The 144,179-nt window shown below is 38.6% G+C and overlaps 3 protein-coding genes and 1 pseudogene across 7 annotated transcripts in view; all 4 read left to right on the top strand.

Annotated features, from left to right (window-relative positions):
• LOC103695679 (eukaryotic translation initiation factor 4E-1-like) overlaps positions 1-13,498 on the top strand; it is a 23,483-nt gene extending 9,985 nt beyond the window's left edge. Inside the window, exons 2-5 of the mRNA XM_008777059.5 lie at positions 4,916-5,081; positions 5,172-5,297; positions 12,974-13,039; positions 13,145-13,498. Coding sequence (XP_008775281.2) covers positions 4,916-5,081; positions 5,172-5,297; positions 12,974-13,039; positions 13,145-13,195 — 409 coding nt within the window. The 3' untranslated portion in view covers positions 13,196-13,498. The remainder of the gene's footprint in view (positions 1-4,915; positions 5,082-5,171; positions 5,298-12,973; positions 13,040-13,144) is intronic.
• Positions 13,499-28,174: 14,676 nt separating this feature from the next.
• LOC103695678 (cysteine proteinase 1-like) lies at positions 28,175-32,429 on the top strand. Its single transcript, XM_008777058.6, has 4 exons — positions 28,175-28,732; positions 28,820-28,939; positions 31,045-31,291; positions 31,861-32,429. Exons 1-4 carry the CDS (start codon positions 28,262-28,264, stop codon positions 32,127-32,129), a joined length of 1,107 nt encoding a protein of 368 aa, XP_008775280.3. The 5' UTR covers positions 28,175-28,261; the 3' UTR covers positions 32,130-32,429.
• Positions 32,430-74,328: 41,899 nt separating this feature from the next.
• On the top strand, positions 74,329-75,211 carry LOC120112200 (malvidin galactosylase UGT88C3 pseudogene; annotated as a pseudogene).
• An 8,690-nt stretch (positions 75,212-83,901) lies between these two features.
• On the top strand, positions 83,902-141,903 carry LOC103697600 (AT-hook motif nuclear-localized protein 10-like). Of its 5 annotated transcripts, XR_005513718.2 has the most exons (7): positions 83,902-84,324; positions 96,201-96,253; positions 122,720-122,851; positions 130,155-130,316; positions 130,408-130,678; positions 141,247-141,309; positions 141,476-141,611. XR_005513718.2 is itself a non-coding variant. In XM_039131019.2 (6 exons), exons 1-6 carry the CDS (start codon positions 83,961-83,963, stop codon positions 141,541-141,543), a joined length of 1,038 nt encoding a protein of 345 aa, XP_038986947.1. In that variant the 5' UTR covers positions 83,902-83,960; the 3' UTR covers positions 141,544-141,903. The 5 variants fall into 5 exon arrangements, 4 of the variants coding, with proteins under 4 accessions (XP_038986947.1, XP_038986946.1, XP_088565929.1 ...); XM_039131019.2 differs by lacking the exon at positions 141,247-141,309 and having other exon boundaries at positions 122,732-122,851; positions 141,476-141,903; XM_039131018.2 differs by lacking the exon at positions 141,247-141,309 and having other exon boundaries at positions 141,476-141,903.
• The last annotated feature ends 2,276 nt before the right edge of the window (positions 141,904-144,179 follow it).

The raw sequence follows: 144,179 nt of genomic DNA, 5'->3' as shown, positions 1-144,179 counted from the left end.
CGATGATTGCCGGATTTTCGAGAAGAATCGGATGCCCTGTTTTCTTTTATTTTTCTAAAAATCGATGCCTATTCCTTTCTCCAACCATCGGCGCCGCTGCTCCCTTAATGCCGGACTCTTGATCGACTCCCCCGCTTCCCACCGACCTTTCACGGTCAAATAATGGCCGCAGATGAGCGGCCAACAACAAAAAACGATGAAGACTCCGATTTTCTTGTTTTTGTTGGTTTTGGCGTTGCCGGCCGCTGGTTGCCTGTTGGCCGGCCCTGTGTCCCTGACCTCGTGCACCACTTACAACCACCCCTTTCCTTTCTCTTCCTCGGTTAGAGAGAGAAGCTTCTTCTTTTCTCTTCTTTTCTCTCTCTTTCCCATGTTGTCTCTCTTGGTTCTCTCTGTACTGGACTTTCTCTCCACTGGATTTTCTCTACTCTCTCTCTAAGGTAGTTGGATCTAGTAGAAACTCTTCACAGTGATTTTGAATTAACTCTGGTGAAGGATCTTGATCTCAGGTCGTCGGATGACGTGTCAGCCCCACCGTGGTCCTTGCTAACACTGTTAGATTTGATCACCTCAAATCTCTATTGAACCGTCTGTACCTTAGTCAGAGCATGATTCGATGAATTTTACTTTGATCAAACCGATCCGGATGTCAAGCACTATTGCAAGGTCATCCTTATGAGGATTTTGGAATTCAGAATTTTTATTTTAATTATGATGAAATTCTGATGAAAAATATAATTTTGGAATATTAGGCCCTGAGAAGAATTTTCGGAATTGATTGGATGTATTAGTTGGATCGTATTTGCAAGATAAGTAATGATCTGCCTTTTCTAGATTTTTTATTTATATAATATTATTTTTATATTGAATAAATTGTTAATGGATTTATATGTGATTTATGAATTTTACGAGATGATGATTTAAATGAAAAATAGATATGCGAATTGGAGTAATATTTTTCGGACTATTTTACGAGATGATTTAAATGAAAAATAGATATGTAAATTGGAGTAATATTTTTCGGATTATTGTTATATTTATTGTTCTTACGTCATCTATGCATATTTTAATTAGATTATGATATATCTATTATATTACAAAAAGAACTTTGATGTGTATCAGATTTGGAACTCGCCGCCTGACTATATTCTGAACCCTGCCAATTGAGGGTTATGCATTGGCAATTCTGGCCCACTCGGCATGATATAAGTGCAGTATTCTGGCCCACTCCATAAGGTATAAGTGCGGTATTCTGGCCCACTCCGCAGGATATAAATGCGATTCTATTTCTGTTCTAGTTACAGGGTATAAATGTGGCCAAAGTTATAGGTTGTTGAGTTGAATGTGATTTATTTCGAATCGAACTTATGATTATGTAAACGGATATTTGAAAGATACGGATTTCAATGGATTTGTGTTTTGAAAAGAAATTTATTGTCTTTATACTGATTTATCGTAATTTGTATTTATATTTTATGTAATTATATGAATTGTCTAGTTAAGGTATTCATTACTTACTGAGTTGTCTAGCTCATTATACAATTTTCTACTATTTTTATAGATCTGAAGAATTAGCTCGACCCGAAATTTTTCAATTTGGGACAACGACTAGAAGAACTGTGGCACAAGTTATTTTATATTAGAGTTTATTTAAATTGATTTATTATGTTAGACTAATGTTAGAATTGTGAAACATTTTAAGTTGAGTTAGTTAATGAAATGAAGATTGCATATTATTAGCTTAAATTGTTCCGTTGCATATTGATGATGTCACGTTAAGATGCCTTGCATGCTCGTGGGGAGAGCTCCCTATGAGTGTACGGCGGTTGCCGCGACCCCCGGCTCGCAATCTCGGGTCGGGGCATGACATTTCTTGTTGTATTTCTAAAGGAAAGAGAAAAACCTGTTAGGTAAGTGAGATCCTCTTCATCCCCTTTCGTCAAATGACTTGATCATCTGTATAACTAGATCTAGACCTCAAACCAAAGATAAGAATGTGCAATGCATCATCTGACATATAATTAGGAATGAAATTTTGGAACATGAACTGCATTTTGGTTGGACTATTGAAAAAAAAAATCTTGAAGCAGGGGAGTGGGCAATGTGTTGTTGGTTGGGTGTTTTTCGAACAAGGAAATGAGGGAGTTCTCCAAAGAATTGAGGGAAGATAGCAGAGAAGAAAGAGGTTGGCACATGCTGGGGCATGGAAGGAAGAAGATAGGAGAGAGGATGGAGAAGAGAGGGGGTCAACGGACTAGGGTTGTGGTTAGATGTTTGGGGAAACCAAAATACAGCAATATGTTTGATACAACTCATAGAATATTACAAATGAAAAACATCAAAATCATCTATTCTAAAGTTAAATTCAGGGACAGCAGCAATTATAGACGGAAACAACTTGTTACCTGGAAACATTAAAGCCAGATCCAGACTATTAATATATTATATAATTATTGCACACATCAGGTGAGGTATTGAATCTGGGTCCACGTGGGTTCACCAAGTTTAGATCCATACAGCATCATATCATATGATCGCCTTAAGTTGGCTACACACGCACGCTAAGACCAAGGCCATAAGACATTTATTGGTCTATTGCCAAAGTCGTACTCGAATAATAAGTATGCACGTTCATATCAGTTCTGTAGGTATGGGTTTCAGTGACAGCTCAAGTTTCTAATATTCTATATTTTTGAACAAATTGTATCAATTCTGTGGCTTTAACCTTAGTTTTGATCTTCAGTGCTAGAATATGCTGAATAAGAGCATTGGAGGAATAGATGATTCCCATATTCAGCAGCAGGACTAAAATCACGTGTTATCAATCAAAGAACAAAATGTCTATACAAAATTCATTTAGTATTCTGTTGGTGATGTCCTGAGGGAACCAAATAAATCTTAACTACTGAACCAGACTACCTTAGAAAAATACTGCCTCTTACTCACATAGAGTGCTTAAAACCTGCTGACTTAGTTCATGTCTGCTCATTTAGCAAGATTAAGACTTCCAAAAAATTTCTTCATTAAGTTACCTTCATATAGGAGTTTGAATTGAGTTCAAAAATATACTTTGTATCCAAAAGTCAATCTTAATTCTCAGGTACTTGTTAAAAAATTTCTATGGGGTGTCCTAGCTGTGATCCAATACCAGAAGTAAGCCTAAGACAAGCCAAGTTGGTTTTGGAAAAATGAAAGCCACAATACCTGCAACAATTGGGAGACATAATAGGAGAGTATATCGAGTAAGTTGGGTGTTTAAGATTTATCCCTTGAGGCTTAGGTCGGTCGTATTGGTTATAGGCTGCTAAGTTATCATTGGTATTGCTTATCACTGGATAAGGAGAAATGTCATTGTAATACACTGGACATATAGTGGTTTCCAAGTTAAGTATGCAGAGTCCATATCTTTTAAAATAATGCACTTCTATTCTGCTGATATAGTTATAACTATCTTCGTAGCTGTATCAATTCAAACAAAAATGTTTGTTCAAACCAAAATCTTGTCTTATTTCACCTTATTTTGGGTGTACATCCATCTTATCCCTTGGGACTCGGTTGTATTCCTATAATTCCAACCTTATGGAAGTACCTCCTAGCGAACATGCATGATGTTGTGGTTCAAATTTGGCTCGAGGGTGACCATGCCGGAGCAGTCGGAGGAGCTACCGGTCGGGATGGAAGGACGTCGCTTCCTGCGCATCGGCGGAACTGCACAAAGTTTCACCTGTGGGATTCTAGTGAGAGCTCTTCGATGATTAAGTTAGAGTGGATCTTAGCTGGTCCAGCTCAAAAAAAAAAGGTCCTTAGGCGTTACCTAATGGGGCTATTTATAGTCTCCACGGAGGTGCCCGGCGGAGGTATGGCTTATCTTCATCATGGGAGGAAATGGCATAGGCCAAGTGGCGTGTGGCCACGGCTTGCTTGGAGCACATGCTTCGAGCTGTTCCTGCGCATGGCGTTGCGGGCATTAACAGGGTACAGCCTTTGGCAGTAAGGTATGGCCTCTGGTCGTCATATCGTAGAGTGACCAGCAAGCAAAGCATGGCGTGGTGAGGTTATAATGTACGGCTACGTATGCGGGCGTAGGGGCGTGCGTAAGTGTGCACGTGGATGCGGCCATGGGCAAGGTTGGGCTCGCTTGGAGGCTGCAGCATTTACTTGGTGAAGTAAGCTTGGTGAGTATTGAGGTCGGGCTGACTTAGGGGCCGCGACATATGTTTGGTGAGGTCGGCTCGACGGACGCTGGGGTCGGCCTAGCCTCCTCAGCTCGGAGGTCAGCTCAGTAGGGCACCCCAAGCTCGGGCCGGGGCATCATTATGGATACCTGCGGTCGACGGGGTCTCTTCGGCTCTTGGTCGATCCCGCAAGGCGCCTCGAGCTCGGGCCCGGGACGTTATATTACGGGCGGTCGATGGGGCCTCTTTAGCTCTTGGTCGATCATGGGAGCTCATGGCAGCAGAGAGATCGGGCCGAGGTTGACTCGGCCTTTGATGAGGTCCGGGGTCGGACTGGCGCTTAGCGTAATCGAGGTCTAGCCTGCTCGGTGCTAAGGTCTATTTGGCTGAAATTGGGTGGTCCCACGCTGAGGTAGGACGATCCATTTTGCCTTCCATCACATGACTCCTTAGAGGTCATATTACTGTAAATTGCATGTTTATTTTCTTGTTGCATAATTTAGAAGTTGGAAGATGTTTATTTTGTTGTTGCATAATTTAGATGTTGAAAGATGTTTATCGTCTTGTTGCATAATTTAGAAGTTGGAAGATGTTTTGGTTGTCTGAATAATCCTTATTTGATTTTTACTGTTGTTCTTGCTCATTTAGTCTTTATATTGGTGATGCTTGTGCTACATCTGTCTTAATCAAAAAAAATAATATTGTATTAATTAGGTGTAATCTGTTATAAATTTTTTCAGCCTCTACAATAATATTCGTCAACCAAGCAAGTTGGTTGTGGGAGCAGATTTTCATTGCTTTAAATACAAAATTGAGCCTAAATGGGAAGATCCAGTGTGCGCTAATGGAGGGAAATGGACCATTAGCTGTTCTAGAGGGAAATCAGATACATTTTGGTTGCATACTGTATGCATCTTGCCCTCCAAAATATTGTTTATTACTTGATAAATATGTACTAATTATTCGTCGTATGATATCTGCTACTGTTCCTACTAGTTATTGGCAATGATAGGTGAGCAATTTGACTATGGAGATGAAATTTGTGGAGCAGTTGTTAGTGTCCGTGGGAAGCAGGAAAAAATAGCTTTGTGGACAAAAAATGCTGCCGATGAAACTGCTCAGGTATTTAGCAGTTTTTTATTTAAATTGAGAATATTGAAGCAGATATTGAGTTGGACAAGCTTATCCTTGTTTATGTTGTTGATTTTTATGCATTATCAAATGTATGTCGATTAGATCGTTAGAAAGATTGAAGTCCTTAATGACCATTTTGTAGTTTATTGATATTATTTCTTCAAAATGCTATGCTATGATGGATTTCTTTGTGATGATGCACGCATTAAGAAAATATCGATATATGATTTTATAATCCATTTTTAATTTGATCCATGGAAAACTACAAGGAAGATGTTTCTTCATCAATCTTTTATTCTTCTCACTTTATCACAAATATAAAGATTTCTGCTGGCTGTCCAATGCGCAGAGGCAGTCTTAATGGATGAGCATATATTGAAAAAAAATCTGAGTCAGAAATCTTGGACAAAAATGTTTTTCTTTTTTTAGGAAATCTTGGATGAAAAATTTTACACTGTGAATTTGTAACATGTTATTGCACAAACGGGGGCTTGTCTAGTATCTAGGTTATGCACATGTTGTCAAAAGTTTCAGCACTTCATCAATTAGTGCATCTAACCTTGCAAGAATTTGATGTAAAATCTCATCGTGCTGTTCATTGTAATATGTTATAAGGTTGTATTGTAATCTAAGCGTTGGTAACAACTTGACATATGACAACCTAAAAGGGTACTCTTTATGCTGCCTTAAATGATGTAATGTACAAGCATATAATAAAGATACCAAAAACCAATGTAAATTGTATTCAACACCTTTCATGCTAGAGTTGTAAGATGGGATGCAATCTAGTGCTTTTATGATCTAAAATAATGCTTTAGAAGAGTAAAGCTGAGATGGAATTTAGGCAAACGTGGTGTCGATGGTGGGGCTAGCGCTAGTATGGCAGAGGTTGCAACAATGGCCATGATGGTCTGGAGGAGATGGCGATGGTGGTGGTAGTGATGGTGATGGTGAAGACGATGGTGGTGGCGGTGAGGGCACCAATGATGTGGTAGAGGTGGCGGCGAGGGCACCAATGATGTGGTAGAGGTGACGACGATGACAATGGAGGTGGGTAAAGGTGGTGATAGCGATGATAGTGGTCGTGATGGTGATGATAGCAGCGACAGTGGTGGTGGTGGTGGAGGCACTGACAATGTGGTGAAAGCAATAGCACTGATAGTGGTGGTGGAAAGGCAGCGACAACATTGGTGGGGGTGATGGCAGCAATGGCAATGGTAGCGGAGGAGACCAGTGGTGATGAAGGTGGCAACAGTGGTCATGGATGTGGTAGGGTGGTCGTGAAGGCAATTTTGGTGGTAGTGGTAAAAATCATAAGTTGTTTGTTTTTGTAAATATTTAATAAAAGAATTTTTGGCTTTGGTGCAATGCTAAGGCTACTCCATTGTGATCTAGGTCAGGTTCGAAAAAAAAAACAGCTTCTCCGCATAGCAGGGTAAGGCTGCATCAGTTGACCCTCCCTTGACCCTCCCTTGACCCTACTATGGCAGGATCCTCGTGTACTGGGATGCCATTTTGAATATAAGGTTTTGTTAACTCAATTTTTCTAGATATAATGAAAATAACTTTTGAAAATAGTAAATAAAACAATATTACTAGATATGTTTTTTTCTCAATTTCTATATTTTTATTTTTAAAAATAGGAAACAAGAAATAGAAGCGATACCAAACAACTCCAAAAATTTTCATTTTACTCGTCTTAAATCCTTCTAGGATGAGCCTTGGTGGCAAAGTAGAGGAAGGAGGTGGTTTGGAAGAGGTGATTGGTGGTGGCACATGATAGTTAGGGTGATGCTTGATATTGGAGTTTGTGTTTGCGGTTGATCTAAGTTCTTTTTTCCCCTTTTGCTTTTCTTTCTCTGGCTAAACCTTTCTCTCCCTTTGATTCTTAGCAATGGTGGTATCGTTGGTACAGACTTGTAGTTGTGGCGACTTGACTATGGTTGTTGACCCTATCAACTGTGACAGGCATGGGGCTGCATTAGGCAAGGCTGTTGTTGTTGGTGGTAGGATTGGATGCTAGAGTTTCTACTGGTGGGCCCCCCCAATAATGATGCATTGTTGGTGGAGCATGTCTTAAAATGGTATGTACTTGGGGCATAGAAAGGTGATATCTCAATTTGTAATTTCTTTGGTAGTTTGATATTTATAGTGTTTAGTCCAGGCGCTCATCCAGTGCTTAAGCATTCCATAATCTCCTTAATGATGTGATTTAGATCAAAATTAAGTTTAGGGCTTGTTTCGCATCACTTTTATTTTTTGTTTTTAATTTTAAAAAATAAAATTGCAAAATTGAGACAAAAAATTGTTTGGTACTACTATTTTTATTTTTTATTTTTAAAAATCGCTTTAATTATTTCTAAAAAATAAAAGTAAGGAATTCTTATGTTCTATATTTTCAAAAATAAGAAACTCATGCCTTTATTATCATTGTAAGAAAATATAAAATATATAAACAAATTTACCTCATCCTATTAGCTTAAACTTTTAAGACAAGTGGTGATTTCAACATGGTATCAGAGCAGAGATCCTAAGTTCGAATCCTGTCTCCACACTCTTTAACCCTATTATTAAAAATTTCACATGTTGGGCTCACCTATAAAAAAAAAGTCCGGTCCACATGTGAGGGGGAGTATAAGAAAATATAAAATATAAAAATAAATCTACTTCATTCTATTAGCTTAAGGGGGCATTTGGTATAGGGTGATTGTCCCAAGATCAAGGGTAATGGGGGTGGAGGTGATGAGATCACCGTGTTTGGTTGCAATACGGTGATCCTACGTAGCGGTGATCTTAAATCACTTTCACTTCTCAAATCACCGCCCAACTCGGTGTGGGATACCCGTCCTTAAGGTCGGGAATCCAAGATCACCCTAGGGCAGTGATTTTGGGTTGAAAATTATAGACCAAAATACTCCTCAACCTTTTTTTACGCTCGAGTCGTTATCTCTCCCATCTCTATGCTCTCCTTTCCAACGACCGCAAGAAAGGAGTCCGAAGGCGACAAGCGGCCGTCGGCGGCGACGGAAGTCGAACGGCCGGCCTCAGGATCCAGGCATGTCCGCTTCTTTCTCTATTGCGTTCTTTTTTACCTTCTTTTTTGACTGAAATGATCGAAGGTCTCCGCCCAAAGGAAGGCTTCCGGGAGGCAAAGAGAAGATAACCACAAAAGGAAGGGAGAAGGCAAAAAGGCACCGACTTGCGATGAAATAAAGAGAGGAGAGGAGAGAAAGAGAGAGAGAGAGAGAGAGAGAGAGAAGAGGGGTAGGGAGGTTCCTTGCCCTATTTTCTGTGTTTGACCATGAGATTTGAGGAAGCAAAGGCCCCATATAAAACGGGAACAGGAGTTGGCTACGAGTCTTCCCCCTTGATGGAAGGGAGGTGGAGGGTTGAGAGAGAGAGAGAGAGAGGGGGATAGGGAGGTTCCTTGCCCTATTTTCTGTGTTTGACCGTGAGATTTGAGGAAGCAAAGGTCCCATACAAAATGGGAACAGGAGCTAGCTACGAGTCTTCCCCCTTGATGGAATGAAGGTGGAGGGTTTCCGGCCTGCAGCTGCTGCTTGGGGTTGAATGGCCGTTGTGCTGTGATGTTGCAATTGCTGCTTGGGTACTCGAAGGGGAGATGGGGGGATGGGACTTTTATTAATTAGATGGAGTGAATTTCTCATAATGCCCCTACCTTCTCTTATAGATGGAGTGAATTTGTCCCTTTCTGGACAAATTCTTATCTATCTTTGTTAGATTCATGCACTTCATTGTTGAAATAGTATACTTGATGGCTATCTATTTTCATATCATTTTTGTAAGTATTTTATACTTATTAAACATTTTTTATATTGTTTAAATTGTTTTATATGTGCATATTTAGTCTATATTGATTATCTTATTGTAGTGTTGTTTATTGATTGATTATCTTCTTTAGTATATGAGCTGAAGAGTATTGTTGATAGAACGAAAATATAGTCTGATTTTCTTGTGATAAGGGCTACTAAAAGTAGAATATGTGACAAAATTATGGAGCTATTATAGAAATTAACATATTGACTTATATTTTTTATTCATGAGAATTAAAAATACATAAAAAATCTATCTAAGATATATCAGGGGTATTTGTGGTATCATGTGGTCGATGATCTTGGATCCCCGTACCATACCAAACAAGTTACTCATGGATATCCGAAGATTTTTAATCACTGGACTATAGCCTACCAAACACAGTGATCTTAGATCACTGGAAATCAAATCACCCCAGCATTCGGATCACCGAGGATCTTAGATCACTGAAAATCAAATCATCCCAGCATTCGGATCACCGAGGATCTTAGATCACCGTGGTGATCTTGTTGGGGTTACCAAACACCCCCTAAGCTTTTAGGACAACTGGTGATTTCAACAGTCACTATCAACACCACCTCCACCACAACCGCCACCATCGCTACCACTACCAGTGCCGCCACCCTCCATCACATTGCTGGTGCCTCCACCACCAGCATCATCGCCATTACAATAACTACCATCATCGCCTCCACATCACCACCATAACCATCACCTCTACTATGTTATTGGTACCATTATCACCACCACTATAATTGCCACCACCACCACCACCATCACCATCACCTCACCTTGACCACAATACTATTGCATCATCTCCACCTTCTCTGTATTGCCATCATTCTTGCCATCGACACCATCATCGGCTCTACTTCCTCCATTGCAACTACCATCGAGTCCATCACCATCGATATGCTTATATTAAAAATAATTGACTATATCAACCATGTCTACATTTTTGCAAAATTAAAAGAACAAAAAATTATTTTTTTATATTCTAAAAATAGAAAAAATGAAAGTGATGCTAAGAGGCACCTTAGTCTAGTTGTTTTAACTTTTGAGTTTTATTTTCAGTTAATTAGCTAGTTTTATTCAATCTTAGAGGCCTTTGATTTAAGCCTTCGGTGATAGGTTATCTATTCCATATTTTCTTATAATTTCATTTTTTTTTCTTCTCTCCTACATTTATCCTCTTCTCTATGTTTTTTTTTTTTTTGCGACATAAGAGAAAAAATATTCAGTTCTGAAATTTCAACTTTACTGACAGCTTGACACCAAGGGACTACATCACCTAGTTGTTTGTCTCCTGTCTACAGTTTTCAAAAAAGATCTCTTTAAGACAATGTAATCAATCAACTAATTTAAGAACAAGTAATTTAATGATCGGGTAACTCCAATTCATCTCAACTCAACTAAGCTTTAATCCCATATTAGATGAGGAAGGCTAGATGAATCCTTTTCCTTTATTTAGCTCGATCTATGGCCATATTTTTTGAATCATGTTTAGACATTAAGTTCTTTCTTGCTACTTCATTGATTTTCAGTCTACCTATACCCATCTTTCCTTCTAAATGCATCAAATTGCTCCTTCATACTGGTACGTCCTTTGGTCTATGTTGTACATGTCCAAACCATCTAAGGTGTCTTTCTCTCAATTTGTCTTCAGCTGATGCCACCTCCACCTTTATTATTATTATTATTATAATGAGTGATTTCATTTCTTGTTTTGATTTTTCTTGTATTACTACATATCCATTTCAACATCCTTACTTCGGCGACATCATATTATGCACATATTTTTTAATTGCCCACATGCCGTATCATGCAACATAGCTGGTTGTATTGCTATCTTATAAAAGTCTTCCTTCAACTTGGCAGGTATCATACGATCGCATAACATCCCAGTTGCATTTCTTCATTTCATCTAAACTACTTTAACTATGGATAACATCATTTACATTGTCCTTTCCTTATGAATAATTGATCCTAAATATCTAAAATAATCATGATTAGGAAATTTACAATTGCCAATTTTTACTCTACCTTCATTTCTATTTCTAATTTTACTAAAATTGCATTCCATATATTTTGTCTTCGTCCTACTTACGCTAAAACCCTCCATAATTCCAATTTATTATTGACCCTGACCTTAGTTTCATCTACTAAGACTAAATATCATCTTCAAATAACATGCACCAAGGATTATTAAAGGACTAAGTAACTTAGTAGTTCAAAATTTATAATTGACCCTGACCTTAGTTTCATCTACTAAGACTAATATCATCTTCAAATAACATGCACCAAGGATTATTAAAGGACTAAGTAACTTAGTAGTTCAAAATTTTGTGATGGCTAGGTAAGTTCAGTATTAACTTAAATGACCAAAGATCTAAACTCCAAGTTATGTGAGGAACAAGTACAATAATAACTGGAAGTCTAATAATACATGAAAAATTTGGACCATTAGAGTCTTGATGCTCCAATAGCTCTGTTCATACTCCTAACAACTGATTGTGGCTGGAAACATTTTAAATTAATTGCACTGTGCAATCTAGGCCTTGGATTTTGTCACTCCCTTTCTTGACAACCAAACACAACATAATAGAAGCATGACTGGTTCATAATTTGCGCATCTAAGTGGTCAATTGATTTGTTTCGATGTTTTCTGAGAATCTAAAGAGGATCAGATGAAAGTATATGTAGAATTTTTGTTGAAGGATAAAGAAAGAAGTGAAAAAGGTAGAGGCTGCATGGGTGGAAGTTGTGGGAAGGATTTTGGCAGGACAAGACTAAGTGGCTGACATGATACAGATGGAAGTAATAAAGCAATTGGGTAGAGCTGCACTAAGATGATGCTGTCATTGGTAGGAATGAGTGGCAGATAATTTAGCATCTCTAGTGAAAGTTCAGGCAGGGCTTGTTATATGTAGTTCTAGTTTGCACATATCGTATTGTACATCATTTAGACTCGATCAAACTGAAATCTAGGTTTTCAAACTGCTGGTCACTGAAAATGGCAAATACCTTGTTGCTGAAAATGCAGTGGCAAAAGGGTGGTCCTTGGTTTTCTCTCCTTCAGGCCATATTCTCGTGATGAGAGAAGGATCAGTGTATCTTTTTGTCACTAGGTGATGAGCTTAATTGAAGAGCTGATGAGCACTATAGCTGGAAAATAGGAAGAAAGCAATAGCTTATTTCAATTTTTTTCGCTTTGTCATGAAGGAGAGTCCCGTAAATTTAAATTTTTATGCTGTCATGAAGGAGAGTCCCGTAAATTTGATGAAAGAATTGGAAGTGATTAGTTTGGCCCTTTGGAGGTAATTTAAGACTGAATGTCAGGTCTAGAATCCCAATTGCAATGCTTAGTAGTGCTTCCACAGTAATATACCTCTTTCCAACATGCATTGCCCGTGCTAACATTTTTATATCTAAGGAAACTTTTAAACAGCTCTCAGCTTATTCTTTTAATGCTGTATCATCATAGTACAATGTCTTCTTACATTCGTTCATGTACAATATTATTTAATTTCCTACTGCATCACCATTCTTATGTAAGAGGCATGATGTCTTCTTTTCTGTTGCATTAAGTCCAATCTCCATTGTAGATTGGTTATGGCATCTTGTTTCGAAATGCTTGATTCTGTAGTTAATTGCTTCCTTCAGCTTGCCTATCCTGTTTATGTAAACCCTGTATATGATTTTTCTTTGAATTGCAGTTCTCATCTTACTATTTGGTGCTTTTGTTTTCCTGTTTTTAGTTCTCTTAGCTTGCTTGACATGTTGATAAAGTTTGCTAACTTTATTTATTTTTCTTAATTTTTAATTGATAGCTAAACATTGGGAGACAGTGGAAGGAGTTCTTGGATTGCAAAGACACAATTGGGTTCATGTTTCATGTAAGTGCTCACTTTGACAATTGTTAATCATACTAGATTCTCTTTCATGGATGACAATATTCGGTCCAGGTCAGTGGTATTCATGATCTCATCCACTTGTTGCAGGACGATGCAAAGAAGCTTGATAAAGCTGCTAAGAATCGGTACACAGTCTGAGCTCTATCTTGTGGAACCGGTATGGCACCGATCAAACACATCAAACATTTCCGAGTGCAGTGACTCCTAGCATCCTATAATGTTTGAGTTCATTTGCTTTCTACAAACTGTGTTACCTCTCATTGAAAAAATTCTCGTTCTTGGGGGATTTTGCCTGAAAGTATGTCTCCCAAAAAACATGTATGTATGCGGTACTTCATCTTTGATATGACTGTTCATTGTCTTGTATTATTTTGTACATAGGGAATGTGAAGTTGTGGTTTGTTATGGTCATTCGAAATAAGCAGTTGATACTTGCATAAACAGGTTTAAATGGATGATGCCCTGCCATGTATCCCATGTTGCCATTGACTATTGTACACCCTACTTATGGTCCCTCTTATACTAGAGCTTCTTGGATTCAGGGGTCTTATATCCAGAGGTGTGTAGTGCGATCATTAGTTGAAAATTAATCTTAAGCTCGAATGTTTGGATCTGCAGGCACAGAGTAATTGAAGAGAAGTTTCAAACAGGGTAATGGCATGCAGTGCTAGATGGATGACAACAGTTAATCACTGTTATTTCATGCGATTAAAGCACCATGAAATGGCCAGGATGTTTGGATGGTCATTCTGATCCCTTGAGGGTTCCATGTCACTTCAGGAGCCAGTATCATCAAGCAATTGAGTGAGCATTTCTAGGTTTTCTTCTTTCTGTATGTTTTTTGAGTACCGTGTTGGTTACGACATGTATGAAATTCTTCGGTGGTTCGGGGTTCAAAGATTGGTTTAACATTACCTTTCTTCCTTTATCCTGATATCTTTAGAGCCATTGGGACCCCATGGAACATAAACGGAGACTAGAATTCAGAACAGATTGATTATTTCTCAATCATGCCTCGGGATTAAATTCCTAGAATGAGAAGATATGAAACTATGAGGATAGGGATGAAGAGATGGAATAACACATGGAAGAATATCTTCAGCAAACAGATTATTGAGCTGTTGGTTGAAGCATCATTATGTGTAGTATTTCGTGAGTTTGACTGGGACGTCATGTGAAGATTTTTTCTTGAGGCTTCTAATTGAAAAAACTCTACCTGACTAATTAAACTCTTCCAAGTGTATTAAGTTACAGGATCATACACTACAGGAACCTTGGGCATTGCCGGCACTTCTTAAGATACCTACCGATTATTTAAAACGGTCGCTTGTTAGGTTATAGGATCCTACACTACAAAAACCTTTGGTATTGCCGTTGCTTTTTAAGTTAGCTACCAACTCTTAAAAGCGTTGCTTGATTATAAGCCCAAATGCTTTAAAACTCATCGCAAAAGTGCCGGCACTATAAGCATAGAAAAACAATTTTATAATGCTTTTGGTTCCCAAATGATGATGTTTTTAAAAACTATTGGCAAATAAAGTGTTTGGACAAAGCTTCTTAAGCTGCTATGAAGCATAGCTATTGACGATTTATAATATTTTTTGCATCGCAATTTAATGATGCTATTATGCATTGCTAATTAACGATGCTTGTATCATTAATTGACCTTTTGACGATGTTTTAAAGCATCGTTATCGTTAAAATATTGCAATGCTTTAAAGTGTCGCAAAATTTAATAATTTTTAAAAAATATTAAAAAATAGACAAACCTGTATATGTATGTATGTATGTATGTATGTATGTATATTATACATATAGAACCAAACACATATATAACAAAAGTCGCATAAAAACACATGTATCATATATCAAAATAGTAAATATTTACATTGTCAAATATGATTGAATGTCCATTACAACTCAATATGCTCGTAAAACATAAAAATATACACATAAAAGTTTCCAAAAAAAGGTTTAAGGGCTATTAGTGGTCCATGGTAGGATCATCATCTCTACGACTGCTGAAAGTATCGGGAATCTATAAGAAAATAAAACTTTAGAAGATAAAAATACAAAAATCACAACATATTATAAATCATTGAGCCCATACAAAATATACATGATAATTATTTAAAATATACAAATAGATATAGTTATTTACCTAAGGCAGCATAAACTTCTGCAATAAGGATATAATCTGGTCAAGCTGAGCCTTTCAGGACTGTAGCTCTGTTTGATGGCTCTGCCTCATCTCCTCTATCTTTGTCTCCAACCTATAAAAGTCTGCAGTGTTACTATTCTATCTAGCATCTTAGGTATATCTGCTTGCTCACTGTAGATAACTGAATAAGGATGAAACCCCATGAACCCTCACTCGACCATAATGCTCTAGTCCTATCAGTCTAATAAACACTGGAGCTTCGACGCGACTGGTCTATGAAGATGATGATGACTCGCTAACACATTCCGTAATAAAAGATGCATCCCTTTTTTATATTTAAGAAAAATCACATTTAATGTTTGAAAAAAAATAAAACTACAAATCGTTGCACAAATTGGTTGCCAATACATACAACTATATCAATCATTTCCTTCTGGATAAAACTATCATCTAGGTGTGTATGAGTCATCCTGTAAAACTCTACCTCACCAGGCTCTCTTCCATGCTCTTCTATTTACAAAAATAGTATAGAAGGAAACATGATACATAGTACACGATACATGATACATACTGCATGGTTCAATATGAAGATTAAAGTTTTAATTTGAAGGAAAGAAGTCTAAGATTTTCAATAAGACTCGTAAGTTATATGATACATGGTACGCGATATATAATACATAATTTTATTAAGAAGCATAAGTGTTTTAATATGAAACGAATAAGTCTAACAAGAAGTTTGTAATATGCTAAAGAGTTTTAAAGAAATATATGAATTTGTCTCCATGCCTTATATAACTCTTGGAGCCTAATTTGTGGGAACCGATTGAGATGCTCGTGCAGCTCTACCAATATCGCAATATGTCTCCCAAATAAAGTAAATAATATAATATATCATGTATATATGTGCAATCTATATTAATAAAGAATAAAATAAAGGTGTTGAAAGAATATATACAACCTATCATCTCTCGAAAAACTAATAGTAAACAAGCTTCCTCTACTAATGAGGGTATACAGTAAGAGGATAATTACGAGCAATCTTCTCCTCTGTCATACCTTCTCTCTCATAGTCAGTCTTCAATTTTTTCTTAAATTCTTTCCATTTGTCGTTGAGGAACTCTAGCACCCAGTCATAGCTCTTTGGAGGGAGCAAAAATTTGTTGTACAATGACTTAAAGAATGATATAAATGTTAAATCAAATTAGATACTTATGATAGCTAGCAAATTAACATACAATATCAAGTTGAATTCTTCACCTGTATAACTTATAGAAGTTCAACCTTATAAGAAGAAAGCATATCATTCCATTTAGTATAGTTGAGCGGATACAGATGATTGCATTGCACAACTGATCTTAAGAAAATTACTAAAATGTTTTTCAGCCCTCCTAGTGGGATACCTTATCTGGTTGTATCGGATGGCAATCCTCGCACCCTCACCAAGCTGCTACACATCCTTTGCTCGTGTGGGTCCCTATTTTGTCCTCACTCTCCATTTCTATCTACGAAAAACACATTCAAAACTATTAAATATGCATTAAATAAAATGAAATCAAATGTAATAAAATATTTAAATCATAATAACCTCCTTGCCTAAATAATCATCAGGAGGCTCGTGTTGGGATTGAGGCTGCTACATGGATGAGGAAGATCCTGCCCATGGCTCAGGTTGTTTAAAGACCAGCCTCAGGCTGCTGGTGCACATAGGGATGCTAGGGCTTGTGGGGCTACTTGGACTGCTAGGACTGTTGGGTCTGCTGGAACTGATCAGAAGATGATCTAGCCTGGTAATGTTGAAACTTTACATCTCTGAATCGTTTTTCTAGATGCATGCTATTACCAAGTATGCATAAATAAAAATCAATATCAGTTAATACAATATTAAATTAACATCATAAAAGAAGACAATATTTTATACAATATATACATCTTTAATATTTTTTACCAATAAGAATCAGGCATGATTCTCTCCTCCGACATCCTGTGTAACCCACCTTATTGTAGCATTTAGTTAATCAATGAGCAGAACATTGTAAACCATACACTGAGTATCTCTCATCATCCTTTGCGATGAATCCTTTTCCCATATCATACAAATCCCTAGATTTCATCTTGATGACAATAGTCCATTCCTTATCTTTTGAGTCATATAAAGACTTGTCGAGCTTGAGATGAACAAATGAATGGATCATCCTTCAATAACATACCAAAATGTATCAACCTTGAAAAATTTAGAAGTGTGAACTTATTTGTATCTTGCTTCAAACCTCTAAGTGAGTTTATATCTATCCAGTCACATCAAAATAATACTATCTTAAATTTTTCATAATAATCTAACTCATAAATATTTGTAAGTGTACCATAATAACTTTTTTGTCTCCTTCCACCATAACTCCACTGTTTTATATTTTCCTAAAATTTTAATGCACTTTAGTATGAAATTTAAAACCATTGATAATGAAACCATTATATCAACTCACAATATTGTTAGGACCTCAAGCAATGGCTATTAATTTATCTGAACAATTTCTCTCCATCATCATTGGTGCTTAAAAATATGATATAATTGATGATTATTTAATCAATATTAATCTTCACTAAAATTAATGCATTCCTTATGTATTATATGTTTAATGTGAGAACCTGGAACTGGGCCCGGTCCACTTGACCGGCCCAGCCACCAAATTCGACCTCACGTGATCGCACATTAGGTGCACTGTGAGGAGGGTGATCTATCCCGAAGTAGATGGGATCCTCTATTTTAGGGCGTCTTTCTCTTCCCCTTTGAGACCACCCGAAGAGGAGCCGCCAGACCCCAAGTCCCCTCCTTCCTTAGGCGATCTTCCCCGTGCAGCCATCCGAAAGAGAGAGAGAGGGAGAGAGCCGTTGAAGCTTGCTCCTCTTTGATTCGGAAGGTTCTTTTCCTCCGTTTGCCATCGGAAAGAAGCCGCTGGATCTTCGCTGGGGTTGAGGTAAGGTTCCTAGCTTCACCTCCTTGTTATACCATTTGAAAAAAAAGAGAGAAAGAAAGAAAGAAGAAGAGAGGGAAGAGGGGACCTACCCGTGTGCGGCCGTGAGCATCGCCGATGCTGCTGGTCCCTGCCGCGGGCTCTTCCTCTCTTGAGCTCTCTCTCCTTTAAGGGAAGAAGAGAGGGTCGATCGCCGTCCTCCCGAGCCCTCTCTCCTCTACGGGATGGAGAGATGGCCGGCCACTGCGAGTCGCGGGCACCGCCGACCGGCCGCAGGCGCCGCCAGCCTCAGGCCGCTGCCCCTTCCGAGCCTCGGCATGGGGTTGCGCCTCCCCCTCCATGGTCACGGGAGAAGAGGGGAAGAGAAGAAGAAGAAAAAGAAAAAAAAAGGAAGGAGAGGAAGCTTCGAGAGAAGAAGGAAAAAGAAAAAAAAAGAAAAGAAAAAAGAAAGAAAGAAAGAAAGAAAATAATAATAATAATAATAATAATAAAATAAAGGGAGGAGGGTGGTTTACGAGTATGAACCCGAACCTAGGATGCTAGACATTTCTGCATGGTCGGCCCTAGGAAGATGCTAAAATTTAAGTTTTCTATATATTGTGATAAATTTTAAAAGAAAATATGATTTTTGGATATTAAGTTCTGCAAGCGATTTGTGAGATTAATTAGATTTATTGTGGATCGCGTTCGAAGTAAGTAATGAACTGCCTTTTCTAGACTCTTCCTTTATATAATATTAGTTTTGTATCGAATAAATTGTTAATGAATTTATAGGTGATTTATGAATTTTACGAGATGATGATTTGAATAAAGAATAGATATGTGAATTGGAATAATATTTTTTGGACTATTGTTATATTTACTGTTCTTACATCGTATATGCATATTTAGATCGGACTATGATATGTCTATTATGTTATAAAAAGAATTTTGATGTGCATCAGATTTGGAACTCTCAGCCTGACTATGTTCTGGACCTTGCCAATTGGAGGTTATGCATTGGCAATTCTGGCCCCACCACGGGGTATAAGTGTGGTATTCTAGCCCACTATATAGGGTATAAATGTAGTATTCTGGCCCACTCCACAGGGTATAAGTGCGGTATTCTGGCCCACTCCACAAGGTATAAGTTGATAGTGAATCCTAAGTTCTTCGGTGTTAGGCATGCTGAAATTTTTATTTTTTTTGGAAAACCATGGCTGAACCTGGTCTGGTTGCCTACGTACCCCTTTATAAGAGGGATCAAGCCATACGTAGTTTTTTTTAAGTTTCAAAAATGCAGCAGAATAACCGAATCAAACAATTTAATTCATGCATGCTTACAAGATCAAATCTAGAAATCAACACCTTAAGAACACATAGGATTATGCCGGAATCGTTTAAACAATTATGCTAAAACTTTCATGCATGATTAACTATCAGATCTGAAACTTAAGAGCTCTATTCCAATTAATCTCCGAATATCCATCGAATGGATTCTGGAGATATCTCCGCGAGGAGCCCCAAAAGAGGGTAAAACCTCGGGGAATCAGATCTAGATCTTGACACCATAATAAATGATTAATGCTAGATTAATACCATTTATGATGGATAAAAGTTGTGGATCTGATCCTTGACTTCGTAGCCATGCACACGAATGGCCTCTACGAGAAGTACATACGAAGTTCTTGGAGAGATCCAATCCTGCGGAAGTGCTAGCTTGCGCAGAATTTCTTGAGGCTGAAATTTGATATTCCCAACGCTATCAACTTTTGATCCGCCTTCTTGGAAGAACTTGGAGGAAAGGTTTAGAGGGATTGAAGAGGACTTAGATCTGATCTAAAGATTCTTATCAGGGACCCCTAAACCTAATGGCATGATGGACTTAGAGAAGGAAGAAGTCGGCTAGATTGAATGCAGAATTTTTTCATGCATGAACTAGGGTTCCTCTCTTTTCTTTCTCCTTTTTTCCCTTCTTTTTCTCTCTTTTTTCCTTGAATTCGACCACGAGCTGATGGAGGTCCTTTTAATGTTGCTATCCCCTCTAACTTCATGCCAACCATCCCATATTTGGGGAGGATTTTGCGGGATTTTGAATTTTGAATTCAAAATTCAAGTTCATGCGCTATTACATGATGAAGCTTGATCTAATCTAAACCATTCATCATGTTGCCACTTTCCTCTATCAATTTCGAAATTTTCATGCCCCCAATCAAATTAGAGGGTCACGTGGTGATTTTATGGTGATTAAATTTGAAATTCAAGCTTAATTAGAAGTGAGATAAAGATAAGGATGACATATGCCATAAAGAGAGAGAATTTGATCTTATCCAATTCTTTTCATGAATTTATCTCTCCATGTCACCCCATTTGATGATGAAGGAGGTCCTTGATGTTGCCACGTGTTCCATGGCACCATTAAATAAATTAAATTAATTTTTAATCATATTAAAAAATTAATTTATGGCGCCATGCATGGATATGTGACATGTGGACTTCGAGATCCGAACAGTTTCAGATCAAACCCCATTTAATTTAATTAAATCCTAACAATTAGGATGGTCCAATTACCTTGAGTTGAACCTAATCCAATTAGGTCAATCCCTAATGAAGCACAAATTTAATCTAATTTAATTTGGTCAACCTAAGTCCTCTTTTTTCAGACCTAATCCAATCAGGTCAAAAATCCTGATTGAGCCCAGAATTGAATCTAATTCAATTTGGCTTATCCTTAGTCTAATTATTCAATCCAATTGAGTTCATTAGCAATCTAATTACTAATTAATCCTCCGATAATTACTTTAATTACTTTATAAGATAATTTGCTAATCGAATTGACCAAATTATCCCTGAATGATTCTTAATCATTCATCAGCCTTCTTGATCAATCAGGAATCTTCTATACGTGCGACCTCATAGGTTCGAATCTAAGCCGGTAGTATAGGAACGACTTCCTACACTAATCAATGTGACCATCTAGCAATGGTACCCGATATTCGTATAGGCCGAATATATGCAAAGCAAATATTCTGGAACCCTGAACTATGGTTACTGTATAATTCAATCCCTTTGACTCCTAATGCCAGGATGACTTAGAGCTCACTGTCAACTCTATAATTAGTACATCCATTATGTGATTAACTTTAGATATCCTGTGACTCCTCACTGGGATTATCCTGGCCAAGATTTTGCAAATTAATCACAAGACATTATCTCTAGTTTTCAGGAGGAGTCAATTCCATCTTGACTCACAACTAACTACGCAAGTACTTAACTGCACCTAGTGACCTTCCGTCACTGAATTAGAAATCCAGATAGTCTGGTACCAAAGTACAGTGAGTTGTTTGCTAGTCACAGGTTGCGGTCTCAGGTTAGAGAGCTAAACTTATACCCATATCCATTCGGAACATCTCTCGACAGTAGAGCATTCCAGAATTGGTCACGTTCAGTGAAATGTACTCCTACACTTCACCTGTGTGGCATACCAGTGTCTCCACACTCCTTGGTTAAGAGGACAACCAATGTATATATCACACAACGACCTAATCTCGATAATGCTATCGTCCCAGTAACAACATATCATTTGGTCGCGAACCAGTTTAAAGACTCCAAGATAAATCCTCCTTTATCATAACATAAGTCCTAAGGACTTCATCATATAAGAGTTCATTTGAAGATGAAATGATGAATAATGCCAAATAACACTTTATTAATTTGTCAATTCATTTACAAAATTCAATCATCAACATGCTGACGATTGACATTTAGGATACAATTTTCAACATAAGTGTAGTCCTGTTTCTGGCCCGTCCACAGGGTATAAGTGTGGTCGTAGTTAAAGATTGTTGAGTTGAATGTGATTTGTCTCGAATTGGATTTATGATTATGTATATGGATATTTGAAAGATACGGATTTCAATAAAATTGTGTTTGGAAAGAAATTGATTATGTCATTATGCTGATTTGTCGTAATTTATATTTTATTTTATGTTATTATATGGATTGTCTAGTTATGGTATTTATTACTTACTGGGTTGTCTAGCTCATTATACAATTTTTTGTTGTTTTACATATTCCGAGAACTAACCTATCGAGGTTCAAAATGGAAGAGCGACTAGAAGGATAGTAGCACCAGCTATTTTAAATTAGAATTTATTTAGGTTGAACTGTCACCTTGGACAATTATTATGATTGGTAGACATTGCAATTTTTTGTTATTTAAAAAACTAAGTTTTGTATGTTGCTAAATTTATTATTCCGCTGCGTATTTAGAACTGTGAGATTTTATGACTTGAGTTAGTCAATGGAATAAGATTGCATTTATTTAGTTGAATTATTTTATATATTGAGATATTTAGTTAAGATGCCTTGCATGCTCGTAGGAAGAGTATCCTACAGATGTGCGGCAGTTGGCGCGGACCTCTGGCTCGCGATCCCGGGCCGGGGGTGTGACATTTAACCTTTTTGAAAAACCATTCAAAGAATAACTTAACCAACCATCATTGCACAATCTTTGGTTTAGGACGCTATTATGGTTGACCCGTTTCTAAGCAACCAAAAGTTCTTTACATAAACATTAAATCTTTGGATAAGAATATTATATGTAATATGACATTAAAATTTAATCATCTTATAACCATATTATCCTATGATACTCAGGTATTATGTCACTATGAAGTAACATATAATGATGTATTTGTGACAAGTTCTCAGGAACAATACTTTCAACCTTTTCCAAAACTCTTCCACTAGATGAGAACGTGTAATCTTCTGCATTCTCTACAATATCATGATTTGTTTGAGGTTGATTGAATGCAATCTTTATACCTTCAAGATAATTTTTAAACAAAATGTCAAACACTCTTCGACAATATATCTATTGTGGTTCAAATTTGGCCCGAGGGTGACCATGCCGGAGGAGTCGGGGGAGCTATCGGTCGAGATGGAAGAAGGACGTTGCTTCATGCATGCCGGCGGACCTGCACAAAGTCTCACCGGTGGAATTCTGATGAGAGCCCTCCGATGATTAAGTTAGGGTGGGTCTTAGCTGGTCCAGTCAAAAAAAGGTCCTCAGACGTTACCTGATGGGACTATTTATAGTCTTCGTGGAGGTGCCCAAGTGGCGGAGGTATGGCCCGTCCTCATTATGGGAGAGAATGGCATAGGCCAGGTGGCGCATGACCACGGCTTGCTTGGGGCATAGGTTTTGGATCGTTCTTGTGCATGGTATGGCATTGCGGGCGTTAGCAGGGTATAGCCCTTGGCAACAAAGTATGGCCCCCGGTCATTATGTCGTAGAATGGTCAGCAAGCAAAGCATGGCGCGGTGAGGTTGTAATATACAGCCACGTATACGGACGTAGGGGCGTGCATAGGTGCGCTCGTGGATGCGGCCGTGGGTGAGGTCGGACTCGCTTGGAGGCTGCAGCATTTACTTGGTGAAGTCAGCTTGGTGAGTACTGAGGTCAAGCCAACTTATGGGCCACGACATATATTCTGTAAGGTCGGTTCGGCAGACGCTGGAGTCGGCCTAGCTCGGAGGTCAGCTTGGCAGGGCGCCTCGAGCTCGACCGGTGTGTCATTACGGATACTTGCGATTGGCGGGGCCTCTTCAGCTTTTAGTCGATCTTGTAGGGCGCCCCGAGCTCGGGCCCGGGATGTCGTTATATTACAGGCGGTCGACGGGGCCTCTTCAGCTCTTGATCGATCATGCGGGCTCATGGCGACGAAGAGATCTGGCCGAGGTCGGCTTGGCCTTTGGGGAGGTCCGAGGTCGGACTAGCGCTCAGCAGGACCGAGGTCTGACCTGCTTGGTGCTGAGGTCTATTTGGCTGAAACTGGGTGGTCCCACGCTGAGGGAGGATGATCCATTTTGCCTTCCATCAATATCCTTCTACAGTCAAGCCCTTAAGATTGGCTGTATTGCGTACATAATCTTTTAAGCACACAAGATACCTTCAAAAATTAAACAATTTTTGAAACATCAATATTAGTATGACATTGTAGAAGCTAAAAGTTTCTAAATTGTAACTATAGAGTTTAGCACCATTACTTTTCAATAGGATACATCCATCTACAGTGTATCGGTCTACCAAGTTTAGATTTCGGAGCTAAGTGAATGAGTAGATGAACCATAATAGTAAAAAATTTAGGAGAAAAGATCTTTTCTATATGACAAAATACAAGGACAACACAAGACTCTAATTGATCAAGCTCTTGAAGATTAAGGACTTTGCAACATAATACCTTAAAAATAATGATAATTGAGAAACAATTGCAATAACTTATTTTGGCATTGACGATCTTAAAGGCAGTGGAAAGATATCTTGTATCAAAATATGACCATTATAACTTTTAAGATTTAAAAATTTTCGCTCTTTGAAATTTACATGTTGTAAAATATTTGATGTATACATATTAGGAGCCTTGATATTTTTTAGAAATATTAGAACAAGATCTTTTCTCTCGAATACACATTGTGACACATGTAAAAGGTATATAAATCCATTCAAAACGATGCTACCGAACAAGAAGAAAATCCATTCTAAGTGGTGCTACGAAACAAACACCCATCACCAACAGCCATTAGAAATTAATAAATAGAGGCGGCCTTGGCGAGCTTCAACCGCGGAAAGCCCCCAATTCAAGCATGTGACCGTGGACTACGTGGTTACTTACACGTCAATCATACACCAAAGTGTGTTGTCTCAAGCTACCATTTCCAACTTTACTCCTTTTTCTGTTTCTCCTGAGTTTTTTTTTTTTTTTTTTTTTTTTTTTTGCTGAAAACGGGTATTTCATACAATACATATACGAATACATCCAAGAAAGTCAAAATACAACAACTCACGGAGAGCCTGTGGAAGCTCCCCCTCCCCTGCCCAAAGAGTGTACCCTGAGTGGCGGGCCGAATGGGCCGCCACCCAGTCGGCCGCCCCAATAGCTTTCCTAAACACATGCTTAGTCAGAAAAGCCCTCCCATCTCCCATCATCATCCCTATATCACGGATCAAGGAATGGTCTGTACCATCAGCCGTCACCCCCCTCTGGATCCACCCGATGACCGTGGCCGAGTTGCCCTCCAAGATGATCGAACTAGCCTGCAGGACCATCCTCGCATGGCGCATGCCCGCCCAGGCAGCTCGGAGCTCTGCCTCTGGAACCGATATGTCAAACAGTTGGCAGCCGCCTGCTGCCACTACCCTAGAGTGCGGGCCTCGTATGATAAAGCCTGCACCGCCCCGCGTGCCACCATCCAGCACCGACCCATCAAAATTAACCTTGAGGAAACTCGGGGGTGGGGGCTCCCAGGTGAAAAACACCATCTGGTGAACTGCCGAAGCAGAAGGGGGGCCCCAGGTGTCCTGAGCTATCAAAGGCCTATCTGAAGAGTGGGTGGGCATAATCTCTGAAGTCCGTACCCGAGCTAGCTCCGCAGCAAATCTCGGTGACACCCTGCGCCCACCGAGAGTACGAGCGTTCCTTGCCAGCCAAATCTGATGCGCTGTGCAAGTCGCTCTAATGGCCTCCTGACACGTCCTCGTACTGGCTAGCCACTGTCGTATCGTGTGAAGAAACTGTAGCCTCTCACTCCGGGCCTCCTGCGGGACCCCGGCCCACTGCCATGTTAGCCTCGCCCATATACACTGGAAGAGCACATGGTCCACTGACTCCGCGGCTCCACATGTCTCACACTCTGCGGGGATCCCCCATCCATGCCTGCTCAGTGCTGCTCTCGTCGGAAGGCGGTCCAAGAATACCTTCCATAAGAAGAGGGCTGCCCGCTTGTGGAGACCGTACCTCCAGATCCAAGCACAATCCGGCCCCCTCTCCTGCTCTGGCTGGATGACACGGGTAAGGTCTCCCAGCCTGACCCTGGCCCGGCTCGAAGTACCCCATACCCTAACATCCGGCCCTGCACATCCTGGTAACGGGAGGGACCGGATCCTCGTTGCTAGATGTACCCCAAATAGCTGTCGAAGTCTGGCATCATCCCACTCTGCTCCACCTGCTGCCAAAAGGTCGCAAACCCGTAGTCCCTCTGCTGCCTCTACACCAACCATGGTCGGCCAACTCCTCAATGGAAGGGTGTCCACCCACGGCTCACTGGTCACATCAATGCTCCTGCCATCACCTATCAGCCACCTGGTGTTCGCTGATGCAGTCGGCAGATACCTCCCAATCTCGCGCCACATGAAAGAGGCTCGGCGACCCCTCCATGCTCCCTCTAGGCCCCCCTTGGCCATATCTGGTTGCCATCACCTGACTCCAAAGGCTGTGTGGCTCAAGCAGAAACCGAACCGCATGCCGAGCGATGAGAGCCTCACGCCTCCCCATCAGGGACTGCACCCCCAGGCCACCCTCACTAGTAGGACGGCAAACCTGCTCCCAAGCCACCAAATGCATGCCATGGCCCCCACCGTGTGATCCCCATAAGAAGCTCCGAAGAAGACGCTCGATCCTCAACAGAGTCATCTTTGGCATCACAGTGTTAGCCATGAGGTACAATGGTATGGAACCCAATACTAATCTGATCAAAGTCAGTCTCCCCATCATGGATAGGGAAGACGCTCTCCATCCCTCAAGCCTGCTCTGGACCCGCTGTACCAGGCTCGAGCACTCTGCCACTCGTGGCCGCCGGCCACTGATGGGGACTCCCAGGTAGGTCAGCGTCCCCTCCTGCTCTAGTATCTGCAGTATCCCCCAGATATCCTGTCGGATTCGGATCTCCATGCTGGGACTGAAAGTGATAGCTGACTTCAGGAAGTTCACTCTCTGACCAGACGCCATGCAGTAGTCCGTCACCACCCTGCAAAGAACCCGTGCCTTCGTCACTCGTGCCCTGGTCAGAAGAAGGCAATCATCAGCGAAAAATAAATATGAGAGAGGTCGAGCCCACGGTGCTGGACTGTACGCCTCCAGCTCCCGGTCGGCGCAAACTCTCTGTAGAGAGGTCGAGCCCACGGTGCTGGACTGTACGCCTCCAGCTCCCGGTCGGCGCAAACTCTCTGTAGAGTTCGTGATAAGATATCAGCACAAATAATAAACAGATATGGGGATAAAGGACATCCCAGCCGCAATCCCAAAGTGGACTCGAAGAACAGTGTGGGTGTGCCATTGACCAAGATAGAAAACTTTGGTCCCCGAATGCACCCCATGACCCATCCAATCCACTGCCTGTGAAAACCGTACGCCTCCAGTGCTCGCTCGAGAAAGCTCCACCTGATCCTGTCGTAAACCCTCTCCATATCCAGCTTGATGGCCATTAAGCTGCGCCTCTTCGATGCTTTTTGAAGATCCCACATCATTTTCTAAGCTAATAAAATATTATGTGAGATGTTTTTACCAGCTACAAATGCCTTCTGCTTATGGCTGACGATACCAGGTAAAAGGGGCTTTATTCTGCCTTTTCGACCTTCGGCATGGCGGAGGAGTGCTGCTGTTCAGGCCTTCGCGGGAGACTGGGAGAGCGACGGGTTTGTTTGTTGATACAAAATATATTAACCAACAAAGATATAATACGCAAGCTGACGAGCGTTGCACGGAACCTTTCCCAAAACGTAGCATCAAAAGAAAACCACGGAAGAGCTGCCCCAGCCGTGCACCCTTCACATGCAACCCTGGTCCACCGCACTGAAGACAACGGGAGCACCGAGGATGACCTCATCAAAATCTTTCCGACCGTTGGATCTCTGTACCGTTGGCAATTTGGCATAGGCACAGGAATTTAAAAGTGACTTACTGTGGCTCATGTACCAAAGAGAGGCTATCTGGGACACCATCGTCTTTTTCCTCTCGTATTTTGCTGCTCGGATCTGGGCAATCAGAGCGAACTAGCGGGCCCCACAGTATTTTTATATTTGCACGACGCCATGAGCCACGTTTTGGTTTTGGCGTACAAGTTGCACAAGGAAACCTCAAGCAACAAGGCAGGCAATACAGATATTTCCAAAGAGATAAGGACACGTGGCAATCATCCTGTGGTCCAAAACCCTCCAACCAAAGCCCGCAGTTGAAGATATAATGGGAATGGGGGGGGGGAAGACCGCTCGGCTCCAGAGAGAGAGAGAGAGAGAGGGAGAGAGACGTACCGCAGATGGATCGCCGTTTCCTCTCCCTTCTCCTCCTCGTCGTTGTTGCACTCTCCTCCCCCGTGGCGTCCTCATCGTCGGCCGACGATGACCCGCTAATCCTCCAGGTGGTCCCGGACGCCGAGGACGACGAGCTGATGCTGAACACGGAAGCCCACTTCTCGAGCTTCCTCCGGCGATTCGGGAAGTCGTATGCGGACGAGAAGGAGCACGCGTACCGGTTCTCGGTGTTCAAGGCGAACCTGCGGCGGGCGAGGCGGCATCAGAGGCTGGACCCCACCGCCGTGCACGGCATCACCAAGTTCTCCGATCTCACCCCTGCCGAGTTCCGGCGTAACTACCTCGGTCTCCGCGGTGGACGGCGCCTCCGGCGGGCGCTGGCGGCGTCCCACGAGGCGCCCATCCTCCCCACCAACGACCTCCCCACCGACATCGACTGGAGGGACCACGGCGCCGTCACCGCCGTCAAGGATCAGGTTCGGCTCTTGCCCTTCGCCTGGCCCCTCAGTTCTGCTCTTTTTCTGGTTTGATTTTTTTTTGTGTGGTGATTTTGGGCTTTTTAGGGTTCTTGTGGATCGTGCTGGTCTTTCAGTGCTGCGGGGGCTCTGGAAGGTGCGAACTTTCTGGCCACTGGAAAGCTGGAAAGTCTTAGTGAGCAGCAGCTCGTCGATTGCGACCATGAGGTTTGACATCTCCTCCCTACAACCCATCTCGCGCTCCCTTTTTTTCTTTCGATTCTCTTAATTAGATATAATCTGGAGGGTTTTTTTTTAATTATATTTTGATGTTCAGTTAGATTGGGTTTTTTCCTTGTTTTTTCTTTTTTTTAATTATTCCTTCCTTTTTAACAAATGGTTTCGATTTATTCCTTCACTCTGGCTATAATATTGTGAAATTTTGTTTAAATAATTGTCTAATTGGCAGACTATGAGATGCCATCATCTGGTGGAGAAAGGATTTTTTTTTTTAAAAAAAAGAATCAACATCAATAAATGGACTTGGCAGTTCGTTTATGAAGCTAGGGTTTCTTTTTGTGGACCGGAGGTTCAAGGATGTAAGAAGAAAAGTGCATATTATTATGAGGTGGGGTAGTGTTTTAGCAGGCAAATGAGAGTGGGGAAATACAGGCTTTGTAGTTATGAAAATAACTTGCCATGGAGACTGGCTCACCAGTAAGTGCAGTTCGGTTAATTAGTTTACAAATGGTCTTCGATGTTGGACAAACTATTATTCGAGCCAGACTTGCTCTTTCTTTTAATTTAGTTTCCTCTTTAAGAAAAAACAGAAACCAATGCTGTTTAGATGGGCAGTCATTTTTGTTGGGCTGATATTGGCCGTGCTTGTTAGTTACTCAAGTTCACATATCTGGACCTTAAACAGATCCAAGTCAGGTCCTGTATCATGATTTCAAATAACTTTGGGTGAAGAAAAGAAAGCTAAACTGGTGATACTTGATGACTGCTGATCCATTCACTAAGTAATTAGTTGCTTCTAGTTTGCAAATCCTTGTTCTTTGAGTCAAATGCCCATTTCAGTTTTATTTGTTAGTCTTAGTTCTTGATGCAGATCTTTTTGATATCATAAAGCGATTACTGACATCTATTCTTCCAAATACTTGCTTCAGAAGTCAGTCGTACTAGGGTGCTAGTTCCAGATCCAAGAGTATGTGTTGACATATGTCACAATTTAGACATGCATATGATAAATAGATACTTCTCAAATTTTTTAGTTGCATATTCTAAAGGGTGCTGAATAATTGGATTCTTTCAGCAATTACTCTGATATTGTTCTCAGGAATTTTCTACCATAATGGCATTAGAATGAGCAACTTGATTGAGGATGGGTGTATCAAAATTCTTTGAATAACTCCATATATGTTGTATACATTAGTTCAGTTTGTAATTTGGATGATGAACATGGGTTTTTATAACAATACTATTGGTAAGCTGTATGGTGCTAAGCTTTTATCCCAAGACCTGCAGTACCAGTACTGCCACCTATGCCATTTGGCCAGCAGTATGGTATGGCATGCTCCTGTGCCGCGCCGTTCCAGCACGAATCAATAGGAAAACTGGCAATTGTGGGAGAGAGGGAGAAGGAGAGGAAAAAAGAGGGATGGAGCAGAAGAGGGAGAGGGAGGGACAGAGCTACAGGGGGCGGCAAAGAGAGAGAGAGAGAGGGAGGGAGGTGGAGGGAGGGGGAGGGAGGGGGAGAGAGACAGGGAGGGAGATGGAGACGAAAGAAGGGAGTGGGAGAGAGGGAGAGGGTAGCGGTGCCGGAACAAGGCTAAGGGAGGGGGAAGCCCAAAGCCCTCTCTTCTCCGTGCGTTAGAATTGGGGAGTGCCCTTTTTTCGAAAGGAAACGGGGGCGTTGGCCCCTTTTATATTTTTTTGAATTTTTTTAAGTAATGTCGGAGCTACTGCCGACTTCGCTTTTTTTTTAATTATTATTTTTAAGTAAAGTTGTCACCTATGGTTACTTCGAGCTTCAATCAAAATCTGCCGGCCTAAGAATATATTTTGGATGATTTTGAAATTTTCTGATCATTTTTCTTTGATTCTTTGTTGTATTTCATGTAATTTCTAACAAAAAAGACTGAAAAGAACAAACTGAATTTGCTGAGAACATTTTGGATAAGATACTTTCGTGCTTGATAAATGTACTTTGGCTCAGCTGGAGGCCATCGTGAGGAGATATTTTGACACATAACAGTGCTATAAATGAACTCTGTGGTCAAGTTCTATGATGAATTGCACTCTCATACATGACATTGCTAATTATTTTGTAGTGTGATTCGTCCGAACCTGATTCATGTGACTCGGGATGCAATGGTGGGTTGATGACAACTGCCTTCGAGTATTTACTAAAAACTGGCGGGCTTGAGAGTGAGGAAGATTATCCTTATACTGGGACAGACCGTGGTGGCTGCAAATTCGACAAGTCCAAGATTGCTGCTTCAGTTAGAAACTTCAGTGTTGTCTCCACGGATGAAGATCAAATTGGTGCTAATCTTGTGAAACATGGCCCTCTTGCAGGTGGGTAGTAGTTTCTCGAAGTCTCTTCTTAAAAGCTTTGTTCATTAGATAGCATCCTTGCATTATTTTTTATTTAACAACTAGGAAAGATGAAAGATTAAGTTGCATGTAAACCTGATAAACAGACACACACACCCACACGCACGCGCACACACACACCCACACGCACGCGCGCATGCGTGCGCGCGCACACACACACACAGAGAGAGAGAGAGAGAGAGAGAGAGAGAGAGAGAGAGAGAGAGAGAGAGAGAAACTGTCTTCTGCTTGTGCTTACTATTTTTAATTCTATGACTTTACTTTCTATCAAAGGTATAGGGATTCGTAGTAGATAAATTAAATTCAGACAGCTGAATTCATATCGGGCGCTGATACATAGAGAAAGCTAAAAAAAAAAAAAATCAGAGTGGCATAAATTTGGTGGGTTAAAGTTGGCTATGTGATATGTCTAAGGGATGGCATATGGGATGTGAACTGCTCTGAATGTGCTAGGCTGTAGAAAATATTATCCTCTGGTGTTTCATCTGGTAACAGAATGGCTGCTGATCTCGTAATCACTTTGCATGCAGTGGGCATCAATGCGGTCTTTATGCAGACATATATTGGTGGTGTCTCATGCCCTTACATATGTGGAAGGCATTTGGATCATGGGGTGCTGCTGGTGGGTTATGGATCCGCTGGTTATGCTCCTATTCGTTTCAAGGATAAGCCATACTGGATCATAAAGAACTCTTGGGGTGAAAATTGGGGAGAGGATGGATACTATAAGATCTGCAGGGGTCATAACATCTGTGGGGTTGAGTCCATGGTCTCTACTGTTACAGCTATTCGCGCCTGATAAGAGGCTCTTCCATAACATTCCTTAGCCCCTGTGCTTAGTGTGATACTTGTATTGCTTGCCCAGCAGCAGATACATGTATTCTGTTATGTTGTGAGATTGAACATTCTCGCTTGTCATATGATATTTGGGAACTGGATATCATCATTGTAAGGTGTCTGACTTTGCCTAGGTCTATATGCTGATAACTGTATACTGCATATGGTTATTGAAACGTTCTCATCTGCCTTTGATATGTACAGTGCCTGTAAGCTACTTGTACGAGTGATAATTTAATTTTTATAGCTTTCATTTTGCTCAGCCTTGCTTCTATAATACTTCGGATTTTGAAAGAAACTTGATGATTTTAAACTGCATGTCAGTGTCATCCTTTTGCTCATCCTATACTTGCATTATATCACTAGATGAAGCAAAGTTGGTAAATTATTCGTAAGGTAAAATGCTATATTTGCAAGCATATCTAAGGAAAAACTCTATGCATGCTTTATGAAGCACGGCCTGTCTGGTTTGTACCCTCGTGGCAAGATGTGAGGCCTGTGCTATAATTGGTTTTCAGATGGCTCACAATATGTTAAGGGGACCTTTGTGGACATCCAGCTTCTCTCTATTGTTATTATGTCCTTCTGATTCTTTTTCTCTTCTTGTTCTTGCTCATCTTTATGTTACTGTATCAGTTCTCTTTTCTCTCTTTTCCCTGACAAGAAGCTCGGCCTGCTGTATTGTTATTAAAGTGGGTATTTGTCTGCCCAATTTAGATTTGCCTGATCATAACTAATATTACAATATTTCATTATCTAAATTATCATCAAGTCAACCATGTTTCAGATGTTCGAATGGCACTTCAAGTGGGTTCTATATTTCAACCTATCAAATGCAAGGTTCCTTTTCTAGTGGGGTTGGCGTGCAGCAACCTGCTGCAGTAGGAAATGGTGCGGAGAATATTTGAAGATTGCCCTTTTTATTTTCCGTGACTCGTAAATGGGCGAAGGAAAAACCATTGAATTATCATTCCAAGGAAAAGGGGGACTAATAACTTGAGGCGCTGTCAAACAGGTTAAGGTCCCTGTTGAAGTTGAAGTGGTGTTGGGTACCTGGTAACTGCCTTATTGTGGATAAGAGATCAATAAAAAATGAACGGAAGAAAAGAACAAGGGGGATAAGATTTGGTCAGGTGCATTTAATTCTAACATTTTACGAGTGTGATGGCTAAAAGACTAAAGAAGTCTTTGAAGGCCATAAAACTTTATCCTAACCATGGAATTTATATCTTATTAACTCTTTATTCGTAAATAATCTTTTATTAAAAATATGTGCATGACCCCGTGCATTCTAACTCATACGGAGGAAGGCTAAATGGACAAAAAAAACTCCCAAAAAGAAGGTAGCCCTCTTAGAAATACCCTAACCTTTCAAATATTGGTGACGATGAGATTTGAACCCGTCTCCCTCTAAGTCTATAGTAAGGTCCCATCGCGAAAATTTACCAAATGAGCACCAGTTTCTATCGTACGCATCTCTATGATATAGATTATGTAAAGGATTCCAACTCCTGTTGAGCTAGTGGGGTATTATGAAAGCGAAAAAGAATTTTTATGGCGCTGGGGAATATATAAACACTCTCTTTAAGGTGATGTTTGCCCCAACTTGAATGAGCTTGCTACTGAGATTGTAGCAAATCACCTCGAAGATATGAGAAAGCCCCAAGAAATCGCTAGACAGCAATTCTGAGTTTCCACTTTGACAACTTCTCTAGGAAACTGCGCACTTGACTATGAAAGAAGAGAGAAGGAGATGAAGAATGAGTGAGTGCTCTGAAATTTGTGATCAAGAGCCTCTATTCATAGATGTTGACACACCTATTCATGAAACAACATGACTGTTTGGAAATATTTATTCATGAAATAATATGACTATTCATATTGAATTAATACTAGTTATTTAAGAATTATATACCAATAGTCACATTCATTCCTAATAGTCACATTGTTTCCCAAGAGTCATGGTGGTTGCCAATTTCACATTGGTTCCCAAGAGTCATATTGTTTTCCAGGAGTCAAATTGGTTCCCAATAGTCTCATTGATTAATTGAACCATTGTGTCCCTTTACTAAAATGAATAATTAAATATTGAATATTCAATCATCATCACACCCATTCACTTTCATAAATTAATATTGGAATCTATAAATTATTTCAACAATCCCCATTTAGATTGTAATATTAATTTTTCAAGTCAAATACTAAAAGGTTTCAAAAATACAAGAAGGTATTTTTCGATTTAAACCTTCAATTAGTGTAAGTATTTCAAAGTTCTAATGAAATCATTGGTGTCCTAAGCTTAAGCCATGATTTCTATATATTAGAACTAGAAATACCACACACATGATTTTATCTAGTTTCAATGAGAAGCTCACTAAAAATTTTAGCACTATTTTGGCCTTCTGCTGCATATTGTTTTCATGAACATTTATACAAGTAAATCCCAAAAGTTATGCTCGTGCGACACCACTTGTTATGTTCATATAGGTGAAGTTCCCTTTTTAGTGTCCTTGTAATTACAAGCAATTATATAATTTTGAACATCATTAAGAGTATACTAATCCTAAAAGAACATAATGGTTAGCACCGATTCTCCTAAAATGGTACAATTAAACTATAAATTTTAGTGCTAGGGCAATCACCTATCAATAATTTGTTGTTACCCATTCAAACTTTTAGCTAGTGGTCGTACTAGAAAAGGCTGGGCCCATTACTGGTGAGAGAGGTTTCAAACCTATTTAAATTGATTTAATTTTCACCATACCTCTCAGGAATCCCTTAGTAAATGGATCTGCCAAGTTATTACCTAACTTTACGTACACAATGATGACTATTTCTTTCAGTATCAACTGTCTGACATAATATATCTCAAACAGATATGTCTAGACTTACCATTATATATTTCACTAAATGCTCTAAATATAGTTGTTTCACTATCACAATGCAAAGACATGGCTGGTTTTGATTGTGGCTACAACTTTATATTGAATAATAAATTTCTGAGCCATTCCATCCCTTTGCATACTACTGCCAATGCTAGAAACTTAGCTTTCATTGTGGAAATCATAACATATGTTTGTTTCTTAGAAGCCCATAAAACTGCTCCTCTACCTAAGGTAAATACCCATCTAGACATAGACTTGTTATCCTTGGACTAGTTATCCTACCAGCATCATTGTAACCATCTAGTACTATAGAAAAATTGTTATAAAAAAGCCAAAATTTATAGTTCTTTTAAGATATGCAAGAACTCCCCAATGGCTTCCCCATGATTAATACTAGGATTGCTTGTGTACCTAGAAAGTTGGCAAACTGCAAAATGCAAATTGCAGCATCTGGCCTAGTTCAATGCATGGCATACATCAAGCTCCCAATTGCACTAGTGCATTCAATTTAAGCAATTGATCTACTATAATTTTTAGTTAATTTACATGAAACATCAAATTGGGTACTTACTTCTTTAATTCCTAAATGTTAAAATTTAAGAATCGCTTTCTCAATGTAATGAGACTGATATAAAGCATAACCCCAACTAAATTTCTTTACTTTGACACCTATATAAGACAATATCCACTTCATTTAGATCCTTCATTTTGAACTTTGAAATTAGATACTCCATTTAAAAAGGAAGTTTTGACATCCATTTGATGTACATATTAATTATAAATTGATGCTAATGCCAAAAGTACTCTAATGGATGTTAATCTAACCATTGGTGCATATGTATCAAAATAATTCATACCCTCCATTTGCTTAAATCCTTTATCTACAAACCTAGCTTAAAATTTGAATGGATTAATTTGCATTGTATTTTTCTAACCTCAGGGCAAATCTACTAAGGTCCAAGTATAATTTGATAATACTGAATCCATCGCATCGTTTATTGTATGTTTCCAAAATGCCAAATCTCTAGAAGCCATAGCTTCTTTACATGTCTTTGGATTATCTTCTACGTTCTATAAGATGGGTATCTTATTAAGTATAGTAGTAATATTACCTTCAACAAGATAAACAATAGCTTGGGAAGATGCAAATTCAAGATCCAAGTGCTTTTCTTTTCCAACTCTTTGACTTCTCCTTGGTTTAGTAAGAGGTCCTAGCATTTTCTTTTTAATGCTAGAAGAGAGGCTAGGATTTGAATTAGTTTCCTATGTTTCAATAGGATCTAAAATAGAAGTGGAATCATTGCAAAATTTATTTTCAATAAATCCATGTCTTTTGATTCGACAATGACATTAGAGTCCAAATCCAATAATCTATAGGCTTTGGAATTTTCAGCATATCCTATAAAAACACTTCTAAGAGCTAAGTTTTGCATTTAAAATCATAACATTTACCATATTAACAAAAGTTCCATTATCCATTTGGTTCAGGGGTATGTGGAGAACTAGTTTGGAGTATAAAACAATTTTCTTCAAAATAAGAAGAAAACTCAGTGGAAAGATACTCACCACAAAGATATTCACCACCACTATCACTATGCAAAATTTTCATCTTCTTTTCTTTTCGATTTTCAACAATAGATTTATAGCAATTGAACATATTAAAAGCTTCATCTTTACTTTTTATTAAACACACACACACACACACACACACATATATATATATATATATCTAGAATAATCATCAATAAAACTAATAAAATACCTTTTTCCACCTCTAGTTGAAATTCCATTTAGTCTACAAATATCAGAATGTACAAGTTCGAGCAACTCAGAATTTTTCTCTACATTAAGAAAAGGTTTCTTAGTCATTTTTATTAGAATGCAGATTTCATATTTTCTTTATCATCATGACTATATAAAATCAAACCATATTTAGCCATAAATCACAACGATCTAAAAATTTACATTTGCTAAATGACGATGCTATAGAGAAAAACAAGAAGTGATGCAGGATGAATGCGAGGGATTTAAACATAAGGATTATCAGTAAGTTATGTTGATTAACTAGCCTAATAGTAGCAGGAAATTCAGTCACATATGGGATAAGAAAACATTAACATGAGCATAGTAATTTCAAGACTAGTTACCCGCATGTACTAATTCATTTAGGACTTAGAAGAATGGACCGTTGTGGTTGAGAAACCACTTGATTAGGACACTTCCTTCAATAAATCAGACCTAGAGTTGAGGTTTACCAAACATTGAACTTCTGGAATTTTTTTTTGGAGGAGGATCCTTGATCTTACTCTCGAAGGTTGATGATTGGATGACCAAGCTTCATCTTCCGTTGCAACAGGGCCCTTTTGCTATTGGTTTGGAAGGAGAATTGACCCAATGACATAGAGTACTTTAAGGACCTGGAACAAGGGCCTCACGCCCAACCTTCTCTCAAGGTGACGAAGCAAGATTGCTAAGGAAGAAAGAAGCACTTTTTATTCATTCATCAATTGACATTACAAGATGTCATGAGGAGGTATTTATAGACTTTCCTCATGATTTGAAATTTAAACACATAATGAATGGCGCCCCACATTTGAAGGCTTGATTGCTAGAGAAAAGAAAGGAAAGTTGGCCAGCTTTAAGGGGAAGGTTTGAAGAGTTGTTGACTCCCATTTGAAATTTTCTTGCATTTGAATTGTGGCCGACCTCTTGGACTTTGAATTTGGGTGACGTGTCAACTTGTATGAGGTGGCGTCCCAATAGGTGGCACATAGCATGTTGCATAGGGATTGGTTCTTCTGATGAGGTGGTGTGACGTTGCATTGGTTCCTTTGATGAGATGGCATGATGTGGTCGGCTCCTTATGCTTGACTTCATCCTGGTTGGCGTGCTTCCATTGGTTGGAGTAGTGGTGAGGTGGCTAGCTGATGTTGATGTGGATGCCGAGGTGGTACTCCAAGGGTGTGCAAAGGTGGTGGTAGAAACCTGACTTGGCTTGCTTTCTGACTCAATGATTTTATTTACAGGACTCGATCAAATTTAAATTAGCCATAGTGACCTTGAGTTAATTGATTGGAGTCTTTTCCGAATTCTAGTGCCCGCACCAATTCTCCCGGGGTGGGAAGAATTCGACTCTGTCGAACAGGGGTTGGTTTGGCTGTGGTACTTTTCTAGTAGATTTGGGTTGAGTCTCTATAGGTCCTCTCGAGTAATCCATGAATCATCAGATTCGGGTCGACCCTCCCAGTGAACCAAATAGCGTTGGTACCCTTTGTTCCGGGTGGTGATAGCTTGATCATCCAAGACATGTTCAACCCTATCTCTCGGTTCTGGAAATGTGGCTGGAGGGCACTTAGGTGTGGGTTCACTCTCAATGGGAACATGATCAAAAGGTTCACTAGGTATCAATGTTGGTCCCTTATACTCTATAAGGTCTGAGATGTTGAAGGTCGAGCTAATACCAAAATCAAGGGGTAAGTCAACCACATAAGCGTTAGGTTCAATTTTCTTTAGTATCCTAAATGGACCTGCACTGCGGGCATGCAATTTTTTCATAGTTCCCGGGAGAAACCTTTCAGGTTTTAGTCTAATCATTACATAGTCTCCTTCAATGAATTCCTTAGCCCGTTTGTAACGATTAGCTGCTTGCGCATAAGCTTTGTTACTCATGTCAATTTTCTTACTGATTTCCTTATGTAAATCTCTGACATGTTGTGCATATGATTCTGCTGTCTCTGAGACTCGTGCATGTGATGGTAATGGAATAAGATCTACAGGTTTCCTAGGTTTATATCCATGGACAATCTCAAAAGGACTCTTTTCTGTGGATCTATTAACTGAGCTGTTATAAGCGAATTCAGCGCGTGATAATAGGAGATCCCAGTTTCCTAGGTTGTCACCGACAAGGCATCTCAATAAGTTCCCTAGACTCCGATTAACGACTTCGGTCTGACCATCAGTTTGAGGGTGGTAGGCAGTGGAGAATTTGAATTTGGTTCCTAGCATATGCCAAAGGGTCTTCCAGAAATAGCTAGTGAACTTAACGTCTCTATCTGATACGATGGTCTTGGGTAAACCATGTAGCCTAACCACTTCATTTAGAAAAAGTTTAGCTATTTTTGAGACATCATAAGTCTGGGAACAAGGTATGAAGTGTGCCATTTTGGAGAATCGGTCTACCACGACATATACTGAATTATGTTTTCTCAGAGTTTTGGGTAATCCTAACATAAAGTCCATGCTAATATCTTGCCAAGGGCATTCGGGGACTGGTAGGGGAGTGTATAGACCGGTGTTTTGTCGTTGTTGCTTTGCTGTGGTGCAGGTTCGACATCGGGCTACTATTTGGGCAACGTTTTTCTTTAGACCTGGCCAAAAGAACTGGTCTTCGACTTCTAAGATGGTTTTGTTCCTACCAAAATGACCAGCTAGGCCTCCTGCGTGGATTTCCCAAACTAGAAAGTCTCGGGTGGAGGTGCGGGGAATGCACAACTTATTTTCTTTGAAGAGGAATCCATCGTGAATGGTAAAATCGGGAAATTGGCTCGAGGGTCCTTGACGGATTGATTGGTAGGTTTCCTTAAAGTCGGGGCAATGTTTATACTCCTCCTTGAGCCTTTCAAAACCTATGGCTTCGGTACTAACAGAAGTGAGGAGCATATATCGTCTACTAAGGGCATCGGCAACACGATTTTCTTTTCCAGCCTTATGTTTCAGGACGAAGGTATAGGCCTGGATGTACTCTACCCATTTCGTATGTCTAGGGTTCAACTTTTTCTGAGAGTTGAGGAAACGTAGGGCTTCATGATCGGAGTATAGGACAAACTCTAGTGGCAGAAGGTAGTGTCTCCAGTACCTTAGGGCTTGGACCACTGCATACAACTCTCTATCGTAGGTAGAATACCTTAGCTTGCCGTCGTTTAATTTCTCACTAAAGAATGCTACTGGGTGGTTTTCCTGACTTAGAACGCCTCCAATCCCGACTCCTGATGCGTCACAGGCAACCTCGAAAACTTTGGAAAAGTCGGATAATCTCAATATAGGTGCTTGTGTCATCTTGTCTTTAATCTCTCTAAAGGCTTTCTCAGCTGCCTTGGTCCACTCAAAATTTCCTCTCTTAAGGCAATCAGTAATGGGGGCGACAATTGTGCTGAATCCTCTAATGAATCTCCTGTAGAATGTGGCTAGACCATGAAAGCTACGAATGTCATGAATGTTTTTAGGTACTGGCCACTCACCTATGGATTTGACCTTTTCGGGATCGGCAGATACTCCTTCAGTGGTCACGACAAATCCTAAAAAGATAATCCTAGGTGTCATGAATTCACATTTCTTTCGATTAGCATAGAGGCTATCTTGTCTAAGTGATTGACAAACTTGTCTAAGGTGATTCAAGTGGTCATCTTTTATCTTGCTATATATGAGAATGTCATCAAAATAGACTACCACAAACTTTCCAATGAATGTCCTTAAAATTTGGGTCATGATCCTCATAAAGGTACTAGGTGCGTTGGATAAACCGAAAGGCATCACTACCCATTCAAATAAGCCGTCTTTAGTCTTAAAGGCAGTTTTCCATTCATCCTCCGGCCTAATTCTTACTTGATGATAGCCACTCTTAAGATCGATTTTGGAGAATACCGTGGCTCCGGCCATCATATCTAACATGTCGTCTAGACGGAGAATAGGAAAACGGTATTTGACGGTAATCTTATTGATGGCACGACTATCTACACACATTCTCCAAGTGCCATCTTTCTTAGGGGTCAGAAGGGCAGGTACTGCACAAGGACATAAACTCTCCCTAATGAATCCTTTCCTAAGTAACTCGCCAACTTGCTTTTGCAATTCTTGGTGCTCCGAAGGATTCATCCTATAATGGGGTAGATTGGGCAAGGTGGCTCCTAGAACTAGGTCTATGGCATGCTGAATGTCCCTTAAAGGTGGTAGGTTGTCAGGAAGGTCTTTAGAAAATACATCTTTGAACTCTTCTAAGATTTCAACCACTTCTTGAGGGTGTGCTACTGGGATTTGGTATTGGGTCTCCTTAACAGTCAACATCCAAATGGGTGAACCCTTATTGATCTCTTGCTCTAATTCCTTAGCATTGATTAGGTTCAATCCAGGTTTCGTTTCCTTCAGACTACTACTAGCTCCCCTCTTAACGTTGTCCTTAGATGGGGTAGGGTGAACTACAATTTTCTTTCCATTATGATTGAAGGAACATGAATTTGATCGTCCAAACAGGGTAGCATCATGATCGTATAGCCATGGTCTGCCTAGGATAATGCTACTTACTCCCATAGGAAGGACATCACACCATACCTTCTCCTGATAGGATTGAAATTGTATCTGGACTTGGCATCTAAGTTTAATGGGTAGTGAGGTCGAATTTATCCAAGATACTTTATAGGGATGGGGATGGGGTACGGTAGGCAACCCTAAACTCTTGACGGTGTTGGTTGATATGGCATTGACACAACTTCCACCATCTAAGATGATTTTGCAGGCTTTTTCTCCTATTTTGATAAAGGTTTGTAGGATGTTGGTCCTACGCCAATCTTCTTGTTCTTTAGCCTGGGTCAATATACATCTCACAAATCCTAGAAATTCAGACGTCTCAATGATTTCTTCCTCTTCTTCATATTCATCTACCAAATTGGTCTCTGCTTCGTAGACTTCTTCTCCATAATTCTCTAGGGTCTCAGGATCTTCTTCTTCTACTTCTCCTATGTGTAACGCTCTAGTGGGGCATTGGCTTGCATAATGTCCTATTTTATGACACCTAAAACAAGGGACATTGTTTTTCTTTCTACCTTCAGGGGCTTTTCCTTTGTCGTCCCTACGAGCCTGTGGAGTGATAGGATTGGGTCTGTGTAATGGGTTTGAACTTGGGTTTGGCCTGCTTCCAGAGTTGCAAATCCTATAGGGTTCAGGTCGTCGAAAAATGGGTCCCCTCTGGAATCGTTCACAGTCTCTGGCAATCTGGTAGGCTTGGTCTAAATCATGAATTTTCCTTAAGAACAATTCCCTTTGAATGTCCTCCTTAAGACCAGCTCTAAACCTAGATAGGGTTACGGCTTCTGACTCAACTATGTTGCACCTCATAGCGAACTCATCAAATTTGGCAATGTACTCAGATACAGTTTTCCCTCCTTGATTTAATCTTTGCCATTGATCTAGTAATCTCTGTTCATAGGATAATGGGACGTATTTCTCTCTTAGCTTAATTTTCATCTGTCTCCATGTATTGATAGGTAGTTCTTCTCTTTGCCTAGTGATCCTCTCAATATTTTCCCAGTATAACCTTGCATGTCGTGTCAACCTAAGTTTGGCAAATTTGAATTTTCTTTCTTCCGACATTTCATACCACTCAAAATATTGATCCATGTCATTTTCCCAATCAATGTATACCTTAGGGTCTAGACTTCCTTCGAAGGAGGGTGCATCAAGTCTGATACTCCTAAGGGCTCGTTCATCCTGGTCTACATGATCCTGATGTGGTCGTCGCTGATTATGTTCAGGAGTGAAAAGGTGGCGATGGGGTTGGGGTGTCAATTCAGGTTCCACGTGGGTCTGTTGATTTTTCTCTAGGGTTCCTAGCCTCTCCTCAACTTGATCAAACCTATTGTTCAATTGTTTGAACTGCTCAGTCATAGTCCTTAGGATGGTCTCAAGATTGGGGTCCATGGCTTCAATGGGTTGTGTATGTGATGGGTTGTAGGGTGATCCTGATCTAGTTGTCATACAAGGCTCAAGACAAAACAAAATGACTAGCCTATGCTAGGGTTTGCTAAATCTAAATCAAAGACTTATCTAATCAAAATTGGTTCACCACTTGCCCAGGCCAGTTGGACCAAGAGTTCGTGTAACCGCCATTGACCATACTTAGCTGATACCAACCGCTTAACGGGGCTGGGCAGATAAGATGGTAGCCACGACCCTGATCGAAATTTTTCTAGACAGCAAGGAATTAGCCAAATTCAATTAGCCTAAAGACTCGTTGTGGTTTCTAAGTTAAGTTGGCTCGTTGAGTTTTAAATTAGGCTTGGGTTCTAGATTTATGAGGGTGGTTGTTTTGGGCTAAGGAAAGGTGATGAAATCCTTCCCTTATGTTGCAATTAGAGTGCCCTTAATATGATTTATGATGGATGCAACTATTTTAAATGTCCACACAAGTTGAGATTTAAAATTTCAAATTTCAAATTTCGAATTTAAACTTTTGAATTTTGAATTTCAGATTTGAATTTTAGTTTTCAGCTTTTGAATTTCAAATTTCAAATTTCAAGTTTAAATTTCAAATTTAAATTTTGAATCTCAAATTTTTTTTTGGTTTCAATTTAAGTTCCCACTTTTAATTTGAATTTTGAATTTCAAATTTGGATTTCAGATCTAATGTTTCAAAATTTCAAGTTTTGAAATTCGAATGCAAAATTCATATTGAAAATTTCAGATTTGGAAATTTTAGATTTGGAAATTTCAGATTTGGAGCCCAAACCTAGAATTTCAAATTTAACTTTGAAATTGTTAACTTCAAATCCTAAATTTGTGGAGATCAGATCTCAACTTTAATAACTAAAATTTGGAATTAAAATTTGAAATATTCAAATTTAATTCATAAACTTAATAAGGCATGCAAACTAGGATTTTGGCATCAATGGACATCAGGAAAGTGCAGAAATTTCAGCATAATCAATGTGTGTGTCCTAATTAACCATGCTCTGATACCAAAAATGATGCGGGATGAATGCGAGGGATTTAAACATAAGGATTATCAGTAAGTTATGTTGATTAACTAGCCTAATAGCAGCAGAAAATTCAGTCACATATGGGATAAGAAAACATTAACATGAGCATAGTAATTTCAAGACTAGTTACCCGCATGTACTAATTCATTTAGGACTTAGAAGAATGGACCGTTATGGTTGAGAAACCACTTGATTAGGACACTTCCTTCAATAAATCAGACCTAGAGTTGAGGTTTACCAAACATTGAACTTCTGGAATTTTTTTTTGGAGGAGGATCCTTGATCTTACTCTCGAAGGTTGATGATTGGATGACCAAGCTTCATCTTCCGTTGCAACAGGGCCCTTTTGCTATTGGTTTGGAAGGATAATTGACCCAATGACATGGAATACTTTAAGGACCTGGAACAAGGGCCTCACGCCCAACCTTCTCTCAAGGTGACGAAGCAAGATTGCTAAGGAAGAAAGAAGCACTTTTTATTCATTCATCAATTGACATTACAAGATGTCATGAGGAGGTATTTATAGGCTTTCCTCATGATTTGAAATTTAAACACATAATGAATGGCGCCCCACATTTGAAGGCTTGATTGCTAGAGAAAAGGAAGGAAAGTTGGCCAGCTTTAAGGGGAAGGTTTGAAGAGTTGTTGACTCCCATTTGAAATTTTCTTGCATTTGAATTGTGGCCGACCTCTTGGACTTTGAATTTGGGTGACGTGTCAACTTGTATGAGGTGGCGTCCCAATAGGTGGCACATAGCATGTTGCATAGGTATTGGTTCTTCTGATGAGGTGGTGTGACGTTGCATTGGTTCCTTTGATGAGATGGCATGATGTGGTCGGCTCCTTATGCTTGACTTCATCCTGGTTGGCGTGCTTCCATTGATTGGAGTAGTGGTGAGGTGGCTAGCTGATGTGGATGTGGATGCCGAGGTGGTGCTCCAAGGGTGTGCAAAGGTGGTGGTAGAAACCTGATTTGGCTTGCTTTCTGACTCAATGATTTTATTTACAGGACTCGATCAAATTTAAATTAGCCACAGTGACCTTGAGTTAATTGATTGGAGTCTTTTCCGGATTCTGATGCCCGCACCAAGAAGACTCAACAATATAATCAGAATATTGGATTTTATTAATACTATACTTAAACATTCCCTCATAAGAGTACACATTCCAAACAAGCACTCTCTTCTTGTACAACATCCACTTATCAAACTCTAGTACAGCTTTTATGCCCTTCTTGCACAACAGATTTGCGAACACATGAATTTTTCTAATTTCTTGGATATGAAGAACATTGACAAGAGCAAGCTTCTTCCCAGAAGTAATTTGAAGTTCAACGCTCCCTTTTCAAATTAAGAACTTTTGCAGTATTATGATTCCCCATAAGCACTTCCTGTCCTTCTGTAGCATCTTTATATTTCTTAAATTGAGACTTGTTGTTGCAATTATGAACAGTTGCACTAGAATCATACCGCCAGTCAGAAGACTTGAGTACTCCTACCATGTACAGCACAATAACCGAGCCAATATGCATATCATAAATCATTGCAACAAGTTCGCAGATTTCTTTTTCTACTATGTTGGCATTATTAGCATCCTCTCTTTTTTGTTTCTTCCTGTATTTGCATTCATGCTTGAGGTGTCCTTCTTTCCATAATGATAGCAAGTTATGGCTTTTTTTTTTCATTTTGGAGTTGTAGGCATCAGAGTACTTCCACTTGTTTCCTCCTAGATTCTTTTGGGACTTACTCTAATCAACATAATTCACTTTCAAGCCAAAATGAATAATATGATTCTTTTCATGAATTTGAGTTTTCTCTTCAGTTTGCAAATGTTTCTAGATTTGCTCTAAAGTGAAATCCTCTGTGGTGTGTAGGAGATTTTTCCTGTAATGATTTCAACGAGGAGGAAGTTTAGCAATTATAGCCCCTACTTTCAATAATTCAGGAACCTTTACTTTTAAATCTTGAAGTTTAAACACTAGAATTTCCAATTCATGAACTTGATCCATAATGGAAACATTATCAATCATAGCAAATTCGAAATATTTCATACTTCAAAATTTGTCCGCACCTTGCTTTTCTATGTGGTATTTGAACTCTAAAGCCTTCCAGATTTCCCTCGGGGACTTGATTCATGCGAAGAGATTATAAGGACGATCTGATAATGAGTTGAGAATATGCCCTCTACAGAACAATTCATTCTTCACGTTTCTTGCATTCCGTCTTCACTTGATCAGTATCATCTAATTTCGATGTTAGAATCTCCAGCATATTAGGATCAAGGACATAGGAGATTTTTGGTGTAGTCAGTAAAAATAGCATCTTGTCCTTTCACCGAGAAAAATTCGTCCCATCAAATCTATAAAATTCGACAAAGTTTGGATTCATCACTTCGAAAGCAGCTTCTGATCTCAACTCCACTGCGAACATCACCTTTAACTTGTTCAGGCAATGGGATATTATGAAAATGAATCAAGGAACTTTGTAGCTTGGAGGAGTGCATAAATACTCTCTTTAGGTGATGTTTGCCCCCACTCGAATGAGCTTCAGAGCTTGCTTCCGGGTTTGCAGCAAATCAGCTTCAGGATACAATAAAGCCACCAAAAATCTACCGACAGCAATTTTGAAGTTCCCTCTTTAGTACTTCTCTAGGAAATTGTGTATTGACTATAAAAGAAGAGAGAGGGGGAGAATGAGTAAATGATCTGGAATTCGTGATTAACAGCCTTTATTTATAGATGTTGACATATCTATTCAGGAAACAACATGACTGTTTGGAAACATTTATTCAAGAAACAATGTGACTGTTCATATTGAATTAATAGTTATTTAATTATCATACACCAAGAGTCACATTGGTTCCTAAGAGTCATATGGCTTCTCAAGAGTCACATTGCTTCCCAATGGTCCCATTGTTTTCCAAGAGTCACATTGGTTCCCACTAGTAGTCATAAAAAAATTTCCAATCATGGTCACATCCATTTACTTTCATAAGTTAATATTGCAACCTATAAATTATTTCAACAACTCCACCAGTCAGACGTTCCCCGCGTGGGGTTGGTATGCATAATCGTTGATAAATAGGAAGGAGAATTCGCGACAAGATGGAGCCAAAATGACAATGAGATGCATCCACTAAAATAAAGACAATAGTGATGCGTATCCAATCCGGTTGAATATACCAAAGGAATCCACGCCTATCCAAAATTTAACTTGCACAAAGTACTAGAATTAACATGAACATTGATAAAGAGGAAGGAGAATTCGTGACAAGATGGAGCCAAAATGACAATGAGATGCATCCATTAAGATAAAGACAATAGTGATGCGTATCCAATCCAGTTGGATATACCAAAATATCCACGCCTATCCAAAATTTAACTTGCACAAAGTACCAGAATTAATACGAACGTTGATAAAGAGGAAGGAGAATTTGCGACAAGATGGAGCCAAAATGACAATGAAATGCATCCACTAAGATAAAGACAATAGTGATGCATATCCAATCCGGTTGGATATACCAAGGAATCCACGCCTATCCAAAATTTAACTTGCACAAAGTACCAGAATTAACACGAAAGTTGATAAAGAGGAAGGAGAATTTGCGACAAGATGAAGCCAAAATGACAATGAGATGCATCCACTAAGATAAAGACAATAGTGATGCATATCCAATCTGGTTGGATATACCAAGGAATCCACGCCTATCCAAAATTAAACTTGCATAAAGTACGAAGGCCCACGCTTAGATAATCTCCCCTCTTGTCAAAGCCAGTTTCACACTCTCCCATCAAAACAATACCAGACAACGCGAGTTCTTCAGCCATGTCCAGGTACCTAGCCTCTTTATCACCGCCGGCCGCATCCACTATAAGTAACACCCGACGCTAATCCTACCTTCCCCTCCTCTCCTCTCCTCCATTTCCTTACATTCGTCGTCGTCTTCTTCTTCTTCTTCTTCTTCTTCTTCCTCCTCCCTGAGGTCCTTAGTCTGAACCATGTCGAACATGAGCAAGGACGGTGTGCTGAAACTCGTCCACCCCGGCAAGTTTGTGGAGATCCACTGCAGGCCCGTGTCCGCATCCCAAGTCATGGCCAAGAATCCTAGGCACTTTGTGACATGCCCCGACGTGTTCAAGTTCCCATGGATTGTAGTCCGGCCCGAGTCCCTGCTGAAGCCTGGGAGCATCTTCTTCATTGTCCCCTACCACACTCTCTATCGCCTGCTGCGCTCCTCCAACTCACCCCACAGAGCTCTCGTACCACTGCCATGCCATAACTTTCCCACAGATCCCTGCCACTACGAGCGGTTGAGGGTGGCAGCAGTTGATCCAAGAGCAGCGGATCCGGTTACGTATTCAGATGTAGAGATGTTTGTTCCCAGAGAGGCTCCGGCGGAGATCGAGCTAGTTGGCCAAGCCGATAAAGAAAAGTGTTTGAAGTCATGCTTGAAGGAGGGAAGCTCCGCGAGATCACGAGACCGGCGAGTGGTATTTAAGCTGCCTGAAGATTAAAACAAGAATGGAAGACGGGGACTGTTGATGGTGGGTGGTGATCGGTGACTCGTATTCCTGGTTGTCAGTCATTAGAGCTAAGCGTGTATATTGTCAACTAACCGTGTATTTCAAAGAAGTTGTATTAGTCATCATAAGGAATGTGACCATGTCTTGCTTAACATACATCATAGTAGTAGTGTGATGGCCTAAGATGGGGGATGGGAGTTTCCTCCCCCGTCTTCCTTCCTTTTCTTCCTCGACGTGCCATTTGGCTGCCTTTCAAAATCCCGCCATTTTTCTCCTTCTTGTATTCCCCTATTTCCATGGTTGTCACATCCGTTTCTCTATTTCTCCCTTCCTCTGTCTCAAATATTCTATTAGTAGATTTCATCTTTCATTCCGCCTTCTCTTTGTTCCTTTTCGAGTCATCGGGTAGGTGCCAGAGATCCTCTCTATTGATCTTGGGGTTGTTGATCAACGACCAAGCAATTCCCCTAATTTTGAGATCCGAATCCCCTATTCGAAGAACAAGGACCGTCTTATTTTGAAGCAAGGCGAGCCCCCTTCTCTTTCCCCCTTCTCTCTCTCTCTCTCATCCTAGGTGCTGCTTGCAAAGCAGCCGACGAGCTCGTCGGGCATGGCCGCTTGCTGGGTTGCCAAGTCGAGTTCTTCTCCCCACATCCCACTTCATAGTCGAGACCTCTGATTTGCAGCCATGAATCCATCTTCTTTCTTTTCAGATATGGGCCTCGTACCTCTCGTATCGTCCCTCCCCTTTCTCGGGTGAGACCCTACTCCTGATCGAGATCTCTTTTTTTTTTCTCTAGCCTTGAGATCCCCTGTTTCATCTCCCCTTCTTTTCTAGCCTTGAGATCTCGCTCTCCCCTCTATTAACCCTCCACCACTCGATCTACACATGATTCTAGGCGATCGAGCGATCAATGACCCTGATCATTATCCTACAGTACTCCATCTTCACTTGAATTTAGTTGATCAAGCGATCAACGACCCTGATCATATTGCTCCGCCTCTTATTGGAATTGCCCTCAATCATGCTGGTTACTTCATAAATCTCCACAGGATTCTGCTTAAAAGATATGGCCTTGGTAAATCGAGCCATCAACAACCTTGCTTAAAAGATGTTGCTCAGATTCGATCCTTACCCATGAGCACATTGGATGTCCCCTAGATCTAATCGAATTTGGGATGCTGGGCGTCCCCATCTAGCTGATCTTATCCCTTCCCCCTCTTGTGATTTATTTATTTTCTAATTTAGTGATCTCAATTTTGTAGGGGTTCAGCCGAAGCTATTTAGTGTAGGTTCTATACTCATATTCTTAGTTTATGGTAAAATTATGATATCCTTTTTAGTTAATTTTTATTGATATTGGATTTTTTAGAAATTGTTATGGGCATAGTTGGATTGGTAGGTGTGTTTTAGCTTTTTTGTCAGTTGGAGTGATTTTTTTGTGCTTTATGAGTTGAGCTGCAAATATCTCTACTCTAGCATCTTTTTATATGCATAATATACTTTATATGTATTGAGATTTGATTACGAATATGATTCATCCATCTGTATATTATATGTTGTATTCTATACATAGCGTATGCTCTACATAAATATTCAATTCTAAAATTATATGATTCAGCATGAAGCAATTTATTGAGATGCAAATATGCATCATTGTTGCATCAGGATATGTTGATTTTCCGTCATTGTGATGATTTGCTCTCTAGCCTAACTATGATCACATGGGTTAGGATCTAGTGTCCTTTCATCCCTCCAATAGAGCGATCACTAGTGTATGTCAATTGACAGCATGTTGTAGTAAGGCGGTAGTTTCCTTCCAAGCTATGCCAGTGGGATGATCACTAGCACATGCCTTTGTAAGTATATTTTTCCATGCGACTTTGGAGCTAGTCTTCTTCCGAGCCTTTAGTGGGGCAATCATTAGTGCATCTCAATTGGCGACATGTTGTAGTCCGGAGCTAATCTTTTCGGAGATTGCCACAGGCTGATCATGGCCATAGTCGTAAAGGCTAGGTGAGAGTGTGAATGGTTAAATATATCAATTTGGAATTTCATTTTTGATCAGATATTTTAAATATATTTAAAAATATATATTTTATATTCTTCAGCATTGTTTTAATTATAACCGTGACTCTTATTTATGGGCACTAGTTTTCTATGCATATTATGCTTGATTGAACTAGAGATCGTGGTGGCTTACTGGGAGTTTAACTTACTTTTCTTCCATTTACTCTTTTCCAGATGCTAACAGTTAGTCTAGATGGGATCATCGGCGGCAAACGAGAGGAGTAGGACCTAGAAGTGATCCTTTTTGAAGTAAAAGTTATATAGCTAACATGAATCATGTTTGAAAATAATGTGGTTATTGTTTATCATTTTAAGAAGTTATATGTTTCCTAGTTTACATGCACTAATATTAAGTGAAAATTTTTTCGTAGGCCTTGCATATCCTATGGGTCAAACCCTATAGGATATATATGCAGCCGTCTATCACGTGCTCACTCATGCTAGTGGAATAGGACATGGCAAGTAGGAGCTAGTTTAATCCCTTGAGTCCATTGCTAGCCTGGTGGAGCCAGAATTTTGATCAAGGGTGGACAAGACAAGGAATAGTTAATAGTAAACTATTTGTGAAGGTAAATTTTGTGTCCTTGGGATTTGTTTGAAGTATCATGGGTGCCTATTTCTTGCCATTCTGGTGGAACTATGATTAACTACAATTTTTGATATGGAATATCTCCAATTATATTGTTAATGATCCTTTAACCCATCCTAAATTAGTTACAAACATGTATGACGTGTATATGTATATGTATGCTTGTATGCAATTGTATGAGTGGACAAAAAACATAAAAAATTAGAAATTTTTGTATGTATATCCTACTAAATATATAAAATTATATAAATACCTTTATAAAATTACTATTTGCATGTATATCTTTCTTTTTTTTCTTTTTTGCATATATACCCGTACCATTTAATGCCGTTAAAAAATAAACAGCTTAAAACTAAAATGATTGAAATACCCTTATAGATAGATATACAAAAAAAGTTATAAGGACATACACGTAAATGGCAACTTTATGAGGGCATTCATATAATTTTTTATATTTAGAAGGGTATACATTCAAAATATCTATTAAAAAAGATCAAAACTCAGCTGAAATTTTTTAAGTCTTTTATCATTCAGTTGGATCAATCAGTCAAAAAAATATTGAGCCATATTGTCTTTTTTTTTTAAGATCATAACTCGGCAAAGTTGAAATATTAGGCGATCATTTTGGTAATGCTATTCTCTATTTAATTTTGATATAATTACCATTATTTAATCTATGACATCTATATATTCTTCATTATTTTTAAAAGATTAAAGCATATTAAATTTAAATTAATTATAGATGCTTATATTAGTAAAATATTTTTTAGTGATTTGTAAATGTTGAGTTTATTTTTGAGGCAACAATTTTGCAAAAGCAATATAATTTATTCTATAGGAATTGATATTAATATGAGATCACGTGACATGATAATATTATTTTTTTTTGCCAGCCGTTATTATTAAGAGCAACTGAATTATCTTTACTAAATTTTAATCATTTTTATTAAAAAAAATTTGTGTATACCCTCGTAAATATGAGTAATTGCATGATTACCTTTGCAAAGTTGTTATTTGCATGTGTATCCTTATAATTTTTTTTTTTGCATCTACCTATAATGATATTTTAGTTATTTTAAATTTAAATTATTTATTTTTTAATGATGTTAGATGGTATGGGTACATATATAAAAAAATAAAAAAGGTATACATGCAAAATAAGTATTTTATGAGGGTGTACATATAAATAACAATTTTATAAGGGTATTCATATAATTGTATATATTTTGGAGGGTATGCATGAAAAAAGCCCAAAAAATTATATATCATGCATTCACAAATTATATACATAAAATACCATCTATGGTACATGCTCCCCTTAATAGCTAAAAGGTTTTCATCTTTGAGTAGGCCTATGATTTTAACTACTCGTGACCAGAGTGATAGAATTCAAGACTTGATGTGTCTCTATATTATGTGCAGAAATTGCTTCATTTTTATGTGAATAAAATAACACCCAAGTGAATCTTGAAAAATCATCGATCATGACAAAACTAAAATATTTGCCACCGAGACTTGAAGTTATTGTTAGACTATATAAATCCATATGCAAAAGCTCCAAAGGCCAAGAAGTTGAAACCATGTTTTAGATTTAATTGAAACTATAGTTTATTTTTCTAGTTGACAAGCATCACACATATTATCTTTTTCAAAACTCAATTTAGGCAAGCCTATGACTACATCTTTTCTAGCTAGTTTAGAAATAAGGTCCATATTAGCATGAGCTAATCTATGATATCATAACCAACTAGTCTCACTAATTTTGGCATTCATGGTAGCCAAGCATTACATATTATTCATGGATAAATGGTCAAGATTGACCAAGTATATTACCATGCCCATGCCCTATAAACTTAATGCCATTATTATTGGGACTTGAAATGATACATTTAGAAGATTTAAAAATAATTTTAAAACCTTTATTACATAATTGACTAATTCTTTATAGATTATGCTTAAGACCATCTACTAACAAAACACTTTCAGTAAATGTAAGGGAGAGATACTAATTTTATGAATTCAAATGATCTTTTCTTTGCCATTTTCGCCAAAGGTGACCTCCCCTCCTTTTCTTTTGAAAAAAATGAATTGAATTTCATCTATTGTCATGTCTGGAGCACCCACTGTCCAAGTACCCTTTTGTTTGATCCATGGGCTGCTAGACACACCAAATCCTCATGAACCACAAGGCATAAGTTTGTTATTTCTTGGTTCTCATCTTCTGAGCTTGATTCGTCGCTATCACTCCATGTGGCAATGATTGCTTTCTTCTCTTGCTTTTTTTGAGCTTTCTTCAGTAGTGGACAGATTGTTTTATAATGGCCTAGTTTTTTGTATTTATAGCACACTAGCGACTGCTCTTTCTCTTTTTCTTTACTTTGCTCCCCTTTAGCCAAAGGCCTTCTTTCTTGCCTTCTCATAAATCTTCTAAATTTTTTTTGTTATCAGAGCCATTTCTTCATCCCCTTTAAGTAGTCAGATTTTTTGCTTTCTTCTTCTTATTGAGTTGTGGGCTTGAGAGCAATCTCCTTTTCTTTGACCCTTTTTCTTTATGGTTCTCCTTCATTGATAGCTCATGAGTCATGAGAGAATCTAACAGTTCTTTTAGGAGTAGAGTGCTTAGGTCTTTAGCTTCTTCAATGGCTATGACTTTCGCCTCGCAAGCTCTTGGTAATGACTTGAGAATCTTTCTTATCAAATTACTGTTAGTATATGATTTACCCAGACTTTTAAGATCATTAATAATATTTGTAAAGCGAGTAAATATATCAAAAATAGATTCACTAAACTCTATTTTAAATTGCTTATATTTATGTACAAGCATATTGATTTTAGACTCTTTAACATGGTTATTGCCTTTGTGAGTTACTTCTAGCCTATTCTAGATTTATTTAGTGGAAAAGAAAGTAGATATTCGATTAAATTTATTGGCATCTAATGAATAATATAGAACAGTCAAGGCCTTAGCATTCAGTTGTGCCATTTTTTTATCAAATCCATCCAATTCTTCTTTAGGTTTGGAAAGAGACATACCATCAATAATCTTTGTGGGTATGTGAGATCCATTAACCATGACACTCCATAAGTCATAGTCTAGTGCCTAAATAAAAATGTGCATTCCTACTTTTCAATAAGTATAATTTGTGCCATAAAATAGTGAAAGTTTGTTAGTCGCTTGATCCTCGACAAGAGAGGTTCCAACTGGGCCTACCATAGATCTTAAACTCATTGATGGTTAGGTCAATGAGAGGCTCAAGTACTCGGCTCCAATACTATTTGTTGCCTAGCTACGCAGCCCAAGAGAGAGGTGAATATAGTTTTTCAAAAACTTTAAACTAAATGCAACAAAATTTAAAGCTTGATAGATGGATAAAAATTTCAATAGCCAACAAATAAGTAAATACACTAAAGATAAATGCAAGCAGAACAAGCAGCATAAAAATATAAAAATTATAGTAGTTTGGTGCCAACCCTGTACCTACGTCTACTTTTCAAGACTTTCTTCCTTAAAATTTTACTATAATCTTTTTGAGATTATAGCCCAATTGTTTTACACAGGATCATAATCAATCGAGTTAATTTTTTCAGGCTATAAGCCAAAACCTACACCAATTGTTTTACTTAGGCTAGCAATCAATCTAATTAATTTTTTTAGAAAATCAACCAAAACCATCACAATCTAATTTAAGATTTGGATGGACCTTTTTCTCAAGTTTTAATCTTTGAAACTTGTTATAGCAAGGTATCGAAGGAATAAGCTTTAAGCATACTAAAGTACAACTCCTAAACAATAAATACAAAGAAGTAAATGGAGCTTAACTCGGTCGGTTGGCTTGATTGAACTTGAATGTGCTTCACCAACTCTCAGTTAAAGAAGATGAGATCTTTTAGCTCATAATGAATGCTCTTAAAGATATTCTCTTTGAGGCTCTCTCTTTTTGTTTTCTCTTTCTTGCTCTCGTAGGTTTTTCTTTGTAGTGCTTGAGCTCTCTTCATCCTTTGACCCTTGTCACTCTATCTTTCTTCGGTGACACTTGCGAAATCAGCTCTCTCAGTTCAGGGGTCGACTCGTCTGATGACAAGGGTCGACTTCTTTGGGGGTCGACTCTTGAATGAACTATGTTTTGAAATAAATATGCTTATATTTTGAAAAATGTATCTATATCATAATACTCTTAATCTAAGTGACTTAAGTTGCACTAAAATTTGAAACAAGGAAAGCTAAATTAAGTTGAATTCCAATGTATATAAAACACATATCTCAAATCATTAAATCTAGTTTAATTGAAACTTTAAAAGGAATGATCAGTTAAGGGGGAGAAAGAGAACTTAAGAAGGAGGTACCATATGGAACTTCATTACATAAATTAAAGACTTCTGCAAAAGTGGGAGAAAAAATGCTAACATGTGAAGTAATGAAAAGTAATTAGTGATCTTAATGAAAAGTGATTGTCTCCAATAAGCCTCTTCTGATACACTTTGTAAATCTTGAAGCTTGCTATTTGGTTGATACATCGTGTGCTTCAATCATAAATCAAATTGTAACTTTCATATTTGATATTTTTTAGCACCAACAAAATTTATCATGAATAGCTCTAATTTAATGAAAAAGAGAAAAAAAAAGCTAACTATTGATCAGTCTAAATTTTTTGAAAATTAACTCTTGAACCCAAAGTGGTCTCATACATCAAATTTGAATGACTAAAAGTGTTGAATCTTATCTTTCTTGCTTGCATCCTTAAGCTCTTTAATTGCTCTAAAATTTGATTGGGATAAACTTGTAGGTGCCATAATTTTTGCTACATTCTCTAAAATTTAGAATTTAACTTTTTGATGCTGTTGGAAAAGGGGAGAGAACAAGTACTGAGCATATGCTTAATTGAATATATATTAGCTTGAGTTAATCTTAATATTTTATGAAGCATTCATGAAGCATGTTCTTAAGGCATATGTTTGTTTACTTCATGTTTACATGAATGAATTAATTATGCATAAATTCTACAAACACAACATGCTTTATTTTGTAAATATTCAAAGTTTTGTCACCATCAAAAAGAGAAAAAATGTTGTCCCAATGGATTGATTTTGATGAGGACAAAATGTACGAGTACGATACTAATGATTTTGTATTCTTAGAGTAGTTAATCTATCCTATAGGGAGCTTACTGAGTTTAAAGAAGCATGGAAAAGCCTAGAAGAAAAAATCTCAAAGTTGGAGAAGAATTTGAAGTATTTTGATGGCTCTGTAATGGAGGAGTCAACCCCAGGTGAAAAGAGTCCACCCCAGAACCTCAAGAGTCAACCCAAGATTTGCAGAGTCGTTTCCAGAAAGCCATAGGCCAAAGATAGAAAACTATTTTCAGGCACTTTAGGAGTTAACCCTAGGACTTTAAGTGTCGACACTAGGATTTCAGCATTTGACCCCTCTACATGTGACAGCTTTAATAACTAGTATTTCTATGAGCACAAAATGTACAAAATGGGTTCCAACGGCTATTTCTCCTCTCCAATTGCTGGAAATGGCTCTCCAACAACTTTTTAAGTGATAAATATTTTCAAATTGAATTAGAAAAAAGGGGATTAATGAGGAAAAGAAGAAGGAATACAAGTCAACCACCACTTTTAGAGCTTTAACTTGAAAATAAATTTGAGAAGTGACCATTCAAGACCTCCACCTACTTCAAAGAGAGCTTCCAAATATTTAAAGAGAGCTTTAGTTTCCAATAATTTAGTTCCACAACAACTTCAAGATCAAGCAAGAAAAAAAAAGGAAAAGAGTTGAATTCTACTCACCAAGATCCCAACTTTCAGAGCAATCAAACTTGAGCTACAATGATATATATCCAACCTTTGTAAAGGTTATTTTATATTCTATTTTCTATGTTAATTTTGTGATGAGATTAGGGAATGAGGTTTTTTGTGTCGCTGCCACTATGAAAAATTAGCTACTTTGTAAGGTTTGGATGTACCCAAGAAATAGCTAGGTTAAGGTCGATTGTCCTGAAAAATCGATTAAATTTTGCTGAACTTGGAAATCAGTAAGAAGTTCACAAGTGTTAGAACTTGGGGTGGTCTAGTTACACCAGCAAGAGTACCTGTTGCCAAAACTCGATTATATAATATGTATATTATAAAATTTTATAAAACATATCTATTGTGAGGAGACTTGAACCCAAAAACTCAAAGACATCAAATCTCTACCTTACCACTAAGATAAAAAGTCATTTGTATTTAGATTGTTTACCAATTTTTTTATACTTACTTTTAGTTGATATTATTCCCCCTTTTAATTTCTGGTCGAGTCCCAACCAAACCCAAATAACATGATCTGAGTAAAGATTAATCGGGTGGGTTTGAGTACCTGATGGATTTACCATTTTTTAATAGAATGGGTTTGGGATTTTTTGGCATATTTTTAATTGAGCTTGGGATGGCTTAAGGTAGTAGAATTGAGTTTTTGTTTGCAATTAACACATCATATTATATTTTAAATCATGCTTTGATACGACCTATTTTAACCAAAATTCTTATGGGCTTTGGAAAGAAAGAAAACTTTTGTGTTAAATGATGGAAACGATAGGCAAGAAAAATTTGATGAAGCCATCTTTCATGGATACTCTTGAACTAGCAAAGCTTATAGAGTTTTAACAAAAGAACTCTAGTGGTATAGGAATCCATCCATGTAGTTTCTGATGAAACTAACTATCTTCCTGTTGGGAACCCGCCCATGCCGCTGATATTTCAAAAATTAAATCAGATGGCAGCGGAAGAGGCATGTGCGGGATCGACGTTCATCACATGAACGTTGTTTCGAGACCTTTCGTAATTAGGTAAGAATTAAAACTTTTAAAACTATTAGGAAGATCAAATCTTCACCTTGCGCGGGTAAATGATCACCGCAAATCTGAATTCGTGGTTTTGGAAGAGGGTTTGCTTGAAGCCGTTCAAACGTCCGGCCTCTACGGGTATCCACACGAAGCAGGAACCGATCCAAGCTTTCTATCTCACCGGGGTGCTAGCTCCCTTGCAGAGATAGCTTTGATGGCTGATCTCCTCTCTTTCAATCAACCCTTGATTGTGCTTGAGTGGAGGAGGAAGAAGAAGGGATCTTGAAGAAGAACAAGAAGGCTAGATGCAACCTTTGCTTTCCCTTGCTTCGAATCCCAAACGAAGGAGGAAGAAGAGGACCGCCAAGAGATCTTTCTTGCTCCCTTGCTTTCGGTTGAAGACCAAGGAGGAAGAGGAGGAGGCCACGGCTGCAAGGAGAGGGATGGATTCTTCTAGGGTGCCGGCCCTAGCCTCCTTTTAAAGGGAGTGGAGCTCCTAACATTTAGGAGCTCCATGACAACTTACCTAAGAGGGGGCGCCGGCCCCCTCTCTTCATGTCGCCCTAGCCATGTGGAGAGGGGCTGATGCCCCTCTTACTTGGTTAACCTAATCCTCTTCCAAAGAGGATTAGGTGCCTCTCTCATGGTTTAATCCTAATCTAATTAGGATTCACCAAATTTGGTTCAATCTATGCTAGTCCTAATCCAATTAGGACTTGAATGAACCATGACTCAATTGAACTCTTCAATCCTAATCCAATTAGGAGTCATGTTGATTCATTAGATTAATAATTAATTTAGACTTAAGGAATCCTAATCCAATTAGGATGTATTTAATTTTAGTCCTAATCCAATTAGGACTCTATTTGAATCCGAAGTCCTAATCTAATTAGGATTTCTAGGAATCCTACTCCAAGTAGGAATCCTATTTTAATTCAAAATTCCTAATCTCATTAGGATTGTAGGAATCCTATTCCAAGTAGGAATCCCAGTCCTACTCCTACTAGGATTCCCAGTCCTAATCCAATTAGGACTCTAGGAATCCTACTCGAAGTAGGATTTGTGTTTAAGTCCAATTGATTAATTCCCTTTGTTCCTTCTTCAACCGAATATCAATCGAATTGATTTCTTGTGATTCCTAATCACGATTTCAACCATCGGATCGGTCAATACTTCTATTGTGTGTGACCCCATAGGTTCTATTCTGACTTGTAGTGAGATATATTGTGATCTCTATCTCAATATCATTGAAAACTCCTTTCAATGGGTTGGAACGATTCCAACTCAACTCATTAGGGTTTATCGATCATCAAGATAATCCCTATGAGTCCCACCATCCACCAGTGACACCTAGCAGCATGTAGTGGCTACCCAGCAGAATGGAATGATGAACCTCTAGGTGCAGTTAACATATGATACAGTCCTACTATCGTGGATCCCTACAGGACGGAGGTCATGGACAACTCGTCAAACCCCATCGTCTGTCATATGTCAAGATTTATTCGACTTGAGTTCGATAGTGGAAAACTCCTTTTCCACTTTATATTACCGCCCTGGCCAAGGTCTTAGAACTCAGTCTAACAAATCACATAGGATCACTCCTCTTCTATCAAGGTCGATAGATTCCTTATAGGTGCATATCCTACTCCTACAGTGAGCCTACTGCAGCCAATCTACACTGCATGGACCCATATGGCTAGAGACCATGTATGTGTGCAGTCAAACTACAATAACCTCACTGTGAGTAGCCGAAGCACCGCAGGTCAAAGGACCAGTCATACTACTGCATCATCAAGCAAGTCACTCACGAGTGGATAGACATCCAAGTGACTTCTTGTCTTGGTCACGCTCAGTACCCTTGTTCTCTAACAAGCACCTGCACTATCACTTCAGTGTCCCTACACTGTGGACTCAAGTCTCGTCCATCCAAAAGGAAAGTGATCTGTGCACTGATCGGATCGATCACCGTCCTCGTGATGATCCATTGATCAGGAGCATTTAGAAATTAATCACCAATGATACATGGCTCAAATTCTCAACTCTTGAGAATATGTATCATCATCTTATTAATTTCTTGGACGATTCATAGACACATAAACAATATGAATGAAAAGATGCCTTTTATTTATTCAATAATAAATAGTCAAGTACAAAATTATGTCCCTAGAATCAACAATGTGTCAGCCAAATTGGCTTCTAGGGCATACATCTAACAATCTCCCACTTGCACTAAAGCCAATTGGTCATATATCTTAGGCCCATCTTCTCAAGGTGGGCTTCAGTCTTTTGCTGACTCAGCTGCTTAGTGAACGGGTCTGCCACGTTATCCGCGGAGTCTACTCTCTGCACCTCTACATATTTCTTCTCCACATAGTCGCGTATGAGGTGAAAGCGCCGCTCTATATGCTTAGACTTCTGATGAGACCTTGGCTCCTTAGCAAGGGCTATGGCGCCATTATTATCGCAGTAGAGTGTTATGGCATCCGATGTCATCACATCCAACTCTGCAATGAATTTCTTGAACCAGAAGCCTTCCTTAGCAGCTTCAGAGGCGGCGATGTATTCAGCTTCCATAGTAGAATCAGCAATGATCGGTTGTTTAGAACTCTTCCAATTCACCGCACCACCATTGCACAAGAACACGTATCCAGATGTTGACTTCCTGTCATCGACATCAGTCATGAAGTCTGAATCTGTGTACCCTTCTACCTTTAACTCTGATGATCCTCCAAAAACCAAGAATAAATCTTTAGTTCTTCTCAAGTACTTAAGAATATTCTTCACAGCTGTCCAGTGTTCTTCACCTGGATTCGACTGATATCTGCTTGTGACACTCACAGCAAGAGCTATATCAGGTCGTGTACATAGCATGGCATACATGAGGCTTCCTATTGCCGATGCATAAGGAATCTTGCTCATGCGTTGAATCTCTTCAGATGTGTTGGGGCACATCTTCTTGGAGAGATGAATTCCATGCCTTAGGGGTAAGAGACCCCTCTTGGAGTTTTCCATGCTGAACCTCTTCAGCACCTCCTCTATGTACATCTTCTGTGAAAGGCCAAGCATCCTTTTAGATCTATCTCTATAGACCTTTATTCCCAAAATATAGGATGCTTCCCCAAGGTCTTTCATGGAGAATTCTTTTGACAACCAGACCTTGACCGAGATTAGCATGGGAATATCATTCCCAATCAGGAGAATGTCATCTACGTATAATACGAGAAAAACGACAGCACTCCCACTAACCTTTTTGTAAACACATGGTTCCTCTTCGTTTTTGATGAAATCAAATATTTTGATTGCGTCATCGAAACGAGTGTTCCAACTCCGAGAGGCTTGCTTTAGTCCATAGATGGACCTTTGCAGCTTGCAGACCTTGTGATCTCCATCACTGGAAGTGAAACCCAAAGGCTGTTCCATATAGATATCTTCATCAAGATGTCCATTCAGGAAAGCAGTTTCACATCCATCTGCCAGATTTCATAATCATGAAATGCTGCAATGGCAAGCAATGTTCGGATGGATTTTAGCATGGCTACAGGTGAAAAGGTCTCCTGATAGTCAATGCCTTCGCGCTGACTATACCCTTTCGCCACAAGCCTTGCCTTATAGGTCTCTACCTCTCCATCCGAACCTATCTTCCTTTTGTAGATCCATTTGCATCCAATAGGTACAATACCTTCTGGTGGGTCTACTAAGGTCCAGACTTGGTTGGAACGCATGGAGTCTAACTCTGACTTCATTGCTTCCAGCCATTTCTCGGAATCGATATCAGATATCGCCTCGTTGTAGGTTTTGGGATCCTGTATGTGATCCCTATCTCCCACTAGGAACATTTCCTCGGTATCCTCTTCTAGTATACCTAAGTATCTATCGGGAGGATGGGAGACCCTACTAGATCTACGAGGTGGTCGAGGGACATCGTGTACTGGCTCTGTATGAATGGGTTCAATAGGATCCATGACTCGTTGCTTTTCAGAGACTTTCTCTTCAAGCTCAATTTTCCTCCCACTGCCTCTATCAAGGATAAACTGATTTTCCAAGAAGATGGCATGACGGCTCACAAACACATTGTGATCCTCTGAGACGTAAAAATTGTATCCTAATGACTCTTTAGGATATCCTATAAAATGAGCACTTATGGTCCTAGCCTCTAACTTGTCCGCCTGTAGTCTCTTGACGTGGGCCGGACATCCCCAAATCTTGAGATGACCCAGACTTGGTTTCTTACCATGCCATATCTCATATGGTGTAGTAGGAACGGATTTAGAGGGAACTCTATTCAATAAATAAATCGCTGTGAGTAAGGCATCTCCCCAAAGGAACATAGGTAAATCAGTGAAGCTCATCATGGACCTGACCATATCCAATAGGGTCCGATTCCTCCTCTCTGACACCCCGTTGAGTTGAGGTGTACCCGGAGGTGTCCATTGTGAGACTATGCCGTTTTCTTTGAGATAGTCCCGGAATTCCCTACTAAGGTATTCTCCTCCTCGATCTGATCGAAGAGCCTTAAGAGGTTTTCCAGTTTGTTTTTCTACTTCATTCTTGAACTCTTTGAACTTTTCAAAAGACTCAGACTTGTGTCTCATAAGATACACATACCCATACCGTGAGTAATCATCGGTAAAGGTAATGAAGTAAGAATAACGTCCCCTGGCTAACACATCGAATGGGCCACATACATCTGTATGTACTAGGGCAAGTAATTCAGTGGTCCTCTCCCCATGTCCTACAAAGGGCAGTCTTGCCATTTTTCCTTGAAGACAGGACTCGCAAACTGGATATGACTCGGAAGTCAATGAGCCTAAAAGCCCATCTTTATCCATTTTGTTCATTCTGTCCTCTCCAATATGGCCAAGCCTGAGGTGCCACAAATATCTTTGGTTTATCTCATCTCTGGATCTTTTGGATCCTTTGGCACTCACATCTTGCTCGGTAACATTCACAGATACATCCATATGTAAATGATAGAGACTGTCAATCATGAAACCACGTGCGACTATTTTATTTCTCAAATAAATAGAACAGCAGTCTTTGTCAAATGTAAAAACATGACCTTCCTGTGCTAGACATGAAACAGAAATCAAATTTCTGCTAGCAACAGGTACATAATAGCAGTCTCTAAGTATTAAACTAAATTCAGACGGTAGTCGCAGATGGTAGGTGCCCACAGCCACAGCAGCAACTTTTGCCCCGTTGCCAATCCGAAGGGTTACCGCACCTTCCGCCAGCCTTCTACTTTCCTTTAGACCCTGCATGGTAGTGCACAAATGAGCACTAGAACCAGAATCTATAACCCAACTAGAAGTAGAAGAAACCGTTAGATTAGTTTCAATTATGAGCAAGTCTATACCTTCTGAAGGTGTGTCACCTTTCTTGTTCTTTAGGCTCTCGAGGTATGAAGGACAGTTTCTCTTCCAGTGGTCTTCGACATTGCAGTGGAAACATTTTCCTTTGTCGTTAGCCTTTTTCTTTTGAACTTCCTTCTTTTGCTTCTTGTCTTTCTTCTGCTTCTTTGCAGGCTTCTTTTTCTTCCAAGTAGACTTTCTCTTGGAACCAGAAGTCAACTCAGCAGCAAGGACATTGTCCCTTGAACCTTTCAAGGCTCCCTCAGCAGTTACCAACATGTTGATTAGTTCAGTCTTAGTGCATTCAATCTTATTCATGTGGTAGTTTACTATAAACTGACCAAATGAATCAGGAAGTGACTGTAGGATCAAATCCACTTGCAATTCCTTGTGCATGTCCATACCGAGCTTCTCAAGCTCCTCTAGGTCCTTGATCATGGTCAGACCGTGATCATGGACAGACTGCCCTTCGCGCATCTTCGCTTTGAAAAGCCTCTTGGACACTTCAAAACGAGCTGTGCGACTCTGCTCACCATACAACTCTTGTAGGTGTGCCAGTATCTCCCTAGCAGTCTTTATATTTTCAAGCTGGCATTGGAGTTCATTAGACATGGATGCCATCATATAGCATTTTACTCTAATGTCATCATCCAACCACTTTTTATGCATCTCACGCTGAACATCAGTAGGACGTGCTGGTAGTGTGGGGATATCTGAATCGAGTATATAGCCTATTTTCTCACAGTCCAAAACAATTTTGAGATTTCTAAGCCAGTCTTTGTAATTGGTTCCGGTCAGTCGGTTGGTCTCAAGAATACGGGTCAAAGGGTTTGAAGCTGACATTGTATCTGCAGAGAGTAAAGATTTTAGTTAGACTTTTGTACTTGATCCTAATCTGTTCTAAGGTCTTTTAGAACAAATGTAACTCCCACTATTTTCTCGAATCCCTCACACTCCTCTGGTAGGAAAACGGAAATTCCACACGACTAGGGTTTCTAGTGGGTACTGCGGTCCCACCGATTTACATGCCACCTCACCTAACAATTATTGGTGACACATAGATGGATGAGTGTACAACTCTTGTACAATGCTTCTCAAGCATGTTGCAGTGTTACTTGGTCTCTAAGCCATGAAGACCTCACCTAACAGTTATTGGTCCCATTTCTTAGTTAAGTCAGACCCACCGTATAACCGTAGGAATAAAGTCGTCATTGGGTCCTCACCTAACAATTATTGGTGCCCAACCCCACCTTTACCCTACAACATCTCATGTCTATAGAGAGGTCCAGCCCCCCGATGCAACTTGACCACTGTGTCCAGCCGAGACAAATCAACATCAGAAAGGCCTTAGCAGCTCTACTACAGTGGAAGACCTATTGACTTAATATTGGTTAATCAGGTCTTAGTGTTTGCAACTTGAGCCCTTCATAAGAGGTAATCGAACAATTGGCCAGGTAAGCAGGTGGGAGGCTCCCCTTACTCAGAGAGTAGGGTCCTAATTAAGTAACCACCTTTCATGCTTTCCTAGACACCAATTAGATCAATTAATCTAATATGACTTGCTCATGTCGGTTCACTCTCGACTTGATTGAGGAGGTTTTGATTTAGGTCTCAATTAGGTTTGCTACATCACATGTAAACCTATCTACCCGACTCGCATTCACATCTCATGCAAACGGTACATCACAGGCAGTTATAATCGCAGCATCAAATAAAGTTAAACTTTAAATAGGTGATGATCATGGATTCTAATTAGGTCGTATTACAAGCACATGCACATCAATCGATCAAGTGGTCTTCAACTCTTGAATTGGTTCTAAGCCTCCTTGACTCGATCCTTGATCAACTCTTGATCCCATCGCCATCAACCGCTTAGATCACCTTTCATCTCATGCCTTTGCTTCAACTTGATCGTTGATGTACATCACATCACAGAAATACAACCAGATGTAAAATAAAAATAAAAATAAATTACATCTCCTTTTAGGAGGCACGCAGGCCTCTCAAAACATCAAATAAGATGCATGCAAGCATCTGAAAAATTACATGACATCGCAGATCACATCGCAGGTCATTACATTTGATACCAAAAGGGGTTGAATCCTATGATCATCACCGTATGCAACAATTATAATTTTCAGATCTGAAAACTAACTGATTATATCATGACATAGGTCGCTGATCATGCTAATCATGATTCTAAACTTTGTAATCCCATTAACAATGCAATTAGAATCATCTTTTTATCACATAAAAATCAGCATGCAAAAAAATCAGCACCCTTGAAAAATCTGCATGCAGAATTTTTCAACATGCATGATCATTCAATTTTCAGATCTAATATGCCTTTAGATATTTAATTCTTACCTTAATCTACGAAGCCTAGGCTCTGATACCACTGTTGGGAACCCGCCCATGCCGCTGATATTTCAAAAATTAAATCAGATGGCAGCGGAAGAGGCATGTGCGGGATCGACGTTCATCACATGAACGTTGTTTCGAGACCTTTCGTAATTAGGTAAGAATTAAAACTTTTAAAACTATTAGGAAGATCAAATCTTCACCTTGCGCGGGTAGATGATCATCGCAAATCTGAATTCGTGGTTTTGGAAGAGGGTTCGCTTGAAGCCGTTCAAACGTCCGGCCTCTACGGGTATCCACACGAAGCAGGAACCGATCCAAGCTTTCTATCTCACCGGGGTGCTAGCTCCCTTGCAGAGATAGCTTTGATGGCTGATCTCCTCTCTTTCAATCAACCCTTGATTGTGCTTGAGTGGAGGAGGAAGAAGAAGGGATCTTGAAGAAGAACAAGAAGGCTAGATGCAACCTTTGCTTTCCCTTGCTTCGAATCCCAAACGAAGGAGGAAGAAGAGGACCGCCAAGAGATCTTTCTTGCTCCCTTGCTTTCGGTTGAAGACCAAGGAGGAAGAGGAGGAGGCCACGGCTGCAAGGAGAGGGATGGATTCTTCTAGGGTGCCGGCCCTAGCCTCCTTTTAAAGGGAGTGGAGCTCCTAACATTTAGGAGCTCCATGACAACTTACCTAAGAGGGGGCGCCGGCCCCCTCTCTTCATGTCGCCCTAGCCATGTGGAGAGGGGCTGATGCCCCTCTTACTTGGTTAACCTAATCCTCTTCCAAAGAGGATTAGGTGCCTCTCTCATGGTTTAATCCTAATCTAATTAGGATTCACCAAATTTGGTTCAATCTATGCTAGTCCTAATCCAATTAGGACTTGAATGAACCATGACTCAATTGAACTCTTCAATCCTAATCCAATTAGGAGTCATGTTGATTCATTAGATTAATAATTAATTTAGACTTAAGGAATCCTAATCCAATTAGGATGTATTTAATTTTAGTCCTAATCCAATTAGGACTCTATTTGAATCCGAAGTCCTAATCTAATTAGGATTTCTAGGAATCCTACTCCAAGTAGGAATCCTATTTTAATTCAAAATTCCTAATCTCATTAGGATTGTAGGAATCCTATTCCAAGTAGGAATCCCAGTCCTACTCCAACTAGGATTCCCAGTCCTAATCCAATTAGGACTCTAGGAATCCTACTCGAAGTAGGATTTGTGTTTAAGTCCAATTGATTAATTTCCTTTGTTCCTTCTTCAACCGAATATCAATCGAATTGATTTCTTGTGATTCCTAATCACGATTTCAACCATCGGATCGGTCAATACTTCTATTGTGTGTGACCCCATAGGTTCTATTCTGACTGGTAGTGAGATATATTGTGATCTCTATCTCAATATCATTGAAAACTCCTTTCAATGGGTTGGAACGATTCCAACTCAACTCATTAGGGTTTATCGATCATCAAGATAATCCCTATGAGTCCCACCATCCACCAGTGACACCTAGCAGCATGTAGTGGCTACCCAGCAGAATGGAATGATGAACCTCTAGGTGCAGTTAACGTGTGATACAGTCCTACTATCGTGGATCCCTACAGGACGGAGGTCATGGACAACTCGTCAAACCCCATCGTCTGTCATATGTCAAGATTTATTCGACTTGAGTTCGATAGTGGAAAACTCCTTTTCCACTTTGTATTACCGCCCTGGCCAACGTCTTAGAACTCAGTCTAACAAATCACATAGGATCACTCCTCTTCTATCAAGGTCGATAGATTCCTTATAGGTGCATACCCTACTCCTACAGTGAGCCTACTGCAGCCAATCTACACTGCATGGACCCATATGGCTAGAGACCATGTATGTGTGCAGTCAAACTACAATAACCTCACTGTGAGTAGCCGAAGCACCGCAGGTCAAAGGACCAGTCATACTACTGCATCATCAAGCAAGTCACTCACGAGTGGATAGACATCCAAGTGACTTCTTGTCTTGGTCACGCTCAGTACCCTTGTTCTCTAACAAGCACCTGCACTATCACTTCAGTGTCCCTACACTGTGGACTCAAGTCTCGTCCATCCAGAAGAAAAGTGATCTGTGCACTGATCGGATCGATCACCGTCCTCGTGATGATCCATTGATCAGGAGCATTTAGAAATTAATCACCAATGATACATGGCTCAAATTCTCAACTCTTGAGAATATGTATCATCATCTTATTAATTTCTTGGACGATTCATAGACACATAAACAATATGAATGAAAAGATGCCTTTTATTTATTCAATAATAAATAGTCAAGTACAAAATTATGTCCCTAGAATCAACAATGTGTCAGCCAAATTGGCTTCTAGGGCATACATCTAACACTTCCATCAAAGAAGAAAGATGTTTGGGATGATGTTGTTTTAATAGAAAAGGAGATAGAGGCACTTACCTTAAAGGAGACTTTAACACGAAATAATGAAGATAAGGAAAGTGATCATGAGGATGAAGGAGAAGACAAGCAAGATCCACCAAATGTTAAGGTAAACATGATTTACCTAAGGAGTGGAGGTATGCTCATAATCATCCTAAAAATTTAATTATAGATAATCCATCTCATGCTGTTAGAACTAAATCACCACTTAGAGATATTTGTAATCATCTAGTTTTTGTCTTACAAATAGAGCCTAAAATAATAAATAAAGCCAAACAAGATCATAATTGGTAAATGCAATGCAAGAAGGACTAAATCAATTTGAAAGAAATAAAATATGGAACTTAGTTAAAAGACCTATAGATTATCTTGGAATTGAAACTAAATAGGTATTTAGAAATAAGTTATATGAAAATGATAATGTTGTAAGAAACAAAGCAAGATTAGTTGCACAAGGTTATAATTAAGAAGGTATTAATTTTGATAAAACTTATGCATCTGTAGCATGATTAGAAGCAATTAGATTTTTACTTGCTTTTTCATGTTTCATAAACTTCAAACTATTTCAAATAGATGTAAGAAATGTGTTTTTAAATGGTAACATTGTTGAGGAAGTATAGATTGAACAATCTTCTGGTTGTGAAAATCACAAATATCCAAATCATGTTTTCAAACTGAATAAGACTTTGTATGGTCTAAAACAAGCACTCCATACTTGGTATGAAAGATTAAGCAAATTTTTTACTTTAAAATAATTTTTTAAGAAAAAATATGACCACTACATTATTTATAAAAAGAAAGAACAATGATCTTGAGGATGATAGTGTTATTTTGATGATTAACACAACCATTGAAGAAATATCTAATTAAATACTACAAGTTAACATGATACATCATTACTGAGTTCGACACTCTCGATACATTAGAAGAACGAGATCAAGATGTCTTTCAATGATTAATAATGAGATAAAATTTGCGATAGAAAAGGGATAGTGAATTCTAAATTCTAATTCAGCAAAGTTTCAAGTGAAACGTATTCTTAAGGGCACAATAGTAATTTTCATTGCTAAGAGTATGTAGCACTACCATGGCATACATTCAAAATTGCTTGAAGTATATTTCATTGATTGTATGGATGAGTCTAACCTTAAGATGCAGCAAAGTGTGGAATGAGTCGACCCCAACAAAGGTGGAGTCGACCCTGGCACATCATGGAACCATCAGGCACACCTCTGCGAAAATGGCATGGATGAAGAGTAGTGGAGTCGACCCCAAGTATGCTTGAGTCGACCCTAGCTTCAATCCTCAAGAAAATAAGTCTCTAGAATTTACTGAGAGGGTCGACCCCAACTTTTCTTGAGCCGATCCCAGATGGAGCCGATCCTAGGAATGCTTGAGTCGACCCCAATGGAGTCGACCCCAACTGAACATGAGTCGACCCCAAGGCTATGTCGTTCAAAACTGTGTCTCTGGAATCCCTTAAAGGGTCGACTCCAATGGAACTTGAGTCGATCCTACTGTAGCTTGAGTCGACCCCAAAAAGAGTTGAGTCGACCCCAGTAAAAAAAAAAAAAGCTGAAAGACAAGGTTCTGTGATCCCTGAGAAGGTCGACCCCACTGTAGCAGGAGTCGACCCCAGTGAAAGTTGGGTCGACCCTACTGGAAGTTGAGTCAACCCCAAGTCTGATGAACAGTGGTTTGAGTCGACTCCAGAAAAGTTTGGGTCGACCCCAGCATGGGCAGAAGCATAACGGCTAGTTCTACAGAGATACTTTTTGACCTTCCAACGGCTAGTAACGGATAGTTTTTCAAATCTAACCAATGGAGAGTAACCTAAAGATGTGGAAAAGTATTTATAATGATACTATTCATCAGAGCAAATTATCTTTTTGCAAAATATCGAAGCTCACCCAAGAAAGACAAAAGCTCTAATTTTCTTCAATTAAGGTGCTTCATTCAAGAGTCAAAAGAAAGTGGTTGAGCAGATCAAAAAGAGACATTAAGAGCTCCACCAACCTTTGAAGAGTGAAGCATTCCTTGACAAAGAAGAGAAGAACCATATCAAAGCGATAACTATATTCTAACTCTTCTTTGTAGCTTACATTTGTTATATCTCCTCATCTAGGAGTTTCAACCTTCTTCTTCTTCTTAAGATCTTGTAAAGGTATGTTGGTGAGCCCGTAAAACCAACGATGTAGGTTTGTTAGTGAACCCGTAAAACCAACGGTGAAGGTTAGTTGGTGAGCCCGTAAACCAACATAGGTTTTTGGTGATCCCGAAAAACCAAGTATAAAGGTTTTTGGATTGTAAGCCCGGAAAACAATCCAACTGTAATCCGCGAGATTATAGTGAATTTCCAAGGGATCGCTTGGGGAGTGGACGTAGGTGCATAGGAGAGCACCGAACCACTATACTTCTTGTTGTTTGTATTGTGAATTGTTCTAAATCACTTACTCATCAATTAACATAATTAAGAAATCGAAAATTAACAAAAACCAATTCACCCTCTCCTCTTGGCTTGTCACCTTGGGCAACAAGTGGTATTAGAGCGAGGTGCTCTCATAGTATTTCTTGATCTTACGATCAAGAGTCAAAGATCATGACAACCCAAGTAGGATGTTCTATTAGCGAGGGACAATCCACAAATAGACCATCCTTGTTTAATGACACTAATTATACTTATTGGAAAGCTAGGTTAAGGATATTCATTCAAGTACTAGACTATGACATGTGGAACATCATAACTAGGAGGCCACACACACCCACAATTAGTATAGAGGGCACAATCATTCCTAAGCCTGAAACGGATTGGAATGAGAGTGATAGAAGACTTGCACAATTAAATGCTAAAGCAATTAATTGACTTACTGCTCACTAGATATAAGTGAATTCAATAGAATATCCACATGCATCTCTGCTAAAGAAATTTGGGATAAACTAGAGGTCACACATGAAGGAACTAATTAAGTCAAAGAGTCAAAAATAAATATATTAGTACATAAGTATGAATTGTTTAAAATGGAATCCACTGAGTCCATAACTGAAATGTTCACTCGATTCACTGAAATCATAAATGGACTAAAGAGTTTGGAAAAGTCTTATGCTAACTCTGAACTAGTGCGAAAAATTCTCAGATCTCTACCAAAAGTTTGGAAGGCCAAAGTAACTGCAATACAAGAAGCAAAGGATCTCAATACACTGCAATTGGAAGAACTTCTAGGATCACTCATGACCTATGAGCTGACTATGAAACAAAACTCAGAAGAGGAGGTTAAGAAAAGGAAGACCATTGCCTTGAAATCCATAGCTCCAAAGCAGGAAACTGCATCAGAGGAGTCCGATGATGAGGAGGAATATGACGAGAAGGAATGGCAATGCTTGCAAGAAAATTCAGAAAATTCATGAAAGGTAAAAAGAAATTCCATAAAAGAAAATCTTTCGTAAGAGGTAGCTCAAGCCGGGAAAAAGAAAAAGAAAAAAAAAGGAAAAAGAAGTGTCAATATGCTATGAGTGTAACAAGCCCGGGCACTTCAAGTTAGATTGCCCGGAATTGAAATGGATGGCAAGAAAGCTTAAAAAGGGGAACCTCATGGCTGAATGGAGTGAAAGCGAAGAGTCAAGTTCGGAAGAGGAAGATCAACAAGAGATCGCTCAAATCTGCTACATGGCCAATGACGATGAGGTAGATTCTGAACTTGAATGTGATTTTTCGGTAGAAGAGTTACATGATGCATTTTTAGAACTGATGGAAGAACACAAGAAGCTAATTCATAAAAATAAAGTTCTAAAAGATGAAAATCAATCTCTTATCAAAGATAAGCTGAAACTATCTAATAACTATGAAACATTAAGTAGGAGGTTCACAAATGAAACCAAGAATCTAATTGCTGAAAATATCAAGCTAAAAAAAGATGCAGAAAAATACAAATTCTTAGTGGACAAGTTTACACTTAGTTCAACTAAATTAAATATGATTCTTGATAGTCAAAAAGCGGTATATGATAAGGCTGGTTTGGGATATAAAACAAATAGGAAGCAAAAATACTTAAAGAACATATTTGTGAAAGCCAAAACTGAAAATATAACTTGTCATTGCTGCAATAAAGTATAACACAAAGCATATGAATGGAATCTTAGAAATTCTAGCTATAACAAATTGAGTGATAAAAGTAAGCTAAAGTCGAAGAAAATTTGGGTTCCAAAAGGAACATCAAGTACTACCCTTAAAGGACCCAACATGGTTTGGGTACCTAAAGTACATTCTTAACTTTGATTGCAAGAGTGTTTTATAGCTAATAAGAAGGATAAAAGATGGTATCTAGATAGCGGCTGTTCAAGACACATGACAGGTGACATAGAATAATTTGTCACTTTGGAATCTAAGGAGGGTGGAGTGGTAACCTCTGGAGACAATGAAAAAGGACTTATCATTGAAAATGATAAAATCTATATTACTCCATCCACATTTATAGAAAATGTTTTATTAGTTGATAGTCTGAAACATAACTTGCTTAGCATAAGTCAATTTTGTGATAAAGGTCTTAAAGTCACATTTGAAGCTTCAGTATGCATAATTATAAATCCAAAAGATAATAGCATTATACTTGTGGGACATAGGCATGGAAATATTTATATGGTAGATCTTCATGATTTAGGCAAAAAAATGGATTATGTTTAATTACTAATGAAGAAAGAAAAAGTGAAACAAGTTGGCTTTGGCACCGTAGACTAGGACATGCTAGTATGGACTTAATATCAAAACTAGTCAAGAAGGATCTGATAAAAGATGTGCCAAAATTAATTTTGAGAAGGACAAAATCTGTGGACCATGCTCATTGGAAAAGCAAACAAAATCATCTTCCAAATCAAAGAATATAGTATCAACCACTAGGCCCTTTGAACTCATACAAATGGATCTATTTGGGCCTACTAGAACTGCAAGTCTAGGAGGAAAAAAAGATGGACTAGTCATAGTAGATGATTTCTCAAGATACACATGGGTTTCATTTCTTGTACATAAAAGTGAAGAATTTTCAGCATTCTTGAAATATTATAAAAATATCATAACTGAAAAGAAGCTCACCTTAATTGTAATTCGAAGTGATCATAGAACTGAATTTGAAAATCAATACTTTGAAGAATTTTGTAATGAAAATGGTATCTCCCATCAATTTTCAGTACCTAGAATGCCTCAACAAAATGGGATTGTTGAAAGAAAAAATAGCTTGGCAGAAATGGCACGCACGATGTTGTGTGAGTCAAATCTTCCAAAGTACTTTTGGGCTGAAGCTGTAAGTACTGCTTGCCATATTTTAAATCGTGTTTTAATAAGACCTATAACCAAGAAAACTCCTTATGAACTTTGGAAGAATAGGAAGCCAACTGCTAAATATCTTAGAGTATTTGGATGTAGATGTTTCATTTTAAACAATGGCAAGGAGGATCTAAGTAAATTTGATGCCAAGTCAGATGAAGGTATCTTTTTAGGATACTCTACATCTAGCAGGAAATACAGAGTATTCAACAAAAGAACACTTGTAGTTGAAGAGTCAATTCATATCATTTTTGATGAGTCTGATAGCGAGTCTCCTAGAAGAAAAAATAATTCTGATGATAATGCAGGAATTCTTGAGTTGGAAAAATTGAGTTTTAATGACGTACCAAATCAAGATAAAGAGGATGATCATGTACCACCACACTCTCAAGACTTGCAAAAGGGATCACTACAAAAAAATGGGGTTTTACCGACCCTTTTTTGCCGACGCTTTTTACAAGCGTCGGCGATTTTCCGTCCAACCCCAACATATGCCGACGCTTTCTAAAAGCGTCGGCCATAGACGATGCTAATTAGCGTCGTGGTAGATTATGGCCTAAGACGACAAAAAAGCGTCGTCAGAACTCAAATTCACAACAAAAAACAAGCGGGCCGTTCTTCCTTCTCATTCTGCATCCCGATCTCAAGCCCTAGCTCGTCTCCTCGTTCCTCCTCTCCGGCGACGAAATGCCACGACGCAGCCCACGTCACCCTCTGTGTTTGGTGCGCCCGTCGTTCGCCCCTGCAAGCAAAGAGGGGCACCCTCTCGGTCATAAGCATTCTATGGTCGGTGGGAACTCAAACCACCTTCTGAAGAACGGATAAAGAGAAAAGGAGGAGGAAATATCTCAGCCGATAAGGAATCGAAAAAGACCGGAGTGGAGCCCTAGAAGATCCAAGAAGAAGAAACCGTAGGAGAGGCTCACAGAAGGAGAAACAAGGTCACAAGAAGCAGGAGAGTAGCAGAAATGATAGAGCCAGAGAGGTAAGAAATCCGGTTCTTGTTTCAGTGATTTCGATTCCATCATCATCTTTGCTCAAGATTTACTTTCTTTTTTCTTATCCTTTGTGATCTCGAATTAGGGTTTGGGTTCCCTCTTTCTCATCGTCACCTAGTAATTATTTCGATAGTTTTTGTCTGGGATTTGGGTACCGGTTCTTGTTGTGTCTCCGGACACCTTCGACGGGGAAATTCTGGCACCCAGTCGATGCAAATTTGGGGGAAGTATTGCCGGAGGGTTTCTTGGAGAGGACCGGAGAAAGGGGATTGGTGTGGCCAAGTTGGGTGCCGCAGAAGGAGATATTAGCTCACGAGGCGGTCGGGGGATTCGTGACGCATTGCGGGTGGAACTCGACCCTGGAGAGCTTGTAGTTCGGGGTGCCGATGCTTGGATGGCCGCTGTATGCGGAGCAGCACCTGAATGCTTTTGAGATGGAGAGGATGCTTGGGGTGGCTGTGCAGCTCAAGGTGGACAGAAGGGGAGGGGGATACGTTGGGGCCGAGGAGTTGGAAAGGGGAGTTAGGTGTTTGATGGGGGACTCTGAGGACGGGAAGAAAGTGAGGGCGAAGGCTGAAGAGATCAGACTGGCAATCAAGAATGCCATAGGGAAAGATGGGTCGTCGTATAATTATTTGGAGCAACTAGCTGAGGACATGAGCAAAGGAGGGGCTTCAAACAAATATTAATCAGGTATGAAGATGTTGTACTTTTTTCCTTTTGAGCACTCCCTTGCCTGGTGAAATGCATGACCTGTTGAATTATTAGCTTACCGTGTAGGTTAATGGCTATGGCTGGCATGCGAGGCTAGTGGATTACAATTTTAGTTCAACCTGTCTTTAAATGCATTTTGCATCTATCGCTGAGTTCAAGGGTCGCATGCATTTTAAGGCCAGGTCTCAAATACTTTTAGTCAGATTTTAGATCAAAATTAATTTTAGTATTTTTTGTGTCCAAATCTGGCCATGATCAACTCTAGTCTCAAAACATTTACAGTCCGTACAAACTTCATTTTTTGCTAATTTACATGGCCAACCCACTGTTAGAAGTATATATATTATATATATATAGACACACATAAGTATTATTGCAGGACCGCGTTAATGTATTGTCTCTATGCTTGAATATGGGAGGGGGTCATTTGTTCATGCTAAATTCACATGGTCAGTGTGATCGCACGCTTTTGCTGTTATGAAAAAACTTAGAAAATTGGGGATCTGTTTTTTGAATGCAAGGATTTATTGATTCGAAATATGAAGTTCTATATTTTAGAGTGCCCCCAAGCCGGTATAGCTTTAGTTGACTGGACTATATTTCCTCCCCTAGTACTGAGACTATATTTCCTTTTTGTTCCCCAGTAAACGAAGAGGAACACCAGAAATGACTGCTCTCCCTCCATCAATTAAAAGTCATGGTTCAGCATATTCAAATCCAAAATACTCACACTCAAGCAGCTCGGAGCAAGGTGCTGGAGTTCATAAAAGGGCATCAGCCATTTCATCAGAGAGTTCTCTAGAAGAGAAACAAGTAAATAAATTAATTTACATATATGGTTTTCTAGTGGTTTTTGACGTTTCGTTTGCTTTTCAGGCTGATTGCCCTGAGCGTTTTAGCTCTGCAACTCCTTCTAAAGCTTAAAAGATATTTAAACATTGTGTATGGTTTAAATGATGCCTAGTGCCACGTCTGTTCTTTCTTAACTTAGTAGTCATTTCTTGCCTGTTCTTTGCTGCAGTGCATGTACATTTAATTATCTCAAGCCAGTTAATGAAATCTACATTTCTTTCCAAATTAGGCATTTTGCCTAAAGGAATCCAAAGCCTGGAGAGATGCTATCTAAGCAAAATATTCCCTTCAACATCCATGGTGCTCCTATCATTTTGCCTACTTCCTATGAAGATATGGTTCAAAAATACCAGGTTTGCCACTGAAACTTTAGATTTCTTAATTTACACCGTGTTTCTGCACTGCTAATATAATCTCACATTTTTCACCATGAAGTGTTTGGATCTTCTGGACATTTGGTTGTCGTTTCTCCTATCTTATGTTGAAAACCTGTTTTGTCGGACATACATCTATCAGCAATTTGGTCAGCCTTTAACTTCACATCAAAGTAAATATGCTTCCATTTTATTGGCTAATGAATCATATAACTATAGAGCAACACTTGGCTGAAAACATTTCATGTTGTATTTCCCTTTACTTCCCAACCATAGCCCTATTATTGACTGTTTTAGAGGTTAAAATCTATCATCCTATTAGTGTTTAGCATTTTCTCGTGCCCCTGACAATATAAAATTTCCATATTGCACTAATTCATAATATGATATTGTAATGCATGAGTTCAAGAGGTTGTTTAGGGAAGATGCTATGGATTATGCTACGTGCACAGCTAATGTCAAGAGGAAACGACCTACTCCAAAAAGTTTGAGAGGTGGAAAAGCCCCATGGGATAAAGGTGAAGATGATGAGGATGGAGAAGATGATGACGATGACTGTATGGGAGGGCCACGAAGGCTCGATTTTAGAAACCAAAAAGAGCAATGGCAGCAGGGTTACCAGACAACAACAATTGTAATTATAACTTGTGCAACATTACTGTACATTATATGATTATAGTGAGAGGGAAGGATTGGTGCGGGAATTGTTCAATAGTAGTGACAAAGTAGTTTGATTATATGACAATTTAAATATTTTGAATGATTTGAATGTTTGTGTCAATGTAAATGTAATATAGGTTTATATTGTTATAATGTGTTTTTATAATTTACATTCGTATTTTTATTTTTTTAAAAACAATAGCAATCCCGACGCTTTAAAGCGTTGGTAAATAAAAGTTGTGGCACGCCTACGCCGACGCTTTAAAGCGTCGGTAAACTAAAGGCCTATGCCGACGCTACAAAAGCGTCGGCAAAAACGATATTTACCGACGCTTTAAAGCGTCGGCGAAAATCCAGAACTGGACATCCTTTGGGCTTTCCTGACGCTTTAAAGCGTCGGCGAATATCGTTTTTGCCGACGCTTTTGTAGCGTCGGGAAAGCCCTATTTTTGCCGACGCTTTCTCTTAGCGTCGGCAAAAACTTTTGCCACTTCAGTATCGCCAACGCTTTTGCGACGCTTCTGTTTGCGTTGCGGAAACTTTAGCCGACGCTTATAAGCGTCGGTAAAGATTATAAAAAGCGTCGGGAAAGATGAGTTTTCTTGTAGTGGATGGAGGTACGTACATGGGCATCCTAAAGACTTAATCATTGGTGATCCATCTCAAGGGGTAAGAACTCGATCCTCTCTTAGAAATATAAATGACTATCTTGCTTTTGTTTCACAAATAGAATCTAAGAATTATGAAGAAGCTGAAAAAGACGTAAATTGGATAAATGCTATGCAAGAAGAATTAAATCAATTCAAAAGAAGTAATGAATGGACATTAACTGAGACACAAAAGCATAATTCTGTTATTGGAATAAAATGGATCTTTAGAAATAAATTAGATGAAAATGGGGTAGTTATAAGAAACAAAGCTAGCAAAAAGCAGAATTCAGTGGCATTATCAACGGCTGAGGCAGAGTATATAGCTGCCGGTAGTTGCTGTGCTCAAGTACTATGGCTCAAGCAACAACTAGAGGACTATGGAATTAAATTAGACAACATTCCTATAAAGTGTGATAACACTAGTGCCACTAATCTTACCAAAAATTCGGTTCAGCACTCTAAAGCTAAGCACATTGAAATAAGGTATCATTTCATTAGAGATCATGTGCAAAATGGAAACATATGTATTGAGCATGTATGTACTGAGAAACAATTAGCTGACATATTCACAAAACCTTTAAGTGAAGATAGATTTTGCATGCTTAGGAGGGAATTAGGCATATGTGATCCTTTTGATTGAAGAGATATAAAAGGAACAAGTTATCTCATGATATCATCCTCTCATTTCGAAAAACCCATGAAACATTAGTCAAACTAGCCATTTATAGATTCCTTATTCATGTATCATTGTCCCATAAAGAATTTGTAAGGATTGGAGGAAAGGAAGAATTTAAAAAAAAAAAAAATTTCTGAACTGGGGCCGACCCGAGCCAGAATGGGGTCGACCCCACGTTGAGTTGACCCAACGGCGGGACCCTGTTTTTAAAGAGGGACCCGTGAGCTATTTTTAGGGCACTATTTCATCTTGTCCTCTTCCTAAAACCCTATTTCCACTTTTCAATCCTTTCCAATCATCTCCAAACAGTGCTAGATCGCCTCTCTACACCATTAGATCAAGACCTAAGGAAGGATTTTGTGAAAATGGAACCCAAGCGAGTCGTTGCTAAGAGATCTGAGAGAGTCTCATGCCCAACCATTTTAGATAGACATGCTAGAGACTCTTCTACAGTACCCCCACAAGGTGAGACACGTGTATTGCCTCCTCCTCCTCCCTCTCCTTCAGTTCAACTTGCAAAATATGCGGAGAGACCGGTTACCATGGGGAGAAGGATCCACTCCGAATTTTTGGATCAAGAAGGATTCCGTTTGGGGGATTGGATCTGAAGGCAAAGATGGGAGTATCTTTGCTCCCTAGATTTGATGACCTATCCGGGCTTGGTTCGTGAGTTCTACGCCTTCCTAAAAGTTGGACCGGGAGGGCTTGTGTCTGAAGTCCAAGGAGTAAGGGTTAAGGTCTCGAAAGAAAGTTTGAGTGAGTCCAGTAAAGCGAACAAGTCGTCTCCAGTAAAGCACGAGTCGACTCCAGTAACAGTCGAGTCAACTTCAGATCGCACGAGTCGACTCCAATCCCAACGGATACAATGTCAGACTGTGCAGACGGGTTAGAACGACTCCAAATCACTCTCTAACGGCTAGTTTTCAAAAGGAATTAATTAAATAGCCAGAGTGAATAGTAGTAGACAACAAGAGAGCTATTCCATCTGAGCATTAAAGCATTTCTACCACCAAGAGCTTCTGAAGAGTGAATCCAAGAAAAAGAAGGAAGAAGTGCATTCAACTCAAACCAAAAAGTACTTCCTTTGCAATCAAGGCTCTACTACTGTCCTCCATCCTTTGGCACATTCAAGAGGAGACTCAGAAATCGAGAAGCCCCCACTTCATCATCTAAAATTTGTTTGAGGGCCTCTAACTCAACTTTGTTTATATTGTCTCACCTTGCTTTTTTAGAAGCTTTCTTGTGAACTATAAACTCTCATTTTGTATACTTGATTCAATCAGGGGATTGAATCAAGAGTTGTAAGGTTTGTTGATGAGCCAAAGACAAAACCAACGGTGTAAGATTGTGGTTGATGAACCAGAAAAAATCAACTGGGTTTGATTGTAAATCCGAAAAAACAATTGAGTGGTTCTAGTCGGTGAGCCTGTCAAAACCGACTGAGTTCGTTGTTACCTCGTAAAAACAACAAGTTAGGTTGTGAGCTTGAAAAACAACCAGCTGTAATCCTAGAGATTATAGTGAACTTCCAAGTGCGACTTGGGAAGTGGACGTAGGAGCAAGAGTTGGCTCCGAACCACTATAAATCTTTCAGTGTTTGTATTGCACCTTGTCTCTTGCACTCTCTACACTCATTGCATCTAGTGATCTAACTAATTCATTTGCAATATATTTAGTTAATCACTAACCTTATTTTTAATTGATCAATATTTGATTAAAACCCAATTCACCCCCCCCCCCCCCCCCCTTTTGGGTTGTCTTCTTGGGCAACAATATAATTAGCTAGATTTTCTTCCCCAAGATTGGGAGATTTGATTTTGTGTCCAAAAGGGACATTATCATGATGCTTCACATGCTTAGGGAGTATCCCCTGAACATACCCGTATTGATATTCTAATAGATGCATGGGGCAGTGAGTAGGTCGAAGGTTTCACTACCTTAGGCCATGATCTCGACCTTAGTATTCAGGAAACATGAAGTCAAGTTGGAGGGGGAGATTTCAAGGGAACTGATGTACACCGACACCTACAATAACCGCTCACTACATCAGATAGGATATAACAAGGTTGACGGTCATTAAGAAAGAAGAGGTACTAGTAGATAAAATGAGCCTAGATGTGATGATGAGCAAGCACAGCTAGAGGCTGGACCTAGTGGCTGATAGTTCCTACCAATTAGGGTACCAAGCTATCTGCCTCCATAGAGATTTTAAAGTAAACAACAGAGCTAGATATTCCATTCGAGCATGGAGGAGGAGACTTTGCTATAGTTTTTGCTGTCCAATCTTAGCCACAACATCCAAAGAGCAACACCGGTTAGAAGATTAACCTAGATGAGGAGCAGTTGAGAATTATTATGAAGCAGGTTATGGCTGGATTGATTGCATTTGAAGCACATAGACAAGCAGAGAGTAGTAGAGAGGATCACTAGAGAGCCCTTGAGTCACCACGTGGCACACTTTTTACGAATTAGAGACTTGAGCCTCATATATCTTCATTGATTCAGATGGTGGCAGAGTTGAGGCGAGACATCTCAAACATCTATTATTTGGTGATGAGCTAGCTTCAAAGGATCGAAGATATCGAGGGGAAGATGAGGACTCTACAGAACCCTGTGCAGTATGACATTATAAACTTTACTACTGAGTCGTGAAAGCTAGAAGCTCAGGTTCCGAATTGCCTTAGAAAGGTTCGGAACAAGTCAAGAAGACTGATAGAGTCTCTTACTTCATTAGTTTCTACCCTCATCGACTTGATTGGACATCTTGTCCCGAAACTTGGGACCACTTGACCTTTCTATCATCGATATACTGAGCTTGGAACCTCTGGACCCTCCATTTCAGCCTCTAGATCTTCTCTTAACCATCATCATCCTTATCAGAGCTCATCATCATCCTCCGAGTTTAAAACATCTAGGAGTTTTCCTTATAGTGTATTAGATACTTTTCCCTAGAGGCCTCAGATGTTTGTTTTGTTACTATGATGTACTGATCTTTTCTATTTTGAATGTCGTATTTCTCAATTGTACATATTTACTTTCAAATCTCATGAGGCTACTTACTTTCCTTATATTGTACATGTTTACTTGCTTCATTCTTTAATTTAATACATGCTTCCTTTTGAAAATGACAAAAAGGGAGAGAAATAGTAAGGAGAAATAATAAGAGATGATTAAGAGAAATTTGAAGAATTCATAAGAATTGATTAAGAGAAATATAAATAGTAAGTTGAAATCGTAAGAGATGATTAAGACAAATTTTAAGAATTAATAAAAATTGATTAAGAGAAATAAAAATTTTATTAGGAGAAAAGACATGATCATAATCATAAAAAACATGAACAACAATTATAAAAGGACTTGATCATAATCAAGAACAATCAAAGAAGGAAATGAACTTATTAGGATATGATAAATTTTTTTAACAGTGGTGACATTAGTTATTTTTATCTTAGCACACACACTATTTACTCTTGATACTTAAAGGTTTTATCATCATCAAAAATAGGGGATATCATTGATCCGAAAGCTTTAATTTTGATGACACAAAATATTTTAGTAAAAAGATTACAAATTGTTCTTTTGGAGTACCTAAGAATGCATACAAGCGGTAAAGATAATCTCAAAATGACCTAAATATATGAAGAAGAATTTAACCTAAAATTCTTGAGTTGGAAAGGAAGTTATAAGTTTTTATGAAGTTATGTACAAGAGGAGTTGACCCTAGGTCATGAGAAGCCAACCCCTGAACGTCCGTAGGCTTAGATAGATGACTTTATTTCTAAAGGGATTCAGGAGTCAACTGCAGAGGTACACGAGTTGACCTTGGCATAATGGAGCAGACTGGCATACCTTTATGAGTTAATCCCTAGACTAGCTGAGTCAACCTCATAATAGTCTCTAGCGGAAGATAGAATACAGTAAAAACAACTCCTCTATAAATCTACCCAAGCAGCTCAGGAGTCGACTCTTGCCTAGCACGAGTTGACCCTAGGAAAAATAGAGTCTACTCCAGAATAGCTATAGATGAAAGACAGAACATAGTAAAAATCAACACATTCTTGAATCAACCCAAGAAGAAGAGTTGACCCTTGAAGATCATGAGTTGATCTATAAAGAAGTCAAGTCAACTCCTTTACATTTGACACCCATAATGGCTAGTTTTTTTTGCAAACTTGGAATGACTTTATTCACTCTCAACAACTCTTTTTACCTCTCAAAGGGCTATAAACAATTATCCAACAATTTTTTGAGATATAAATAAATTGGAACACTAAAAGATAACAATAAGAAGATAGAAGGAAAAAGAAAAAGAAAAGGAAAAGGGCCATTAAGTGAGAGCATTCATGATTGCATCCTCCACACTTCAGAGCATTAAGAGCAAGCTTTCAGGCATTAATCAAGGGCAAACATTGCTTCCACAAGTGCTTCATTGGATTATAATCAACTCATCAAGGAGCTTTGTCTTTTTGAATTATGTCCACATGTGCTCTAGAAGTGATGGTTGATTTGTATGTCACCTTTTCTTTTCCTCATCCCCTCATTCTATTTACTCCACACCTTCTCCAATTTAATTTGGAAGTTTTTATAGTTTGAAAATATGTTAGAGATTCCTTTCTAGCTATTGGAGAGGTGAAACTAGTTGTTGGTAGTGAGAAAATCCATTTTAAGCTCACAGAGAAACTAGCTGGTTGAAGTATCAGACATAGAGGGATTGACTCGAGTGTTTCAGAGGTCGACTTTTTTTCTTCTCAGGTTAAACTTGAGAAAGCATTAAATTTCACTGCGTTTTGTCTTTCATATGAGATCATTGATTTGGCTAATTCTGGGGTCGGCTCGTACTCCACAAAGGTTGATTCTTAGTTACTTGAGTCGTCGACTCATAGAAAAGGTGTTTTTCGCCCCATTCTATTTTTTATCTAGGATTATTCTAGGGCCAACTTGGATGAATCTGGGGTTGACTCTTGAAAACATACTAATTTTCTCTACTATGCCGGGGCCGACTTATGGATCGACCCTAGAAATACTTCGAAATCAAGGTCTTTTATTTAAGCCTATGGGTACTCAGGGGTTGTCTGCTAGGATTTTGTGATTGACTCCTCTAATGCAAAAGCTCCCAAAGCAGTTCAAATAATTTTCCAACTTTGGAATTTGTTATTACTTCTCTAATGTGGCTATGCATGATGAGACTTGTTAGATTGTCTGCTTTTCTCAACTCTGTGTTTCCGATATTGTGTATCATATTGGTATATTTTATCCCACATTGGTTAAAATGTGTGGCTGTTAACCAACAAGTTCAAGATCCAAAATCCAAATCCTTATTCTAGTATTTATTATTTATTTAGTTTGATGTTATTATTTAAAAATAAAAGCTATATACGCGTCACACTTGCCATGCTCTAGTGATTGTAATATGAAAACATATATAAATTATTTAGATATTTTTTTACACTTCAGCTGGAAATACAAACTTTATGTAATTTTTTTTGACGATATGACAAAATTAAAAATATCTTAACATGAATTGCGGAGAAATTTAGGCAAGCCAAACCAAGCGATCCTGAGCGTACCTCGAGACAGGGTGGCGCACCCGTTGTGAATCTGAGAAAAATCCCATTCAACTTATACGACAACAGAGAAACCTAGAAAATTATAATATAATATTTAAAATAAAAAACATTAGTTTTATTATATTTATAATTATTGAAAAACGTAAAGGTTGAGATTCCCCCATCCCAAGTCCCACATCTCCCTCACTTCCCTCCTCTTCCCGCGTGTGCGCTCCGATGGACGAGGTCGACGGTGCCCTCCCTCCCTACTACCCTCACGGCGGCGGGTCTTCCTTCGCGAGGAAGGTAATGTTCTCCTCCGCTTCCCCCTCCTCCGCCTCGGAGTGCGGCCCCGTCGTCTTCCCTCACTTAGTGGGCGGCCGTGCCCCCGCCGCATCCGCGCCTTCTCCCGCCGAACCCGTCCGGAGAAAGCGGGGGAGGCCGAGGAAATACGGCGCGTCGCCCTTTCCTTCTCCTCCCTCTCTCGTATCTTCTGTCAAGAAGCCTTCGGTTCAGCTACCATCATCGCGGTCGTCGTCTTCTTCACGGAAGAAGGAAGCCTCTTCCTCTTCTTCCAAGAAAGCTCAGCTTGCAGCTCTCGGTCAGTACTTCTCTGTTTCCCATGCTTTTGGGTTGCTTTTTCTGTAATTTTAGAGCGCAATGCATGATAGTTTTCATTTTTAGAACCCGAAATAAGAGACTCTGAATTATCACATTGATTTATGTGACTTATCTATATTTTGAAGCTTCGACTTGAATGCATTTTTGTAATGTTTCTTGGCCTTTTCTTTTCTTCTTTATTTTTATGTCCTTTATTACTCTTTGTCTTGGCTCTTTTTTTTTTTCGTTATTTTTTTTGGGTTTCTTAAGGTTGTAGTGTATCATATTCTAATCAAAATGTGCATATTCCATATAATATCTATAAATGACATGCATAATATTCAGTAAATTTATTTTTCATTCCAAATACAATTTCATAAAATTGATAAATCCCACGTAAATTGATTTTTAAGTTATTTGATGCCAAAAATTTATATTAATTAATTAACAAGTCTAGAAAATGTTAGAAAATTTTCTAACATTGCGTGCACATAGAAAATTTGAAGTAAATTTTGAAAATGTTTCTTTAAAAGCATTGATTTAAGGACTATTTTGTAATAATGTCTTGTTGGACTTCTTGTCTAGATGATTGCACTCTACACAGAATCAATCCCAACAATTAGAAAAGTAACGGATAATTGTAGAAAAATAGGAGGAAGAGTTGAAGGAATCAGGGTTGGCAGTTGGTGATGTCTGGTGATCTGGGTTAGTCCGATCTAGTAATCTAACCGGTCAAATCATAAAATGAGTCAGATTCAGATAGTGATGCATAACAGGAGATTGACGATGATGGGGTCTGGTGATGCCCAGTGAGAGTTGGGGTGGGGGATGACATATTGAGTGGGCACTAGACATTGTTTAGGACTTCTTTGTCGGGGTCGACCATGAACATAAGGAAGGCACTCTTTGTTGGGTCCACAATTATACGAGAGAGAGAAAGAGAGAAGAAGAGAGAAAGTGACAAAGATTAGAGAGAAGGGGGAGAAGAAAATAGTGGTTCATGTGCTGATGGTGGGGTGGTTTGCAACTCTCGGCAGAGGAGCTATGATCAGCTCTTGTGAGCAATACAGTGAGTGTCAGATAGTTGACAATCTATGGTGATGGTTAATGACGACGAACGATCAATTGAAAAGGAACAAAAAGGAGAGAGGGAAACAAAGCTTAGCATTGAACCAAACCTCAGCTCGCTTGTCAGAGGTTGTGGGTTTTGACGTAACTGTTGAGGAGTGATGGCCGGAGAGAGGACGCTTGCAGCTGGCTTCAAAAACAAAGGAAAAGATCGGCGAGTAATGAAATAGAGAAGGGATGCTTGTGGTGAAATCCGAGCTTTTCTAGTGAATACTTGGCTGGCGGCGATGGCTCAAAGAAGGGATTCAAAGGGAAGAGTGCTTAGAAGGGACAAAGGTGTTGATTACCTTACCTTCGGCGAGATTTAGCGGCGACCATATTGATGGTGGCAGATGGCACAAAAACCAGAGATAGTGTGTGAAGAAGAAGAAAAAAATTCACAGTGCGGTCTCATAGGAGATTGGTGAGGTCTTATTGCCGGTGGAGGCTAGGGTTTCCTAGCCTCCTTTAGTGACCAAGAAGGAGGGGGGGATTTAACCTCCTTCATCGAGTTGGAACAAGGGCTTTGCTCCACTTAATTTTTGGGAGTGGGCCGTTTCGGGCCATGCTTCGACAGTAGGTCATACCAAACGTTAGGCCTCATATGGGCTAGGTCGGTTAGTGGACTAGGTCCATATTGACTTAGGCCAACTATTTGGACAGGCCTTACTATTCCTTCCTTTATAAAATTTCATCCATGATATTTTCTTATGAGTAGAGTCGGCGGAACCGGTACCAGGTACCATACCGGTTGTCCGGCAAGATGAATCGGTACAGGCCCACACCGTACCATGTCGGGCCCGTACCGACATAGTAAAAGAGTTAGGGGAGAGGAAGAACGAGAGAGAAAAAGAGAGAGAGAAGGGGAGGCTGATGGAGAGCCAGTAGAGGGCTGGAGAGCCGTCGGCGGAGGAGGCAGAGGCCGGAGAGCCGTTAGGAAGCCACAGAAGAAGGGCTTCCAGTTTCCTATTTCATTTGAAATAAGGGCCGACGGGGGCTCTTTTATTTTTGAGGTTTTTAAGTGAAAGTCGGCAATGGGTTTGTTGATTTTCAATTAAAATCTTAAAAAATAAAAGGAGCCCCTTTGGGCCCTATTTTGAACGAATAGGGGACCGAAGCGAGCCTCTCTTCTATGGCTCCCTCCTCTGCGTGACGGCTCTTCGGTGTCCGCCGGCCGGCCTCGACCTTCCTTTCTCTTCCTTCCTCTCCCTCTCCCTCTCTCTCTCTCTCTCTTTTTCTCTTTTTTCTTCGTCTTCTCCCTCTCTGGTGCAGATCTCGTTTTCATCACCAAAATCGTTTTAGTCTGTAGCCGGTACAGCTCGGAACGCCCTGAACCGGGTGGTTCGGGACGGTTCTGCCGACCTTGCTTACGAGTCTTCAAAAAGTTGGATATACTTTCTCCTTATTTCATCCTCTAGTTTCCAAATGGCTTCTCTTTCTGGATGATGGCTCTGTTGCACTTTAACATAATGAATGATACGACGTTGCAATACTTGATCTTTATGGTCCACAGTTTGTAAAGGGTGCTCCTCATTTGCCAAGTCCTTTATAAGACAAGGATTTGAGCTTTATGACATGTCTCAGGTCTAGCACATACTTCTTTAACATGGAAACATGAAAGACATCATGTATACTAGCTAATGAAGGTGACAAAGCAACTCTATAAGCTATCTAACTAATCCTTTTTGGTATCTCAAATGGGCCAATAGACCTAAGACTCAACTTGCCTTGGATTTCGAACCTCACAATTCCCACTTTAAGAAATACATGATCACCTACTTGAAACTCTGGGTCCCGTTTCCTTAAATCTGCATAGCTCTTTTATCTTCTCTAAATTGCATGAATTCCCTCTTTGATTAATTGTATCTTCTCCACTATTTGTTGTACAATCTTTGCTCCTAATAATCTTATATCACCAACATCCACTCAACAAATGAGCGATTGACATTTTCTACCGTATAATGCCTTATAAGGTGCCATCTGGATGTTAGCCTGGTGATTATTATTAATAAGTGAATCCACCCAAGTTAGATGCTCTTCCCTTTATCCTTTCATATCAAGAACACAAGCTCAAAATATATCTTCTGAGATTTGAATTGTCCTTTCTAACTGACCATCAATTTTGGGAGGAAAGCAGTATTGAAGTTCAGCTTAGTCCCTAAGGCCTTATGCAAACTCTTCCAAAATTGCAATACAAATCTAGTGCCTCTATTTGATACAATGGTTACAAGAATTCCATTCAACCTCACAATTTCTTTCGTATGTAATCGAGCTAGCTTTCCTAGAAAAGGCAACTTTAATAGGTAGAAAGTGTACAAGTTTCTTTGCCAATTTCTTTACTAATTTGTTTCTAGGTTCTTTGCAATTTCCTTAGCTTTGACTAGACATGAGAACATTCTCATTTTTCTCTTCATTCATTTCCCTCCACCAATTTACTTGTCCTTCCTTTCATTTTCTTTTCACCACCAAACAAAGCCTTAAGAAGCACAGAAGTTGAAAAATCTGTACCTTTCCTAAATTTAGATCATTTTTGAAGAATATTGGTCATTGAAAGTAATGGTGATTTGTGGTGACCAAAGTTGATTGAATGGTTATGGTTAAAGATTTCAATGTTCTGTCTATGCATATGAATTAAACCTTGCAGAAGCATGGAAAATCCACATGCAAAAATTCATCAATATAGGGATGACATCAAGGGGAAGAACAGGATATGCTCATGGATTAAAGTGCTGGTTACGATGGCATGACATGCATGATACTTATTGTGTTAGTGTCTTATCGGCACATAGCACTGGCATGATACAGGTTGCATGCGAATACTTGGTATGCTACCATTCTAGTGAATTCTAAGGGTGCCAAACTTTTGCATGGCTCACCTTGTAGGGAGCGGTACTTTATTCTTTGACATTGCTTCCTAAAATGAAGGAAGAATTCAATGTTTAAAACTCTCAAGAGAACACATGCAAAGCTAATGTAACCACAATGGAATATGATTTTGTGGCCTACTCCAATTTGTTGCATGATGATTATTCATCTGAGGTTTGTATAGCTTTGCTTGGCTGCTTGGTCTTCACATTTTCATGGGACAAGGGGAAGTCTTCATAGCAGAGAAACCACCATAAGCTTGTCACACGAAATTAACTTCTTAAATGAAGATTACATATCTTAATCCTGTGTTTGGACTGATTAACACAATGTGACCTCATGCACAGCCTAGAAGGAATTTTCTTCTGATTAAAAATATCAAGAAACTTTGTAGCTTAAGGTCATTAGATCATTGTCTAGAAAGGGTATCTTAGTGCATGAGGCTCTTGCCACTATGGGGTTTGAGGAGGGTCAGATTTATGTAGCTTTACCCACATGCATGGAAAGGTTTTTTCATATTTCGAACTCGTGGTGGTAAAGTCATAATGGAGCTACCTTACCATTGCACCAAGGCTTGCCATCTCATGCAATCATGGAAATCGCAATGCAATTTTTTCCTTGCATTAAAGATTTAGTGCTTAAATGGCATTTTCTTCTGATTGATAATATTCAAAAACTTTGTAGCTTAAGGTCATGCAGTCATGGTAATCATGATGCAATTTTTCCTTGGATTAAAGATTTAATGATGAAATCTTGGATGATGAGAAGGAGAAGTATGAATAACAATGAAGTGGAGATTAGCGATGCCATAATCTCTTCTATAAAATCAGGTGGGGTTTCCTGAGTTTGAGCCATTGCCAATCATGACTTGAGGGACTACTTTGTCATTATTTATACTGTGGATAACCGTTTAGAATTGAAGGAAGGTTAAAATTGTAGCATATTTCTGGGTGAAGGTGATGCTATATCTTGTTTGGTTGCTCCATAAACTATCATATATATGCTCCAAAATTACTCAAATATTTAAGCTAGGTTTGCATCCATTACTCTTTTTATACCCAGCCTAATTTCTTGCCTTGCTCCCCGGACTTGTTCCCATAGAGCACCTCTTTTGTCCCAGCTTCCCATCCATGGTGATGCACGGGAGCTAGACTACACATTAACTTTGCTAAGGACTGATATATAATTCCTCCTAGTGTTTATTCTGTCTCAATATTTCACCACATTTCTTTTTCAATGTCTGTGAAAGAGAGTTCCCTGTATTTTTTGGTAAATCTTTCAACAAAGTTGAAGCTTGTATAGCCCAATACTTCAACTGTACAACCTTTCCTCCGGGTTGAAACAAGTTCTTTCAAGATTAAGCTAAGCAATTCTTCTAGATTCTTGAATTTCTCATTAATCTGTTAAAAGGCCTTCTATCTTCAATGCCAAACACTAGAACATCATCAGCAAATATTAGATGGATAAACTTATATTCTCTCTTTTCACTTATGGTGGAAAATGTCCATTGAATTGTGCAAGCTCAAAGAAAGTTGTTATGGCATCCATGTTACAGTAACAAGGTGACATACAATCACCTGGCCTCATTTATTAGAAAAGATCAGCAGCCCTTCTAATAAAATATATTTATAAAATGGCAGACCAATATATTCAAAAGTCCAAGTAATTTTACCAGCCCAGTAATTCAATTCTTCCTCGATTTTTCTATTAACTGTGTAATAAGCCATCTTGATTCCCCTTTTAAGCAAACTTGGACCCTCATCTTTTCTTCAACTTTCGAAGAATTTCATCGACTAGTAGGATATTGTTGCAGATTTTCTTTTGATAAAATCTTAATTAACTTAAGGTGAAAATATCTATTAACTAGTACTGAAAAGAAGTCATAAGGGTGTGCTGGAAGCTATGATCTCCCTCATCTCTCAATAGAATGGGCAGGAACTTCACCTCTTCTTTCTTGAAAAGGAAAGCTTGTAGCCTAGAAGTGACTAACTTGGTATTTGGACTTGTAAATATTGCAACAGTGTATGGCCCGAACTTACCAGTAACATTGTCATTTAATTTCTTTTTGTATCAAACTAAGAAGGTACGACTAATATACTTAAAAAATTTCTGTGATTCAAAAAAATTGGAAATTTTTGACAAAAACCTTGCTATAAACAATCAATCAAGAACACATCTGGACTGGGTGCTTTCAGAATATTGCCTCCATAAGAGCATCCGCTATTGACTGCACAGAAAACTGGTTTTCACTACTAGATTTCTTATTCATCAGAAAGCAGTCGCTTTTGGTTGCCTCCTGATTGTCGAGATCAGGCTTCAAATGTTGGAGTGGTACATAAGTAAATTCCTTTTTAATTTTGTGTGGATCTAAAGTCATCAATTTGCATCTCTTCTCTTCTAAACCACCTTATCATGTTCTGATTTATGCAGATCTTTAAAAACAGCACAAAAAACATTTGAAGTTCCTACAAGACTTTAGGATCCATTTAGTCTTGTTTTGCAAGCATACTTCTACTAGACCCTCTGTCCTTACAAATGCCTTCTTGACTCCCTTTTTGGGTCTAAAAATCTGGTTATGATCTTAATTTTGCTAGTATTTTTAAGATGTTCCATGCTCCTTCCTAATTTCTTTTAGCTATGTATTCTTAAGACTCAACAATAGGTATGCCATACTGATCCAAATTGGGCGATATAGGGCGTATCGTACTACCGGTATCCGGTACGGATGGCGTACCAATATTTGGTATATCAAAAAATTCTGTACCGTACCGTACCGACACTGTGCTAGTGTGGCACTGGTACGAGGTCAGGTACTGAGACGGCGAACCTTGCTCAACACAATATGCATTATTACTATAATTTCATAGGGCCTCTTATATATTCCTAAGCTTCTCCTCACAAAAAAGAAAAGCCGGAATCCTATTTTCTTTTATAGGTAGGTTTCTGTGCCTCCAACAAAACTTTGAGAAAATTTGGATTTCTTCCACTATATATCAATCTTGAAAAAGGTCTAGCCATTTAGTGTCTATTAGAGCTTTGCATAACTTTTTTTGGGATGCCGATCCTAGGATCTTGGCTGCAAACTTTTATGTGTAAGCGTATCATTTTGGTTCTAAGATATTGTAACCTTAAGATTAAATTATAATTAGATAAGTAACTAGGTTCCAGCCAAGGTCTGTCGAACCGGGTCGAATCGTCCTGTTCGGCCTGTACCGAGTCAACCTGGTAGGGAACTGGGTTGGTTCACTTATTTTATTCGAGCTAGGTCCTGAACTGGCCGAAACCGGTCCCAAATCGGTCCGAACTGGCTGCTTCTGTTCGAAATCGGTGCGAATCGGATGTTCGCACCGAGTTGGACCGGTTCTGAACTGGCCCGCCTCGCCCTCTACTTTTGTTATAAAAGGGCGTTGGAAAGGCCTAAGAAGTTTCTCGGGCATTTCCAATGTTCATTTTGTTCCCCACTTCCCCTTCCCCCCATGACAAAAATTACACCGATTCAGTATGAGTGAAGAAGGATCCAATCCTAAATAAGGTGTGCTTCCTCTCTCCTACTTCATTTTCTGTTTTTTTGGGGCTCCAAAAAATAGCTCAAAATTTGCAAAATAAGAAAAGATCATGCTAAATTTTTTGATTTTAGCTTGATTTTTTATTTTGATTTTATGCCAAAATTTTGGATTTTGTTACCGGCTTATTCGGATGGGCCCCTTCACAGTCGTATTATTGGCCGAAGGACATCTTTTAGAGATAGAGCTTCAGCGAGAGTGCTTATAACCCAGAGTGTTCCTTATGGGATGAATATATAAAACTATAACACTGCTTAGTTAGAGGGGTGGGCTGATATGCCCTCTGACTATATTAATGATCTGCATATCTGTGAGAGGCATCGCCACTTGTTGAGATTTTAGATATCGGTATGTATATTGTACTTTAAATATATGTAATTGATTGTATTATTTTATATTTTTTACCTCACTAGTTGATTTTAGGATATTTCATATTGTTTCTTGTAGCATAGAACATCTAACTAATCATTTTATGTTTTGTCTCACTTTAAAACAACAAAATGCATCATTTAGGTTAAATCGGGATCATAGAAATATTAAAAAATATTAAATTATACTTAAAATTATTGAAAAATTAGAAATATTAATTAATCAAACTTGAAAAACTTACAAAAAATTTGGGCTTGTGTCGGTATGGTACTGAACCCATACCATACCGACTCTCCCGCTGAATGGTATAGGTTCCGGTACCGTTTTGGCGGATTGCAATTTCATTTCCGATTGCAATTCATTGTCACTGGAATTATTTTTGAAAATCTAAATGCTTTTCCAAAGTAAACTTCCTAAGCATTCATTTTAGCCGTGCATAAATTATTATATGCTCTTTTGAGCTTGCAAGTTCCAGAAAGAAGATTTTGGGCTCCATATGATGCCAGACAACAGGGGAAGAGAAGAAAGAGAGAAGAAGAAAGAAGAAGAAATAGAGAATGAGTGAGGAGGGAGGAGGAAGAAAGAACTAGGCTTCGCACCTAGCCCTGTTTAGGGTTTCACGCTAGAGCTAAAAGAAAGAAATCACAATTTCTTCATAGCATACCCTAAACGATGTACGGTCCAACATATTTATAAGACCTAGAAAATGCAAAAAGACTCCTAAAAAGAAATTAATTTCATAAAGACCTTCAAAGATAACAAAATACCAAAATAAGCCCTAAAGGCTATCAAATAACAAAATATCCTAATAAGCCCAAATAAAATAAAGGATTTTTTGCACGAATACCCTTCTATTAAGTGTTTTGCTAGAAAAGCTTAACTCGACCGATGAGCTTCATTCTGGCAAACTGGACCTTCTTTTCTTCAGATAAATTATATCATCCAAAAAGTGGTCCATTTTGTGCAACTAGTTTGAGAAGACCTTTGGGTCAAGGCAACCATCAAATGTGGGGACTTCAATCCGAATGCCTTTCATTACATCTTCATCATGGTCACGAGGCTCTGTAGGTTCTATATTGTGCTGATAACTCCTATCGACATCAGGGACTGGCATCGGTCCTTTATGACGAGGGTAGGTTGGAGGGCGGCCTGGAAAGGGATTAGGGTCAAAGTGGCCATGTCGAACAGATCCTAGATGGTCTAGGGTTTCATCCTTGACCTCTGGGCCTTCCAAATGAGAGGCACTATCTTCTGTGGATCCCATAATCCTCTGAAGGGAAGCCTCAATTGAGTCTAATCGGGCGTTGGCCTAGGTGGACACTGTGGTCAAGTTTTGGACAGCCTTTAGCAAGGCTTCGTTGTTGGGATTCATGACAACTTGGGATTCTAACTGGAAGACAATACGACCACTACGAAGGTGCATATAATGAGTGTGCAAAGTTGTCAGTGGCCCTACAAAGCTAAGACAGTGGTAGTTCTTAGGCAGACCTAATGCATGAAAATGATGCCTGGCACTTACTATATATGCTCAATATAAACGGAAAGCTGATCTTTAGTAAATAAAATCAAGTAGGGGATCACGTAATAAATGCAAGCAAGTAATTGCAATCAAATAGTGCTAGTATTCTGTGTGTTGCAGGGTATCACGGAGCCTCAAAGAACTTCTAAAGATTAGGCAGCCCTGCAATTAATAACAAGATGGGCCACTATAAGGGTTTCTTAGGTTGTTTGGGTGTATGTGTTGAATTCACAGTAAGATAAGTCAACGGAGCACACAAGAGTTCATAGATGCTGAAATTTAGACAAACAAATAGATTTTTAGGAAGAGAAGAAATCTGACCTGGGCTGTGGACGACAATTAGAAGCGCGGTCGTAGCAAACGGACTCTTCAAATGGTTCAAATCGAGTCTGATCACAGCAACTCGTTGGGCCTGATGGGCCTGCTGGGCCCGTAGGGGATGCGGTGGGCCTTGGCCAGGCAGGCTGGCGGATGAGAAAGGGGCGCAGGGTGCAAAACAGGCTCGAGGAAGGGAGGGGTCGAGGAGAGGGGGTCGGGAATCGGGAAGGTGGCTGTGGAGCGGATTGAGTTGGGTTTGTTGGCCCCGAACGCGTGATGATGAGAAGGGGTTCGAGGAAGGAGTACATGGACTTGATGTGGTGTGAAAAAGGGTTTCAATGCCGAAACCTTGGAGAGAATGAGGGGAAGGGAGGGGCGATCGGGGAAGATGAAGGAGGGGGCGAAGCGCGGTGGAAGGGGGCAGGCCTGTGAGGGGTAGCGGGGAGGCGGCGGAACTCGGGGTTGCTTCCCCTTGCGTTCAGAGCAAAGGGGCGGGTGTGGAGGGTGTGGTGGACGCAGCCGTGGGAGCAACTGGGACGAGGGAGGCGGGGCGGAGATGGAAGCGACGATGGTGGAGGTGGAAATGGCGACGTCGGAGGTGGGGGCGGCAAGGGTGGTGCGGCTCTGCGGGCGGTCGCGGAGGAAGATGAATAGTAAGTTCTTTCCCCCCTTTTTTTTCCTTTTTTTTTTTCCAGCGAAACAGACTCGGGTTAACGGGCACGACCACTCCAGTGACCCGTTCCTATTTCGGCTCCTTCGTGGAGGCTTTGAGGGGGAGGAGTTGCAGGTGGTTACCTGCTTTCGTGGCGACGGTGGTGAGGCGTGATGACGTTTGTTGAAGGAGAAGGCGGCGACGGGCGCTCTGGAGTGGCGCGTGGTTCTTCGTTGGCCGTCTCAGGCTTCCTCTTTCTTTCTTTTTTTTAATGCGATCCGCTGCAAACAGGAATGCATGGGGAGAAGAGAGGGCTTACGGCTTTGGAAAGAAAGAAGAAAACCACGTGAAGAAAACCCGCTTGGGATCCCCACGCGAAAGAACAACACCCACGTGAAGAACTTTTTTTTTTTGTTTACCGAGCTCTAATACCAATGCTGATGCCAGACAGCAGGGGAAGAAAAGAAAGAGAGAAGAAGAAATAGAGGAGAGAGGAGGGAGGAGGAAGAAAGAACTAGGCTTCGCACCTAGCCCTGCTTAGGGTTTCACGCCAGAGCTAAAAGAAAGGAATCACAATTTCATTCATAGTATACCCTAAACGATGTACGGTCCAACATATTTATTAGACTCAGAAAATGCAAAAAGATCCCTAAAAGGAAATTAATCTTACAAAGATCCTCAAAGATAACAAAGTATCAAAATAAGCCCTAAAAACTATCAAATAACAAAATACTCTAATAAGCCCAAATAAAATAAAATCACTCTAACCACAATGAAACTAGCTGAACCATCCTCCTGCGGCGACTATAGACCCGAATGACGGGTGATCTGGCACTGGTGTCTGCACCACCATATGATGATTATTCTCTCTTTCCATTTGCATTACATATGAATAAAGTTAATATTTGATGAAAACCTTTGCAACTTAGATATTGAGATATTGATTAATATGCTTGAAATTGAATAATAATACAATTTAGACCTTTTCTCATTGATTCCTTGACTCATGTATTAATTCATGCAATAAAAATAAACAGCAACATAATATCGGATTCTGCATGGAAGAATGTCTCGTCATATTACAAGCATGGCACACAGAATGCATTGATAAAGGTTGATGCACTGATTTAGTCCTATTTACAAAAGAGACAATTTCTTAAACATTATAATAACACTTTATTAAGAATGACTAGATGTTAAGCAATACTTGTTCATTTTGATAGAGTTGGAAAAAGTAGTTGTTAAGCAAATATTGGTTTCATTTGCTTTTGCATCCATACATGTGTTTGAATGATTAGCCTGTTATGCCATGGCACAATATACATGTTCCAGACAAAATTGTAAGGGCATGCTGAAGTAATATATTTGGCTACACTTGTGCGAGGTCAAGATATACACACAGATACTATTATACAAATATATATTTGTATGAAATCGTACACACCCACATACATATATACATATATATTTAATGCTTTATGCAGGTAATGTTGGACAAGGATTTACACCGCATGTCCTTACTATTGCTTCTGGAGAGGTGCGTTATATTACTCTTAAATATCTGAAATTTTGTGTAAATGAAAACATACAATTGTATAAATATATATTTGTTGTTGTAAGCACATTGCGAAGTATTATTTGCAACTGTGGAACCTTTTTTCAGCCATTTGAGCATATATTCATTTCGATATCTTTTCAAATAAAGTAAAAAAGCATATTTTTATGCATATAATGTTCAAATATGTTGAGTAGATACCATGAGCATGATGCATTTGATATTACAGAGTTGTCCCTGTTTCTTTTTCTCCATGGTAATTAAGGTCTGCTCAACTACATATGCTTCTCATGATGATAAACTAGATAATCATTGTATGAGGGACGGGGAAGTGCCACTGCGATATTTGTAATAATTTACAATAATGAGCTGATATTTTTAATCAAGCACCACTTCTTAGATCCAATTGACTATAAGCCAAAAGTTCCAACTTTCAATAAGTTCTTGCAGTTTATCAAGCCCCTTGTGAATATTGAGAAGAAAGTGCTGCCAAAATTATCCAACAGGAGCATTATGTGGAGAATTGGCAATGGATTCCATCACCAAGTTTGAGAGATTCAATGATGGGATCAAGGACATGGCACCAACCAGAGGATCACAAGAAGTGGTCAAGCATAATGGATGTGAACTGAAGAAAAGGACCGTCTCAATCAAGCTTTTGTTGGTTCCCTGAGCATTCAATCAAAGATGGCTTTTACTAGGCCCTTTGCTTGGGATGCAAGTTATCATATTCTGTTTTGTTTTATTAAATTTGTCAAATAGGAATCTTTTAGGAAACTTTAGGTGTCCGGATTTGAGAGGTTTTCTAGATTGACTGTAGAGTCATGAAAAAGGACTCCAGAAAAGGAGGATCAAGTATGAAGGCAATTGCTGGCTGAATGGTCTAAATTAGGTTTGATCTTGGCCGTTCATTTTGGAATTTAGTTTTAGAGTCCTAATTAGGAAAGGATGGGGACTGTTTATGTCTATTGAAGGTCATTAATGGACTGCAATACAGTTGATGATGATAGTATTCAAAATTTGGGATTGAATGTAAAGGCCATAGGCCTCGTTTTTTTCTTCTCTCTTCTCCATATCTTCTTGCTTCCCCCCTCATTCTCTCGTTTTTCCCTCATCCTTCTACTTGTGTTCAATTTGCATCAAATTTTTGCTGTTACTAGCGGATTTCCTACCAAAAGTGACCGAGGATGTTGGCAGCAGCCATTAAAGACCTATAAAAGGCATCCTAGGCTGGTTTTATTGCTCAAGCCTTGATTTGGATGATGTAGGGCTCCCTTGTTACCTTGCTTAGGGTCGATTAGTCATTATAATATCTTAATTTTATGTTTCTCAGCAGGATGATAATGTTGTTTCAGTTTTATTAACATTTTCTTAAATTTTTAGAGTCAGTTTTTTTTGTAATTTTTCAGATTTTCTGGACATGGGCTGTCATATGTCTTATAGGTTGTATGTTAGGTATATTTATGTTTTTGGGCTTTATTTTTGATCTTTAGTTGGGTTTTATTAGGCAAAATTATAGAATTGCTATTTGGAGTCCTAGTAGGAGTATTAGAACTATGGTATGCCATACCGGTCCGAATCGGACAGTATAGGGTGTACTGTACCGTATCGGTTCGCTACCGATATCCGATATGGGTGGCATACCGATACTCAGTACGCCAAAAAATCCCATATCGTACTGTACCAACATTGTGCTAGTTTGGCACCAATAGGGGGTCTGGTATCAAGACGACGAACCTTGATTAGAACTCTATAAACAAGCTGTAGTTTTTAATGGCAGTCAAAAATTCATAGATTTTTCCTAAGTAATTATTATTTCTTTTCGAGTTGTGTGATGCAATTCTAACTCTAGGTGTGATGCCTATGGGATTCTAGGTGTAATGCCTAGAAAATATCACTTTTCTTCTTCTTTTTCTTTAATTACAGCATTGTATAATCTCAAATTCGGATCTGATTCCATCTCCATTGAACCCTAGCAACCAAAAGCATAAACCCATAGCCACCCATCCAAAAATTAGCTTTCACATTCACAACACAAACAAAATTTTTATTTCCGTTTTTTTACTTCCAGCTCACCTAAAAGCCTCAAAACTTCATCCTTTTGTCTCTATTTTTCCCCCAAATCACTCTCTATCCATATACCAAAATAAAACCTAGCTTCTCACACAATTCTGTACCCTTTTAGCCCAAAATAACCCATTAAGCATCCCTGAATTTTTCCTAATCAAGGCTGTCCTACATCAAAATGTCCTTTCCGAGTTAGGCTTGCTTTCTTGCAACCAATCCAACTGTGGAGAAGACTGCGATAAAGCTCAGATCAAATCAGATTTGAACCATAACTTAGCGCAAGCTTCGGTTGTTGCTACAGCAGACTAGGTACTCAAGGCTCCGCCCTAGCATGAGAAGGAAATCTAACACTAGAAGACCTCTCACCCAATCTATGACTTTGGCCTTTGACCTTCAGACTCTCATGTTGGAATTGGGTCATGGTTGGGTGCCTATGATAGGCTGACTTGACTCGACCCTTTTTGATTTTAAACGAGGAAGAGAGAGGGGAACAATTTTGGGCAGTTCGGAAGCCACGCAAAACCATTCAATGCAATTAAAACATGCCTCTCTTTTTGGATCTTTGGGACTAGAAATAGAGAAACAAAGAGGAGACCTCCATTTGCCCTAGGAAGACAGTTCTTGCATGCGACTAGAGAGAGTTTTCCATTCCTGTGATTGTTCTTTGACCTGTGCAACTCTTGAGAGCCAAAACAGACCAATGATTCAACCCAAGGTTTCATTCACACTTCCACAAGATATGCACTTTCCTTGTTCTTGTTATCTTTCATTGGTATTAGAGCAATTTTTTGGTTGTTTGCTTGTTTTGTTTCTCTTAAAACATAGAATAAACTCGAGGATTACATTGAACTCATCATCGGTGAGGGAGGGTGCGGTGGTGGTGCTCGTTGTCACCGTGCTCCTCCCTCTCTCCCTTTCTTCTTTTCTTTGCTAACTTTCTTTCGTTCACTTCTTTTTGTGGTGGTGGTGTTGCTGGGCCTTGCTCCTCCCTCATTTATTATGAATTAGAGGCATGATTTGCCTTACCGGCCCGAACTGGGCGGTACGGGGCATACCATACCGTATCAGTTTGGTACCAGTACCTAGAAAGGGTGGCGTATCGACACTTGTTACAGCAAAAAAAATTCCATACCGTACTGTACAAAGTACCAACTGAAGGGTTTTAGCATGTTATAATGCGCAGCGGAAGCTAGGGATTTTAAAAATTTCTTAATAAAGTCCCTATGCATGAAACCCTTTTAAGCCTAGATCACCTTAATGATTACAATCAAATGATATAAAATAAATGCAGAATTAGTAGAATATCTCAAACGCTAATCCAAAGTGTACAATCTCCACGAGGCGTCCAAGTGTCCGCCCTCACTAGAAGCAATGCTAGAAAGAAAGAAACTAATGTAAGAAAGAAAGAAGAGAGGAGTGGGGTGGAATTGGAATGATGAAGCCCATGGAGTGCTAACCTATTTATAATAGGTGTAGGGATGCATCTCCAAGGGATGCATCCCATCCACACATCCTCTCATGAAAGGGCATCATCTAAAGGGCCATATCAAATAAGAGGAGGTGCAGATCAAGTGAGGAGGTGTATCAAATGATATGTCCTTTCATGTGGTGCCATATTTTGACCAAGTCAACATCACATGCTAATCACATGTTCATCACGCCTCACCTCTTGATCTTTCATGATGATGATCCAAGGGCTCCAATGCAAGGCGCCATTCACTTGACCCATTATGTCTTCATCCAATGATGGGATTAAGATTTAATGGTCAATTATGGTAGCCATCCTCTAACCCAATTCAATTGGGTTAAACCAACTCTCCATTATGTCTTCATCCAACGGTAGATCAAGATCTAACGGTCTAGATTGAATGATTTATTAAATCTAATCCAATTCGACTCAAACCAAGCCAATTAGGTGCCAACTCTTGGCTAACCCATATTAGAATATGATCTAATCAAATTAGATCAATTAAGAATCAGATTCGAATCCAATTCGAATCAGATTCGAATCCAATTCGAATTAGGAGCTAAGGTTTGCAACACCTGCTAGGATGTTTATCTTGTAAACATGATCTAATCCAATTAGACCCTTGATAAGTTTCCTTGTGTGTGATCCATTGGGTTCCATACTTAGCAGCAATAGGTTTGAGTGCGAGTTGACCCAACTTGATTAGAACTCTTCTAATCGATTTAAGTCCAAACTGCGCGAACCCGAACTTAACAATTAGAATCCTTTCTAATTGGTGATCGAATTAAACTCTTTAATTTGATCAAACCTATAAAACAAGATTGACGTCTAGCAACGTGTCATGTGTACCCGGAAAATATGGAATTTGGTGGAAATACCAAAAATACCCTTCAGTGGCAAGTTACCATGCAATTCAATCCTTTAATCAAACTGCATCCCAAATATGTATATGAGTATGAATATATGTCAAACTCAATTTCATATTCATATTTTTCTCAATCTTTTAATGATAATTCAAATAATGAAATATTAGAAACTCTTTCTAATTTCATTCTGCTTAGATCAAAGGCTTCCTGAATTATCATATGATTAGAATAAATAGGATGCTATCTTCTCTTACTAGAAGTGATTAATTTCTTGTTGACCTACTCATAATCTTCGTATATAATTCACCATATCCAGAAGACCTCGTACATAACTTATTGTCATGAATGAGTGTAAACCAAAATATGGGTTCATGTGCACAAGATACCATGGTGATCTCAGGTCATAGGATCAGTTGTACAACTCCCACTAAGAGAATCATCTTTTGACATGTAAGTAAGACTTCATAAGATTTCTCTTTGTAGGTCAATTCAGTGAACTTATTCCTCTAATGAGCACCCACATCTTTGTATTAGTGTCTCCACACAAATGATTGTGAGATCAATCATCCTCTGCATCGAGCATACATAAGACATGCCAGTCTTTCCGGTAATCATTGATCCCCGACTCAATGTACCAATGACTGAAAATATTTAAGATTAGGATTTTAGGATTTTAAGTCTCACTAGTATGATCTCATCATAGTCTTAAAACCATTGTCCTAATCTAAGGAGTTTATCATAAATATAATCAACAGCATATGATAAAACATAACGCCTTTATTCATATTTAAATGTCATGTACATGATTTGGACAAATCAAAAGAAAAAACCTTTTGCAATACATATTGCGATTGACTTGTAGGGCATCTACTCTTTCAATCTCCCACTTGCACTAAAGCCAATTGCTCTTATATTTTATCCCCATACAATCGAGGTGGCGATCGAACTGCTGTTGTGGTAGAGCTTTAGTGAACGGGTCTGCTAAGTTGTTCTTTGTGTCTACTCGTTCAATGACTATGTCTTGTCTCTCGACGATCTCTCGAACGAGGTGGAAGCGTCTTAGAATGTGCTTGGATTTGTGATGAGATCTTGGTTCCTTTGCTTGAGCAACAGCTCCAGTGTTGTCACAATAAACTGAAACTGGTCCAGCAATCTCAGGAACTACTCCCGACTCAGCGATGAACTTCTTCATCCAGACAGCTTCCTTAGCGACTTCACTTACAACGATGTATTCTGCCTCAGTAGTTGAGTCAGCTACGGTTTGCTGCTTGGAACTCTTCCAGCTCACTGCACCACCATTTAGGGTAAAGACATACCCTGAAGTGGACTTGCTATCATCTGGATCTGATTGAAAACTAGAATCAGGAAATCCTTCTAATTTCAACTCAAATCCTCCATAAACTAGAAAAATATCTTTAGTCCTTCTTAAGTACTTAAGAATATTTTTCACAACTATCCAATGATTTTCTCCTGGATCAGCCTAGAATCTGCTTGTTATACCTAAGGCATAAGCAACATCAGGCCTAGTACATAGCATAGCATACATAATTGATCCTACTGCCGAAGCATAGGGAATAGAATTCATTCTATTCCTCTTTTCAGATGTCTTAGGAGACATCTTCTTAGAGAGACGTATGCCATGACTCATAGGTAAGTAACCTCTTTTACTTCTTTCCATGTTGAATCTTTTTAGCACACGATCTATGTACTTAGACTGGGACAAGCCTAGCATCCTTTTAGATCTATCCCTATAGATCTTTATACCAAGTATATAGGATGCTTCTCCCAAGTCTTTCATGGAAAAGCTTTTTGATAGCCAAGTCTTGACCGATTGTAACATTGGAATATCATTTCCAATGATTAGTATGTCATCCACATACAATATTAAGAAGACAACGACACTCCCACTAGTCTTCTTGTACACACATGGTTCATCCACATTTTTGATAAAACCAAACTCTTTGACTGTTGTATCAAAACGGATGTTCCAACTCCTCGATGCTTGCTTTAATCCATAAATGGATCTCTTAAGCTTGCATACTTGATTTGCTCTCCCACTTGAGATAAATCCTTCTGGCTGTGTCATGTAAACCTCTTCCTCAAGATAACCATTAAGGAAGGCGGTTTTGACATCCATCTGCCAAATTTCATAATCATAGTATGCAGCTATTGCAAGCAAAATCCGAATAGATTTAAGCATGGCAACTGGTGAAAAAGTTTCATCATAGTCAATTTCTTGCTTTTGCCTGAAACCTTTTGCCACCAATCTAGCCTTGTAGGTTTCTACTTGGCCATCTGCTCCAATCTTCTTTTTATAGACCCATTTGCAACCTATAGGGTTTACACCTTCTGGTGCATCAACCAAAGTCCATACTTAGTTGGTATACGTAGAGTCTATTTCGGATTTTATAGCTTCTAACCATTTGTCAGAGTCATTACTCATGATAGCTTCCGAATAGGTCAGAGGATCATCATTTTCGACGATGTGGGCTTCATCATTCTCAATGATAAACCCATACCTCTTAGGTGCATTTCGCACTCTATCTGACCTTTGGAGAGGAGATGTGTGTTGTGGTTGTACTTCATCAATGGGTACATCTGGTTGAAGAATTTCTTGTGTTTCTATTTGTAGGTCTTGAACTTCATTAAGTTCAATTCTTCTTTCACTGCCCTTTTCTAAGATAAACTCTTTTTCTAAGAAAGTGGCATGCCTACTAACAAATATCTTTTGTTCAGTAAGGTGATAGAAGAGATATCCAATACTTTCTTTGGAATAACCTATAAATGTACATTTATCTGATCTAGCACTTAGCTTATGTCCAAAATTTCTTTTGACATATGCTTGGCAGCCCCATATTTTAAAATATTTAAGATTGGGCTTTCTACCTCTCCATATCTCATATGGAGTACTAGATACAGATTTTGAAGGTATCCTGTTTAGCACATATGTAGCAGGCATAACCCCAGAAGGAAATAGGAAGATCTGTAAAGCACATCATGGACCTTACCATATCTAATAGAGTACGATTCCTCCGTTTAGCTACACCATTTAGTTGTGGCGTATACGGAGGTGTCCATTCAGAGAGAATGCCCTTTTCTTTAAGATGATTTAAAAATTCACTAGAAAGGTATTCACCTCCTCGATCAGATCAAAGGATTTTAATACACTTTCCGGTTTGTTTTTCAACCATACTTTGATACTCTTTAAACTTATCAAAGGCTTCGGATTTTTGTTTCATAAGATACACAAATCCGAACCTTGATAAATCATCAGTGAATGTGATGAAGTAAGAGTATCCACCTCTAGCTGGAGTTGTCATAGGACCACATACATCTGTATGTATAAGTCCTAATAACTCACTTGCCCTTTCTCCATGTCCAGTGAATGGAGACTTGGTCATTTTTCCCATAAGACAAGATTCACAAGTTCCTAATGATTCACAATCATAAGGATCAAAGAACTCTTTTTTGTATAACTTGTTGATTTTTGATTCACTTATGTGACCAAGTCGGCAATGCCAAAGGAGGGTATTATTCACTTCCTCTCTTTTTCTTTTATTGCTTTTATTAATATGAAAGACATTGTCATTAAGTAATAAAACTAGAAGACCATTTTCCATAATGCCATTGCAAAGATGCTTATTAGAAAAATAAATAGAGCAACCATTGCCCTTTCCATTAATTTCAAAACCTTTCTTTAACAACAAATGAATGGAAATTACATTTCTAATAATTTTGGGCGTATAATAACATAGGAGCTTTTCCGAAGGCAATTCCAAGTTGTAGGTTCCAACAGCTTCAGCCTGGATGGACTTTCCTCCAGCGCCATACAGCTCGAAGTCACCTTTCTTCAAAATTTTAATTTTCTGTAGTCAATGCAAAGATTTGCAAATGTGAAAACCACAGCCGGTATCTAATACCCATGAATTTGAATTTGAAGAACTTAATGACAAGTTGGCATGTAACATAAACATACCTTTTGATGCAACTCTTGCATCGGTCTTCATACTTGCAAGAAAACTCTTGCAATTCCTTTTCCAGTGGCCAGCTTTGCCGCAATGAAAACAGGTACTTGATCCGGAGTTTTTCTTTCCTTTTTTCTTTTTGATGCTACTCTTGGGGTTCAATCGTTTCTTAGAACCCTTATTTTTCGATTTCCTCATAGAGGTGCTATTTATAAGAAGGAGTGGACCTTTATCCTTCTTAATATGCCCTTCAGCTGTTTTGAGCATATTTAATAGCTCGGGCAGGGAGGTGTTCAGCTTGTTCATGTGAAAGTTCACAACAAACTGAGAGAATGAATCAGGCAGTGATTGCAGGATCAAATCCTGACTAAGCTCACTATCCATAGCAAAACCTAATTGACTTAATCTGGTGATCAAGTCTATAACCATAAGAACATGGTTTTGCACTGGAGTTCCTTCATTCATTCTAGCACGGAACAACTGCTTAGATATCTCATACCTAGCAGTCCTGCTTTGTTTTCCATACAACTCTTTTAAATTGAGAAGTATGGATTGAGTGTCCATGCCTTCATGTTGCCTCTGTAATTCATTGCTCATAGAGGCAAGTATGATACATTTGACAATCACATTGTCATTTTTCCACATCTTATGTGTGGCAACCTCCTCTTCTGTAGCATCATCCCCTAGATCTCCAAGATCAGGGGTTTCAAGTATATAGAAAATTTTCTCCTAAGTGAGTACTATCTTTAAATTCCTCAACCAGTCCACATAGTTTGGTCCGGTCAACTTGTTGGCATCTAAGATGCCTCTTAGTGAAAGTGAAGAAGCCATTTAATAATTCTACATATGCAAGAACAAAACTAATATAAGCAGACCAATCATGATGACATGTTTGCAACTAGATAAGGACTTTAATTTAATTTGTCTCCTACTATTTTTATCGAATATCATAGCCCTCTCCTATGATAAACGTGAAAATATAATTTTTCTTAGTAGGGTTGAGATCCTAATTCATCATAAAAAGCCTTGTGTTTACACAACAAACTCTTATGAGTTCAAAGGTAGGAAACTCTTTCCAATTGCATCTCATGCAATTCTCAACTTTATCTTGTCCTCTTAAAATACTTATTGCCTTGTGTTAGCACAACAAACAATAATATTTTAGTTAAGTCAAACCCTTCATTTCCATATAGTCATATTCGAATAATATTGCCCTTGTGGTTGCACAATAAGGCAATATATTAAAATATGCCATAAGCATCTTAATGCACCAAGATAGTATAACATCAGTCCCCATTGCAAGTCTTGTGTTAGCACAACAAACTAGCATGGATCTTGACATAATAATATCGAGGCATGAAGGAAGGATATCAATAGTGTTATATCAATATTAAGCTTATCCATAATAGGCAATCAAACAATTGGCCAGGTAAGCAGGTGGGAGGCTCCCCTTACTCAGAGAGTAAGGTTCTAATTAGAGAACCACCTTTAGTGCTTTCCTTAGACACCAATTAGATCAATTGTTCTAATATGGGTTAGCCCAAAGTTTTTCAACACTATGACTTAATATAATTTTTATTGAGGGCTTACTAGTCTCTAGCACATTCTTTAATTGTAACATATATTTAACATGTCTAAAATAAACTATTATGCATCATGGCTATCTCATAGCATGTATAAATCATAAGCAATTAATTAACATGCTTCAACATATTTTCATATGGAAAATTTCATATCATGATATTTTATTACATAACATATCATATATGAATCATACATTTCAGCATTTCTCTAAGCATATGACATTACTATCTCATAGTAAATTAATAATCATACATCATACATAATTATTTGATTGAACCAATTAAGGATGGCTCTGATACCACTGAAGGGTTTTAGCATGTTATAATGCGCAGCGGAAGCTAGGGATTTTAAAAATTTCTTAATAAAGTCCCTATGCATGAAACCCTTTTAAGCCTATATCACCTTAATGATTACAATCAAATGATATAAAATAAATGCAGAATTAGTAGAATACCTCAAACGCTAATCCAAAGTGTACAATCTCCACGAGGCGTCCAAGTGTCCGCCCTCCAATGGTGATCCACACGAAAACTTGATCAAGACTTTAGCTCCAAAGACTTTTGATCCTTAATGCAGAATTCTTCTAAAGAACTCTAATGGCTTGCTTTCCTTCCTTTCTATTTTTCTTTAGCCTTTTAAAATCACTTCTAATCCTTTTGTCCTAAAGAAAACCACCTTGTCTTGGCTTAGGACACACTAGAAGCAATGCTAGAAAGAAAGAAACTAATGTAAGAAAGAAAGAAGAGAGTGTTGGGAACCCGCCCATGCCGCAGAAAAATTTCAAAAATTTCAGATGCAATGGAACAGGCATGCGCGGGATCAACCGTTCATCGCATGAACGTTGTTTAAAACCGTTCGTAGATAGATAAAGATTAAAAAACTTTTTAAAACATTAGAAGATCAGATCTTCACCTTGTGCGGGTAGATGATCACCACAAACTGATGATCGTGGTTTTTGGATGAAGGTTCGCTTGAAGCCGTTCAAGTGCCCGGCCTCTACGGGTATCCACACGAAGCAGGAACCGATCCAAGCTTTCTATCTCCCCGAGGTGCTAGCTCCCTTGCAGAGATAACTTTTGATGGCTGATGTCCTCCCTTTTAATCAACCCTTGATTGTGCTTGGGAGGAGGAAGAAGAAGGATGAAGATAGGAAGAAGATCAAAGCCCCTGCAGCCTTCTTTCTTTTCCTTGCGTTGGAAGGAAGAAGGGAGGATGAAGAGGCCATCTTTCTTTTTCTTCCTTTGCTTGCGGCTGAACCAAGGAAAGGAGAGGAGAGGGGGCCACGAATTGGAGAGGGAGAGGGCTTCAATGATGCCCTAGGTCAGCCCCCACGCCTCCTCTTAAATAGCATGTGGAGCTCCTACAAACTTGATAAACTTCCAAGAGGGGCGCCGGCCCCTCTTCTTTGCCGCACCAAGCCAGGAAAAGGAGGAGGGGCGTGTGCCCCTCCTTCATGGTTTTAAGGAGGATTAGGAAGGTCACTCATGGTTAGGTCCTAATCTAATTAGGCTTGGACCAAGGGTGAACCAATTTGGGTTTAATCTAGGTAAGTCCTAATCTAATTAGAACTTAATGAACCATGACTCAATTGACCCCTTCAATCCTAATCCAATTAGGAGTCTTGTTGATTCATTAGATTAATAATTAATTAGGACTTAAGAAATCCTAATCCAATTAGGACTTATTTAATTTTGGTCCTAATCCAGTTAGGACTCTAATTTGAATCCGAAGTCCTAATCCGATTAGGACTCTAGGAATCCTATTCCAAGTAGGAATCCAATTTTAATTCAAAACTCCTAATCTCATTAGGATTGTAGGAATCCTACTCCAAGTAGGAATCCCAGTCCTATTCCAACTTGGATTCCCAGTCCTAATCCAATTAGGACTCTAGGAATCCTACTCGAAGTAGGTTTTGTGTTTAAGTCCAATTAATTAATTCCATTGTTCCTTCTTCAACTGATTATCAATCGAATTGATTACTTGTGATTCCTAATCACGATTCAACCATCGGATCGGTCAATACTTCTAATGTGTGTGACCCCATAGGTTCTATTCTGACTGGTGGTGAGATATATTATGATCTCTATCACAATATCATTGAAAACTCCTTTCAATGGATTGGAACGATTCCAACTCTACTCATTAGGGTTTATCGATCATCGAGATAATCCCTATGAGTCCCACCATCCACCAGTGACACCAAGCAGCATGTAGTGGCTACCCAGTAGAATAGAATAATGAACCTCTAGCTGCAGTTATCGTGTGATACAGTCCTTCTATCATGGATCCCTACAACACGGAGGTCATGGATAACTCGTCAAACCCCTTCGTCTGTCATATGTCAAAATTTATTCGACTTAAGTTCGAGAGTGGAAAACTCTTTCTCCACTATGCAATCTGCCCCGGCCGAGGTCTTACGAACTCAGTCTTATAAATCACATAGGATCTCTCCTTTTCTATCAAGGTCGATAGATTTCTTGTAGATTCATACCCTACTCCTACAGTGAACCTACTGCAGCCAATCTACACTGCATGGACCCATATGGCTAGAGACCATGTATTTGTGCAGTCAAACTACAATAACCTCACTGTGAGTAGCCGAAGCATCGCAGGTCAAAGGACTAGTCACACTACTGCAACATCAAGCAAGTCACTGACGAGTGGATAGACATCCAAGTGACTTCTTGTGTTGGTCACGCTCAGTACCCTTGTTCTCTAACAAGCACCTGCACTATTAATTCAGTGTCGCCACACTGTGGACTCGAGTCTCGTCCATCCGTAAGGAAAGCAATGTGTGCACTGATCGGATCGATCACCGTCGTTATGATGATCCATTGATCAGGAGCATTCAGAAATTAATCACCAATGATGCATGGCTCAAATTCTTAACTCTTAAGAATACGCATCATCTTATTAATTCTTGGACGATTCATAGACACATAAATAATATGAATAGAAAGATGCCTTTATTTATTCATTAATAAATAGTTAAGTACAAAATTATGTCCCTAGAATTAATAATGTGTCAGCCAAAATTGGCTTCTAGGGCATACATCTAACAATCTCCCACTTGCACTAAAGCCAATCAGTCATATATCTGAGTTCCATCTTCTCAAGATGGGCTTCAGTCTTTTGTTGACTTAACTGTTTAGTGAACGGGTCTGCCACGTTGTCCGCGGAGTCTACTCTCTGCACCTCGACATACTTCTTCTCAACATAGTCGCGTATGAGGTGGAAGCGCCGCTCTGATGATCCTCCAAAAACCAAGAATAAATATTTAGTTCTTTTCAAGTACTTAAGAATATTCTTCACAGCTGTCCAGTGTTCTTCACCTGGATTCGACTGATATCTGCTTGTGACACTCACAGCAAGGGCTATATCAGGTCGTGTACATAGCATGGTATACATGAGGCTCCCTATTGCTGATGCATAGGGGATCTTGCTCATGCGTTGAATCTCTTCAGATGTGTTGGGGCACATCTTCTTGCAGAGATGAATTCCATGCCTTAGGGGTAAGAGACCCCTTTTACAGTTTTCCATGCTGAACCTTTTCAGCACTTTCTCTATGTACATCTTCTGTGATAGGCCAAGCATCCTTTTAGATCTATCTCTATAGACCTTTATTCCCAAAATATAGGATGCTTCCCCAAGGTCTTTCATAGAGAACTCTTTTGACAACCAGACCTTGACCGAGGTTAGCATGGGAATATCATTCCCTATCAGGAGGATGTCGTCCACGTACAGTACGAGAAATACGACAGCACTCCCACTAACCTTTTTGTAAACACACGGTTCCTCTTCATTTTTGATGAAATCAAACGTTTTGATTGCGTCATCGAAACGAGTGTTCCAACTCCGAGATGCTTGCTTTAGTCCATGGATGGACCTTTGCAACTTGCAGACCTTGTGATCTCCATCACTGGAAGTGAAACCCAAAGGCTGTTCCATATAGATATCTTCATCAAGATATCCATTCAGGAAAGTAGTTTTCACATCCATCTGCCAGATTTCATAATCATGAAATGCTGCAATGGCAAGCAATGTTCGGATGGATTTTAGCATGGCTACAGGTGAAAAGGTCTCCTGATAGTCAATGCCTTCGCGTTGACTATATCCTTTCGCCACTAGCCTTGCTTTATAGGTCTCTACCTTTCCATCCGAACCTATTTTCCTTTTGTAGATCCATTTGCATCCAATAGGTACAATACCTTCTGGTGGATCTACTAAGGTCCAGACTTGGTTGGAATGCATGGAGTCTAACTCTGACTTCATAGCTTCCAACCATTTCTCGGAATCGATATCAGATATCGCCTCGTTGTAGGTTTTGGGATCCTGTATGTGATCCCTATCTTCCACTAGGAACATTTCCTCGGTATCCTCTTCTAGTATACTTAAGTATCTATCGGAAGGATGGGAGATCCTACTAGATCTGCGAGGTGGTTGAGGGACAACGTGTACTGGCTCTGTATGAATGGGTTCAATAGGATCCGTGACTCGTTGCTTTTCAGAGACTTTCTCTTCAAGCTCAATTTTCCTCCCACTGCCTCTATTAAGGATAAACTGGTTTTCCAAGAAGATGGTGTGACGGCTCACAAACACATTGTGATCCTCTGAGACGTAAAAATTGTATCCTAATGACTCTTTAGGATATCCTATAAAACGAGCACTTATGGCCCTAGCCTTTAGCTTGTCCGCCTGTAGTCTTTTGACGTGGGCCGGACATTCCCAAATCTTGAGATGACCAAGACTTGGTTTCTTACCATGCTATATCTCATACGGTGTGGTAGAAACGGATTTAGAGGGAACTCTATTCAGTAGATATACTGCGGTAAGTAAGGCATCTCCCCAAAGAAACATTGGTAGACCAGTGAAGCTCATCATGGACCGTACCATATCCAATAGAGTCCGATTTCTCCTCTCTGACACCCCGTTGAGTTGAGGTGTACCCGGAAGAGTCCATTGTGAGACTATGCCATTGTCCTTGAGATAGTCTCAGAATTCTCCACTAAGGTATTCTCCTCGATCTGATCGAAGGGCCTTAAGGGGTTTTCCAGTTTGTTTTTCTACTTCATTTCTGCACTCCTTGAACTTTTCAAAGAATCAGACTTGTGTCTCATAAGATACACATACCCATACCGTGAATAATCATCGGTAAAGATAATGAAGTACGAATAGCGTCTCCTAGCTTGCACATCAAATGGGCCACAAACATCTGTATGTACCAGGGTAAGTATTTCAGTGGTCCTCTTCCCATGTCCTACAAAGGGCAATCTAGCCATTTTTTCTTGAAGATAGAACTCGCAAACTGGATATGACTCGGAAGTCAATGAGCCGATAAGCCCATCTTTCTCCATTTTGTTCATTCTATCTTCTCCAATATGGCCAAGCCTGAGGTGCCATAAATATTTTTGGTTTATCTCATCCCTGGATCTCTTGGATCCTTTGGCACTCACTTCTTGCTCAGACACATTTACAGATACATCCATATGCAAATGATAGAGACTGTCAACCATAAAACCACGTGCGACTATTTTATTTCTGAAATAAATAGAACAACAGTCTTTGTCAAATGTAAAATCATGACCTTCCTGTGCTAGACATGAAACAGAAATCAAATTTCTGCTAGCAGCAGGTACATAATAGCAGTCTCTAAGTAATAAACTAAAATCAGACGGTAGTCGCACATGGTAGGTGCCCACAGCCACAGCAGCAACTTTTGCCCCGTTGCCAACCCGAAGGGTTACCGCACCTTCCGCCAGCCTTCTACTTTCCTTTAGACCCTGCATGGTAGTGCACAAATGAGCACTAGAACCAGAATCTATAACCCAACTAAAAGTAGAAGAAACCGTTAGATTAGTTTCAATTATGAGCAAGTCTATATCTTCTGAAGGTGTGTCACCTTTTTTGTTCTTCAGGCTCTCGAGGTATGAAGGACAGTTTCTCTTCCAGTAGCCGTTGACATTGCAGTGGAAACATTTTCCTTTGTCATTAGCTTTTTTCTTTTGAACTTCCTTCTTTGGCTTCTTGTCTTTCTTCTGCTTCTTAGCAGGCTTCTTTTTCTTCCAAGTAGACTTTCTCTTGGAACCAGAAGTCAACTCAGCAGCAAGGACATTGCCCCTTGAACCTTTAAAGGCTCCCTCAGCAGTTACCAACATATTTATCAGTTCAGTCTTAGTGCATTCAATCTTATTCATTGGTAGTTTACTATAAACTGTCCAAATGAATTAGGTAGGGATTGAAGGATCAGATCTACTTGCAATTCCCTGTGCATGTTCATACCGAGCTTCTCAAGCTCCTCTAGGTCCTTGATCATTGTCAGACCGTGATCATGGACAGACTGCCCCTCGCGCATCTTTGCTTTGAAGAGCCTCTTGGACACTTCAAAATGAGCTGTGCGACTCTGCTCACCATACAACTCTTGCAGGTGTGCCAATATGTCTCTAGCAGTCTTCATATTCTCATGCTGGCATTGGAGTTCATTGGACATGGATGCCATGATATAGCACTTGATCCTAATGTCATTGTCTGTCCACTTTTCATGCGTCGCACGCTGATCAGTAGTCGGACGTGCTGGTAATGTGGGGATGTCATTGTCGAGCACATAGCCTATTTTCTCGCAACTCAGAACAATTTTGAGATTTCTAAGCCAGTCTCTGTAATTGGTACCAGTCAATCGGTTGGTCTCAAGAATACGGGTCAAAGGATTTGAGGGTGACATTATGATCTGCAGAGAATAAAGATTCTAGTTAGACTTTTGTACTTGATCCTTAATCTGTTCTAAGGACTTTTAGAACAAATGTACCTCCCACTATTTTCTCGAATTTCTCATACTCCTCTGGTAGGAAAACGGAAATCCTACACGACTAGGGTTTCTAGTAGGTACTGCGGTCTCACCAATCTACATGGCACCTCACCTAACAGTTATTGATGACACATAGATGAATGAGTGTACAACTCTTGTACAATGCTTCTCAAGCATGTTGCAGTGCAACTTGGTCTCTAAGCCATGAAGACCTCACCTAACAGTTATTGGTCCCATTTCTTAGTTAAGTCAGACCCACCGTATAACCGTAGAAATAAAGTCGTCATTGGGTCCTCACCTAACAGTTATTGGTGCCCAACCCCACCTTTACCCTACAACATCTCATGTCTATAGAGAGGTCCAGCCCCCCGATGCAACTTGACCACTGTATCCAGCCGAGACAAATCAACATCAGAAAGACCTTAGCAGCTCTACTACAGTGGAAGACCTATTGACTTAATATTGGTTAATCAGGTCTTAGTGTTTGCAACTTGAGCTCTTCATAAGAGGTAATCGAACAATTGGCCAGGTAAGCAGGTGGGAGGCTTCCGTTACTCAGAGAGTAAGGTCCTAATTAAGTAACTACCTTTCATGCTTTTCTAGACACCAATTAGATCAATTAATCTAATATGACTTGCTCATGTTGGTTTACTCTCGACTTGATTGAGGAGGTTTTAATTTAGGTCTAAATTGGGTTTGTTACATCACATGTAAACCTATCTACCCCACTCTCATTCACATCACATGCAAACGGCACATCACATGCAGTTATAATCGCAGCATCAAATAAAGCTAAACTTTAAATAGGTGATGATCATGGATTCTAATTAGGTCGTATTACAAGCACATGCACGTCAATCGATCAATTGGTCTTCAACTCTTGAATTGGTTCTAAGCCTCCTTGATTCGATTCTTGATCAACTCTTGATCCCATCGCCATCAACCGCTTAGATCGCCGTTCATCTCATGCCTTGTCTTCAATTTGATCGTTGACGTACATCACATCACAGAAATACAACCAGATGTAAAATAAAAATAATAATAAATTACATCCCCTTTTAGGAGGCACGTAGGCCTCTCAAAACATCAAATAAGATGCATGCAAGCATCTGAAAAATTACATGACATTACAGATCATATCGGAGGTCATTACATTTGATACCAAAAGGGTTTGAATCCTATGATTATCACCACATGCAGCAATTATAATTTTCAGATCCGAAATCTAACTGATTATCTCATGACATAAGTTGCTGATCATGCTAATCATGATTCTAAACTTTGTAATCCCATTAACAATGCAATTAGAATCATCCTTTTATCACATAAAAATCAGCATGCAAAAATCAGCACCCTAGAAAAAATCTGCATGCAGAAAATTTTCAGCATACATAATCATTTAAATTTCAGATCTAATAAGCCTATTAATAATTAATCCTTATCTTAATCTACGATGCCTAGGCTCTGATACCACTGTTGGGAACCCGCCCATGCCGCAGAAAAATTTCAAAAATTTCAGATGTAGCGGAAGAGGCATGCGCGGGATCAACCGTTCATCGCATGAACGTTGTTTAAAACCGTTCGTAGATAGATAAGGATTAAAAAACTTTTTAAAACATTAGAAGATCAGATCTTCACCTTGTGCGGGTAGATGATCACTGCAAACTGATGATCATGGTTTTTGGATGAAGGTTCGCTTGAAACCGTTCAAGTGCCTGGCCTCTACGGGTATCCACACGAAGCAGGAACCGATCCAAGTTTTCTATCTCTCCGGGGTGCTAGCTCCCTTGCAGAGATAACTTTTGATGGCTGATGTCCTCCCTTTTAATCAACCCTTGATTGTGCTTGGGAGGAGGAAGAAGGATGAAGATAGGAAGAAGATCAAAGCCCCTGCAGCCTTCTTTCTTTTCCTTGCGTTGGAAGGAAGAAGGGAGGATGAAGGGGCCACCTTTCTTTTTCTTCCTTTGCTTGCGGCTGAACCAAGGAAAGGGGAGGAGAGGGGGCCACGAATTGGAGAGGGAGAGGGCTTCAATGATGCCCTAGGTCAGCCCCCACGCCTCCTCTTAAATAGCATGTGGAGCTCCTACAAGTAGGAGCTCCTTGATAAACTTCCAAGAGGGGCGCCGACCCCTCTTCTTTGCCGCACCAAGCCAGGAAAAGGAGGAGGGGCGTGTGCCCCTCCTTCATGGTTTTAAGGAGGATTAGGAAGGTCACTCATGGTTAGGTCCTAATCTAATTAGGCTTGGACCAAGGGTGAACCAATTTGGGTTTAATCTAGGTAAGTCCTAATCTAATTAGAACTTAATGAACCATGACTCAATTGACCCCTTCAATCCTAATCCAATTAGGAGTCTTGTTGATTCATTAGATTAATAATTAATTAGGACTTAAGAAATCCTAATCCAATTAGGACTTATTTAATTTTGGTCCTAATCCAGTTAGGACTCTAATTTGAATCCGAAGTCCTAATCCGATTAGGACTCTAGGAATCCTATTCCAAGTAGGAATCCAATTTTAATTCAAAACTCCTAATCTCATTAGGATTGTAGGAATCCTACTCCAAGTAGGAATCCCAGTCCTATTCCAACTTGGATTCCCAGTCCTAATCCAATTAGGACTCTAGGAATCCTACTCGAAGTAGGTTTTGTGTTTAAGTCCAATTAATTAATTCCATTGTTCCTTCTTCAACTGATTATCAATCGAATTGATTACTTGTGATTCCTAATCACGATTCAACCATCGGATCGGTCAATACTTCTAATGTGTGTGACCCCATAGGTTCTATTCTGACTGGTGGTGAGATATATTATGATCTCTATCACAATATCGTGGAAAACTCCTTTCAATGGATTGGAACGATTCCAACTTTACTCATTAGGGTTTATCGATCATCGAGATAATCCCTATGAGTCCCACCATCCACCAGTGACACCTAGCAGCATGTAGTGGCTATCCAGTAGAATAGAATGATGATCCTCTAGGTGCAGTTATCGTGTGATACAGTCCTTCTATCATGGATCCCTACAAGACGGAGGTCATGGATAACTCGTCAAACCCCTTCGTCTGTCATATGTCAAGATTTATTCGACTTAAGTTCGAGAGTGGAAAACTCTTTTTCCACTATGCAATCTGCCCCGGCCGAGGTCTTACGAACTCAGTCTTATAAATCACATAGGATCTCTCCTTTTCTATCAAGGTCGATAGATTCCTTGTAGATGCATACCCTACTCCTACAGTGAACCTACTGCAGCCAATCTACACTGCATGGACCCATATGGCTAGAGACCATGTATTTGTGCAGTCAAACTACAATAACCTCACTGTGAGTAGCCGAAGCATCGCAGGTCAAAGGACTAGTCACACTACTGCAACATCAAGCAAGTCACTGACGAGTGGATAGACATCCAAGTGACTTCTTGTGTTGGTCACTCTCAGTACCCTTGTTCTCTAACAAGCACCTGCACTATTACTTCAGTGTCGCCACACTGTGGACTCGAGTCTCGTCCATCCATAAGGAAAGCAATGTGTGCACTGATCGGATCGATCACCGTCCTTGTGATGATCCATTGATCAGGAGCATTCAGAAATTAATCACCAATGATGCATGGGTCAAATTCTTAACTCTTAAAAATACGCATCATCATCTTATTAATTCTTGGACGATTCATAGACACATAAATAATATGAATAGAAAGATGCCTTTATTTATTCAATAATAAATAGGCAAGTACAAAATTATGTCCCTAGAATTAATAATGTGTCAGCCAAAATTGGCTTCTAGGGCATACATCTAACAGAGAGGAGTGGGGTGGAATTGGAATGATGAAGCCCATGGAGTGCTAACCTATTTATAATAGGTGTAGGGATGCATCTTCAAGGGATGCATCCCATCCACACATCCTCTCATGAAAGGGCATCATCTAAAGGGCCATATCAAATAAGAGGAGGTGCAGATCAAGTAAGGAGGTGTATAAAATGATATGTCCTTTCATGTGGTGCCATATTTTGACCAAGTCAACATCACATGCTAATCACATGTCCATCACGCCTCACCTCTTGATCTTTCATGATGATGATCCAAGGGCTCCAATGCAAGGCGCCATTCACTTGACCCATTATGTCTTCATCCAATGGTGGGATTAAGATTCAATGGTCAATTATGGTAGCCATCCTCTAACCCAATTCAATTGGGTTAAACCAACTCTCCATTATGTCTTCATCCAACGGTAAATCAAGATCTAACGGTCTAAATTGAATGATTTATTAAATCTAATCCAATTAGACTCAAACCAAGCCAATTAGGTGCCAACTCTTGGCTAACCCATATTAGAATATGATCTAATCAAATTAGATCAATTAAGAATCAGATTCGAATCCAATTCGAATCAGATTCGAATCCAATTCGAATTAGGAGCTAAGGTTTGCAACACCTGCTAGGATGTTTATCTTGCGAACATGATCTAATCCAATTAGACCCTTGATAAGTTTCCTTGTGTGTGATCCATTGGGTTCCATACTTAGCCAGCAATAGGTGTGAGTGCGAGTTGACCCAACTTGATTAGAACTCTTCTAATCGATTTAAGTCCAAACTGCGCGAACCCGAACTTAACAATTAGAATCCTTTCTAATTGGTGATCGAATTAAACTCTTTAATTTGATCAAACCTATAAAACAAGATTGACGTCTAGCAACGTGTCATGTCTACCCGAAAAATATGGAATTTGGTGGAAATACCAAAAATACCCTTCAGTGGCAAATTACCATGCAATTCAATCCTTTAATCAAACTGCATCCCAAATATGTATATGAGTATGAATATATGTCAAACTCAATTTCATATTCATATTTTTCTCAATCTTTTAATGATAATTCAAATAATGAAATATTAGAAACTCTTTCTAATTTTCATTCTGCTTTGATCAAAGGCTTCCTGAATTATCATATGATTAGAATAAATAGGATGCTATCTTCTCTTACTAGAAGTGATTAATTCTTTGTTGACCTACTCATAATCTTCGTACATAATTCACCATATCCAGAAGACCTCGTACATAACTTATTGTCATGAATGAGTGTAAACCAAAATATGGGTTCATGTGCACAAGATACCATGGTGATCTCAGGTCATAGGATCAGTTGCACAACTCCCACTAAGAGAATCATCTTTTGACATGTAAGTAAGACTTCATAAGATTTCTCTTTGTAGGTCAATTCAGTGAACTCATTCCTCTAATGAGCACCCACATCTTTGTATTAGTGTCTCCACACAAATGATTGTGAGATCAATCATCCTCTGCATCGAGCATACATAAGACATGCCAGTCTTTCCGGTAATCATTGATCCCCGACTCAATGTACCAATGACTGGAAATATTTAAGATTAGGATTTTAGGATTTTAAGTCTCACTAGTATGATCTCATCATAGTCTTAAAACCATTGTCCTAATCTAAGGAGTTTATCATAAATATAATCAACAGCATATGATAAAACATAACGCCTTTATTCATATTTAAATGTCATGTACATGATTTGGATAAATCAAAAGAAAAAACCTTTCGCAATACATATTGCGATTGGCTTGTAGGGCATCTACTCTTTCACCAACACTGTGCTAGAGTGGCACTGGTATGGTGTTTGGTACTAAGACTACGAATCTTGATTAGAAGGTTCATAAACCCTTAGGAGATCATGACTGGGTTTTTGAAGATGGTTATGGGGGAAGAGAAGAGAATAAGGTGTTGGCTTTGGAAATGGCAGAGGGCTGGATCTACTGTGTGGAGACGAAAACTAACTCCAAGTATTTCATCTCTGAAGGGGGAAGTCACCATGATGGTTTCCATATGGTTTCCAATCTGAATCCTATTAAAAATGATCTGCTAAAGTCCACTACTCGAGCTGTGCATCCCTTTCTCCTTTCTTCCAGTCCATCGCACTCCCTACTCGGTTTTGTAATGGGATCTGAAGGCAGAGCATAAATCCCAATTGGCCTCATAATAGGATTGGAAAGCTGAGCATAAGAAAAAGAGAAGGGGGTGAGCATAAGTTCCAATTGGCATCATAATGGGATTTGAATAACAAGCATAACAAAAAGAGAGAAAGGGGCATGCGGCTTGGTCACGTGCTACATTGTTTTGATTAAATTATTATTTTAAATTTATAATAAAAGAAACACGAGAGGGGGTGCTAGCTTAGTCAGCTAGTGCGTGGTTCTCATAGTTGTTATCTTGAGGTCGACAGTTCGTGCCTTAGCCATAGGCACCATCATATTTTTTTTTAAAAATTAATAAATTTACTTTAAAATGGAAATGGAAATAAAAAGATTAGGGGGAGGAGAAAAATAAATGCAGTCGGCACATATGGCTAGTGCGTCAGTCTATTATCTTGAGATTGAGAGTTTGGGCCTCTCTAATCCCATGAATTTCTGGTCATATTATTCCTTTTTTTTGAAAATTCATAAAAAAGTGTAAAACTAGGATTAATATGTTTTTTGTTTTAAAAATGTTCTGATTTTGTGCCCAATACTACTGGAATGAATCTAATGATAGATTATTGTGAGCTATCAAAAATAAATAAAAAATATATATGTATGCTCATACCCAATATGTTTTTGAAAATATAGTTATAATGGTCATGATATTGGACTTCATGACTTAAAAGATGAATGCAAAACATACAATGAATCGATGCATATGGTTAATGTGGGATATGATATTTGACCTTAGAGATGAGGGTATCATCCTCAGCAAAGAGGAGCCAATTCTTGGCTTGATTAACTCCTTGCAAGAGTCTTGGAATACAGTGAAGCTCACTCTACGACAGAATGGGGACATCAAACCTTTTATGGATGTTGCATGTGAGCTTGAGTTAGAGGAGGAGCGCCAGGTTCTAACAAGCTTAAAACAAATCATAGAGCTATTAACATTCCCTAACCTTCGCAACATTAGGCATTTGGGTTTCAGCTCAAGTGATAAATGACTTTGGCTAGATAGGGGACCAAGAATTCGTTGTAAAAAAAGAGGGAGACAAAAATGCAATAAAAAAGAATACAAAATTGAAGCAAGACATAGCAACACGAAGGCATGTCATAAGAAATATAAGATTTAGCAAAACTTGCTAATTGTACAGTGTTTAGTTTCATATTTATGTATTGAATTTTTGTATTCTTTTTGTGAATATTATTGGCATGTTACCTTGTATATATATATATTTTGAATAATAGCATATGATTGAATGCATTTAATTGAACAATAGCATATGTATGGGTGCATTTAGTGCTATCCAAGATGAAATTATACAATTTTAGTAACATGCTCTAGAGCAAGATATGCCGTACCGGTACCGGTAAGCGTACTTGTCTCGTAACGGACCAGTTTGTACCAGTTCCGAACCGGTCTGCCGCAGGACCGCGTGCCCACGCGGTTTCCAGCTCGTGTGGGCGTGCTGCCTAGTGTGGAAAATCGTGTGTTGGTGCGGTTCCTAGCGCGGGCAACCGCCTACGGCGTGCTGGGCAGCGCGCGAGGGCGCGTGTATGGGTGCGACCGGTCCGCTTCACACCGGTATGCGACCGTACCGATCGATTCCGGTCCTAGAGAGGGGTTGGAACCATTTTCCACGCTTGAATTGGACTGGTTAGGGATCGGACCGGTCTGCTACGTGCTGAATCGGCCGGTACAGGCCGATTCAACATACCATATTTTAGAGTCTTATTTTGAGTAGGAATTTTGAGGTTGGTAGGATTTAAAGTTATTCTCACCTAGAACTGAAATTTTGTGCAATTGGACTAAGTTTATGATAATTAGATGTTTGTATCATGAAATATGATTAGGAATATAGTGAATTTTTGATTCTGTGTCTTATATTAGATTTTCATTAACTTAGTTCATTATTTCTGCAAAACAATTGTGTGTTGTCTAGTATAATTTTTCATTTTCATGTCTCTATGTAGTAACAATTAACCATGGGTTCAGCTTCTAAGAATATTGGAGCTGATTTGAACAAGGTTGAAAAACTAAATGTGACAAGTTTGACATATGGCTCCAAAAAGTTTAGGACATCCTAGAAGAGAAAGAGGTCCATGAGACCCTTAACCATACCGTGGCTGAAACTGAGAATGAAACTTACCGCTCCACACATGAGGGATCTAGAGGCTTGCTAAGCTTTGGAAAAAAAGAAGAATAGCATACTTGCATCACATTGCTGAGCAATATGCAAGATGATCTCATCTCATGTGTGAGTTCGAGGAGTATCCTATGACTTTGGAGTTGTGGGCAGCCTTGAAGTATAATTTTGGAGATACCTCCATGCAAGGTTCGCCGAACTGTGACCGAACCGAACCGGTTGAGAGTGCTGGTTCACGGATCGGCACGCTCTAAGTTTTATTTTTCTGTAGTTCTCTCTTTTTTTGAACTTTTTCTATGAATTTAAGTCTAATTTGATTTTTTTTTGACGTTTTCTTGATTTGTTTTGATGTTTTTTGATGTTTCTATGATCCTGGTTTAAGCTAGATGATGTATCTTATTGCTTGTACGAGTCTACCGGAACTCGTGCTTTTATTCGACAAACCTGTTCAATAGCTGCCTCTGCTTCTTTCGCCGCGCCGCTAGCCGGGATAGGATCCCAATGATACAAATCATAAAATGAACAATATAAAATATTCTCAAATCAAGATACAATCAATATAAAATGAACAACATAAATAATTTTATACATGCTTCTATTTCTTAAAACAAGAAAACTCCTGTACATAATAAATTATTTCAACATTAAAATAATATGGAGAGAATAAAGAAAGGAGAAAATTGCTGTAGAAGCTTGCAAGAAGTTGAGACTGATGCATGTATGGAAGAAAGAAAGAGAAGAGGGAAACATAATTGGAGAGGAGGTGCTAGCATTGGTTTCTCACAAAAAAGAGAGAGATATCGTAGGGAAGGGGATGTGGGATTAAAGGGTAGAGGCCCTTCTAAACTGAGTAGAACTTGATTTCCCAAATAAGCAAATCTGAGAGAGAGAGAGAGAGAGAGAGTGGGCATGGGACTAGAAGGGGTAGGGTGGCCTCCTTTTCCTAAACCGAGTGGAACTTTTTTTCCTTCTTCTCATGCAGGCACTGTTGATTTTTCTTGTTCGATTAGGAAGAGCATCAAGGCCCCTCACCTAAATTAAGTAGAACTTGGTATTGTGCCCCCCTTCTTGCTTAAATTTGTAACTAATGTTGTCCTCCACCCTCCCCCCCTCCTGCCTAAACCAAGTAAGACATAGTTAGGTGCTGTGTATTACAATGGGTCCTCAGAGAGCTACATGTTCAATCATCCCCTTTTACGTTTTGAGCTTGATACCTGTACCATGTCTGTATTACTGTTGGCATTATGGTCAATTAAGAATAGATACTCTTGGAATCTCATTCTTTCTTAATCTTATTGTGCATAAGATTTGTAGGTCGTGATTTAGCTTGCCTCTTACTAGAAGCACTTGCTAGGTTAACCATAGTTAATGGCCCAAGATAGCAACTTAATGCATTTAGGTATTCTTGTTTCTAATTCCCCCCTTTCTTTGGGACAATGTTCATATGGTTAGTCTCTGTACTTCTGTTTATTTCTGCAGCTATGAATATTTTCAGTTATGGTTTACACTACAGTTTAGAATTATAATTTTTTTAATAAGCCATCTATTAACATCTGGCAATTAATATTTCTGGAAAGGATCTATCCCAGAAAATTATGTCATTCGTGCAACAGCACAGGCGTGCATTTTGTATTCTCTCAGCATCTGGTTCTATTTCTAGTGCATCCCTTATCCAGCCAGCCATGTATGGGGGATGCATAACATATGAGGTAGACAACCCTTAAACCTTATTCTGGTCTCTTTCTTTTATCTGCTCTGAAGTTCCAAAATGAAATGAGAGACTGTTAGGGAATATCAGAATAAATGCTCAATCTCAGTTTACTTTGGTTTTGCATGTCTGGCATTTTCTTTTACATGATGCCTTCAGATTCAGTAATTCTGTTGCTACAGCATAAAATGATAAATTATGTTTTGTACTTTGCTACAGTACCTTCCGTCATCTCTTCTTTTAATCTGTTATGAAATTTAATAGCTAAAGAGAGATGATATGAGACAGTTAAAATAGTTGCTTAGTCATAATCTACAGTCATGCTTTTGTACTATCACTTGCTACAATATGGGCCTTAATTTTATTTTTGACTGTTTTATTCTATGAATATTCTGGATGTTTGGTTTTCGGTTGATTGGGTATCAATTTTTATGTCATGGTTTTATCTATGCCATGCTTAGCCAGTATAAATTGTATTTCCAGTTGTTTATGCTCCTATTTTTCTGTGTTTTTTGGACTTCTTCAAGCATGGTATTTGTGAATCTTAATTGCTGGAAGCAGATCTAGTGCGGGTACAGAGAAGCTGGTCTCTTAAAAATTATCTTAATAAGAAACACTTAGAAAGTGGTGAGGGGATGAGTTTCTGAGGAGACTCGGGAGCATGTGTGCCACCCTAAACAGAAGATTCCTATTACTAAGGTGCAGATACATAGTCTCTTCATTTATGATCTAAAACAGGACATCAGATACATCTTTATTCTCTTGGTGCAATGCCGATACTGATGTCATGGGTTTCACAAACTGAGCTTTAGTTTTATTGTCATAAAGAGCTTTGCTGCTTGATGGGTACATGCAGGCTGAATCTTATGCTTGTTAGCTACTCGTTGATCTGCTTTGCTATTCGCATCTGTTTAGTTTTACCTGTACCTCTCTCTTTAAGTCTTCATAATTTGAGCTTCTTAGGTTAGTTAAGAAAAACTGTGGCATAATTATACCTTCCAGAGCATGCACTGTGGACTTCATTGTTGCTTTGTATAGATATGGTAGGTTGTTAAATATTTGATGAAACATTATTTGGTTGTGAGCCTGAACAGCAAATATCTAACACAGTGCAACTTCTTGCATTGGAATTCATCATGGAAAAAAGCAACCATTGAACCAGAATAAACCATAAAATGTTGGATTTTGTGATAACATTACCTTGAATATCTATATTATACTGATGAAGCTCAAAAGCTTTCCTATTTACTGTATATTCCTAAACCCATTTGTGTTGTTATGATTGGCCCTTTAGGCCCCTAGATGGAACTTCTAGGATTCTAGGTTAGGTTTTGGTGTGAAGGCATATGCTAATTTTTCAACTCAAATGCCAGATCGTTGCTTCTTTAGTGAAATTCCTGGAGGACGGTAAAATTATCTGGGTTAGATACTAGCTAAATCAGTGTTGCTGCAGGTGGCCTCCTAGACCACCTAGGCTGGTTCTTTAAGGAGTATGGGGGGCGCAAATACTCAGCCGGCTATTGTTTTGGTTGCAAAATCCTGAGGGTTGTCTGAACATTTTTTGTTAAACCAACAAGCTGTGGAAACAATATTGTAGGTCATTCCATCCCCAAACTGGGACTGTCTTTGTGGTATTTGTGATACATTTAGAATTAATTGTTGTTGGTTTTGATTGGATTATTTTTCCATTCAATTAAACTACGTATGCTCTTTGGTTTTTGCCCCAGACCAAGATAATTATTTTTATAGATTTCCTTAATTAAGTTCTTGCTCTCTATTTCCCCTATGCAGTGATCAAGCAAACTGGTTGTGCCTCTTGCTTGGGCATTGGGCCCAGTAAATTTAGCCCGCTATTATGTGATTCTCTTGGTGAGTAAAATATTTCTGGTTCCAGTCTAGTGTACCGCATATTCCTTGGAAATTGGGTAAAGACTATGACTGGACTATTAATCAATAACTAATAATAAGGTTGTGACAACCTATATGGATCTGCATCTGAGTTGCCAGTGATATGCAAAAGTCATATGTGACACAAATATCACATTTAGTTCCCTTCATCATAAGAATAAATCTTTTCCATTTCTAGAATGTCTGCTTAAAAAGTGAAACATAAAAGGTACACCTTATGTGATTGCCATTTTCGTCCTCTGAATTATTTTTAGGGTTTGGTCAGACACTGAACTACTTAGGAAAACACTTAATAAAGAATTGGTAAATTGTATTTTAATTAAAAGTATTTATCAAACTGATTTTACAAGCCATCCTTGCTTAACTATATGATCATTTTTCTTCACCGAATCTAGTAATTATCCCATGTTGGCAAGTGTGTTCCTTATTGGGCATCCCAAATGTCTGTGATTACAATCATGGATAACAGCCCATCCTATAATTAGGAAAGTACATATATAGCTCTGAAAATGAATCAGTTTGCTGATGTGCTAAGAATTGTTTAGTGCGATAATATGTAATGTGTTTTAGAGACTAATGCATAGGACTTATTTTTATTGGACTTATGGGTTTTAACCATGGTATGCAGTACCATTATATATCCTCTGGATAGGTGGTTCATGTAATCTCATCTAGAATTATAATGAGGATATATATGGACCCATAGCTGGATGGCATATTAGTGTATTCATACGAATTAGTGATAAGGAGAATCTAGCTAGGTAATATGTGTGTCTTCATTTGGATTTACAAATGAGAATATATATGAAAACTTGGCCAAGTAGTATGACTAGGCCTTGGAGATAATGAGTGGCCTCATTTGTACTAGCAACAAGGATAATGAGTGGGCTTTTCGTATTATGGTGAGAATATAAGTGGCTTTGGTTGCATTAGCCCTGAGGATATGATAGGCCTTGAGGGTGTAAGTGAACCTTATAAGAAAATGTGAAACTATGTGAAAAATGAGAGCTTTTCTAGAATGTAAAGTATTTTTTTTATTATTTTACAATATGTTCTTATTAGAAAATTTGATTTTTGATAATTTTTATTATCAAATTTTTTCATGAACCACGCCTGAACTTTTGAAGAATTATTCAGCTTAAGATCTTAAAATAATTATTTGGTCTCTTCTTTAAGATAGACTAGTGCATAAGTGTATTTTTGTCAAAGAGTTATACAAGTTATAATATATTTTTAACTATACTTTCTTCAATGATATGTTTTCTTTCTAGGATGTTAAATTCTAAATAGTATTTTGAGCAATATGATGGTCATACCTCAAGATTCTAGACAACTTTAAGTCTTGGGTTGTGACATAATGTACATCCAATTGTTAGATATCTTTAATATGGACATGGATATAGATTAGTATACCATGTTGGCAAAGAGAAAGGGAGAGAATATCTTTTTAAAGTGATTGGAAAACATATGGAAAGGTCGGTTACCAATGTTTTATTTTAAACCTAGGAGAATTTAAACAATGGAGCAAGAAAGACATGTGCCGACCATGCCCATGATCCTTAAATGAACTAATGCTTGGTTGCCTTGCTCCTTAAAACAAAAGCTGGATGGAAGGTTAAAAAATAATAATAGATGGACATAATCATTTGTTATGTGATTAACAGCTAGGATGCTAAACAAATTATTTGTTGTTAATTTAAGGGGCACAGTTTTATCCTATGCCCAATTCCACATGCTCTCTGCATCATTCCTACACCATGAAGCTTCTTGCATTTCTTTTCCTTGAGTCTTCTCCAACCATCCTAGTCTTTTAAACCGTGACACCCATTTTTCAAAGTAAAACAAGAGTGCCTATAAAAGGGAAACGTTGGGAAGTTGGGAGTGAGAGAGAGAAACCACTAAAAGATGAAACCAAAGAAGAAGAAAGGAGGAGAGCTGAAATGAGTTAACGGGCATCACATGTTAAGATTGTAAGAACATTTGTTAGGTACATATCCCTTTGGGCCCCTTTCCGAAGTCTAATATGTTCTTCAAGAAAACACCCAGCTTAGATCGATGGAGTAGATTAGCTCAACATGTTTTGTGGTGGTTCACTTATAAACAATTTGAGGCATTGAATGTGAAGGCTTGAGTTTGTTACTACATCCTTCTGGTATGGGTTACTTTAAATCCTCGAATGATAAAAGACTGTTTTCAAGATGATGGCTTTCTGGTATAGTTTAGCTTAAACCCTCAAACGAAAATGTGTAAATCATGGCCATTATCTTTTGAATGCAGAAAAAATAATGGCCACTGCTTTTGGGTATGACAAAACCTGCAAAAAGATGAAAATTTGGGTTCATTACCATTATCTTTGTGCATAGTCTGACTTAATAGAAGATAAGTTAATGTTATGGCCTTTCAGAATGACCAAATCTTCATTGGTGAAGATTTAGGTTGAGGATCATTGATTTTTGGGATGATTCAGATTAGTGGTAATAAAGAGGGTCTTTACCTTTGGGTATGACCTAATCATCAAAAGACAAGGACTTGGAGATATGGCTTTATCTCTAAAGCAAAGGGCTTACGGTCCGATCTGAAACAACTAAAACTAAAGTGCATGGCCAATGTTTCCAGTATGGCCTAAATTGAATGAGAAGTAAAAGAATTAGAGTTTGACCTTGCCTTCTAGTAACTTTAAAAACATTAAAACTTAAAGAAGTAAGACCTAGTTTACGGCCTTGGCTTTTGGGTATATCTTATCAAAGAATTAGGAATTAAAGAATATCGTGACCACATTTGCATATGGACTCATTATGACGCATGGTATAAGACATAGTATTTGGGCAAGTGTGGCCTAACTCCAAAGAAGCTAAAGACAAAAGACAAATCCTTATCTTTATCTTGGTCCAAATGTGCATCCATCTATTAATCTTGCTCCAATGTAATTGAAGAAAGGAGTATATGGCCTTCACATTTGGGTTGATTTTTCTCTGAAACAATAGAAAATTGTGAAAATTGTCTACGGCATTAAAGCATTAAAGCTATTTGGTTTTGCATTTTCTACCCTTATGAAATTTGAATCTTCAAACCAAATAAAAGGAACAGTTGATATCTAGTTGGTGACCCTTTTCTATATGCAATTAGGCTTAGTTCTTTGAGCCATCGAAATTACATTGAGTTTGGTCCTCTAAATGCAACCAAACTAAATTGGGTTTTCTAAGCCTAATTAAATCAAAATGGAAAACTATGTCACTAAATCTAACAAGTCAAATGCTAAAATATGTGTAATTCTTTAAACAGAATTTCATCCTCCTAGTTTATACTCGTAGTTTATACTCTTCGGCTTTTGTGTATGTATATTTCTTCACCTATCCAATTGCATGGATCTAGGGTTATGTCACTAGTTAAGGCATGCAAAGACCAATTTAACATTTACAAGATTATGTTACATCTAGTCTTTGTTAAGTTCTTAGTTGCGGCCTTTCATTTGGAGGTGTTTGGACATTGGGATGATAATGAACAATTTGCTTTTGAGATTAAAGGAAGCTATCGACCCACATCAGCAAGTGGCCTTTCCATTACGGAATTTGATGGGATCGATTCAGATGCATACGTTGCAAATTGCTCATCCCCAAGGAGATTCTTTTTCTTTCCAAGGAGAAGATCATGATTGCAAACCAATAGATCATTAAGATCAATCTTGTGAATTTATCTGTAATTTGGTTGTCAAAGTCTCAACACATTGATGCTGTGTATATTGACACCTCAGATCAGCAACGTGCAAAGATCATTACATGGTGAGACATTCTCTCCTAATAGTGTAGGTTCAACTAAACATGCTCTGAGTTCAGGTTTTCGGTGTGTGACGACACCATCAAGTGATATTGTGAAGTTGTCATACTAGCAACTAAAAAGATGGCCACTGTCTTATGCTCTCCCTAGACATATTTTAGCCATATGAATTGAGTCATAATTCCTAGCTGTGACTAATTTAAGGTACAAAGAATGATGCTTCATCCTCCCTCGATAATCTAAAGTTTCCTACCATGTGACAACTTATGCTGATCTAACTAATAACAATTATGCATGAAATATGCCATCATATCGATGCTGAATTGAGAATCTCATATATCAAAAAAGGATTTGTTAGTGCATCACTTCCAACACTCTATGAGTGGACCGACTTTGTTGGCTTAATCTATCATAAAATTTAAGAATTTTGTTCCAAAAGAGCAGACATTGTATATATTTTGAATCTCCTCACATCATATCCTACTATGTTACTCCTATAGCATTTGTCATATTTTAGTTTTTTATGTATTTTTTTTTATTTTAGTAGTTCATTGAAATTCTTTATACTTAATGCATTACAATTTCTATTTAATCAATTAGCATGTCAGGTTTTCAGATATCACTATGTCTAATGCTTATTTAAGCATTGAGATATTTGTGTTTCAGACATGTGCAGTATATTCATTTTCTTTATCTTGCATATGTGCTTAATTATGAACGCTTGCTTATAGAGAAACGTAATGACTGCTTGTGGTTAGTGTCATATCTATGTAACCTAATTTACTATAGTTTGTGAAGTGGGAACTAATATGAATATTTCTTCAAATAATTCCTAAATGCTCTATATATATAGATATTACATTATATCCTAACTTTCTTCAAAATTGTTGTTGTATAAATTTTGTATCAATTATGGAATTACTTCTCATCATCAAAAAATTTTGTATAAATTAAAATAATATTTGATATGAAAATATTATGGACCAATAAAAGGAATCTTTTCATCCCACCCTGAAAAAACCTAATTCATGATGGAAGAGTGAATTGCAAATCATGAACTTGAACCAAGAGAACCAACTACATGAGATTGCTATATTTTTGCTGTGGTAAGTTGTGCAGGACATAAATCTGTACCAGTAGCCATGTCTGTACCTTACTAGTATGGTACTGTACCATACCAGTGCAAGATACGCCCCTCATTTCCGGGAAAACCATGTGTCAGTAGAGTAGCAAAATAGGGGTGTACTGGTACTGGCACTTACTGGTATGATTTGGTATGAGTGGTATGGACTATTACACACTAATATTTTATAGTTTATTTTGGTCTTTCATTTACTATTGTTTTCTCTATCTTATATGCTACTTATGTTAATTGTTGCTTTATGAGTTATGATGTTTGAGTCCTGACTAAATTCTGAACCAAATTTTGTTTTCTCCAAATTTGATAAATTGGTTCAAATTAGCTAGTCAGTTACCTCCTAGAAGAGTACTAGTTTGGGCTATATAGATTTGAAGTATGGAAGAACCAAATTTAGCCAAACTAATACTGACTCTGCAATCTAAGACCCTATACTCTGACTTACTTTCCTACTATAATTCTTAAAAATTGTCACTGTTCTCAGGGAAGGTTTGAGATTCTTTCACTTTCTGGATCTTTTCTGCATACTGAAACTGGTGGGGCATCCTCAAGAACTGGCGGACTAAGTATATGCCTTTCTGGTGCGGATGGTCGTGTAATTGGGGGTGGAGTTGGAGGGCCTTTATTAGCTACTGGCCCTGTGCAGGTACACTGTGCACAATTGATTTCATATTAAGAATTGCTTGGTTTCCTTCACATTTTGCCATGAGAGAATCTTATCTGCCAATGTAATGCAGGTAATTGCTTGTTCCTTCTTAATTGATACTGACAGAGAAATCAGTTCTGCCAAAACAGTGGAAAATTCTGCCAGCATACCATCTATTACAACCCAAGCTGGAACTACCGTCACAACCATCAATTTCAAATCCACAGAAGAATCGAATTTGAGAACTACAACCAGCAGGGGGAGTGATGATCATCAAACTATTGGTGCAAGTGCAAGCAGTTATATGCTAAAATCTCGAGCAATGCATATGGTGCCACCATTCTCATCAATGGAATGGAGAGGTGTGTTTTCTTTACTAAATTCTATAAGCCAAGTAAGCATTGCATTCAAGGATGATATTGCATATTTGGTGTGGGAGTTTGTGTTTAAGATACTAATATGTGCAAAGCACATAATGATTCAAGAGTAGTACTTAGCAGATGGCTATGATACCATTGACCAGTGAAACATTTGATAATACATCTAATTTTTAGTCATCAAATTTATTCCTTTTATATATATATATATATATGATGTAATCTATTGCCTCTAAATTGCTTACACATAAAAATTATGTGATTTGGGGACCCCTAGCCTATGCATCAATTTGTCAAATTTTTTATATTATTTAAATTGTCCAATTTTTGACCACTTGATGCATAACTAGGAGTCACCAAATCACATTATTTTTTGTGTGTAAGCAAATTAGAAGTAGTATATCATACCAAATGACTTGAATCATTGACGTAGGATCTCCGTCATCCAATCCAGAAAAGGGTGTAACTCTATAAAAGTTATATTAGTGTAACTTGAACCTGATCCTATATATCGCATTTTTGATCGATGTCCATATTTTTCTTTGTAAAATGTTTTCTGAAGAAAGGGAGAGTCATAACAGTAAATGGTAAAGAAGGTAATAATAAGGGAATGCATTATTTAGAGAGGGTTTAGGGCAAAGCTGGATTTGCCCAAGGCTCTTGTGCTATGCATAGTATAGATAAAAAACTATTAGGAATTTTTCAAGTGGTTGAGGGACCCCATTGCTTCTATGTAACGTAGATGTGCATACGCAATTGGCATTTAGTAAGTACCAAAAAATTTGAAATTAAAATAATAACAAGAATAACATCATCAGCATTACTACAACAATTAGTACTGACGACTTATATACCATAGCCATAGGTGTAACATTAAAAACAAGGTCTGCATCCAGCTTTTCTGAAACCCACAGCTAGCTCAACTACCTGCCCAACATCTGCCAACTGTTCCAACCCTCTCCCCCTAATATGTCTCAGCAAATGTTTCAGCATAAAAGTAGGCTGCATATGCAGCCACATACACAATCTCTATATTGGGAATGTGGGGCCATTAGGACATCCACATATGCACCTGCATACACTAATTTTTAAAACAATGATTATTAGACATTTGGCTGCTTTTTTATAAGGTAACATGATTTATTAAAATTTCTTAAATATTTTCATGCTAGAAGGTTTGACAAAGTAATTGAACAATTGGTCTGTGTATTTAACTGATTTACAAGAACGATTCACATAGTTTCAGAAAAACAAAAATAAAATGTGTCAAGCATCATTAGACTCTTGGTATCCATGTGCTGAAACCACTGGTCTTTCCTTATGTTTTGCTTCAAAGATGGTCTCTCCACTTGACATCCCCTAGCTGACTTATGCACTCCTATTGTTGAATCAATCTGTTCAGATAATATTAGTCTGTTCTTCACCTGATCTTTTTCAATAATTATTCCACATTATTCTTTTGATCATTGATTCAATCTTGTGAATTTTCAATTTAATTGCTTCATTCTACTTCATGAGCAAAATTGACCTCAAGCTTCCAAAAGAATCAGCTAGCTACTTAGTTATGTGACCTTCTGTGGCATTAGTCATGGCTTGAATTCATTAACCCTTACATGTTTTGATCTCTTTATAGTCATTGCTTCTTTTAAAACTGCAGTAGAAATCAGTCATGGGTTTCTTGGATAAAACTTTCTCGATTTTGCGTGGATCAACCATAGGTACCCTTCCTCATATTGCAGAATTATAGAATTTCTGACAGCACTCATTGGATCCTTGTGTAGAATTTTTTCTTTTTCATCAACCAAATATTTTCTCTTTCTTCATGTAATTACCTCCTCAATATTGTTCCTTTTGCAAGTACCTGAGATCTTCAACTCTGTTTGCTCATGAACTTTTTGTTTGTCCCTTTTAAGGAGATAACCATAAAAATTGCACCTTTCTTTTAGCCTTAAATTTTCTTAAGAGAACATCTGGGGATATATATATATATATATATATATATATATATATATATATATATATATATATATATATATATATATATATATATATATACACATTTAAATTTGTTGTGCTTAGAAGACAATAAATGATCTTCATTGGGTTAAGAGTGTTAGGGTGTTAGTATATCATAAACTCATTTTTATTCGGCTTTCTGGAGGCTTGCTGTTCTCTGGAATAAACAAATTAACAAGTATAGCATGGATCCTCCACCAGAATCACATATACAGCAAATAAAGTTCTTATATTTGTCAAATTTAATCCAAATTTTCAAAATGGGATGATCATATTATTTTTCTCATGCAAATTCTTATCGGTATATATTTAGTATGTTAATCATCTTATATGCTATGAAGTTCATTCTTTTACTTTATGATATACATACTTTGTAAACTCACACCTGATTTGGAAAGGTGTGAGATTTTTTTATAACCTTAACTTGCATTATATATGCTTGCAAGTTTATTTTCCCTTTGATATGAATTATTTATCTGTTCATTCATTTGGTTGAGGAAGTAGGGCTTCTGAATCCTTCATGAAGTTTTGGTGCTTGGCCATGGTGTCTACTCAAACTAAGCTCTGATCCCAAAAACAATGCAGTAAAGTGGCGTATCCTGCCTTGTCCCACGGGCATGATAACCATTCAAGCTTAAGATCATATATGAAAATCGATGTAGTAAAGGGTTGTATATCTAATAGTTTATTTGTGATCTAACCTTTGAATAGTCAAAAGGATTAATTGAATACTATATTTAGAAGATTTAAGGGTAATTGTCTAGGCTCAAGCTGTAGGTGTTTGGATGACTTGATCATGCTGGAAGGGGAAACTATATGAAAACAAGATATTTAGAGTCCATGGTTTAGATCCATAGATGGAGATTTTCATTTGCAAGGTTTAGTTATCAAAAGTTTGCTAAAGATTGGTGGATTGTTTCTCCATTACATGAAATTTGACAAAAAAGAGTGATAGTGGGTTGGCCGTCCTATTTTAAACATAAGACCTTGTTATAAGCTTCAAAGGTCTAAAATTGAGATTGGTTTGATAAATAGTTATTAGAAATATTTGAAAATATATATTAACAATGATTGAAAACCTAGGGGTAGGGCAAAAGTACATGTAATCTCCTATTGTCTTGAAAAAAGCTTGATAAGGTGCCAAGAAAGGTGCTTTGGTGGGCTTTAAGAAGGGTTCCCCAACACGGTACATCGAAGTTACTGAAGATATGTACAAAGATGTTTTAAACGGTTTAGAACTTTAGAAGTTACTTTGGTACAACAAATGTATTTGTAGTCGCAACGAAACTTCAAGAATCAACAAGGTCCTATAATTTTAAATTAATTATAGATAAGCTTATGGATAATATTCAAGAAGATGTTTCATGGTGTATATTGTTTGCAAATAATATTATTGTAGATTGATGAGAAAAGAAGTGGACTAAAAGTTATATTAGTTTTATAGAAGAATTTTTTAGAGGATATAGGAATAAAACTTACTAGAAAAATGACACAGTATCTAACAGTAAAATCAAAAATAAATATGAGGTCCTGATAACAATGATTGACTTGATACACTACAGACTGATAGGTTTCTTTGTTTGGGATCTATTACACAAAATAACGGAGAGATAGATAAGATATATGTCATACGATTAAAGCTGGTTGGGTGAAGTAGAGAGGTACTTTTGGTGCATATTATTTGCTCAATGCGTATCTTGGAATTTGAAGTGAAACTTTCTAGAACAACAATAAGTCTTATAATGTTGTATGGGTAATGCTATGGTGCACTCATTTTGTGCACAAGGAATGCTTTCTGTGCCACGTGTCATAAGGCAATCACTGTAACTCCTAAAAATTGGTTCCAAATATTGGAGTGCTTGACTTTTGTGCTACCAAGCTAGCAAAGTATGTGCCTATTGAACTTTTGATATGCGCTAGTGGCCACCACAAGCTACTTTCCATCTTGTATGGATCAAAATGTTGGACAATAAAGAGGGTTCATGAAAACAAGGTAAGAGTGGCATGTTGAGAAATTAATGTCTTGGAGGAGTTGTTGGAGTTACAAAAATCGGGATAAAGTGATAGAAAATCAGTTCAGATGGCATGTTCATGTACAACAAATATCTTAGGGAGATCCTGTAAAAATAGCTGCTATAATTTGTGTTGAAGGCTATAGGAGAATGGGTACATCTAGGGGTGTTTGAGTGTGGAATAGATTTTGGAAGGGATATCCCTTGTACTTTTGAAGGGAAAGACCTACTTCATGGAATAGGTGGATTTTGGCTTTTGGTGAAAGGAATAAATGCGGGGAATAGGAGGGAGTAAAATATATTTAATGCATATTGAACTTTACGATAGTATGGATTTTATCACAAAGACCAAATAGTAGATAAGGGTAAAATGATAATCGGAGGGACTAGGGCCAAGCCTATTCCGTGAAATGTCTATTCCACCATTTTGAAGGAGTAGACATACTGTGTGGGCCCACTTATACCCCTACATGGTATAAGTCTTTATTCCATGGCCCATTTTGGTGTTTGGCAAAGATATCCCCCCTTTGGGGTGATATCTTCCCACTTATTCTGCAGCCAAACACCCACTAAGGTAATGTTGATAGAAGTTTTGGGAAAAGATATGGAAAAACTTGAAATAATACCAAAAGTGGTTCTAGATAGGAATTCTTTGCAAATAAGGATATTAAAGCCAACCGTAGGGCTTGATGGTTATGGTTATGGTAGATGTTCACGACTGAAGCTTAGGACATAACAATTATCACAGATATAACTATTCTCTTTTACAATTTCCTTGAAGCAGCTGACATACAATGGGTAGAAAGAATCATCAGTTTCTATCATTGAGGTAAGTAGAGAGATTTGAAACTTATTCAAATCTGAGTCATTTGTCTGCTTTATTTTATGGAAAATTCTAAAATGCAGCTTGGATTTAACTGGACAATTATCTCGTTAATCACTTAGAACTCCTGCTTTTTCTCTTCTCTTGACAACTTAAACAGTCACAAGTCAGATCACAGAAATTATATCAAAATCAGATCCAGCTGTTACAGTAAAAAAATTGAAAAAGAATACAAACCTAAACTGCACTTGATCTTCATGAAAATCTGTATCCTGTATGCTGTAGATATAATAGACACTAGGACAGAGGCATAGGTTTTTTTAGGCTGATTAATCAAATCGATAGATGTCCTTTTCCTAGATAATGGTTATCTGCCTTAGTCAGACAGCTTATTGACCAATCCCTTCTTATGATTGTCAATTAATGCAAAACAGTCATTTTTCATTTACTCTTATTAAATTTTCGCTTAATGACATTTGGTAGGTAGTGAATCCAATCTCTCTTCTCGAGTCTAATAACTTGATCCATGAATGTTTCGCTGTACCTCTTCTCCTTTTCTACCTTTTCCTTGTATAATCATTCACACAAGGCTTGGAAAGTATTTTTAGTTGAGATCAGGCTAACAAGTTTTAATTGCTTATGGAGTAACGGCGGCAGATTTTTAGATCGCTAGCTCAAGTCTTCGTGTCCTATTTGCTGATTCTGCAATATGGTGCATTCAAATAGTTCTGGTCGCAAGGGACTCTTCATATTTTCATTCAATGCCCATATCAACTGTAATACCTAGTAACTGGGCCCGACCCATTTGATTGGCCTATTGGATTTGGCCCAACAGAAAAAAAATTGCATGTGCTGCGCACATGCGATCAGGGAAGAGACTCTCAATGGGAGTCTTCTTCCTCCCAATTTTGTCGGATGGAATCCGACTCTGGGTTGGATATCGATCACGACCGAGGCTATTTAAAGCCCCTGCCGGCGTTCTCTTTGTTTTTTTTCTCTTCGAACGCCGATCACCATTTGTACCATCGCCATGGCCAAATGCCGCCGGAAAACAGGTAAAGAACCTACCACCTTCAATCTACCCTTCCCTTTCTTTTGGACCCTTTGAGTACCCTAATTTCCGTTGGTGATTACCAGATTTTATGTCAAGAATGGATGCTTTATTGTTTTCTATTTTTATTTGAATTTTTTCGATCTCATTCTTTCTTTCTGGCGGTTAATGCCACTAGAGCTTGTCGTCGAGGTCTTCGCCCGATTCCTCATGATGCTTTGTAGCTGTTGCAGGGGCCCGACTGTCGGGATGCCTCGGTTATATGATGTAAGGGGTAGAGACCCTTGTTTTCGAGTCGGTTTCCGCTGCCAGCCACCTGCTACCACCGGCCGCCGACCTTCAATTTGTCGGTCGTGGTTCCTCGGGCCTACCAGCAACCACCTCTCCTCTTCCTAGTTAGAGGGCTCTATTCTCTCCTCTCCCCCACGGTTGGATTTAGTAAGGATGTCTCTTAGTGACTTTTGGATTGGCTCTAGTGAAGGATCCTGATCTAGGATCGTCGGATAGTTGCCAATCTCCACCCTAACCCTCGCCAGACCTTGTTAGATTGGCCACCCTTGATTTTTTATTGAACCACCTGATTCTAGTTCGAACATGATCAAAGGAGTTTTGTCTTGATTAGACCGACTGGGGTGTCGGGCACTCCCGCTTGGTCAACCTTGTGGGGTGGTGGAATTAGAATTTTTATTTTTTAAAATAATTATGCTAAAATTTTAATAAAAAATATAAGTTTTGAATCTTAGGTTCTAAGAGGGATTATCAAAATTATTTGGACCTATAGTTTGATTTCGCTTGCAAGATAAGTGATGGTTTGCCTTTTCTAGATTTTTTTATTTATATAATATTATTTTTACATCGAATAATTTGTTAATCAATTTAAATGTGATTTATGAATTTTATTAGATGGTGTTTAAATAAACATAGATATATAATTTGAAGCAAGATTTTTCGGGCTTTAATTATACTGTTTACTGATTTTACATCATATATGTATATTTTGATTGGATTATGATATATATGTTATTGTGTGAAAGAAAATTTGATATTTATCAAATTTGAACTCTCACTATATTCTAGACTGCCAATTGGGGGTTATGCATTGGTACTTTGACTATTATTGAGCTCATTAATTCTACTTCTGGCCCCATAATAGGGTATAAATGTGATATTCTAGTCCACTCCATAGGATGTAAGTGCAGTATTCTGGCCTGCTTCGTAGGATATAAGTATGGCATAGTTAAAAGCTGTTAAATTGAATATGATTTGTTTCAAATCGGATTTATGAATTCGTATATGAATATTTGAAAGATACATATTTTAATGGATTTGCGTTTTATAGCAAAATTGGTTATGTCTTTACATTGATTCATGGTAATGTTATTGCATGAATTATTAAGTTAAGGTATTCATTACTTATTGAGTTGTCTAGTTCATTATACAACTTTTTTTATAGATTTAGAGAACTAGTATGACTAGGGTTTCAATATAGGAGAGTGACTAGCAGAACTTTGGCACAAATTATCTTAGAATGGAGTTTATTTAAATTGACGTATTATCAGAGAATATTGTTAGAATTATTAGACTGTTAAATTTTGAGTTACTTATAGAAATAAAGTTTGCATATGAGTATATCATATTGAGATGCCTTGCATGCTTGTGCGAAGGGTTCTCTATGAGTATGCAGTGGCTGTCACGGCCTCGACTCGCGATCTCGGATTGGGGGCATGATAATTAATATATGTCAGAGCATAAATAGATAAATTATGATATAGAATCAGACATAGGATGAGTGTAGGAGGGTAGACACTAGGGATATTGGGATATAAATCTATATTGATTATAGAATAAGTTAGTTGGAGAATTGAGACATCCTATTCAAGGATTTCTAAATAAAGAGAAAAAAATTATGCATTATCAATTTGATACTTTATGGTCTTTTTATTAAAAGACATTTCATGAATCTAGAGAATATTGGTAGTTTAAATTATAGTTGCGCAATGAAAGCATAGTGAACGGAAATATTTTGAAATTGGTCAAATACGATAATATTGATTTGAGAAGTGTTATGATTTGATTTGGAAGAAGTCTCCTTAAATTTTGAAGACTCCGCTAAAAAAATTTCGTGGACGAAATTTATTAAGGGGAAGGGAAAATGTAATATTTAGTAACTGGGTCTAGAGGATTTGGCCCAACAGAAAAAAGAAAAGAAAAAAAAATTTGCACGTGTCGTGTACGTGCGAGGAGGGAATAGACTCCCGATGGGAGTCTTCTTCCCTCCGATTTTGTCGGACGGAATCTGACTCTGGGTCAGATTCTGGTCATGACCAAGGCTATTTAGAGCCCCTCCATAGTCCCTCTTCCACTCCACTAGAATTTCAGCCTCAATTGATGCTTAATGCCTGCATTCGTTCGTTTTTTCTCTCCGAACGTCGATTTTTTTTCGCACCATCGCCACTGCCAAATGCTGCTGGGAAACAGGTAAGGACCCTGCCATCTTCAATTTACCCTTCTTCCCTTTCTTGACCCTTTAAGAGCCCTAATTATGGTCGGTGATCATTGGATTTTCTATCAAGAAAGGGTGCTCTGTTTTTCCATATTTTTCTTTGGATTTTTCCAATCTCATTCTTTCATTCTGCCCATTAACGCCGTCGAAGCTTGTCACTGAGGTTTCTGCTTGGTTCCTCATGTTGGTTTGTAGCCGTGGTCGGGGCTTTGACTACCGAGATGCCTCGGTTACATGATGTAAGGGGTAGAAACCTTTGTTTTCAAGTGGGTTTTCGTCGTCGGCTGCCTGCTACCACGGCCGCCGACTATCAATTGGCCGGTCGTGGTTCCTTGGGTCTCTAGCCCCCACCCTGGCCCTTGCAAGACACAATTAGATTTGGCCATCCTTGATTTTTTTGTTGAACGACCTGTATCCTAGTTCGAACATGATTAGATGAGTTTCGCCTTGATTAGACTGACTGAAGTGTCGGGCACTTTTGCTTGGTTAGCCCTGTGAGGATGCTGGAATTAGGGTTTTTATTTTTTTAAAATAATATTGATGAAATTTTAACAAAAAGTATAATTTTTGAATCTTAGGTTTTAAGAGGGATTATCGAAATTATTTGCACCTATAGTTTAGTTTCACTCGCAAGGTAAGTAATGATCTGTCTTTTCTAGATTCTTTATTTTTATAATATTATTTTTATATCGAATAAATTATTAATTGATTTATATGTGATTTATGAATTTTATGAGATGATATTTTGAATGGAAAATAGATATCTAATTCGGAGGAATATTTTTCGGACTATTATTATATTGTTTACTGATCTTACATCATATATGCATATTTTGATTGGATTATGATATATATATTATTTTGTAAAAAGAACTTATATCAAATTTGAACTCTCGACCTATGTTCTGGATCCTACCATTTGAGGGTATGCACTGTCACTCTGACTATTATTGAACCTCATTGATTGTGCTTTTGGCCCCACTATAGGTATAAATGTGGTTCTGATCCACTTCACAAGGTATAAGTGCGGTATTCTAGCCCATTCTGCAAGTTATAAGTGCAGTTCTATTTCTGTCTTAGCCACAGGATATAAGTGTGACCATGGTTAAAGGCTATTGAGTTGAATGTGATTTGTTTGGGATCGGATTTATGAATACATATATGAATATTTGAAATATATTGATTTTAATGAATTTATGTTTTAAAGCGAAATTGGTTATGTTTTTACATTGATTTGTGGTAATTTCGGTTTTACTATTATATCTTATGTTATTACATGAATTATCTAGTTAAGGTATTTATTATTTATAGGGCTGTTTAGCTCATTATACGACTTCTTATTTATTTATTTATTTATTTTACAAATTTAGAGAACTAATCTAAACGGGGTTTCAATATGGAAGAGCGACTAGTAGAATTTTGGCATAGATTATCTTAGTTTAGAGTTTATTTAAGTTGATGTATTACTTTAGAATTTTGTTATAATTGTAAGATTTTTAAATTTTGAGTGAGTTATTGAAATAAAGTTTGCATATTATCATTTAAGATTGTTTCATTGTATGTTTATGATATCATGTTGAGTTGCTTTGCATGCTTGTGGGAAGGATTTCTTATAAGTATGCGGTGATTGCCGTGACCCCGACTCGCAATCTCGAGTTGGGGGCATGGCATCAACTCATTCAATTTTCAACTTTTTCATGTACCTTGCCTCCATCTTTACAAACTGCATCTGCGAGTTGGCCACGTGACATCAACTCATTCAGTTATCAACTTTTTCATGTACCTTGCCTCCATCTTTACAACTCCATGTCTAATATATTCATTCGCGGTTCATGTTATCCTCATGAAAAGCATCAAATTCACAGCATGCTTTGTTTTTGGTTTATGTTTTTTATGTTCTTTTGAATAATGTCATATCATAAATATAACAGGATAGTTTTTCCAACTTACTGTTATATTATCAACCAAGGCTCCTCAAAATAATCTTATAACAGACATTTACTGTTTTACCTAAAAATCGTGGGTAGATTTTCTTGGAACCTCTTCAACAGAAACAATGATCTTGTATGGAGTTGGTTCTTCACCAAGAGAAGGAAGCATCACTACAATTTAGTTTTGTGACATGTCTTAGTAAACTTTGATTATCAGGGAAGATCTGAATCATCATTCTTGGGGCTAGTCTCTTGCAGCATTTGAGTATAATACTTGCAGGTAACTAACGTCCAGGGTGCAGTCTCATTGACTGTAAAATATCTTTGCAAGTCAGCATAGTTGCTTCTTGATACTTGTATCTTGTGCCATATAAAGAAAGGACGCATTCATTAGCTTTCTCTAAATTTTCTATCTCTACAATTGCATGACCTTCTGTTTTTTGCAGGAAGGCAAGATGGTGTGCATGGAGCATGTCAGTCACCAGATGATGACAATGAAAATATTCAAGATTAGCCGCAGTTGGGAGCGGAAGGTCTTACAAGTTCTGTTCATAGCTTTGTGTGTTTCTTGGTTAGAAAATCATATGGGCCTTAGAAAATGGATAATGGATACAAAAACCTTTATATGACACAAAATTCTCCATGAGGTCTGTATAATGATCTCCTACACTAGATTTGAAATAGTGATACCCCTTTTTTGTGCATAAAGGGTATGTGGCACATAGATGGGTTGAGATGACCATGCTTCTCCTCATCATATCAAATCCTCCTTATATAGCAATTTTTGTTAACTCTCATCTTTGCCACAGAATGTACATATAAAATGCTCTTCTGACAGATTTTTAATGATTACTGAAGAGATACTGGTTGCCAACCTTATTTGTTTTCTAGTAAGAGTCCACGAAAAAAAAAGGGGAAAATCGCATGTACTTGCTGGCTTGGTAGGAGGTTTATGCTATTTAGTGGAACCTCTCCTTGTCTCTTTGTAGGAGTATAATACTTGCAGGTACTAATCAAAAGGGTAATAGTGTAAGTTTAAATTTATAAAAGTTATTAACATTGCCATTAAAAAAAATAATAAATTGGGTATTATGCCAAATACAAGATGATTTGAAGGTATTACGTGTTACATTGCCATTAAAAAAAATAATAAATTGGGTATTATGCCAAATACAAGATGATTTGAAGGTATTACGTGTAAATAGTGATTTTAGGATGGTAAATATGAAATATGCAGTGGTGCATATGCAAAAATTTCTTACATTTTTTCACCAAATTTACTTCCTGATCTTTGTTGCTTACCTTGTATTTTATACAATGTTTTAGCGGGACAGGCGAGGGGCTATAATGGGACTTATTGAAGGATTAGATACACAGACTTTAGGTGGCTTCTTTGAACCTAGATATTGTTGAAGCAATACTGGCAACATAGCAGGCATCTTGTTTGTGGCATTGAAGTAGCTATGATATTGTATAGTATCTATGTTTAAATTTATAATTGGATTTTAATTCAAGAGTTCCCGGTTATATATGTTTATCATTTGAACTTTTGATTGAGGCTAGCCCAAGCTGTTGGGGTAACTTGACTCAGGATCTACAGTGATTCCTAACTGGCTGTTAACGAGGCCCAAGAAGATTGTGATGCCCAAGATCCTGTGATGGTGAAGTAGTTAAGGAGATCTAACTTTTGACATTTAAAATTTAGCAGATACCTTGGAAAAAGAATATGAAGGTGGATGTTTTATCCAAATTAGCCAGCTCAGAACTCTTCGACTTGAGCAGAACATCTTACTTTGATGTATTTGACAAACCCAGCATTGATGAAAATTATGGCCAAGTACTCCAAGTGGAAGACGAGCTGAGTTGGATAGATCCCATCGTCCACTATCTTAAGGAGGGATAACTTTCCACCAACCAGAAGAAGGTTCGTTAGCTTAAGCATGACTATTTGGTATACTATGATCAGCGATCGACTATACAAGAGGTCCTTCGCTTTGCCACACCTCAAACACCTGCGACCTATTGGAGCTGAGTACACCTTCCGAGAAATCCATAAAGGCATATACAGAAATTACTTGGGAGGCAGGACCGTGGCACACAAAGCACTAAGTTAGTGGTATTATTAGTCCACTCTACAAAAAGATGTTGCTCGGTCTATGAAGAAATGCAATCATTGCCCAAGACATGCTAATATTCAACACTAGCCAATCTAGAGCTAACTCCAATTAGTGCCCTATGGTGGTTCGCCTAGTGGGGGATGGATATTCTCGATCCTTTTCTGCATACTAGCAGGCAGAGAAAGTTTCTCATCATGACCATTGACTACATCACAAAATGGGTCAAGATGAAACCTTTAGCTCGGATCACCAAGGAGAATGTATGAAACTTCATTTGAAAATCTATCATTTGCTAGTTCGGAATCCCATGGGTCCTCATCACCGACAATGACCAACAATTTGATAGTGCCTAATTTAAAGAATTCTGTTCCGAACTTAGCATCGACCACCAATTTACCTCGGTTAGTCATCCTCAAGCCAATGGAGAAGCTGAGGTAACTAACTATACTATTTTGTAGGGCTTGAAGAGTAGGCTTAATCGAGAGAAGGGTCTTTGCGTAGAGAGCTGTCTAGCATTTTGTAGGCCTATCAGACAACCCATCAGATCCCAACCAGAGAAATTCCTTTCAATCTTGCCTTTGGAATTGAAGTTATCATTGTTGTGGAGATCGGATATTTGTCCTATCAGATGGAGATGTATGACGACCAAGTAAATGCCGAGAATCTTTGCACAAACTTGGATTTGTTGGACAAAGCCAAGAAATGAGCTCAAATCAGGACAACGACTACTTATCAGCAATGGGCAATCTGATACTGCAACTCCCAAGTCAAGAAAAAGTTTTTTCGAGTAGAGGATGATCTTTGGGTCAACTTATGAATGGCCAAACAATATTTCTTTCAAATTGATTAAGTTCCTCTTGCATTGCATTTATCCAAGTATGATCCTTTTCAGCTTCATTTATGGTCTTTGGTCTTCTTCTCCTTCTTGTTTTTCTTCATCTCATTCTTCTTTTATCTTTTTCTTCTACTCTTATTCTTCTTCCTCTGCTCCTTCTACTTCTCCTTCTCCTTCTTCCCCTTATTCTTCTCCTTC

Source organism: Phoenix dactylifera, chromosome 13 (assembly GCF_051530095.1).
Source record: "Phoenix dactylifera cultivar Ajwa chromosome 13, Ajwa_hap1_PhDact_Kaust_v1.1, whole genome shotgun sequence".
NCBI lineage: Eukaryota > Viridiplantae > Streptophyta > Magnoliopsida > Arecales > Arecaceae > Phoenix > Phoenix dactylifera.
Note: the sequence above shows the minus strand (reverse complement) of the source record. Positions and strands in the feature narration are given on the sequence as shown.

Excerpts from the sequence above, each read along its gene's own strand:
- LOC103695678 (XM_008777058.6), top strand. The coding sequence starts at position 28,262 with ATGGATCGCCGTTTCCTCTCCCTTCTCCTCCTCGTCGTTGTTGCACTC. Across the intron at positions 28,733-28,819 it reads TCACCGCCGTCAAGGATCAG|GGTTCTTGTGGATCGTGCTG; the intron begins GTTCGGCTCTTG and ends TGGGCTTTTTAG. Across the intron at positions 31,292-31,860 it reads GAAACATGGCCCTCTTGCAG|TGGGCATCAATGCGGTCTTT; the intron begins GTGGGTAGTAGT and ends CTTTGCATGCAG.
- LOC103697600 (XM_088709802.1), top strand. The coding sequence starts at position 83,961 with ATGGACGAGGTCGACGGTGCCCTCCCTCCCTACTACCCTCACGGCGGC. Across the intron at positions 84,325-96,200 it reads AGCTCAGCTTGCAGCTCTCG|GTAATGTTGGACAAGGATTT; the intron begins GTCAGTACTTCT and ends TGCTTTATGCAG. Across the intron at positions 130,317-130,407 it reads TAGCTACTGGCCCTGTGCAG|GTAATTGCTTGTTCCTTCTT; the intron begins GTACACTGTGCA and ends AATGTAATGCAG.